The 124796-nt window shown below is 56.5% G+C and overlaps 2 protein-coding genes across 3 annotated transcripts; one reads left to right on the forward strand and one right to left on the reverse strand.

Annotated features, from left to right (window-relative positions):
- Nucleotides 1–59165: 59165 nt before the first annotated feature.
- Nucleotides 59166–94687, reverse strand: RAP1GAP2 (RAP1 GTPase activating protein 2). Of its 2 annotated transcripts, XM_080357274.1 has the most exons (24): nt 94611–94656; nt 78597–78681; nt 75811–75846; nt 75195–75239; nt 74598–74630; nt 74129–74338; nt 73533–73636; nt 72935–73013; nt 72439–72492; nt 72258–72341; nt 71316–71416; nt 70557–70686; nt 70188–70343; nt 69466–69537; nt 68990–69076; nt 68644–68778; nt 66637–66774; nt 66138–66256; nt 65710–65823; nt 65096–65213; nt 64656–64782; nt 63476–63555; nt 63234–63272; nt 59166–62582 (listed from the first exon to the last, which is right to left on the reverse strand). In XM_080357274.1, the coding sequence occupies exons 2-23, from the start codon at nt 78600–78602 to the stop codon at nt 63264–63266; spliced, it is 2037 nt and encodes a 678-aa protein (XP_080213400.1). In that variant the 5' UTR covers nt 78603–78681; nt 94611–94656; the 3' UTR covers nt 59166–62582; nt 63234–63263. The 2 variants fall into 2 exon arrangements, with proteins under 2 accessions (XP_080213400.1, XP_080213401.1); XM_080357275.1 differs by lacking the exon at nt 78597–78681 and having other exon boundaries at nt 94611–94687.
- A 21757-nt stretch (nt 94688–116444) lies between these two features.
- Nucleotides 116445–123447, forward strand: CCDC92B (coiled-coil domain containing 92B; the record flags this gene model as incomplete). Its single annotated transcript, XM_080357349.1, has 4 exons — nt 116445–116489; nt 119677–119830; nt 122075–122122; nt 122798–123447. 4 exons carry the CDS (start codon nt 116445–116447, stop codon nt 123445–123447), a joined length of 897 nt encoding a protein of 298 aa, XP_080213475.1.
- Nucleotides 123448–124796: the final 1349 nt, after the last annotated feature.

Below are 124796 nucleotides of genomic sequence, written 5' to 3' on the forward strand. Positions count from 1 at the left end.
TTTTCTCACGTCAGGGTGATGGTGATTGATTTTTCGTCTGTTTTTAGATCTGCAGAGAGGAGTTTCTCGATGCCGATGGCAGCCGGCAGGGAACGGGCAGCTGGGTCGTTGGGGTGTGACGGGGCTCCCTGCCTGAAGCTCAGGCTGTGCTGGCTTGCTGAAGACGCGCTGTCAGGGCGGTGGAGACGGTGACATTGTTAAAGGAGGACACTTGTGAGGTTGCTTTGGTCTCTGTATGAGCTCACGCTGGCCGCCCCTTTGCAGGGATGGCGGAGGCAGCGGGTGAACCGGGGGTGGGCAGCAGAGCCCGGCGGCGCTGGTGGGGCAGGCGGGAAGCGCGGTGAGCGGTGCGGTGAGCGGGTCATTCCCAGCTCCGGGGGGCGCAGCACAGCACCTGCGGCGCCTTTCCCTCGTTGGTCATGAAGCGATGAAGTTATTGTGTGTCTGGCTGCTTCTTCCTGTGCTCTGTTACGGGGGCTTGCATCCCCTGCCCAGGGAGGAGAGACCCGCAGCGCGGGGCTGCAATGTGAACGCTGAACTCGAGTATCTGTTCCTCGTGAAAGCAGATTGCAGTTGCAGTTCATATAGCATCACTCTTTTCAAAAAGCACTGGAGGGGTCGCAGCCTTCCTTTCCCGTCCTCTCCACTTTAACCCTTTGGAAGCCGCGGCACTGGAGCAGGCGCGGCCGCTGCCCGCGGGCGGTTGTTCCTCCTCCCAGTGGCTCCGCAATTAACATGAATCTCTACAGCGTAACGTAACCCTCTCTAACTAGGCTAGAGTTAATCAAGCTGAATTTATTAAGAAGATCTTTGCAACCAAATGAGCTCATTACCAGAAGGAAGAAACTTAGTTTAATATCTGATTTTTAGAAGCTTGAATAATTTTAGCCATTGACTTTATTGTCAGGCCAAAGAACTATTTCAATTATTATCTCTGATAACCTTGGAGGACATCTGTAAAGTTCCTTTCCGTGGCTCCGACTTCAAATGCTGCTGCAGAGATGAAAGGAACAAGCTTAACCCAGTGAATAACTGATAACCCAGAAATATCACTGCCTTGCCGCGGAACATCAGACGAGAGCTCGTCCCTGAATATAATCACAGTGTATGCTGTCTCGGGCCTTTATTGGAGGCGAAGCTCTTTTATGATATTCTGTCATTTATGACAGTTTCTCCAGAGAGTTCATTAGGAGGAACATTAATGTGGCTGAATCGAGGAAACTGCTTTTCCTGACATAATGCCAACATACATTACGACGCGGTGCCGCTGAGGTGGGGGAGCTGTGCGGTTGTTTAATGCGTGTGTGTGTGTTGCAAATTGCATCACTTTTTAACTCTCTGTAAAGCGGTATCTTCTTTCCGAGCTGCCGCCACTATAAATATATGTAATGGGGTGCTCGAGCAGCTGTTTTGTTCAGCAGTTATCTGTGATGATTGTGTATTCATAGGTTAGAGTTTCCAGCACTGGGGAGCTGCAATTAATCTCCACTGTGCTTCAAACCATCAGAGTGAGCACTTGGGTTTTCCCCCTACTTTATTGCTCCTTCTTTGAGCTCCTTGTACATACAAATCTGTATTAGGAATTGAGGTAAAGAAGCAATGGCAGAGAAATAGCTGATGGCTTCCCCGTCGTCCATTGTTTCCGCCGCTGTGCAGCGCAGGATTAGCTCGCCAGGGTCCAGAGGCAGGACCGGCTCAGGCCCAATCCTGCTGGGTGGGAGGGTCGGTCACGACGGGCGGCGGTGGCCACGCGGCGCGGGACGCGTCTGTGTGCGCTCCAGAGGAGAGCGGCAAAGTCCCCTCCAAAATCCACAACAGCGGGAGGTGTAAGAGCCGCCCGCCCGCTGCTGGCGGAGGCTCACACCTTGCTGTGGAGTGCGTCCTGGTGGGAGGACCTCATGGCCATGGCCCGCGCGTTGCTGGGGCCGCCCCGTCGCGTGTGCTGGTGCGGGGACCAGCGCCGGCAGCTCTGGCAGCTCCGGCTCCAGCGCCCTGTGCGGCGCTCACCGGCACATCGGAGCGTTCGTTTGCCCTCGAGTGTAACGATGTCAGGAGGAGGCGGCCAGGTTGCGACTGTTCTTAGGAAGGCTGGTGTAGCTCTGTGGAGAGGTTTCCAAAGGATTTCAAACAGCTGGTTATTTCCTTGGGCAGCCTGGATCAGCATCCCGTAGGGCTGATGAATGTGCTGGAGAGAGTGGATTGACTGATGGTCATTTCAGGATGTGACTGGGAATTCACTGAACTTTTAAAGGTGTTTAAGCAAACAGCTTAAACAGAGTTGGTGGTGTGGTGTGGGGATGTGGCAGCCATGAAGTTTGGTTCCAGTTTGGAACAAAACAACAAAAAAACCCATATTTACTGGGCTCTTAATGTGTTTAAATGATTTTGCTTTGCTGCAGTAAAGTTATTCTGTTCAACTAAATCAGTGCTTCGTTCAGCTGTATTTTACATGAATATTGGTATCTGTACAGCATGTGGTACTGTTTTGTACCATCTCATGTTTTCTGGTGATTTGGATAAGGCAGGAAGGAGGGAGAAGGAGGAGAAGGAAGAGGATAAAGCAGCGTTACCAGTGACGGGGTGCGATGCGCCCTGCTCAGCCGTGCACGCTGGCAGGAGCCCCCGCGTCCCCGCAGCGCTCGGCAAGCGAAGCTCCTGCCAGTACAGCGAAGGACCCGCTGAGCGCGGCGCCGCGCGCGCTCAGTGATGCGGGAGCCCTGCGCGTCTCACCACGAACCTGCGCTCAGTGAACGCGAACACAGCTGCTGCGTGGATGGGCGTTTCTGTGCCTTTCTGGCCTTTGGTTCTGTAAGATTTGGACATCAGGCCCTACCAGGAACTAAAAACTGACCGTCAGGAAGCTTGTTAGCAAGGCTGATGCTTAACAGGCGTGTCCGTTCGTACCTACTCGCATTTAAAGTGAAGAAGTGTTTGTGAATGCTTGAGTGGCTTCGCCTTGAAGGGTGATATGAATAAGTAATGGCAAACTAGGCTTCCCTGTGACTCGCACGGCTCACCCGTGCGTCGCAGGAACCAACCTGGTGCCAGAGAAAACAGCTCCCAGGGCAGGGGGGGAGTGGACGGCGCTTGTCCCTGCTGGGGACAGGGAGAGAAACGTGTGTCTCTGGGCTCGGTGCTGGAGAGGAAGCAGACGTACCTTTCTAACCTACCTGTGCCTGTCCCATCAGGCGGATGTTTCCTGCGGGGAGGAGGACAAAAAACGATTAAAACTCTGCTAATATTTACTTGGACTAATAGAATGTTGTGCAACAGCACCCAAATTAAATCAAGATTGTAATTAGTAGGTGGTTCATTCTGTTCTAACAATGCAGAATAATTAATTCTTCTTTTTCACGCCACAAATAGTAATTAAAGAGAAATATTACATAGCTGCACCTGTTTTTCATTATGTGGTTGCCACAGTGAATAAACCAAATCTTCTATTGATGAGAACAGCCATAAGTTGGAAAACTGAGTGAAGAGCGTGAAAACCCGTCCGAGGTCCCCAGAGACACGCGGGAATCTGCAGTTACTCAAACATACGGTGGCACGTGCTGGTTTCCAGCAGCTCCGGCTGTGGCTGTGAGCCCTGATTTCCCTTTGGCGCTGAGCTTTTCTACATATCCTGGGCTTGGTCGGTTATTTCCCCCATGTAGTAAATCTCTGGTGACAGGGATCCCTGCCGCATCCGAGCAGGGGTTTAAATCCCTCTGCCTGAACACCTGGATCACTAGGCTTTATTTTACTGTGCTTTATAAACAAGTCATGGAGCTGATTTAACACCGAGCGTTTACGCTTGGTCCCATATTCAAGTCCCAGAGTGTATTTGTATGTCTGGCTGGTGCGTTGATAGTTTGCCAAGTTCCCCGCTCGCAAGGTCACACGCTGCCCCTCGTTGGCTGTTACCTGTTGCTGTTCTCCTTTTTTGCAAGTGTAAATAGATATTGATAGTGATTAATATGTATGTCCCATAAATAATACATCGCTTTGATTGCGTAGGCTCCGTTGGGACCATGCAGAACTGCACGCGAGTGTAGCAGAAGCGGCGGCAGCGCTGGCCGCTCGGCCCACGTTCCCGGTGGGGCAGGAGCAGACACCGCGGGGCGCGCGCCCCCGGGCGCTGCCGGCTGCTCCGCGGCAGCCGCCGCTGTCAACCGGGACGCAGCGGTGGGAGAGCTCTTGAGCATGGGCGGAGTTAGCGGTTATCCAGCAGGGAACACTGTGAGGAAGTTTTGTTCTTTATAGGGTCTAAGAATGGATAATTTGCAAAATGAAGATTAGAATTAGAAAATTTGTTATAGTTTGTTATAGTAGTTCTTCCTTGATTTCATGATATTGCCCTTGGCAGCCCGTCAGCCCTTGCTGAGCTCCAGCCATTCCTCCTCCCTCATGAGTTTTTAAAGCCTGGAAAGGTATAAATCCATACAAAAATCTCGTAACTAAAGGTAAAAGATGTGGAGAAAATGTGACCTGTTAATAGGGGATATAGTCGAACATTTATGTACATATTTATACTGCACTGTGCCATTAGCTTTTCCAGTTAATCTGCTTTCTCTGCTAATGGCTCTGAGCAAAATATGTTCCCAGAGTAGTTTACAATAAAAATTAGTGCTGTATCTTGACCTATAACTCTTCCTCCACACATGGCCAAGAAGGGACAGGTGCACAGATCCATTTCTGAGCTTTTTTCCCCGACCACTGATCATTTGTTCTCTGATGGAAAATAAACCCATTAAAACTCAACAGAAGTTGCGGGTTTCTGGGAAGGCTGCTTGGCTCGCCTGTCATTTCGCAAGGCAACTTTCACCTGCAAATGGAGAGATCGTGATAATCTTACAGTGTCACGCAGAGCATCTGCAGTTGCCCTCAGAGCGGTTTGTTCACCTGTCAGCCTTTATAAGCATGTGAACATGCATTTCTTTAACTGCGGGGAAATTGGTCTAATTCTAACCTGTTTTGGTGGGCTGGCGAAGGGCAGCCCGCAGTTAAACACAAGAGCGCGTTCTCGCGTTGACGCCTCTCGCAGATGTTGCGCTTGGTGTATTTTGAGTATTGAACACCAAAGATCCCGCCCGCCGTGTGGGGCCGGTTCGTGCCCGCCCAGCGCGGCCGGAGCGGGCTCTGCCGGACCAGCTCCAGGCTCCTGCGCTTGGGCAGGCGGTGCTGCCTCACTCGGCGTGTGAAGAAGAGCTGCAGTGCGGGACGCTTGGCTCCTGTGCTGTGCTCAGATCCCTTATGAAGCAAATGTAGCAGCCCTTGTGCTTTGCGAGCAGCTGCCTCCTGCAGCAGCGGAGGATTAAACCCGCCGCGGGCCCGTAAAACCCTTTCGTTTTCAGATTCTACGCAGTCAGCTGCAATCACTGCTTGAGTGGGGGTGAATATTTTTAGAAATGCGTGCATCACAAAGCAGCCGCGGGTGCCGCGTGGTGGGTGCCCGGCGGGGGGGACACGGCTGGGGGTGCCGCGTGGTGGGTGCCCGGCGGGGGGGACACGGCTGGGGGTGCCACGTGGTGGGTGCCCGGCGGGGGGGACACGGCTGGGGGTGCCGCGTGGTGGGTGCCTGGCTGGGGTTTGCCGGGCAGGGGCGTTTGTGGCCGGGGGACGTGGCCACTCCAGAGGAGAACCAGGGACCCAGAACAGGAACTGAGGACGTTTCGTCCCCTCCCTGTCAGCTGAAGGGACCGGGGTGGAAGTGCCACAGCGCAGCGGGGTCGGTGCTGGGTCTGCCTGGAGCTGGAGCGTCTTGGGGGGGACAAGCGGAGAAGGATAAAGACAGGCGGTGTGTGGACCCTCAGGTTGTGTTCTGATTTGGAACGCCCGATTTTGAAATCTCAAAATACTCTCAGAAATATTGCCCTTCCCTCAGCTGTATCTGTGTCCCCTGCGTACCGCAGACTCAGCACCAGTCGTGCCATTGCGACCGAGCCTGGATTTTCCCTACAGACCCCCAGTGCAGACGAAGGGGCTTCTGGTTAGTCATGTCTGTCCTGCCAGGTCAGCCCACGGGTGTTCACGGCAAGAACACAATCTAACAACAAATGCTCAGCTGGAGAAGTGGCCAAAAGTGCATGCCAGAGTCTATCGAGCTGCAAAAGATGCCCGTCCATGCGGTGCTGGAGGCATCGGCTCGGGAGCCAGCGGAACACGTAACTTAGCAACACAGAGCAGACGGGAGGGTTTGCAGTGGAACGGCAGAGCGCGGGCCCCGGGTCAGCGGGGCTGTGCGGGCAAACGCCGGTCGTGCCGCGCGCCGGGTCCTGCGCCGGGTCCTGCGCTCGCCGCTGCTGTCCGGGGCTCCTGCGATCCATCCGCTTTTCCGTGGGCCTGCTAAAACGCGATCGTGTCCATCTCCTGCCAGAGGGACCCTGTCGGGAGCAAAGCCCTCCATGTTGTGCCTGCCTTTCTCAAAGTGATAGCAGCATGGGGAGCCTGCAGCATTGTGCCACGTGTCTGCATGGATTTTTGTAACAGATGTGCTGAGGCTTGGAAAAACTTATTTTAGATAAGCCAAATAATCTTTTCAATTATCTTTTGCTGAAAATATTGTATTTTTGTGGGAATTCAAGAGTGTTATGGCATAAAATACTATCCTAATTATCATTATCTTCTCTATTATGTTTGCTGAAATATTTTTCGGAGTTGTCAAATATGTGTCTATTTTGTTATTGGGAAGGAGTCTTTGGACAGCTGTGTATTTTGTTTCTGGATCGTGTAATTTGATCTGCACATTTGATCGCAAGATGCTGGATCCGAACGGGCCGCAGAGCAGCCTGTGCTGGTCTGTGACGGTCGGTGTGTTACGCGGGAGCAGCTTCCTCGGGCCGCTCCTGCTCCTGCCCGCCCGCGCTTCCCGGGGGCTGCGGGGCCGGGTGCGTGTCCCTGCTCTGCGGGGCCGGGCGGGTGCGTGTCTCCCGCTCTGCGGGGCCGTGTCGTCGCCCTGCGCTCGAGCCGCTGCTCGGCTCCTGGCAGCACCCACTCAATGTGCTGAAATGCAACGTTTGGCCACAAGATCGGTGATGAGGTGGGAGGCTGATGGAAAATCTCTGCAGCTGCTCATGTTGCAGAACACTGTTTGAAATGAAGAGCAGTGTTACTGCAACAGGGAGCCAGCAGAGGGGACGCTTTACAATTCATCCCAGTTCCATATAGAAAACATGGTTTGGATCTGGCTGCTGAGTTATCACGAGCGGTGCCGCGAGTGCCGGTGTTCGTCGTCGGGTGGGGTGAAGCGCTGTGCTTCCAGCATCCGTACCTCTATTTACTTAAATTATCGCTGAGCCTAATGTCACCCGTCTGCTCCATCGCGTGTTACTGAGTGCCCCAGCTCAGTAATCTCATTAGGATTTGTCTCGTTTCCACCGCCGGCAGCAGCCATGTACACAGCTTCTGGAGAGGTTGTTCGCGCAATATTGCGTGACCTTGATGAAAGGCTAATTTGATAAGAATTCAATTTAAAATTCCATTTGTACTGACAAACCAGGATTTTATTGATGTCACAAATTTTCAGCAGTGGAAGTGACACCAGGAGCGAGACTACATTGTTCGTAGGCCTGAAGGTGAGGAAGGCAGAGGATTTATAGGAGCTGCTTTAGCAAAGGGTCAACATACCTTGCAGCAGTTTAGTCTAAATGCTTCTGTAAACGGCTCTTAAGCCTTCTTCCCTTTATTATATTATTTTTCTTCCTAGTTTACTTAAAGAGCTCTTTGCATGGCAAGGACAAAACAGCAGCTGATAAGTAAGCTGGTTTCCCAGCACATTTCCAAGTGCATTTCCTACTTGGCCTTTCCCCCTTTGGTCTCCAGGAGGCTGAGATGGGCAATTGGACAAACCCCATCAGGACGTGCCCTGAGTGCCCGGCAGGGGCCGCGAGCGCGGGGCGGGGCCGGCGGGGCGGGGCCGGCGGGGCGGGGCCGGCGGGGTGGGGCCGGCAGGGTGGGGCCAGCGGGGCGGGGCCGGCAGGGCGAGGCCGGCGAGGTGGGGCCAGTGGGGCGGGGTCGGCAGGGCGGGGCCGGCGGGGCGGGGCCAGTGGGGCCTGCGGGGCTGGGGCTGCGCCCGCAGCGTCGTCCCTGCACGGGCACCGGGCACCGGGCACCAGGCAGGTCTCCATGCACACTCACAGCTTTGGTTTAACTCAGATCCCGCTCCCGGCCCCTGAGCTGCTCACAGCGCCCGTCCCGCACCGCGGGAGTCGCGGCTCTGAACCACGCCTGGTATTGCAGTTACTTCGAGTTGGTACCTTGGGAAAATCTGACGTGCTCCGAAAGTAATGATATCCTCTGCAAAAAACCTGCAAAATAAAAAGCCAGCCTTATCTGCCTTAATTTCCTTTTGCTTTGATAGGTCTTGCAATAAATTACTTATTTAATGGATAGCATGAAACATCACACAGTGATATTTCAAACATTCAAAAGCCTTGATCATTTAATACTATTTCCCCTTTTTTATTATGCCATAGGCAGAATTTTAATTATAATATTTATGCAAATTATGTTTGTATAATCATATTTGAAAGACTGTGTGGATCAAATTTTCCAGCCAATTTATCTAAATACAAGCCTTAAACTTTCCCTTTATCACTGTCACAAACACTCCTCCTCTTCATTTGTCATTTCAGGCACTTCCTACTACAGCATCTTAGGAGGCTCAGTATCATTTGTGGCCTCCAACAAAAATAAGGCCTCTGGAGCCGTGGTAGGAAAACCCAGGCCCATGGTTGTGTATGGGATGCTGAAAACCCGAGCACTGTATTTAAGATGATTTATTTTTGAACTGCTGCTTCTCTGTTTCCCCCGACGTGCAGATCTGGGCTCTGCCTGCCATGTTCGCCCAGAGGGCACGATCCTGCTCTCCGGGGGCGCGATCCTGCTCTCCAGGGGCGCGATCCTGCTCTCCGGGGGCGCGATCCTGCTCTCCGGGGGCGCGATCCTGCTCTCCGGGGGCGCGGGGCCATCCTGGCGGCGCTCGGGCGGCTCCTCCCTCGGTCGCCTCCGTGGGGCGGTGCGGAAGTCGGAGCAGTTTGTTAGAGTCTCAGTTATTCGGTGCATCTCCCCAGTTCCTCGTGTCCCCTCTTGGGGTGGGTCTGAGTGCCCCCGGCTTGGAGCCCGCGGGGTTTCTCTCGAGTTCGGCTCAAGGTGAGCAGGGCAGAGCGAGTGCCCCACTCAGAGCCCGAGCGTTTCGGTGTCCAACAGAAGTGCTGGCTTTGGTCTGAAATCCTTTATGCTGCATATTTCGTACCAAACATTAGCAGAAGTTGACGTGTGTTGCAGCGATCTCAGAGGGACCTGCTGGTGTGAAGGGAAGATGTGGAATATTTGCAGCTTCTTGAGGACTGGCAGAGTTCTAAATGTGCTGTGACAATATGAGAGCAAAAGCCCAGAGTGGAGAGAGATGGATTATTCTCAGCTTTCATCTTCTCTGAGAAGCGGCTGGTGCGGGAGCAGAGCTCTGTGCCGCCGGCCCGCCCGTGCGGGTGGAGGATGGACAGGAGGGACAGGATGGACAGGAGGGACAGGATGGACAGGAGGGACAGGATGGCGAACTCGGAGAACTCGCGACGTGATGGGCAGAGCTCGGCCCCGGGGGCTCCTGCACCCGCAGTGACGAGCTTGGTGCTTTCTCCTTCTAAATCTGCTTACAGTGCCACACGTAAATCCTCCATGCCATATTAGTGTGTGACGATGTTCATTAGCAAATGACTTCAGGGTTGTCTGAACGAGAAAAGCAATTAGGCAGATTTGTGGAAGACAAAACGTATTGATTAATGTAACGATGACACATGCAGAATCATTTCGGACTCAGAAAGTAAAAATCAAAAGGGAAAAAGAAAAAGCAGGTGGCTTCCAATTAAGGTGTAAATCAACAATTAGGACCTTTCTCTGACTACCTTCTGAAGCTCTCGGCGTTAATCATTGCTGCTCTGTACATAATGCTCTAAAGAAAGGAAGCAACCAGTATTTTCACATAATTAAAGGAAATTATATATCCAGTACCTTTTAATGTGATTAACAACTATAGCAGCAAACTGTTGAAGAGCAGCAGTTAAGAGCAATACTGCAGTGCCATTTAGACTGAGTGAAGTAACCAAAGTTATACCTGCCCAGCCGAATTTGAACGGTCTGCCTGGTGGGTGGGATAAAACTGTTCACTCAGGTAGTGAAGCAAGAAGTACCTGGAAAAGATCACAGTTGTGCCTGCGAAACAAGGCCGTGTTGGTATTTATTTGGCTTTCTCGGTGATGAATAGCGAGTTTGCACTGATTCTCAGGACATCAAAAAGATGCCAGTATATAAACCAGGCATATTATTCTGCAATAAAAAATAGATACACTCCTAAATGCATTATGCAGAAGAGTAAAATTAACTAGGACTGAGCTTTTCACTTGTCACAGCTCAGCAGTCTGCACGGGCTTTTGAAAGGGGGTGGGATGGAGAAGATTCAAACCGGCGTGGGAGCGGTGCAGCACGGGGCTGCTTTGCGCAGGGGCCGCTGCCCGGGGTCCCTGCGGACACGGCCGGGCCGTGGGGACAGAGGGCTGGCGGGTGGATGGACGGACGGACGGACGGATGGACGTCTCAGTGACCAGGAGCAGGGACCCACCAGCAGAACCCGGGCGCTGCAGCGTGAGCAGTGGCGTGCCGGCCGGCAGAGCCCTGTGCTGCGGGCAGCAGGACAGCCTAATGGGCTCATCCTGTGCCCGGAGCATCGTGTCCGCGTCCTGCTCAGTCACCCACCAGCGATGTGACACATGGGCTGGCTGGGACCTGCCACAGGGGCTCCCGGGGCCGCAGACGCCGGCGCTGCCGCGGCTGGGCGGTGTGCTGTGTGCTGGGCGCCAGCGCCGCACGGCTGCTCTCTCCCCTGACCCCGTGCTAAATCTGATCACTCCTGTTACTCTTGGCAGACAGGGAAGAAAGCGTCTCACCAGCTGAAAGTGCACTTCTTGAGGCTACATTTGTATTTTCTTCTCAACTGTCTGCCTGAAATGACACATTACTTAGAGGAAACAGAGCACTAATATGCATAAGAATTTCTGTTAATGTAAGGTACAAGACAGCACATGTAAAGAGATATGCTTTCATTACACAGCGGGTATATTAAATGAAACAGTTATGTCCTGGCACTGGCTCAGTTTTCTGGAGGGATAATTTGTTGTATGAATGTAGGGACCTGTTAAATTAACTGAGACCCAGTAGATGAAGTATAAATTAAGAACTCTTCTCTGCCCTCCTGGTCTTTGTCTGCAGAAGATACCAACGGTCTGGAAGAGGAGGGTGCTCCTTCAGAACTCGTTGTGCTTCAAAGTGAGGCGAGAGAACAAAGGTGCTGGGTGAGTACCTGAGTCCCTTCGGATGACTGTGTGGTTCGTGCTGGGGTGGGGCCGCGGACCCGGCTCGGGAAGGCGAGAGCACCGGGGCAGGTGTCGAAACACGGGCTGTGCTGGACGAGCGGGCCAGGGGCTCCGGTTCCTCCTGCCCCACAGCCTCGAACCCGGAGACTTCTGACACCCCGAGTTTTTCTAATGGGTTTTAAAGCACCGTCTCAGCTTAACGGATGTTTTGATATGTCCCACTTAATTACCTGAGCAAACCCTCCGCTAAAACATGGCCTAAAAACATGGAAGTCAGTCCCTGGATGGCCATCCACCTGGATAGTGGAATTTTCCCGGTCCTCTTATTTCAAGCAGATAAACGACTGAGTAATAGATCAATAATGAACATCTTATTAGCCTAATCCTGAATGGAAGAATACACAAATCAGCCATTTGTTCAGTGGGTATCATTTAGGCTTGCCATCCATCTTAGTCAAGGGACGTGCCTGCTTCAATTTGTCAACGCCCAGACGAGAACTCCCGGAGAGGGAAGAGGGGGAACAGTCTGTAACTGGCGCTTTCCTGCTTTTGATTAGTGATGCTGTTATCTAATTGCAAACACAGCTAAATGAAGCGGTTTGTGCAGCTGTGGGCTGTCCTGCTTGAACGGGGAGAAGTGGTGTGGTGAGCAGGACACCCCATTGGAAAGGGATCGGGCACAAACGTGAGCTGCAGGAGGGCGCCCGGGGGGGGCGGCACGGGGCCCTGCCGCGCGGGGCGGGGGCGGCGCGGGGAGGCGAGCGGGGCCCTGGGACCCGGCGCCGTCCTCGTCCTCCCCGTGGCTGAGGCTCTGGAGGAGCCGCACAGGGACCGGCATCGCCTGGCTTTGCGGTGTCCTTGAAGGTGCCTGAAGCTGGACGGGAGGCTCGTGCTCTCTTTAAAATTGACTGATTGAGACATAATCTGGATGCAAAACTTGTCATCAGTATTCATATCCTTTGTCTCAGATGGCTTTTATTGAGCCAGATTCGAAATGATCGGAAGTGGTAGTGGCAGATTTCTAGCAAAGGCTGAGCAGGTTGGGCTGCGGTTTGCAGAGATCTCTGAAGACGAGGAGTCTCTACGTACAGGTCTTTTGGATTTCTTATTGCTGGGCCTTTATTGAGCTGCACACTGTAAAGAAACTGTCGTACAGGAGAGACGGGAAAATCACTTTCAGTCACTGTTAGTGGCTCAGAGTAAATCAGCATGCCGTTGTGCTCCAGAATTAATATTTCATCAGACATGATTTAAATACTGCTGATTGAATTAACCCCAGAACTATTGCACTTACAGACCGCGCTGCCCGTGAATACGAGAGGCATCACTTACCGCAGTAAATGTGACTGCTGCTCTCAATGGCAAGAGCCGGTAATCAGTGGTTCCGTAAAATACAATACTTATGATAAATTATTGATTGAAAATACAGCCGTGAGCACCAGCGCCGGCCCGCAGAGCCCCGGGCAGAGCTGTGTCGGGCTGGTTTGTACCGCTAGGGGGGATTTTCCTACCTGAAACAGCAGCAAACCCAAACTGAACAGTTGTGTGGGGACAGCCCGAGGGGACGGGAGAGGGAAGGAGAGCTGGTGGGGAAGGGGGTGCTGGGTGCTGGGAAGGGGAGGTGCTGGGTGCTGGGAAGGGGAGGTGCTGGGTGCTGTGTGTTGGGAAGGAAGGGTGCTGGGGCTCCCAGCCCCGCGCAGCCCGGCAGCAGCACCGGCGCTTCCCTTGATTCTCGTGTGGGGTTTTATCCAGATATAACTCAAATCATAATATAGCTCCTTAATGTCACTAACTCTGTGATTTAGGCTTTTGATCAGTAGAATATAGTGATCCAGAACACTTTTAATGAACTATATATTTATCTAGGGAGTCATACCGCTTTCATCCTCAACACAGCTAATAACCATAGCTCAAAAGAGGCCACTGGCTCTGCATCTCATTTTCAATTTGTGCCTTTTCAAAGGAGATAATAATGAGAAGAAAAGCGCAGTGGTTGGGGGAGCGGGTTTGCTCTGTGTCACGGTTTGTACAAGAGGCAGCAGGAGCCGGCCGGCCCGAGGGAAACCCCTGCACACCCACGCGCGTCCGTGCGGCCAAACGTGGAGCCTGCAGGCGATGCTGTTTGATACCCAAGTTCTTCATCTGCAATAGCTGTCAGTGCAAAAAGTAACAGGGAACCAAGAACAATTGATTTCCAAGAACAAATACTGCACAGAAGCTGCTCAAGCAGGAGATTCATCCTTCCCCCTCCTTTCAGGACCACAGCCTTGCTCAGCTTTCCAGTTTCTTTTTGTTTTCTCCTTCCTCTCTGGAAGATTCTGTCAGTGCAAGTCAGAATTTGTACCGGGCCAGACAGATCCATTTTAACTGCGGTATCAGAGCTACAAAGAGGAATGGAATTGCACAGGGACATTAATGGTGCAGATGGACCGATGCAAGTGACAGTGGCACAGATGTGCAGGTGACAGTGGCGCAGATGTGCAGGTGCCAGTGGCGCAGATGATGGCGCAGATGTGCAGGTGACAGTGGCGCAGATGTGCAGGTGCCGGCGGTGCAGGTGACAGTGGTGCAGATGTGCAGGTGCCGGCGGCGCAGAGCAGATGCACCGTGACCTCCTGCGGCAATTCCTGCCTCTCAGCACGTAGCTGGGGCTCAGACGGTGCTGGGGGAGGCAGCTGCTGTGCCTTCTCTCAAGTTCAGGTCACAGGAGGTTTCAGTTCTCTATATATGAAGCTCATGTGAACAATTCACTCGATTCATAAATCGCTTGTGGCAGGGAGTTTCCAACAGCGTGTCACATCCCGCGCAGGGTGGTGGGCACGAGGTCTGAAGCGTCTGAGCAGATGCGTTTCCTCTAGCCGGCCGGTCGGTATTCGGGCCATTTTAAAAGTTGTTCTTTGCCAGTAAGAGCTGCAAAGAAACGATCATCAATCTGAAGTGTTCAGGGCCCGGGATCAGGCCGGTTTAGTGGCTCTTTTGCATTATATTGATATGGTAAAATGCCAGTTGGTTTTTCTGAAATAAAAACCGCAACAGCCAATAATTTATGTCCCCACGGTTAATTAAATTGGTCTGGCTGGATATGTGAAGCCACACACTCTGCCCTCAGAGGTCCCTGTGCTGGGTTCACATCCACCTGGGCGCTTTTCGGGCCGTGGGGCTCGGAGCTGTGGGCGCCGTGCCCGGCTCAGCCCTGGTGAAGCAGCTCCGGTGACACCAGTGACACCCCTCAGATCCATTCTGGAGCAAACTGAGAGGGCGAGTGCTGCCCAGCCTCTCTTGGGCAAAGTCGGTATTCGTTTGAGGTTTTATTAGCGGTGCGTGAACAAGCTCTGGTGTGCCGGGGCCGGGGTGGCCGCGGCTGTGCCGCGCGGGCTGTGCGCCCTGGGTCGCGCTGCCGCTGCAGCTGCGGCTGCGGGAGCGCGAACGCAAAGCCGGCGACGGGTCTCGTCGAACGCTGAAACAGCACCGCGCGACTCGTTAGCCTTTGCCAGCGAGGTAATTGAGGTGAGCGGGTTAGAGCAGAGGAGAGGTCTCTGAAAACAGGGTGGAGCAGGAGGATGAAGCTGGAGTTGGGAGTTTCATCCCGTTACTTCTGCCTCAGCCAAAGGAATTTGCGCCTGAACGAATTGCACCTTCCTGGAGGTTGTGCTGGCTTGGCCTCGGGATGTTAGGAGATGGTTAAATAGTGGTAAGTTTAATGGGCTGTTGTCAGTTGTACGCAGGCAGCTAAGGAGCCTCCTCCGTGTCTCTTCACGAACCGCTGTCCGAGCGCAGCGGGGCGGTTTCTGCCCGGTGATGGTCTGGTGCCACTGGGTTACAGCTTGGCCCATTTTTCTGTGAGTTTTGGTTTTAAATCTCTTGTGTTTCTTTTATCCTTCCTGCTTATCAGCGCTGTAAGAGTAGGACTTCACAGAGCCACAGGCTTTCGGTTCATCAGTTTTTAATTAAATTTGAATTGAAGATTCTCTTTCCTCTGGGCTAATTTTCGAGTGACAAACAAAATCTCCTTAAGTGCCTTTTCTGCCATAAACTAGTAAAGCTGCTGTCAAATTCCCTCGGAAATCCAACTTCTCCAACCCCGTAAGAGTGCGGATTATTGTTCCATCAGAAGTAAAGCAGAGCGGTTCTTAGGAGAGCAGCTGCGGTGAGAGCACCGTTTCCCTTTGCAGAGCCTGGTGCTGGTGTGCCGTGCGGGGCCGTCCCCTGCGCGGCTCCTGCAGCCCTCGTCCTGTCGTCCCTTCTGCCCTACGTGTCCCTCAGTCCCCAGCGCCTGCCGGCGGGTGTCACGGTTCAGCCTGCGCCTCCTTCCCCTCGGAGAGCTGCGCCGGGGACCCGTACCCCGCCGGCTTGCAGCAGCAGGTTGGTTATTTAGGTGGCAGAACTCGTCCAGTGCGCTGGGCTCGCTGTGCCCCGGTTTGCTCCCCAGGCTTCGGGGCCGCGGGGGCTGCAGCTGCACCTGCGGTTGCAGTTGCATTCAGAGCCCTTCACGTGCTGAGCAGTAATCGCAGGACCAACCCTGTATTAATTGACCACTCCGGCACAGCATCAGTCACTGAGACCATCTTTCTCTGACCGGTTTCCTGTGATTAACTTCAATTAGGGAGAACAGGTTTGATTAGACTGTGAGATCGACTTCTGGGCAAAGCTGCTCGCTATTCTTAATGGGGCAAGGGAAGAATACAGGGATTATTGAAGAAATTAGCTGTGCAAAATGAACTTACTGTTCTGTTCAAATGAATTTTGAGGCCTTTTAAACCCCGGCTACAAGTGTTCATCTGCACCACGTAACCTCTCTGAACGGGTTCTGGAGCCCAGCTCTCCGTTCGGGGGAAGCACAAACCAACCAAAAAAGCCCTTTCACAGACTTGCCTTGAACGGCGCGTGCTTAGGGCAGCCAGAGCCAATGACCAGAGCCAGGTTTCAGCCTTAAAGTAACTTATTTCTAAGCTATACCCGCGGTTGTTATGAAAATCGCAGTCAGCCGGGAGGCACTCGCGTGTCCCGCACTGCTCCCGTTGGGCCCCGTTCGTGCGCCAGAGCCCGGTGCAGCCCTGGCCTGGGTGGGTCCCTGTGCGCCCCGCACCGCGCAGACGCGTCCGCCCTGGCGCCGGCTGCAGCAGCGTGGCAGCGGCTGCTCGTAGCGTCGCTGTCCCCCCTGGGCTGTCCCCCCAGCCTGTCCCCCTGGGCTGTCCCCCCGGGCTGTCCCCACCAGCCTGTCCCCCCTGGGCTGTCCCCCCGGGCTGTCCCCCCGGCCTGTCCCCCCTGGGCTGTCCCCCCGGGCTGTCCCCCCGGCCTGTCCCCCCGGGCTGTCCCCCGGTGTCACGGTCTCTGCTGGCGGGGGCGTCAGGTGCTCCCAGTCCCTACAGAAGCGCCCCGGAGAAGGCTCAGAGCGCCCGGAGCGCTCAGGTGCTGTTTGGCTCAGCTCTTACAGCAAACCGTGACGCGCCGAATTGTTTCCTGATTAATGTTGTGAATTAATCTGGGATACTGAATGCAAAAGGAGAGGAGAGAGCGGGAAGGTATTACTTGCTTTTCAGAGGGATTTGATAATAATAATGCTTCTGTAGACAGTCTATGACAAGCAAGAAAATGAATTTTAGCTTATTTGTGCCAGTTGCTTTTATTAATATGCCACTCTTGTAGGCTTAGAGTTAATTTTTCAAAGTCTCTTTTCCCTTCCCTGTGGTAGCTGCATGGGAGCCGCTGTCATCCCGCTCAAAAGCAGAGGTAGTTTTTGCTTTTTTCCCTGAAAGGCTTCATTTTTTTGTTCTTAACTTCTGTTGTTCTATGAATAACCAGCAGCTGTGGCGCGGGCGGCGGGAGCGGCGGGAACGGGCGGCGGGAGCGCAGAGGTGCGGCGGGTCAGGCCCCGCGGACACGTCCATCCGCGGTTTGTAGGTTTGCGCAGCCCGCGCGGTTCGCTGGCCCCGCGGAGCCCGCTGATGAGTCTATTCGATGTGCGCCGGTGCTGCCGTCCCCGCTCGCTGCCGGGGGCGCTGAGCCTGGGAATGCAGTTACTGGGTCAGGGCGACTTCTCCAGTAACACCAAGTAGGTTCTGCCTTTCCCTTAAGGTTGTTGGAGAGGTGCAAGTCCCTTACCCAAACATCTCTAGTCCTGCTCAGACACCTTCCAGGCGGCTCTGGGGGACCCTGCGGGCGCGAGGGGCTCGCTCGGCGCTGTGGCCGCTGTCTGCGCCCCATAAACTGGAAACCTGCATCTGCCAGAGCTGCCGAGTCCAACCGCTAACCTGGGGCTCGGGTCTAAAGGTGGTGCTGGTAGGAGGATGTATTTATAGGATCATTCTGGTGGGAATTAATCAGTGTTCTGTGTCCTTAAAGAGAAGTTCGTGCCGTGGTCACATCCTTCCTCGGGAGGTTTGATTTTTCCGCATCAAACTCAATTTCCCTGCACAAAACAAGACAGAATGTAAGTGCCATCTTCATGGAATTACAGTCACCTTGCAAAAAGAGGTAGAGAAGGAGCCATCTACTCTCATTAATCCCACAAAAAATGTGTCAGGGAGAGGTATCGTGTCACTGGAACTCCATTCCACCGCCTGCCCCGCAAATAACTTCTTTTCCTATAATTTATTAAATGACCTAGAAAATGAATCTGCAGCCAGAAGATGGAGATCGTTTGTCACAGGCTGTCACACAGCTCCGATCTGTCAGGCAGACAGTGTAGCTGTACATCACGTTCTGGTGCCGTTCTGTCTTACAGTCCATCTCAATGTCAAAAAAAGGATTTACAAAATATTTTGGGATGCATGTGCAGACTCGGACCCGATGTCCCCTGTCACATTGATCCACGAAAGCAGGGAGTTTCAGCCAAGGAAACTTAGATTTTTGTGCTGCATGAGTCCACTCTGTGCTTTCTAAAATTCCCTCGGTCCAGTTCTCATCCTTTGGGGTCCTTTTGTTTTCTCACCGACCCTTGTTCTGTGCCCAGCTCCCCGGGCAGGAGCGTCACCCCGTCCCCCTCCCCGTTCCCGTTCCCGTCGCTGCCCGTACCTGATGTCCCGGCCGCTTTGCCGCTGTCCCCGTCCGATCGTCACGTGTGTGTGCTGCGGAGCTGCCAGCACACCCGTTCTCCAGATCGTTGGCCTCTGAGCGCCTGTGTCTGGATCCTAATGAAAGAAAAGGCGTTTACTTTGGGCTGATAAACATTTGGTACCGCGTGTATCTCCTACCTGCTGGTATGGGATAGTACAGCACTGATGCATCTGGTACAGCAATGTTCAAATTGCTCATAATTAAGTTAATTTAATTGTGTTTCAGTTCTCGGTAATAATGAGCAACTGTTTTGTGTCATTTCCTTTCTTCTCTATGCACGACAATCTGCTAGATTCATCTTTCCAGGAATACAAGTTAAAGCTGATAAGTATAATTTATGATTCCCTTCTGGACTGGGGTTTGTTATTAATAGCCGTGTTCACTTAGTCTGTCATCTGATCGTTCCTGTAAGGGGCTTCTCCTTCTGCTCGCGCGCGGAGCACTGGCTGCTGTGCTCCTCGCTGATCATCGGACGTCAGCGGCTGAGACGGATGCTGACACGGCGCTGACACGGGCACTGCCGGTGCTGCCGCGGGCACTGCCAGCGCTGCCGGTGCTGCCGTGGGCACTGCCAGTGCTGCCGTGGGCACTGCCAGTGCTGCTGCGGGCACTGCCGGATGCAGGGTGCATTCACCGCGGTGCTGCACGGGTGCAGCTGTCACCACGCAGCAGTGCAGGTCTGCAGTGCAGGTCTGCAGCGTGAGGATTGCGCTGCCAGTGCTGGTTACGATCTGTGCGTTGGGTTCTGGGAGGCGCCGGGTCTGGGGCTGCGGGGCGGCGCCGGCACCCCGGCCGGGGGCTCTGGGCGGGAGGCAGCGCTTTGCGGTGGGAGAACTGGGGATGGGAATGGGAAGGGCAGTTGCCCTTGGAGCACCAGCTGGTCGGTACTTGGGAAGGGCCCTCTTTCCCCACAACGTCCGTTCTTGGGCTTCTGTTCAAATTGAACTGGTTAAGATTTTATTGGATTTTAATCTGAGCCGTCAAAGGAAGATTCTGCTGATGGGGGAGGCGATAAAACGAGAAGCGTTTTCCGTGGAGAATATTGATATTGTTGTCACAGCTCTTCAGCGTCTGTCAGAAAAGCGGATTCCCGAGCCCCGCGCGGCGCCGAGTCGAACCCAGCGCGGCTTTGGCGTGTGGGACCCGCACCGGGCCGGGCAGAACCGGGGCCCTGGGGGCTCCCCAACCCGCCCAGGGCCCCGGGGACGTTCCTCTGTGTTTGCAGCCGAGGGGCAGCCGTTCGCTGGCCTTTCCCACCGCCCGCCATAGTAAATCTCCTCCTCTCCCTCCCCTTGCACCTGCAGGAGCTTGTTCTTTTTATTTGCAAAGTGCAAAAGTGATTTTTAAAAGGTGAAGCAATATTTCGGACTGTGATAGCGTGATTAGCTTGGCTCAGAGTATCGTCACAGCTTATCTCGCTCCTCTGTGATAACTCAGAAAAACAATAAATGTCTTCTTACAGCAGACTGACATTCAGTATTGAAATTGGTCTCCTAATCTTTATGTGATTGCTTTCTCTGTGATAGAAATATTGCCTCTTGTAGAGTATTTATTGTCTGGTTCTTTCCAAAGTATTGACTTTATGTAACAGTTTGATATACATCAAATCCTATAAAGATTTAATAAACTCTTCTGGTCAGTCTGCTGTTGTAAACACATTGAGATTTATGGTCATCATAGTGTAAAGCCCTTTTCCGCTGAAATTCTCTGCTTCCAGATGTCAGAAGGTAAGAGTGGGAGCACCGATCACCGTGGAAACCACCCGGCTGGTGGGCGCTGGCAGCAGTTGGTGGTCGGATGTGGGGGTGGCACCGGGACCCCGGGTCCTCAGCCGCGCAGGGTCCGTCCCAGCAGAACAAGGTGCCACGCGGCAGCCTTCAGAAATCCCAGCAGAGCTCTGAGAGTACGCTCATCAAATGCAGCACACTCTTCTTCATAACACATTAACCTTCCTTTAATAGCAGGAAAGCATCTTTTCATTTTACAGCTGAGGTATTAAAAAACTGTACGGTGAGAGATTTTTGGAGTGGCATAAATCAATAGCAGCCATGGAACAGGGCAGATTCTTGCGTTGTTTGTATTGGGGCAGGATTGCCGTTTCTCACATGTTCTCTGCACTTTGTGAAGCACGAGCAGTCTCAGGCTGTGGGTGCAGACCCTGCTCCCCGTGGCTCCAGGAAGCTGTACCGAGGCTTTGCTCTGGTTCGGGTGCGTGCCTGTGACTGTTCTCCAGCGCCCGCGTCGCTCGGGTGGTGATCAGAAAGCATCTCGGGGTGGTGGTGAAACGACAGTAAACTGGTGTGCGTCCATCACTTGGGACGGGAACACTGAGCGGGAAACTTACTGGGAGTGATAAAGCGACGTATTTAGGGAAGATGGAAGGAAAGCGTGGGCCGCGTTTTGGGGCAGCACTCGGCATCTGGCTGCGTCCCCTCCGCGCAGACCCGATCCCTGGATAACGGCCGGTGTGAGCGGATGAACGGGCTCACGGCTCGTTAACGGAGAGAAGATCTTCCCACGTGCATTATTTATTACGGCCTACGTTGTATTTAAGATTCCGTTTAAGAGCTGTGGTTTCTGTGCTGGGCTCCAGGGTCCTCGGGCGGGGGTCTCGGTGGCTGTTTGCAGGTGGTGACGTGGTGGCACTGATGTGACGCGGCTGGGCCGCGGTGTCACCGCGAGGGACCGTCCTGTCCCGCCGTGCGCGGGGTCGCTCCAGACAGCCCCCAGTAAGCGCTGGTTCCGCGTGTCCCCTCATCCCGCAGGGCATTCTGCCCCAACACAGACGTCAGGGCTCGGGTGCTGCCCAGCGCAATACGTGCAAAGTAATGGCTTGCGAGTTGCCCTGTTCTTGTAGGCGATACTGCACCAGGCCAGAACCTCCCTCAAAACACATTCAGGAACAGCTTCCAGGCTAATTAGTGCTGTCAGCCACCAAGTTCGCTCCTTTTGCAGCACCAGCGTCAGCTCTGTTATTTTTCCCTCCTGATCTATCAAGAAATAACCGCTTTCAAAGGCAGGGACATATTATGGTCGTGGAGATGGCTTAGCTGGGATGCAGCTAGTCATTTTTCCCTGCTGATATTTTATTAATATATGTTATTAACCTTGATTCTCCTTCCCTGCGGTGCTTTATTATCTGAGCTAATTAATTCTTCTTGCCAGGTTCACAGGGAAGGGACGGGCGCGTCTGCGTTGGTACAGCAGACCTGTCTCCGGGCGGCATTCCCTGCACCAGCACGTCTGGGGGTGCCAGCGCAGAGCAGCCCGGGCACGGTCTGGGGGTTCCGGGTACGGTGTGGGGGTTCCAGGCACGGTGTGGGGGTCTCGGGCACGCTGTGGGGGTTCCGGGCACGGTCTGGGGGTTCCGGGCACGGTCTGGGGGTTCCAGGCCCAGCATGGGTGTCCAAGCACAGCACGCAGGATCCGTTCTGTCCCTGTCCCTGTCACTAAGAGCGCTGAGGGTGACACCGCTGGATTTGTACCCCAGCCCAGGGATTCACTGACTGCTCTGCGCCTTCCAACAGCTGCTGTTAACACTCTTCTTCTCCCGCCCCCCCGCCCCCCTCCCTTCTTTTTGCCCCTCTCTTGTTTTATTTTGTCCTTTCCGCACTTTCCTCTGCGGTGCTGACATTTGCTAATAGCAGCGGGTCTGTGATAGAAGCAGTGGAAATCTGGAATGAAATTCTGTGACTGGTAGAGCCTGGCAGGGTAAAATGTAATCCTGTTAGCAAGATGAAAATACCATATGCCAGGGAGAGATGGAATGAGATAAGAAAGGATGATGGTGCTTGCAGAGGACAAAAAAATATGTACACAAGTTCATTCAAAACTAAATGAAAATTGCCTGGATTTGTAAACAATCTTAATGTCCAGAAAATTGCTTATCTAACTGATCTCACCAGATACCTCATTACACGTGGTGGCCTCTGCTTTCGCAGCGGGGTTCTGCTGCTGTTTATCTGCATGGACCGCTGGAGCTGGTTGGAAATGGCATTCCAAGGAAAGATGCGTTTAGGTCTCAGCCAGAGCTGGGCTGTGGAGCGGGCAGCTGTGTGAACCGCTGTCCGAGCACCGTCTGTCTGTCCCGCCGTGCCCCGCTCTGCGGCCGTGCCCTGCTCTGCGGCCATGCCCTGCTCTGCGGCCGTGCCCTGCTCTGCGGCCGTGCCCCGCTCTGCGGCCGTGCCCCATTCTGCGGCCGTGCCCCGCTCTGCGGCCGTGCCCCGCTCTGCGGCCATGCCCTGCTCTGCGGCCGTGCCCCGCTCTGCGGCCGTGCCCCATTCTGCGGCCGTGCCCCGCTCTGCGGCCGTGCCCCGCTCTGCGGCCGTGCCCCGCTCTGCAGCCGTGCCCCGCTCTGTGGCCATGCCCTGCTCTGCGGCCGTGCCCCGCTCTGCGGCCGTGCCCCGCTCTGCGGCCGTGCCCCGCTCTGCGGCCGTGCCCCATTCTGCGGCCGTGCCCCGCTCTGCGGCCGTGCCCTGCTCTGCGGCCGTGCCCCGCTCTGTGGCCATGCCCTGCTCTGCGGCCGTGCCCCGCTCTGCGGCCGTGCCCTGCTCTGCGGCCGTGCCCTGCTCTGCGGCCGTGCCCCGCTCTGCGGCCGTGCCCCGCTCTGCGGCCGTGCCCCGCTCTGTGGCCATGCCCTGCTCTGCGGCCGTGCCCTGCTCTGCGGCCGTGCCAGCGCGGCCGTGCCCTGCTCTGCGGCCGTGCCCCGCTCTGTGGCCGTGCCCCCGCGCGGCAGGGCAGGACGTCCGAGAGACCCGGAACGCGCGCGGTGCTCCGGGAGGCTGTCTGACAGCGCCTGCAGCCGCGGCTGGCGTGCGAGCGCTCCTCCTTTGAACCGGGCTGCAATTTGTCTTTGTAGATGTCTCTAATACATTAATACAAATGGTGTAGTAGTAGAAATGCATTATAATACTGCGCGGTGTTGCTCTTAGTAATTCTCCTCTTTCAGCGGGCGAACACTTCCTTGCTCATTTGTATTCATTGTTTTGATGTTTAACTTGAAAAATGTGTATTATACAACAGGCTGAAATCCATGAGGAATAAAAGAAAAGAACCCAAGGGGATAATAAGCATCTCGGCGCTGCTGTAATGTCTGGTGCTGCTCACAGCAAAGCAGCCGGAGGCAGCACCGCTGCGCCGGGAGGGACGGGCTGCACCGGAGCGTCCCTGGGGATGGGGGACAGGAGGATGGGGGTCGGGAGGTCAGGGGGACGGGGGGACAGGGGGCAGGGGGGCGGGAGGACGGGGGGCGCTGCAGGGCTGGTCCTTCCTCCCGCCGTCCCCGTGACCCTCTCGGCGCTGAGCCCGCGCACAGTCCTGGGGCAGCACTGGCTGCCGAGACACGGAGATGCGGGTTGTGGGTATATATCTGTGTATCTGTGTGTGGCACCCGCCGTGCGGCTTCGTGCGGCACACGTGCTCTGTACCAGAGCTCAGGTCGTGAACTGCTGCTGGGAACAACCAGACCTGTCAGGCGGTGGTGAAGTTCTCCAGTTTGTTTACAAAAGGCGAGGTTTTGTGCGAAGCAGCCAACGTTCTCCACCCTCGAGCGGTGAGAGCGGAGGACACGTAATCCGTCGTCTACTTGGAAGCAGAAATCAAGGTGGTTTTGAGTAGCAAATGCAAGTTTTGCCCTTTTGTGTTTCCAGACTATTGTGTCTTGTTACGGCAGTTTGACAAGTCATTTCATAAGCTGTAGCACCGGTGAAACCCGGTTTCCTACAGAATTGTCTCCAGGCTGAGCTGACACATCTTCAGTGTTTAAAAAGAGTTGAGCCTGTTCCTGGGGATATTAATAAAGGATTTCTGAGCTATCCAGCCACTCACTGTCATGAAACTCGCAAGAACGTCACATCTTTGCCGCCCCAGCCCCTTGGCTGAAATGGGCCTGGGAGCCGTGATGCGGATACGAGCAGGAGGAGCACGTGTGCGCAGAGACAGAGCGCTGGTTCTGTGCCAGACTGCACTGAAAACAAACCCGAAGCGGGTCGGGCTGCAGCGGAACAGCCTTGGGCAGGTTCTCTGCCTAATCCAGCTGGTCCGGGTGTTTGTGGTGGCGCCCGTCACCTCTGCTCTGAGCACCGCCCGGCGGCTCCGGGCACTCGAGTGTCCCGCGACGGGCGCTCGGTGCCCCCGGCGAGCAGCTCGCGTTGAAGTCTCTGGTGTTCAAGGGAAGGTTTTGGTTATTTCAGATACAGTTGTCTTTAGTAACCTCATCCACATTCCGCCTCGTCATCCATACTGTGCAATCCTGTATTTCATTTTGAGATATTACCACCGTGAGTTTTTACCGTGAGGGCGTATCTGTAAAAACCATTAATATTCAAATAACTTTTCTAAATAAGCAACTATGCCAGAGTAGTTATTTGTTACTCTTTATGATGACAGATGACTTATCTTAGTGATTTCTCCAACACATTTCTCCAGAGGAAATTAGATACAGTACTCAGTTTAAGCTGTGCCAGGGAGAAAACGTTTCTATAAATACTTAATAACTCATCTGGAGAGATGACAAATATTGGTGTGTCCTCCACAATGTCATGTTGGTCACTGAGTCTGGTTAAAATTCCGTGGTTTATCGTATCCAGAAGGGTGTCCCGGTGGTTTGGAAGTGGGAACGAGAACAGACGGAGCAGCCTGGGGCTCTGGACCCGGGACCCCAGGGCTCCTGCGTCCCAGCGGGACGCGGCCGCGAGCCCGAGCGACCCGCGGACGGTGCGTTCCACTTACTGATTGATTCATAAAGGCTCAAACGTGACCGTTGTTTTGCTGCTGACTCTGAGGTAATGGGTTTTTTTGGCAGTTAACTTGTTATAGAACCTCAGGCGTCAAGAAATACGGTACCAGCCTGTCTGTGTGAACAACGGCATTACCAGCTCCAGCCGCTTTCAGAATAAGCTCTAAAATTGTGGCTAAACCAGTAAATAGTGTCCAGGTGCAGAAGCCAATGAGCCAGTCCCTCCCTGTGCTCGGGAAAGTGTGCTTTCTGTACCTCTTCTGACATGTCAGGTTATTTTTAGCCATAATTAAAATCCTAACATACAATGTCATAAAATCCATTCTGTTAACTGATGTGCCAGCACTTTTTTTATTAAATAGACTATAAAAAGTTTTTAATTTTGGTATTTGGAGGCTTGAAGGAGAAAGCCCCGTGGTTGCTGCTCGGTGACAGCGAGTCAATGAATGCAGAAAGCCCGGTGGTGCCTCTGCCTGTCTCCCAGCACTAAATTACAGAATTAATGGGCTTTTAGAAGAGACTGACACAGAGTTACTGTGGAAAAGACAATTAAATGTGGAAAGCCACTTTTCTCACCGCATTTAATTTTAACTGGAGGCTTTGAGACTCAATAAATCTTTTCTTGTTTCATTCTCACATTTTCCGCAGGTATTCAAGTCTTTAAGGAAAGTACCTGCTATAAGTGACTTAATTTTTCCTTCCCTTGTATCCTTTGCTTTTCTCAAGTCTTTTCTTTTTCCTCTCCTCCTCCTCAATACAGACGAGATGCTTTCTGATCACCGACGTTCCGTTTTCCTTGGCACTGCTGGCACTGAAGTAGCTCAGGTGTTGTGAAGATCCAGTGGGACGGAGTCCCGGTCCCTTTGGGTGTTTCTGGCAAATCCAGCCCGGGAAGAGCACGCGGGGCCGTTTGCCGGGGAACGTGTGGGCAGGGGGCCGGGCGAGGGGCCGTGCTGCGCAGCCCTCGTGGCTCTGCCCGGCTCTGCCCGGCTCTGCCCAGGGCCTTCGGCTCCGCGTGCTGCGGCGACGGGGAGCGGAGGGTGCTCAGAACACGCGGATCTCTGTGTCCTTTCCCTGCAGCTCCCGTGTCTGCTCAGAACACGCGGATCTCTGTGCCCTTTCCCGGCAGTTCCCGTGTCTGCTCAGAACATGCGGATCTCTGTGTCCTTTCCCTGCAGCTCCCGTGTCTGCTCAGAACACGCGGATCTCTGTGTCCTTTCCCTGCAGCTCCCGTGTCTGCTCAGAACACGCGGATCTCTGTGTCCTTTCCCTGCAGCTCCCGTGTCTGCTCAGAACACGCGGATCTCTGTGTCCTTTCCCTGCAGCTCCCGTGTCTGCCTCGCCGGGCAACGGTTGGGGATCTGTCCCGGCTGATGGAGCAGTTTGCCCTTTAGAAGGACCCACGTCTCTGTGGGCACAGGGTTGGCCGATGGCAGCTGACACTCGCGATGGCAGCGGGACGAGCCCTGGCCACGCACCGTCCTGTTCCCCGGCCCCGAGCAGCGCCGGGCTGGGCTGCCGGAGCGGCCACGGACACGGTGTCTGTTCAGGTGACGGGGTGGTGATGGGCACGGTGTCTGTTCGGGTGACAGACACGGTGTCTGTTCGGGTGACAGGGTGGTGATGGGCACGGTGTCTGTTCGGGTGACAGACACGGTGTCTGTTCGGGTGACGGGGTGGTGATGGGCACGGTGTCTGTTCGGGTGACAGACACGGTGTCTGTTCGGGTGACAGGGTGGTGATGGGCACGGTGTCTGTTCGGGTGACAGACACGGTGTCTGTTCGGGTGATGGGGTGGTGATGGGCACGGTGTCTGTTTGGGTGACAGACACGGTGTCTGTTCGGGTGACGGGGTGGTGATGGGCACGGTGTCTGTTCCTCCAGCTCTGGCGCAGCCGGGGCCAGGGCAGCGAGTCCTGCCTGGCGCTGCGGCCTGTCCGCGGCTGGCTGTGTGGGGCCACCCAGTGTCCCCGAACCTTGTCACAAGGCGCCGAGGGCTCGAGGAGGCTGCGCAGCCACGGCCCGCGGCAGCATTACTCATGCTTGCTGCTGTATTGTAATAAATTCCGTTGTGATATTGTCGACGAGGGTGAAATGAACTCGCAATAGCTTAAAGCAAGATAGGTTAATTAAAAAACCTTGATCAAAGCATCATAAACCACATAAAAGGTTCCATCTTTTAATTATTTTCAAATGGTCTCTCAGGCAGTAAGGCCAAAAAAAGTCCCTGTTCCCAAGGCCCATGAGCTGTGAAAATTATTGTGTCGTCACATCAGATCCAGTTATCGCTTGCTATGCAAATGAGAGAGGAGCCAAGTTCGGGATGGACGCCCTCGTTAAGGGTGAGGAGGAGGAGCTGCTGACGGCTGTTGGGCACGTGTGAGCAGATGTGGGTCCTGCCCGCAGGGCTCGGCACAGCCGGGCCCCGGTGCTGCCCGCCCCGGCGCGGGCACTGGCTGACGCCAGGAGGGCTCTGGAGAGCGCGTGGCTTGCTCGGTCCCCAGGGCGGCCCCTTGCAGTGACACTGGTGAGCGATCGGGGCACGAGCTCCTGTCGCGGGCGGGCGCTGCGCGGAGTTCGTCGCGGGAGGGACGGGGATGCGCAGGGCAGAGTGCAGCGCGCTCCCGCGCGGCGCGGAGAGCTGGCCGTGAGCTGCCCCGTCCTGTGTTCTGCGTGGGAGGACCGAGGCTGTTCATTGCACCCCGCCATGTGCTGGCTTCAAGTGGACCTTTGGGCTCGCTCTGTTAATTAATTGGCTTGATGAAGTCAGATTAGGCACAGGCATGCGTGCCTCCACAGCCCAATGGCAGAGGAGGCTGCGAGTGTGTCTGCGGCGCGGGGCCAGCGCTGAGCCTCATCTCCCGCATCCTCCAGCACCTGCTCCTGCCCTTTCCCTTGTTCTTCTTTCCTGTCAAACCTGGTTTCACGGGCCGCGCTCTCCCCGCTCCAGCGCTGGAGAGGACAGCTCTTTGCTCTCAAATACCGGTCTGCAGCCCACTCACCCATCGCTTTCAGTGCGTCTTTGTTACAGAGACACCAAAACGCAGCATCCCCTGGGAAAAGGAGGAGAAAATGAAGCAGAAGCGGTGGCAAGCAGAAGCGGCGGTCAGCCCCTTCCTGGAAAAACCATCTGCCCAAATGTGTGCTCAGCACTTAAATACAGCACCGCACAGCAGCAGCAGCTCGGGCTCTGTGCACAACACAATGTTATCGTGCACTGCCTGAATAAGAAGCGCAGCTTCACGCTTTCCCCTTCTATAGAAGAGATTTATTATGAAAATCAGGTCACAGCTTCAGAGCACATATGAAAACAGTTGGCTTCATAACCTTGGGAAAAAAGATAAATAAAGAAATCTCATGAGACACATGTGAGAACCTAGGAAGTACTAAAACATATGTTGGAACATATTGATCCCTGAAAGCCTCCTGCAGCAGATATGAATCTCTTTCATTTCCAGCCGCCCTGATGCTTTAATGAGGACAGCGTGTGCCTCTCACCTGTGTAAATCACTGATGCAGATTTTTGGAGCTGTGTCTGGGCCCCTCAGAGAAGCGGGTGCCAAAGGTCTCAGCTTCGTGGGTCATGGGGAGGCCGGCGGCTCTGCGCCGAGGGGCTGGCGGCTCCCGGCTCTGCACCGAGGGGCTGGCGGCTCTGCGCCGAGGGGCTGGCGGCTCCCGGCTCTGCGCCGAGGGGCTAGCGGCTCCGCGGGTGCGTCGGCGCCGCCGTCGGTCGTGTTGGGGCCAGCGGGGCCCGCGGTGTTTGTGCGTCCGCGCCCTCGCTCTGGCCCGTCTGCCGCAGTGCCGCGCGCGTTGTGACGGAGCGGTGGAGCGCCCGCGCGGGGTCCCACGCACCGTGCCCGCGCTGCTGCGCTCTGCGCAGCATCTCCCATGGGGCAGCCGTAACCTGGCTGAGAAAATGCTGGCGTGAAAAAACAGAGCAACCGCCGTTAACTGCGTTTGTGTCATTGTTATTTCCAGTGCAGCAGCCATCTAGCTACGTGTCCTCCTGTGTGAATCACTGAAGAGATGATGAAGTTTTAAGTGGTATCAGAAGAACTATATTTAGAACCAGTAGCACCAGCCCCTCTAGTGAAAAGGACGCCTTGGAGACATCTCCGGCATGCGAGGAGGGTCCCTGGTGTCGGAGCGGGGCTGGAGCGGGGCTGGCTGTGCGTTCGGCTCCGTGTGGGTGAAGCCGTGAACCCGTCCAGCGCGGTGCCGGGGCCACCACGGCACCAGCGCCTGCAGCACCGTTGGCCGCTGCCCCGTGTCCCTGCGCCCGCTGGTGTCCCCGCGCCGCTGGTGTCCCTGCCCAGCCGCCCCCCTTCCCGCTCCCCTCACAGCACTGCGCTGCTCAGCGGGAGCACGGTGTGTTTCAAATACACCAGACTTTTCCTTTCTCTCCCCAAAAGTGTATTTGCAGTAAACACAGCACAGACCTAGGAGGATGAAAAGATGAATCACAGCCATGAAAACATTTGGCTGTATTTTAAATAGGAACCGCAGCAGGTACAACAGCAGCCGTCTGCCTTTGACGCAGTTCAGGTGTATCAAAAGACATTGTTTGTTGCTCTTATCATTAATTTTTCTTAAAATAAAGTGCTACCACACAGCATGAATTCAGGAGACAAACTCTGAGCTCCTCGCTGCTCTCTAAGGCTTGTTTTCACAAGGAATTATTTGCATCACGAGCAAAGCAAATCAGTCCTGAAGATGACACCTGGATGGTTTTACAGCTCTGTACCGGCATTTAGTGCAGACCGGAGGCGGGGAGAACAGGAGGGAGAGATGACGCTCAGAGAATTTCATTCCAGCAATTAAAGAATCGCTCCACTTCTATGATTAACTTCACGCTCACGGGCTGAATGCGAAAGCTGTTGGTAGGGGCATTGCTATTCCATACCTGCCATGAACAATGGGAATATTTGTTCTGCCCGGGAGGATTACACCTTCCATTAATCTGAGTTTTATTGAAAGTTTAAATAACAGACAGACAAAATTTGATCAATTAGCAGGGTAATTCCAAGGAGATGTCACCGCGAAATTAAATCTCAGGCATTTCTAATGCAGAGAAGCTTGGGAGCTCCCTCCAGTTTTCTTTCGAAGTAACAGTGTTTATATTTTAATTGAAAGTTTATTCTGCTTTGTGCATCTTCTACTAATTTTAATTTAACACTGTAATGAGAACGGTTTTCTATTACAGTGTTCACAGCGCTTTGCAGGAAAGCCAAAGACTGTCTCACAAATGAAGGAAACACTCAGGTTTTGGTAGGATTCGGTAGCCGTGGAAATCTCCCGAAGCAGAGATGGTGCTCAGGCTCGGGACGGGTGGGTCGGGGCTGGTGCTGTGGTGGAGCGGGGCGTCCCCGCCCGGACGCACCGTTTCCTTCGTGGCACAATCCTGCCCGTGGAGCGAGGGCGCTGGGGCTTAGCGAGGCTGTTTCAACAAGTTCTTTTCCTCAGTAAAGCGGCAATATGACTAACCCGAATTAAAAAAAGGCAGCCGAAAGCTGCTGGTGGCTTGGCTGCAGCAGCCTCTGCTCCATATGGTGTGTTAAATGCCAGCACAAGAAATTAACTCTCATAAATAAGTAATAAGGGATGACTTGCCCTGATCTGGCCGGGCTGGCTTCCCACATAACACAGCGATTAACCCCGGCTGTGCCGCAGCCGCCACACGGGCGGCGCTGGGGCTGCGGGACCCCGCGGGGCTGCCCCGCGCCCCCGGCTCCCCGCGGGCGGGTTTGTCACCGTGCCGGGGACGGCAGAGCCGGGGATCGGGCACCGCGCTCGGTGCCTGTTCCTGGCAGCTCCGCCGTGCCCAGCCGGGCAGGGGCAGCGCGGGCTGCAGCGCGGGCTGTGGTTTGGGAACTGGTTCGGGAACTGCTGGGAGGCACCGGCCTCGGACGGCACATCTGTAGGAAAATGTGCTGTCCCTTGTCCCTTCCACCCACTGCGCTGTCCCTTGTCCCTTCCACCCGCAGCCCCGCGCTGCCGGCCGCCGCCCATGGTGACTTGGCTCGTGCCTGCCTGAATACTTACAGCCAACAAATTTTCCACCGGAAAATGACTTTGTCGTAACTCCAGGTGTTTGAGGCAACATATTTCCAACAAAATGTGTATTCTAGGGGGAACCTGGAAGAAAGAAGAACCCCTCTGGGGAGGCGGCGGCGTTCAGACCCGCTCCCAGCAGAAACAATTGAAGTTAAGTGGCGTCGCTGTGAGCCGGGCGGATCGGCGGGTGGTGTCTGCAGTGCAGCGGTACCGCTCCTCATAGCCAGGGTAATGACGGATAATGTTAAATAGCCTGTGACTATATATCTGACATAATCTGCTAAATTAACTGAAGATCTGCTAGCATTGTGTTCCTCACCTCAGTGTCACCATCACCAGGAGGCTCCAGCTCTTCCCACTGCCCTGTAAGGTAATTTCTAAAAACTTTTTGTTCTTGTCCTGGAGGTAAAATACAACACGGAAGTGGCCAGGGGCAGTTTTCTCGGTCTGAGGTTCCAGCGTGGCCTTTCCTGACCGTTGGACATTTGCCGCAAACACTATAATCCCAGCAAGGCTTTTCTCTTAAGCAGATGTGCTCGAGGAGCTGCGAAGTAGGTCAGGAAACATTAAAGAGTGTATTTGATTCATTGTGAACTGTGGGTGCAGCGCTGGGTTTAAGCCTGAGATGTCATTACTCAGATGCAATGGGAGCTGCTGCTTTCAGCTTTGCTTTAGAAAATAGCCAAGGTAAGGAAGGGAGAGAGGAGGGACCCACGGTCCCCCCACACCGGCCCCGCACGGCACCGTCCGCTCACCGGGATCCACGCCGGCCCCACGGGGGCTGTGTGTGTGCGGCAGAGGGTGTTGGGAACGTGGGGGCCGCAGCTGCCCCCCTGAGCGAGCCGCCTCTTGGGGGACGCTCCTCATGTGCTTTCTGAAGTATTGACAGCTTTTCCTCCTCACGGTGCTTTCCGAAGTATTGACAGCTTTTCCTCCTCACGGTGCTTTCCCAGCCTGTGTGTCCAGGGTGCAAAGTTTTCATTTCCTTTAATGATTCTCAAGAAATTATTGAGAAATCAAAATATGTCTCAGAGTTATCTTCAAGGCTTACTGTAGTTCAAGTGGTCTCTATAAATCCACAGTGCAAATGCTATTTTTTAAAGCTTTACTGTTCCCCAAACGACTGTAATGGCGCATTGACTGACTCTACTAGGGTCCTGGGAGTTTGGAAAAGAAAAAATAGCTTAGCAAGCAAGAACTCTTGAAATATATATGTGAAAGTTCTCAGAGCTCGTCTGATCTCTGTGCTTTGGGTGTCTAAGCCAGGCGCTGTCGCTGCGGTTAACGGCGCTCCCCGTTCCCGGGCGCTCGGCCGCGGTGCCGCGGGGCTGCTGGGCTCCACGGGATCTTCACATAGCAAACCCTCTTCAGCCCGGGGTCCCCGCTGTGACCCCCCTGCGCCCCTGCGGTCACTCTGCATCGTTTGCATGGGGTTTTGCCTTTTGCGCCTGTGCCCGCTCGTTGGGGGATGAAGCTCCAGAATTCCTTCCGGAATTTAGCAAGGACACATGAGCCTCATGTAAGCGATTGCCTCAGTTTGCCAGACTTGGAGAGAAGAAGTGCTGCCAACCCACCTTCTGTTACAACTGTTCTTCTCGTTGATAATCCAGTAAAACTGTTCTTTGTGAAGACAGGGAAGGCTGCAGGCAGCGCAGTGGCGGAGGACGTCACCCGCTGGGGCAGCACATCGCTCTGCTGTTCAGAAAGCTGGGTAAATTGAAATGCTCTTTATATTTCTACAAAGAACTGAATAACAGAATATAAACTGAACTTCTGTCTCTGGACAGAAAACAGAAGGCTTCGGTGGTGCTGGTCTCCTTTGGCACATTTTCGTCCTACATTATAGCAGACCCTGCCATAGACAGATCAACAGATTTGCAGATATACATACACAGGTACCTCTCCAGCTCTGCACGTGCAAGTCTGAATGCTCCTGGTACGTTACTCTGGTAAATGCATTGCTTTGATTTGCAATGTTTTCAGCATCAGACCCCGCGGTGGGTGGGGAATGAGCCCTGGCACTGGCTGGGGGGAGGAGGAGGAGGAGGAGGAGGAAGGCAGCAGAGTGGATGTCACTGGGCAGAGAGCCCCAGCCTGGTGCCCATGGGGAGCAGGAGGGTGGCATGGGCTGCGGGGAGGTTATTCGCTGGAGAAGTGCTGGAGGAGAAGGGAAGGCAGGGAGGCCGGAGTGGAGGCCGAGGTTCTGTTCATCGCGCACCCTGGGTCCCGCAGGCGCTGGGGGCGACGAGGCGGCTGTGCCAGGGGGACGAGGCAGCTGTGCTGGGGGGACGAGGCGGCTGTGCTGGGGGGACGAGGCGGCTGTGCCAGGGGGACGAGGCTGCTGTGCTGGGGGGACGAGGCGGCTGTGCCGGGGGGACGAGGCGGCTGTGCCAGGGGGACGAGGCTGCTGTGCTGGGGGGACGAGGCGGCTGTGCCGGGGTGACAAGGCTGCTGTGCTGGGGGGACGAGGCGGCTGTGCCGGGGTGACAAGGCTGCTGTGCTGGGGGGACGAGGCGGCTGTGCCGGGGTGACAAGGCGGCTGTGCCGGGGCTACAAGGCGGCTGTGCCGGGGGGACGAGGCAGCTGTGCCGGGGCGACAAGGCGGCTGTGCCGGGGGGACGAGGCGGCTGTGCCGGGGGGATCAAGGCGGCTGTGCCGGGGGGACGAGGCGGCTGTGCCGGGGGGACGAGGCGGCTGTGCCGGGGGGATCAAGGCGGCTGTGCCGGGGGGACAAGGCAGCTGTGCCGGGGGGATCAAGGCGGCTGTGCTGGGCAGGACGGCTGCTCCCCGGGTGATGCCGACGATGCCACGTCCCGTGTCCCTCAGCCCGCGCGCTGGTTGCTGCCGAGCGACCCTCCCTCCTGCCCTGCGATCCTCACGTGTCCGTGCACAGCATCAGCACGCGGTGGATAGAACTCCATAGCCTGGATCTGTTTAACCTAATAAATAGTTTCAGTTAATGGACAGCAGAAGGAATGATGCTCAGTAAATTTGATTTTATGAGCCTTTCACTTATTTGCTGTGCCCATTAGGTCGGAAGTTAGGTAATGGTAAGTGTCCATTAGTGCATTAGCTCAGCGATGAGGGAGCTGAATTAAAAAAGAAAAAGAAATGTGGAAGAGGCCCCGAAGCCATGTGCATTTATTAAGCCCTCAGCTCATTAGCGATGACTCTAATGGTCCCCAAGCTGGAGGGACAGGGCAGTTTGGTCTCCGGGGGGAGGCGCAGGGACCCAGAGCAGCCTGGCAGGAGGGTCCCCGTGCAGGGTCCGTCCCGGCTCGTCCGCGAGGAGCGGGGCTGTGGCTTCTAATTACAAACACAGGACCGCTCATAACAATCAGAACAACCATGTCATTGGTCATCCCTTCTTTTACTCATTTCCCTTAAAATTTTTACTCTGCCCAGGCAAATTAGTTTTCAAAATCTCTTCTTCCAATTTCCTAGGTACCCTGGGATTATTTACACACCCCACAAAGAGCTATTTACTATTCCGGGTAATTCAATGAACAATTACTTGCTCTGAATTAATACGCAACGCTATTCTAAGTGCTAGCAATTTAGTGGTAATTGGAACATTGGCTTACCCTGGAAAAACATGCAGCTTTACAAGTTAGTTTTCACAAGCCGCGTTAGTGCAGCAGGAGAGCCGGCTTCCCGTGTTCACACGCCAGGAAGGAGCGCCGTGGTTCGTTCGCCATCAGGAGGTGCGTTCTCATCCCCGCGGCGCTGCCCGTCCCCCCCGCAGCGCCAGGGCGTGCGGAGCAGCGGCCGCGGGGCCGTCCCGGACGGCACAGGGAGCGGGCTCCGCGGCCTCCGCGCGGCACTGGAGCACAGGCGCACCATCGGGGACGCAGAGGGAGGCCCGGGCGCCCCGTCCGGCTCCCCGAGCCGGGAGCCGAGCTGGGGGAGCTGCTGCCAGCGCTCTTACGACTTCCGAGCCGTTTACCCAGAGATGCGCTGCAGATGCTGAGGAGAGTCGGGTGGGTGCAGGTGTGTGGAGTTCTGAAAAATGGAATATGACCTGCATGCACACTGGAGCTACCGCCCGTAAGCTGTTGGTGAACCGCGTTACCATGGCAGGGAGCTTTGCTTCTGGTTCGCTCACAGCACTCGGTTGCGCTGGCTATAGGGCTGGTACCTAATGAATTGCATTGTGCGTCGCTCAGCCGGTGAGTGATAGTTAAATCCAATAACAGCGTCAGTCCCATCAGCAGACACATTTCAGTTTCAATTTGTTGGATGCACTCTGACCGAGGACAAACAGTGGGTGGAACAGAGACCTATCTTTGAAACTAATGGAAACTGATATACAGAAAATGAGATCTGTTTCCTCTGCCTGTGTTGTCTGCTCGCTTTCCTGATTTGGTTCCACTTACAAGGGTTACTTAAGATGCTAACGCTTCACCAGGGCTTCCCAGATAATGAAAACAACTTTGTTAGGACTGCAAGACAGGGAAAGAGACAATAAGTTGCATTTGTTCGACACAATTTTGAGTCCCCAGTGGGAGCACTTGAAAGCTGTGCAATCCACTGTGCCTTTCGGGAGCTTCTCCTGCGTCCTCCCGTCCCGTGTACAACCTCCCGTCCCATGTACAACCTCCCGTCCCATGTACAACCTCCCGCCCCATGTACAACCTCCGCCCAACCCGACACAGCGCCCGGCTCAGGGCTCCAAACTGCTCATGGTAAATAGTGGCTGGTGTTGGGTGCTGAGTTCCTGCGACACGGTGGCTGTGCCCATGGTCACTGCCCCCCTGTTCTCTTGGCGGGGGTGGCTGCACATGGCTGTGGGCTGCCCAAGGTCAGATTTTAGGCTGTTGAACAACCAGGACAGGGCTTAGCTGCCCCTTACTGCAGCTGCTGCTTTTCTCTAATAATGTTTTCCCTTATTGGAATTACTGTAGAACTGAAAATCTTCACGGTACCAATATTGTTGGTGATTTTCATGCTTTCCTTTGGCCTGTGAAAATGCGTTTACAGCAAACATTGGGTAAACACCCTGAAAATAAACAACTGCGAATATGAGACTGACAGTGCTAGGACAAAAATTAACATATGCAAAATTAAATGCTTCTAAAGAATTTGCTTTCATTAGGGACTTTGGTGCTTCTGAAAGCTGGTGAGCTGACAGCCCGATGGGTCATTGTCACACACCTGACCCGTGCCCGATGGGTCATTGTCACACACCTGACCCTGTGTGCCCAGGGGCTCCATGGAAGGTCCCATCTGTCCCCTCTGTCCCCTCCTGCTCTTTACAGTGGCTCATGGTCCTTGTCTGCAGCTCCGCGGTGCCACTGCAGAGCTGGACCCCGGGGCCCTGCGGTGCTGGTGGCACCAGCGCTCCTGCACGCCTGGTGACGGCCCTCCCGGGCGGCATCTCCAGGGACATCCGTGGGGTGCACGGCCTGAGCTTCAGCCCTGGGCACACGGGCTTGTGGAACGTCACTGCAGAGCTGAAACTGGGAGCGATGTCTTCCTCGCACTCGGTGCAGTCCCTATTCCCCAAGACCATGCATTCTTAAAGGGTGATTAATATGATGTTTGGGAGAGGGCATTACGCGAGACATCCTATTTACAAAACGCTTCCTAGTGGAGTATTTGAGAGAACAGGGATCCGGAGAGAGCGTAGTGTGTGTTGTTGGTAATGTAAAGGGACACCGTTATTTGTATTGCATCGCTGAACTCCATTAAGTCTTTTATTCACCTTGTTCTCCGGACAAGCGCTGTTTCATGTGAAGCCATCTACCGATCGGAACCCATCAGCAAAGCGCTATGTCATTTTTTATGCCTGAAAGGAAGCAGACTGCGCTGAATCCTGACGGTACGGGCTCGCGGTGCTGCTGGCTCGGTGCGGAGTGGCCAGCGGCACCCAGCAGCAACCCGGTTTGCCCGGCAGCACCCCGGTTTGCCCGGCAGAATGCCGGTTTGCCGGGCAGCAGGGCTGTCCCTCGCCAGTGACCCGGCGCTGCCACTGGAGCCCGAGTTGGCTGTGACGGGAACAGCCGGAGACGGGTCCGTTTGCAGGAGCTGCTCCTCGTGCCGAGGCCTCTCCGGGGCCGGTTCTGGCCAGCGCTCGCCCAGCACGTCCCTCAGTGTCCCGCCGGTGTCCCTGCGGGCACTGCCCCCGCCGCCCCGCTCTGTCCCGCCAGGTCTGGCCATGGAGCCGTCGCGTCCCCGCTTGGGTCTCGGGTCCCTCGGCTCCACGGGCTGCCCGCTTCCCTCTTCTCTGCATTGAGATGAATGTTTAAACAGCACTTGTCCTATAAATCTCCCTGGGAGGCTTTCCTCAGAACAAACAGTTAGCGGGAGAACAAGGCATCTATTTGAGAATGACAGGGTTTCCAATCCATCTATTAGGCAGGTAACGGCTCTCTCCCGAAATGTCAGATCGACTCTTCATCTTCCGCCGGTGCCGTTAGTGCGTTATGGCAGAATACGGTGCTGCCTGTATTTATTTACAAGGAGAAAGAGTCATTGAGATTAATTGCATGGTTGAATATGCAATATGGTAAACAGTTATTTGGAAATGATTGTTTGTGTTTAATTATGACGTACAGGATAAGTTTAACAGTCATAAATTTTTCATTGGATTGTAAATGCAAATACAAGCATTGCAATATATCAGGGAAACACATAAATCAGAGCCTCCCTTTGCAGCAGCCCCTACAGCATAACACTCCTATAGCATAACACTCCCATAGCGTAACACTCCCATAGCGTAACACTCCCATAGCATAACACTGCCATAGCATAATACTGCCATAGCGTAACACTGCCATAGCGTAACACTCCCATAGCATAACACTGCCATAGCGTGACGCTCCCATATTCAGTTCTGGGGAAAGCTAATCCACTAAAGAAGAAATCACGGGTGGGCAGAGGCGATGTGGGGCTGGGAGCGCTGATTTGGGGGAGCCCAGCAGCACCCCGATGTGGGGCTGGGTGCTGCCGTCTGAACCTCTCCCAGTGTCCTGTTGAAGGACACCTTTGAAATGAGGGATGAGCTGTAATGAGAAGAGAGATGCAAATTAATCAAAGGTGACACTAGAAATGATGTGAAACATAATTTCTTTGGCATAGTGTTCAGCTGTAAGGGGGTGTAATATATATATGTGTGTGTGTGTGTATACACGAGCTGTCATTGCTCATCACTTGCAGCTCTCCTGAAGGACGATACAAATACAAGGATGAGTAACTCGTGAATGGAGGTGCGGGGCGACCTTTGGTGAGGGCTCTGGAGTCACTTCAGAAGTTGTGGGTCCCCTTGTCTCTCTTGGTTTCCTCTGTGATTCCAGGGAGAACCTCGGCCATCGCGGGTGGAGCAGCAGGGCCCACCAGCACCTTGTCCCCGAGGAGCAGCTGAGTGACAGTGACACGCAGAGACGGGCTGGGGAGGCGGGGGGAAGTTGGATGGAACGTGGGTGGTCAGAGACAGACGGACAGTGTGTGTGTGTGTGTGTGTGTGTGTGTGTGTGTGTGTGTCCACAGGGGCCGCTCCTGTATGTGCACGTGTAGGGACAGTGTTTGTGCTCTGGAGACGGAGCCTGAGTGTGCACGTGTGTGTGAAATACAGAGCAGGGAGCATATGGAATATGTGCAGCAGACAGTGCAGCTCATGATGTGACGAGGGGAAGGAAACAGGGAGTGTAAATCTAGTGATGGGTTGGGTTTATGTATTTATAGTGTGTGCACTCTAATGTGTGTTTAGGTATAGTGTGTCTGTTTATATCTTATCCGTGGATACTATGTGTGTATATGTATAATCTATATCTGTAAATCATATATGTTATATATGCTGTTTATTGTATATTTATAGTGTATATATACATGGGTGTATGTATATATAAATATATAGGTAGAAAAAGACCATGAGAATATGCAACTGTATATATATATATATAGTAGTATATATACATATATATATGTATTGTGTGTACTTATGTATTTATACTGTATACATAGTATGTGTTTTTATCTACATACATACTGCGTGAAAGCCAGCCAGAGTACATGCACATGTATATACACACATACAGATACATAGTGTGTGTGTACAGAGTGTATAGTGTGCACATATCACCACCCTCTGCATGTGATTGCATGCATTTGTCTCTCTCTGTGCATCCCCTCTATATAATACATATTATATAACACATATTATATAACATATAATACGTAATTAGATATTGTATCTCACTATATCCATAGAAACGTACCCACAACTATACGAAATGTGTTATGTTCCTAGAACGTGTCTGCACATGTACACATGTATGTTTCCATACAGACACATCCGTGTTCCACACATCGGGGTCAGTGAGGTCCCCCGCACGCGGCGTCACACCCCGCTCGCTGGCACCCGCGGCCGCGCCGCTGGCCCCGTGTCCCCACAGCCCTCCCCGTGTCCCCACGGCCGTCCTCGTGTCCCCACGGCCGCCCCGTGTCCCGCGGTGACAGCGCCGGGCCCGTCTCGGCGGCTCTGGGACGCCGCGGCTGCCGGAACCCGTGTCGCCTGTGCGGCGTCGGGCTCGTTAGCGCGGGATGGTTCGTGTGGGATCGTTAGCACTTCCTGTGTGCTGAGTCGCCCCTTTCTGTGCAAATACCACGGTAAAGAGACGTGACATTTTCTGGGCCGTTCTGCTGTATTAATAAGATCCCAAGTACAGGGCGACCTTTTCACAAAGGATTTGTAAATGCCAGAAACTGCATAAAAATCTCTTTCTCCAGCAGACAGAGGCGTCATAACTTTGCACTTCTTTCTTAAATGGTGTTTTCCTGCCTTTCCCCTTTGGTTTTTATCATCTCTTTCCCCTAAATGAAAGTAATGAAATCTGTACCGACAAGAGCAGCCACAAGAGAGAGTGAGAAGAGTCTGGCGCTGGAGCCCCTGGTTTGGGGTTCAGCGCGGCCCCGGGCGCTGCGTTACCACCCGCGTTTCCACAGCAGAGCTGCACCGGCCTGCTTTAAAAATTATTTAAAAACAGAACAGAACAAAAAGGCAAAATGTTTTTCATAAGCTACAGTTCAGAAAGGAAAAATGGAGGCTGACCGACCCCTTCCCGGCAGCGCTGTTACCGTTCCGACGTTTCCGTCAGCATCTACGTTTCACTTGTGCATGGGAGGCACTACCTCTTGTTCAGTTCACGCTGACTAAAGAGAGTAATTGGTCCCTGTCCTCTTTATTATGTCCCTCTAAGTATTTGCAAAGAGTTATCATGGCTCCCTCCAGTCCTCTTTTCTCATCGCTTAAAGATTCCCAATTCATTTTACTCTGTCCTCCCTGACCCTCCCTCCCACTCCTGCTTTATACATCAAATAACTAAGCCTAATTACTTTGCAGACGTATCATATTAGGATGAGAATATTAAGGGGGGAGGTGACAAAGTGCGCTGAAAAAGCAATCGCTCAAATTCCCGACTGACCACAGGCTCTCCCTGTGGGCCTGGGCGGCTCAGACCTGGGTGTGGGAGCTCTGCAGACCCCGCGTCTCCATCAGATGCCACCACGCCAGCAGCTGAAGGCACGCGAGGCATCACCGGGCATCACTGACCACCACTGGGTATCACCAGGCATTGCTGGGTATCACTGACCACCACTGGGTATCACCGGGCATTGCTGGGTATCACTGACCATTGCCGGGTATCACTGACCATCGCCGGGTGCCACTGGGCATCGCCGCGCTGCACCGGGACACGCAGCACCACGGAGACGTGGGCAGAGGCGCAGCATCCCCTCCTGCACCCTGTAACTTTAAGACGGGTTAATTTGGCTTTACAAAGTGAAAATGTCAAGCTTCATTTCTATGCTGGCACCCAGCGTTAATTACCTTTCCCTTTTTTAGCAGCCATTCTTGTGTTCTGTTTCTTCACTTAAGGCTGATAATAAGCTGTCCGTCTATATAACCATTCTGCCAACACAAATCATGATGAATACGAAAAGCAATAAAAAGCAAATCTAATGAGACATTGCTCAGAATGAGACAAAAAAATTGCACCACGTTCTTTAATCATCAATGTGCAAAGCCAACCGGAATAAATTTGTTTCAAGGAGACCTCATTTCTATTTAAATGTAAAGTACACTGTGATGTTTTAAGAACCACAGAAAACTATGGAGTTCTGATAAAGTATTAGCTTTGTAATCCCAGCCAAACGAATAAACCATGAGCAAAGAGCTCCCCCGACACTGCGCAGAGGCCGACGGCTTGTTTAGATCTTCCAGAGTGAAATGCAGAGAGTGGTAGATGCAACACGGTCTCTGGAAACTTCAGTCACTGCTCCGGAACACAAGGACTCTCAAAACTGCAGCAGCACCACCAGCTCTGCTAGAAAAGCCTCATTCTGACCTGGTGCTGTTGCAAATAAGAACATCGTTCCATAAAATCAGTGAGCGGTCGTGAGCAGCGTGAGCTGCAGCTCCAGCACCTCCCGGAGCCACCGCAGCAAACGGGCGCGGGAATCGTCGCCTGCTACGTTCTTCCTTCCCCCTCCCCGCAGCCGTTCTCCCACGCTGCGCCGGGGAGCTGTGTCTGTTTGCACCCGTTGCAGAGTGAAACGCAAGACCCAGCTCCACTGAGATGACCCAGGTGGTTCAGAGCAATTCACCAAACGCTGTGATTCTGAAGTGAGCTTTATACTGGAAAAATTATGAAATTTAGAGCAACAATGCCGTTCTTTGGGAACGAGAGTCAATTACAGAGCTTGAGGGTACCTGGAAATAAACGAAGGTGCCAAACTGTGTGCTGGTTGCTCTCCCCCTTCCTCCTCGCAGCCACTTCTGCTTCTCATGTGCTCCTCGTGCACCGTTCACACCCAAATGCAGACAAACGGGGCGCGTTGGGAACAGCCCTTTGCCCGCGGAGCCGCGCCCGGGCTGGGGCACCGGGCACCAGAACGGCCCCGGCTGCGGCGCCGGGAGCTGCGGAGCCCACCCATCGCCTGCCCCGCTCCACAGCAGCTTCACTGAACACCACGTCCCGTGAACCGGCTCCTCCCCTGCTAGAAATCAGCTTACAAATCCTGGGAGTTCACAGGAGAAATCGCCTGGGGCTCCGGTTCCCCTTCTGGTAGAGACTGCAGGACTCAGTCCTTCCTCCGTTATGCACCGATAACATCATTAAGAAAACGAACTCCCAGCCCAGTGTCCTCAGAAAGTGGGGCATTAATAGGCATTTTGGAAAAGCGGTGTGAAGAAGGCGAGACTATGAATGTCTGCCTTGTGTTCAGGACAACGGGGAAGGGGCACCAGATAAATCACCAGCTGAGTAATTAAACAGTGAGACGTGTGACGGCCAGGGGGATAAACAGGTTCAAAGGGGATTCAGTTAATTCAAAGGAGAAACCTATCTGTGGCTATTAAGCTCCTTGGTCCCAAAGCAAATTCGGGCTCAGGAAGTCTCTAATCTGCTAATTACTATAAACTGGAGGTTTATTTGTAGGCACAGATCACTTGGTACTTGCCCAGTTCCTGCTGCAGACAGAGGCCTGGGAACGGGTCTGGACGCTCTGATGTGGCCGCCCTTTAGGCTGGTGAGGGCTCGTCTTCCTTGTCTATTTCTTAAATTATTTAGATGATATTTTATTATTGTAATAAAGTAATTGCACTGGCACAAGCTGAACATTAACATTCGCGGTGTGGGTTGAGAAAAAACATTATCATTAAGCCTCCACACTGAAAATGATCCTCAGCAACAACTCACGGTGTCCCCGCAGAAGTTCCCTCTGCTCCTCCTCCGGCTCTTTTGAACCCGCGTGTCCCCACTGCAAACACCGACAGAACAAATCCGCGTTCCCTCCCCAGCAGACACCCGGTCCTTGCAATTTCAGATGTGGTTTTGTTCCCTTGTTTTATCTGCATGAACAGTTTGAATGGTTTTATAATTTGCCTGTGCTTCCATTTTATTACGTCTGCCTTCCATCTGTTATGTTTATGGTTTATGTTCCCGTTCTCCTCTCACTAACGCCAGCGGCTCTACTGCAAAACCAATATTGCATCCTAGGAACTTATCACCCCACTCGAAAAATATATCTTGTGCATGATGGCATAAGAACCGCCCGGGGAAGAGCAAATGGACCTTTTGTTAATGCTGTTCCTGTAGAAGGGCCCTCGCAATAGTTGTACCTGCTGCAAATACGGTCTCGCTGCACTTTGCCCAAGTCCCACTGAACGGCACAGAGCCCATTCAGCAAATGTAAAGAACCTGGTTACCCGTGAGTGTTCATCCTTAGAGGAGGGACGACACCACCTCCTGTGGTTGTGGAGGGTGAAGGGCTCAGGTGCAGGGAAACCCTCCCCGTGTTCCAGCTCCGGGGCCTCGGCGGCAGCTGCCGCGGCTCACGGGCACCGGAGCGCAGCGCCTGCTGCAGGAATCCATGCAGCTGAAGATACGGATTCCCTTAGCATCGTCTGCAGTGCTAAAGCAGCACCCCAGACGGACGGCAGCTGAGCCCCGCGCCTGGCGCAGTCCTAGGCCAGTTAAAATTTTCACTGATTTGTGGTAACACACAGTTTTTCTCCTGGTTTTGTAATTTTCCAAGCACAAGTATAATTGGCCCTGGCCTGCTACCAAGAGGTGTATTAAAACGGTGAGGAATGAAACTAATGATTGTTAAGAAGATCTAATTGCAAGGATCCCGAGTTGTTCGTTACACATCTATGGCTGCCAACCAGCAGCGCTCAGGTAAGGGCTGTGGGTTTGTTGAGCTCGCCAGGGCACTCAGATGTGTCTGGGCACAAGAATGGGAAGACTGAGGCAGAAATCAATACGGGGCTGCTGAACGCCCCACTGCGCAGCGGGAAGAGACGAATTTGATGATGAACCTGTGAGTCCAATAAAAATGGGCATAATTTAAAATGTATTAAAAATATAAGCTGTCAAAGCATCAATATTTAAACACCATCCCCTACAGTGTCACCACAGATTTTGCAGAGGAGCAGATATTGTTGAACATGAAGGTGACGAAAGATGCAAGAATAGCCTGAAATGCTGCTTTGGGAAAGTTGAATAAAACTGTCTTGGGGCTAAATTTGCACTTGCATGTTCTCCCTCTCCCTGTTAAGACTGTTGTGAAACGGGCCTCCGGTCTCCATGCAGGTCAAGTGACAACAGAGGAACACGGAGCTCATTTGCAGCCGCTGTGTGCGCTGGGACGACCGCCCCGGGCAGGTCCCCAGAGCCCGGGCTGCGTGCTGTGTCAGTGCGGTCAGCGCTGGAACAACCCTTCTCCAGGGACACCTGCTGGAGCCTGAAGCGGAGGCTGCTCCGACCACCGCGAGCAACAACCACCGTGAACGTGATCAGGACTGAGCCACAAGTGACCGGACGGCTCCCGAGCGCCCAGCGCGTGCACCGGGTCAGATGCTGCCCCGGCGCCGCTGGAGGGCACTTTCTGCTGCCGATCCTACATCACTCGCCACTCACTTCCCAGCATTGCTCCATGCCAGGTACTTCAAAGCACCAAGATCACTGGACGATGCAAAAGAAAATCTTCTGCATGGTCACACCAGGAGACAGACGTTATCACTGAGGAGTGTCTGGGGACACGCGAGCTCGAGCGCACGCAGAGCCCGGCAGCGCTCGGCGAGGAGGCGGGTCTGCGGGGACCGGGGCACAGCTGGAAACCGACGGCTCCAGAGAACCGGCGTGGAGGGCACAGAGCAGCAGCTCCCACTGCCCAGCCCGACAAAGCCCCTGCCCCGTCCTCCCTGGGACAAACCGAGCGCCCCAGCTCCCGCTGCCACGTCCCTCTGCTCCCAGTGATCCTGGGCCAGGGCGCCGCACACCAAACGGCGCTGCACGGGCTAATTAGCACTTTAACTGGCTTCCTGCTACAGACATCCTTGCAGTAGTTAATCCAGAGGCCATCTGCTGAGGATAGTGCATTTATCACTAAGAATCTACCTATCTGCATCGTACTAGGTGTGCACATGCTGAATCTCAATCATCTTCACTTAGACACTCTATTATGTATACCATGAAATTTAACAAGGTATGTCCTATATGGGACTGTAACATTGCAGCTGTGTGGACTAATTAGATAAGACTCATTATTGTTCATTCAATTTGCATTTGCAGATGCAGGGAGCTGAGTGCTGCCTGCTCTCAGGCTGATTGATTGCTCCCACTTTGCATTCATTAGGAAGGTGGCCTCAGCACAGTAGTTTTACAACGTGTTTGCTACCACTTAACTGGATGTGCCAGTCAAACGCCTTGAACTGTGTCTCTTGATTAACAATATTTTGCAAATACGGCGCGGTCTGTTTGAGCGGCACGGCGGGCGGATGGCGGAGCCGGCGTGCCGGGCGAGCGCCGCCTCTGCCAAACCGTCCCCGTCCTGCACGTCGAGGGTCAGAAACCCAGCTGTGGCAGCGCTGGTGGGGTCCAGATCAGCCTCCAGACCTGCTCTGAGCAAACACTCTCATCTTGCTTCGCTTTCCCCTGTGTTTTAGTTTCTCAGATGGTGACACTTTGAGGGGGGAATTTTCTGAGCCTTCCGAGTGGCGGTTGTGCTTCCGGGCTGGAGGAGCGTCAGAGGACACTCGCCCCGCCGACCCGCTGCACCGCCGGCTCCAGCATTTAATCCAGATGTAATCCTTCCTCCAGCCCAAGCACTGACGGGCTGCTCAGTCCGTCAGGCCTCCCAGCCCCCAGGCCTCGTGTTTTATTTTTCACAACACTGTAAAACAAAACCTGGGAAATAGCTTTTCCTCGCAATAACCAGGTCTCCATGGTCACCGGGTGTCTGCCGTCCCCATGCCACCTCACCAAGGGTGCCACCTCACCAAGGGTGCCACCTCACCAAGGGTGTTGGTCTGGCTGATTCCAGACCGAGCTGACAAAGCAGCTGCGAGCTGGAGCCTGATGGACACCAAGCTTGGCCAAAGCAGAGGGAGCACCTTTGCTGGTGGCCCGATGGGGCGGTCAAGAAGCTTCAGCCCTCTGAAGGGAATTGGGAGGTCACCAACAGAGGTGATGGACCAGGCTTGCGTTTTGGGGCCATTTCTGGGAGAAAGGCACATTAACAATAAATCAGCCTGCGCGGGTGTGTCCTGTGCCGGAGCTGCGGCTCTGCAGGGCAGCGGGGGCGCCCCCAAAGCGGCGCGCGGCGGGTGACGACGCTGCGAGGAGCAGGGGACACGGGCTCCCGGGGAACGCCCCGGCACGGGGTCTGACAGCGCGCCAGCCCGGCGCTGCCGGCCGCAGCACAGCCCGTTCCAGGGCCCTTCTCATCCCACGCAGCGTGGCCCGGCTGCTCACGCAGGGCGGCTCTGCTGCCATCGCGCTGGCAGGTGAACTGTCGCTTCAGCTCATTCCAGCGTGAAACACTGACACTTTCTTCCTTTTTGCATATGCAATACTCACTGGGTAGTTCAGGTCTATGCATAACATATTTATTCAACAGTAATCATTTCATTTCTGCAAAGAAAATATGCTCCACTACTCCTGCGGCTGACAGGCTCTGCCAAAAGCTGAAGCTCCAAAAGGAGGGAGAATATGTTTACGGCTGAGCCCCAGCTGTTTGCAGCATTCCTCTGCCCTGGCAATTATTCTGATAGGAAGAACCCCTGGAGGGTTATTTGGCTTGTGCATCCGTGCGCTGTGTTCACAGCCACCAGTCAGGGAGCAGACAAGTGAACCTCCTAAGACATTTCTGCTTTTGTAAAGCGTTTTTTAAAAGGAAGAGGGTTCAGTTCTGCTCACACACCAGAGAGTGCTTGCTCCCATGGTAGCGTGGAAATAGGATAATGCAACAGTTCTTCTTCTGACATGGGTTGTTAGCATTGAACTGCCCCAAACCTCCCCCCACGGTACAAGAGGAGATCGCTACCCAACTTGAAGATGCAGAGCAAGGTAAGACACATTCCTGCGGGAAAGGTGAATTATCTGGCTCCATACGTTTTTACCTAAGGAAAAAAAGGTCAGACCTCTTGAACCTGTTCACAGGGCTCTGTGGTTTCTGCCCGTGTCTGTTGTGCATCGAGTGGTCCAACAGTCTCCGGAGGCTGAGTCTGGGGTCAGGTTTGCTGCGGTGGCACAACAGGAGCGTTTGCTCCACTGCTGCTTTCAACAGTAAACGAGAATCCACTTAAAATTCAGCAGCACCTTGTGTCCTGCTGCTTTGCCTCAGCAATAATCACCGTCAGGACCATCCTCAGACAGCACTGCTTGCTAAATACACACAAACCCCTCACTGAAGGGGAAAGCTCCCCGGGGACCAGCAATAATTTAGCCTGCTTGTCATCCAAGGGCTTCAAAGTACTTTAGAAGCATTAATTAAGCCTCGCGGCGTGTCCGTACGATGGAGGTTTATCGTTTGCTTGGTGGTGGGCAGCAGCAGGTCCGGGGCTCGGGAGGCGAGGACGGCGACGCTTCGGCTCGGGCGCCGTGGACCCGAGCGCCCGCTGCGCCAGCGCCGGAGGGAGGAACGTCCCCAGCGCCCGCGAACGCCCCAGCAGGAGGAAGAGGCGGGTGGTGGCGGTGCGGAGGAAGGCGCCGGGCCCCAGCGCTGCTCCGTGTCCCCAGCGCTGCTCCGTGTCCCCAGCCCGTGCCGCTCGTAGCAGCGCTGGCATCCAGCCCCGTCCTTCACCGAAACGTCCTGCGCAGCCAGCGGGATTTGTTTCAGGTGGATTCATGAGAAAATGAGTAAATCCCTGCCTGGGTTTTCACTTTCGAATCAGCTGTCCAAAACGTTAAATATTTCAATTCCTTATTGCTTTAAAATGTTATACTCATTTTTATATCTAGAAATGCACATGCTTTTTGTGCACAGGAAAGCTGCCAGCAGTTCATCCCACCAATGGGGCTTTATTCACAAACTTATGAGTATGTAAGGCTGAATATTCATTTGGAGGGATTAATTTAACAGAGCTGATTAGAGATGAAATCAGAGAGCAGCTGAATGCCATTTGCACAATGCGGCGTTTGGCACGACTCGGGGCACTGCAGAAACAAACACCTGGACAACACCCGGCGGAACAGCCCGACCAGCAGCTGTGCTGGGGATGGACGGACAGACTGACGGGTGGAAATGTCTTTGGGGTGGAATCGGTGGCCTAAATGACAGTTAAATGCTTTAATGCTTCTGTGGAAAAAATGCAAGAGAGCAAAGCACACGTAAACAGCATCTGCCAAATCACGATTCAGAAAGAAAAACCTAACAAATACCCTGTAGCTCACAAAGGGGAACACAGATAACAGTTTGCTGTCTCTAAATAATGCTTCTCACATGCAGAATGTTGTCTTTTATCTAGATGTTTAGATTAGAACAGAAGTCCAGTGATTTTTGTCAGTGCCATTTGTTTCTCTGGAGAGAATATTAGAGCGCTGCTATGACAGAACATCAATAACGGGGGAGATAAATCCTCCCGAAGCGTTAATTTCCTAAGCATTGTGAGATCTAACATGCATCATCACTATACACCAGTGAGGGATAATGTGAGCAGGCACTGTAAACATCATGCTACGAATGAAACAACAGAATTCAAGTGGAATCTGTTTCTGAAAGAGATTTACATTTGGTAACAGGGACGTGGTTTCCGCTGTTTCCAATAACAACGCGCAGCCGACGCGGCTCCCTGCAGCGGCCTCTCAGCCAGCCTGCAACAACCACCGCTGCAAACGCGGCCAGGGCTTCTCGGTGTGAACCAGCCCGGCCCGTGCATGCAGCGGTCACGGGAAAGGACAGGCAGGAGCACATGGGGAAAGCAAGGGCAATTGAGTTATTGGGGGTGGTTACACACAAACTCCCCTTAGCGTGTTGAACGCAGTTCCTGGTGAACGGGTAACTTGCTCTGCCGGCTCGACTCTGACCTGCAGCCTGGATGCCCCAGTCATTCGGAGCTTGTGACTATTTCATTCCCGCCTGATGCAGGGCGAGCAGTTCTCCGGCTGCACTTTCCTCACGCTGTGCTGAGGTTAAGGACGGAAAAGGGCTCAGCCCGTGGAGCGGTGACCTGGGTACGGGCTCCCCGGCCAGAGCAGCGCGGGACACGAGCAGCGCTCCTCTGGCTGTGTTCCGTGAGCACCATCCCCCGTTGCCGGAGCGGGGCGAACGCTGCAGGCAGCCGTGCACTAACGTTTCTTAAATTAGTCTTGACCATTTTCTCACTCCTCCTACATGGGGTTTTCACTCCTGTGACTTTATCCTAGCAGCCCTGTTTACTATCAGTGTATTCACTGAAGCAGCAAATTGTACATGATTATTGGCTATTATTCACTGAGAGTGAAGTGATAAATGAATTATTAATTCTCATTATTAGCAATGTTGTCCTGTTGCCTGGAGGCCTCATTGAAATCAGGACCCTGTTGCTTTAGGTGCTGCAGGATCAGACAGGGAGAGACAGTTCTTGCTCCCCAAGGGCTCCCAGCCTGCGGAGAAGCCACCGCCGCCCTCCCACAGCCCCCAACGCCATCGCCCTCCTGCGGCCCCCAACGCCGCCACCGCCCTCCCGCAGCCCCCAACGCCATCACCACCCTCCTGCGGCCCCCAGCGCCACCGCCCTCCTGCGGCCCCCAACGCCACCGCCCTCCTGCGGCCCCCAACGCCGCCACCACCCTCCCGCAGCCCCCAACACCTTCCCATCTCTTCCAGAGACAGTTCCCTCAAACGCACCACCTCATGACCAACACAGCTGAAGTTCTAGAGCCAGAGCTCTGCACCCGCGCTAAGGACATTCAGAGGTTTCTCCCCGCTCGGTGAGCGGCTCCAGCGCAGCACGGTTTCTGCTGTCCTGTCGTTAACCAGCGTGTTTCAGGAGCAGTCGGGCTCAAAGAAATTCAAGGGCTCAGTGCAGGTGACATTAAAGAGGGTCCCTCTGGATGCCAGCGGTACCGGGGGGAGCAGCATTGCCATGCAGTCCCCGTCCCCAGACAAGGCACAGGCAAGTGCTGACAGGATGAAACACCCTCAGTCACACCCTCTTCCTTCCTGGGGAGCGCTGCACTAGCCATTAATTTTATTTAAGTTCTTTCTTGTATGGTGTTGTTGAACTAAATTGAATTTGTCCACTGGCAAATTCCCTAGAAACACAGCTACAAGCACACGGAGCCTGTGGGATCATCATCAATTCAATCCATACTCCTCTATTGAAGTTGTGTTGTGAGACAGGGCTAGATACATCACTCAGACTGACAGGAGGAGACCTGATAAAGGCAGAGTGGAGGAGCACAGTCCCCAAACAACTGTCTGTTTCTCCGGGGAGGGATGTTACTAGCCCCCAGAAAACTACTGTAACTCACAGATGTCCACAAATGCCCAGCAGCCCCTTCTGCCGCGGGGGCGCGAGCCTCGTCAGCACGCTCCTGCTTCCAGACCCACACCCAGCTCCCTGGTCAGTTTTGTTCTGCCTTTCACGCCCATTGGAAATGCCCTGGAAGCCCAGCAACTCACATACAAATCCCATTTAAAAATGTCTTTTAGCCTAGAGCCACGCCTGGGGCACAGATCAGGCAGAGGGAACGCTGCTGGCGACGTCCCGGTCACCTGTGCCGCAGATCCGCAGGTACGGAGCGGTACACGGCGAGCACGGCCGAGCGGCGACGGAGCCGACGATGCGGACGGGCCCGCGCACCCGCCGCACGCTCTCATCATCGCATACACTGCTGATTGATAGTGGCAATGATACTTTAATCAATATTAATAACACTTAATATGAGCACTAAAAGGCCCCATTATTTTTGCAGTGTAAAGAGCTATGAGAAATAAATACCCCATTCCACATAGTTTGCTGTTCTACACTCAAAGCAAAAGGTAGATAAAATAAGTGGCCAGAAAAACCCAATCAAAGAATAAGGCAATATAATAAAAGGAGTTTTAGTTCAAACCAGCATCCATTGGGTGTTTAGCTGTTCCCCTGCCTCCCCCTGCCCCAGGCACCTATTGCCAGCTCAGCCGTGATCTTGCTGAACAGACGAGATGTTTTTAACCTTTCTAGGCAAAAGCTTTGTGCAATCTGTGCAGTTCCTGCTGAGACACACATAAATTCCACACAGGACAAGTTTGCATATGCTAGGAGGCCTGGGTTTTAATAGCACTATCTGCAACCATAAACAAACTACACTTCTCCACTCCCCAGGGGTAAACTGTAGAAATCAAGATATCTGTGCAATGTGCAAGCACACTGCAGCCAGCACTGCCGCTCCGGCCGCACGCCCTTGGCTGAGGGTCCGCTGGGGTTTTTCTAACGCCAGTCTTCAAACAAAGACAAGACTAAGTGTCTTCTGCACTGCAACCCTTGGCTGCCTCGCTTCTGTGCCACAGCAGCTCTGGTTTGCAGCACGATGCAGCGTCTCGAGGCACGTACCGCAGTGATGTTGATGTTCAGCTAGGACAGCATTTCAGAGCCTGCTGGACTCTGCACCGAAAAGATGCCCCAAGGTTCCTCACCTATCGAGTCTGTTGGGTCACAAGAACACTTCACAGCCCCCTGAGAGCACATCAGTCCTTACCTGACACCCCCGCAGTGACCCAACACCAACCACCACTCCGTGTTTCTGTCACCAACAACCACCTCTTGCAGCTGAATAGATTTATCCACGGTCATTTAATTTCTTCGGCATTTGCTGGTCTGTGGCTCAGAGGTTTGTTTGAACCTCACATCCAGTACCCGAGCCAGGAACCTGAAACGCTGCAGCTGCGGGGAGAGGGGAGGAATCCCCGGCAGAACCGCTCCGGCGGAACCGGCCCTGCAGAACCGGCGGAACCGCCCCAGTGCCAACCGCGGTTCACGAGCTGAGCAGCGTGATGGATAACTCTGGAAACCCACACACACAAATAAAATGAGAAAGGCGCCTTGAAATACGTTGAGGCAGGAAAATAAATGATCTCTCTGTCAACCATTTCAAAGCAATCCAGTAATGTGAACAATCAGAAGTGAAGAAAAATCAATACACTTCTCATGGTGCAGAAATGGAAAACAAGCCGGATTTTACTCCTGCAAAATCCACGCAAACAAACCCCAACAGATTAATCTGCGCTCCACGCGTGCACAGAAACACAGATCTATGAGTTTTCCTTTCCAAACTTTCCTCTCCTATTGGGCATGTGAAACACAGCCAGGAACGCCATGGAAAGTAAAGACCATGGCCGTGATACGATGGGAACTGCCAGACATTTAGTCAGCTCTTGACACTCAGCCAGACCTTTGTTTGTCATTTTCGGAAGTACACAATTGTTCTGTGATGCCCTCCCTGCATCTTTCAGCAGCAAACACGACAGGCAGCTCCGCCGGGCACGGGGCAGAGGGGACGGTGACCACAGGGACACTCAGGGCAGCCTCCACCGGCAGAGGGGACGGTGACCACAGGGACACTCAGGGCAGCCTCCACCGGCAGAGGGGACGGTGACCACAGGGACACTCAGGGCAGCCTCCACCGGCAGAGGGGACGGTGACCACAGGGACACTCGTCGCCCGGCAGCTCTGGGCAGGGCAGTGGTCCTGAGTGCAATGTGGAAAGCCAGGGAACGCTGGAAGAATTGCAAACAAGCCTCATTTGTTCCTTTGAGTTGGGGAAAAAAAAAAACTTTGAAATTGTAGCATTTGGTAAAGATGTAAAGGAAACTGCATTAACACTGTGAAAACAAACCTGCCTTTTTCAGCTCACCGCACGCTGTTGGTGCTGAACTTTGCCTGAGAGCAGCTGTTCTGTTTCGGAGAAGCAGTTTTTGAGGTCTCTTGCAGCACCTCTGACATTGCAAAAAAAAGGAAGATCTTCCCATTTTAGTCAAGCACATGAGTTCCAAGCTCCTGCAACTACAGGGATTTATATTTGTTTTACCTCCACAATCTACGTTCCGTGGTGTGCTGGGGTTTCATTTTCCGAGGCAGAGCGATGGCAGGCGGCCAGCAGAGCCCGTCTCTGCCGAGGCGATGCTGCCGCTCCGTGGCCCCTGCGCCAGCGTCCTGAGCCGGCCCCAGCACCACCAAGCCCCCAGGGTCTGTGTCCGCTCGCTGGTCCTGAGCCGGCCCCAGCACCACCGAGCCCCGGGGCCTGTGTCTGCTCGCTTGTCCTGAGCCGGCCCCAGCACCACCGAGCCCCGGGGCCCGTGTCCGCTCGCTTGTCCTGAGCTGGCCCCAGCACCACCGAGCCCCGGGGCCCGTGTCCGCTCGCTGGAGCGGAACGCTGCGCACCCACGGGCTGTAGATCAGCCAGGCAGCCCCCAGCCCCCGGAGCGACAGCGGCCGCCCCAGCGCAGACGGCAACAACCAGGCAAAGCACTGCCGAGCACCAGAAAATCTGAGATGATGGATACAAGTTTCAGAGCCTTTTCCAAGTGTTTTTTATTTCCTTTACTCAGTCCTCCCCTTTTCTTTTTACAGCTCCTCCTCTTCACTGTCTCCTATCCTCAAGCAGCAAACTGAGATTACAGAGAAGACATCTGAACAAACAGCTTCTCCTGCCTTCCAAAATAAACTCTAAAGCTCGTCAAAGTAGCTGTAAACATATCGTTTTCATATAGTGCATACTAAGGGATGAAATACAGCAGGGCCACCACATAAGGCATTTCTGGTAACACAGGTGGAGCCATGGAAGCGCTTCTGCAAACCCCGCGGGGCGCGTCCCGCCGCGGGCAGGACGGCTCCACCGCTCCGCCGCGAACAGAGGAGCCCGCTCCAGAGCATCATCTCCATGGCGACCGCGGGAGCTTTCCCGGAAAACGCGGGGTTTGGGCACAAGTGATGCAGGAAATGAAGCAGCTGCAGAAAAACCTTTTCAATTATTCAGCTGGAACAAGCAGCCAAAAGCGATGTTTCTAAACCAATGGGCAGCAATAGGATCCTCCCCGGAAACCTGGATAAGACACTACATGCTGAGAGCCGGCTGTGCCACCCGCAGCCAAGACCTGATCCTGTTTTAAGGCAAAGGGCGTTTGTCCTCAGGCTGACACCACCAGTAGAAAGTACCCTGACGTCCCCAAGTGCGTGATTTCCAAAGCCCCTTGCTGACCAACGTCACACCTCAATCCTAACAGCATTCTGAGGCAGATAAAATGGCAACACCATTTCCAGGAATATAGCCAAACTCAAACTAATAAAGTAATGTAAATAGCACAATGACTGCTTTTGCTGTATACAGCACCAAAGTCCATAAAGCTCATCTGAAAACTGTCTGGTTGCTACCTGTAAGGATGCCGTGTTACAGCGGTAGAAACCTCACTGCAGTTATTAAAGGTGAAAAATTCTACAGCTTAAGTATAGTCGCCATTGTACTCATTGTCCAGCAATATCACAACAAGAAAGCCATTCTTTCTGTCCCCTGCATTGCTTACACTACTCATTGCTTTGTCATTCCTGATTTTGCAGGAGCTTTCTGCAGAAGGAGCCCTGGCTCATACCTGGAAAGCATAATGCATATGAAAAGCACTGCTTAAATAAGACAACTGATGCATGGCAAGAAAAACATCAAATTACCACTGAAATGCTGACAGTGCAAGCAGGTTGGCAGGCACCGGTGAACTGCACCCCTGCGCGTGTCAGCCGTCCCCACCTCTGGGGGCTCTGACAGCTTCCCTGAGCTGATAACTCAGCTGCGCAGCCTGGACACACTTAACCGTGTTTCTGTGATAACTTCCATCAGCCGCTGTGGTTTGTGCGAGAGCTCCGTGGGCAACGGGCTGGAAACCCTCAGCTCGCAGAGCCAGCCGCGGTGCCGGGACGGCCCGGAGCGCCCGCCGGGCACCCCCCGGCAGCACAGACACCCGGGGAGTCCGTCCTGAGAGCAGCTCAGCGGAGCCTCAGTAACCGGGAAAGAGGAGCCATCGCTTTGTGAAGGTGGAACGGCCGCGAGCGGTACCCGGTGCCCGCCTGCTCTGCGGAAGCAAGCGGAGCATTTGCTTTCATTCCTGTATTTCCAGTGCCACCTTCTGTTCAGAAGAGGAAACCTCCGTTTCGGGAGCTGCAAGGAATGAGACTGGAAAGTTCTTGCCCACCCCCGCGGGAACGCGGTACCTACCGAAATTAAATACTGGAAGATTTACATTTGCAGTAGCTCAACAGCATACTGAGCTGTGCGCTTCAGACACCCACATGTGCCAAAAACTTCTAATTTTATAAAGAAAGTACATCAGCTTCATGTTTTCCATAAATCCATATGGCTTCTGGGAGGACATGCAATGGATCAGAGAAATAAACCCCAATTATTATTAAAAAACCCTCGAGACCTTTTCAGCAGGACGATGCAGATTAAACCTGCCTTTTCCTCCGCACCTGCACTGGGGCATTACAAACTCATATCCTGGTTTTATGCATTGAAACAGTTGTCACCTCCACATCATGTCCCAACACTTGGCTTCTGGACTTCGTGACTACGCACCTCAGTCTGCTTGTAAAGGCCTCCCGAGCTTGCAAATAGTTTAAGCCAGCCTTTTAACATACTGCAAGACAAACGCGTTTATTACAAAGCACGTGTTCTCCCTCCCGTTGAGGATTACGCATATGTTGCAGGAGCTAACGACTTCAAAACAGCTTCTCAAAAACATGGGGTTTTTATATGTACCTCCATACCATCATTGCTAAACGCCCTCACAGCAAACCGTTGTCAGCGAAGCTCTAGCGCGGCCATGCCCGTGGAGCCTTACCGCAGCTTTGGGCAGACACGGCCCCCCGGCGTCCGCACGGAGCGCGAGCGCCGCACCTCGAGCTGCCCTCCCGCCGCTTGGAAGCTTCGGGTTAAGAAAACAAGAGGCTGGTTCATGTGCGAAAGGGCTACAAGTCAGGGTGAGAACACGAGAGCGGGGCTCTAGGTCCGTCTCCAGACCACAAACCCGCATGGCTTAACCCGCCGCCCGCACGGCCTGGTGTTACCTGATCGCGACGCAGCCGCAGCGCTCCGAACCCGCGGGACAGGGACGGCGGCCAGGCAGCCCCGCCGAGCGGCCGCAGCGGGGGCTCCGGGCCCGCGCCCCGCGCAGCGTCCCCCGCTGGGTGACACGGGACGCAGCCAGCAGCGCCAAACCCGCACACGGCCGCCGGGAGCCGCACAGCCCAGCGCCGCTGCCCACGACCCCCCTGCCCCGACCCCCCGACCCTCGGCCCACAGCAGCCTCTCCACATCCCTTCGTAAAGAAAACGGATTTAAAGGGGTTACTTACTGCTTCAGGTGCACTTTACTGAGACCGTAGAGCCAGACTACATCCAAGCAGATAAAATACGGCAAAAACTCAGCCTAGAAACCAGGAAAGGCTTTTTTAAAGTTAAATGCCTTCCCTGAGCCCCAGCGCACCCAGGCTGCCTGACCTCGCTGCTGCCCTCCAGCTGCCCTTTATCACCTCGTTAGCGGGTTAATTGGGCCACTCAGCTGAGTGCAATTTGCCACCCGAGGCTTTTGGCCTGTGCACGTTCCCCCGCAGCTTTCCGGTTTGCAGTGACTTCCAAAGCAACGCTCGGTGTGCTGGGAAGGAAAAGCTGTTTCATTAAACCTTCTATTGCAATAAGAGTTATTAAGAAGTTATTATATCTGTTACAGATTCCCAGGCTGGTTTGGGTTAGAAGCACCTTCAAGATCATTCCGTTTCCCCCACCACGGGCAGGGACACCTCCCAGCAGCCCAGGCTGCTCCGAGCCCCGCCCATCCCCAGCTGCTCCAGGCACCTGTGCCAGGCCCTCCCCCTCCTGGGGAACAATCCCTTACATCTCACCTAAATCTCCCCTCTTTCAGTTTAATGACCCTTTTTCCTGTCACTTCAGGCCCTGGTAACAAGTCTCTCTCCAGCTTTCTCATAAGCTCCCTTTATATATTGAAAGGCCACGATAAGGTGTCCCGGAGCGTCCTCTTGTCCGGCCGAACACCAGCTGCTCCGCCTGTGCCGGGAGGGCGGGGAGCGGGTGTCGCGGGCGGCTGCGGGGGCCCGGGCGGGCGGTGGGAGCGGGGGCGCTCGGGCCTGCAGTTCAGCCTGGGGCCACTAGAGGGCAGCTGGTCCCCGGTGTCCCCGCTGGACCCCGGTGTCCCCCCGTCCCCGGTGTCCCCCCTCACCACTGCTGTCCCCGCTGGTCCCCGGTGTCCCCCCTCACCGCTGGTGTCCCCGCTGTCCCCCCTCAGCGCTGGTGTCGCCGCTGTCCCCGCTGTCCCCCCTCAGCGCTGCCCCCAGCGCGGCTGCCGCTCCGCTCCGAGCGCCCGTGCGGTGTCACAGAGACCCCCCTCGAAAACAGCTTTGAAATGTGAGAGGGTTTTTGTCTTGGGCAGCATAGGAGATAATCTTTGCAGAGAGGATTGGATGAGGACATCATTTCCGACCGAGTGTAGCGGAAACCTCATGCCAGGGCGCTTGAGGCAAAGCTAAATTTGCCCCTTAGCTCAGTGGACTCCAGCGAAACGTCCCGCAGCCTCACGGCGTTTGCGGGGTCGCTCCCGCCAGCCGGGCCTGGTCTCACCCGTCCCTTCAGCGGCCGGGCCAGCGGCGGCTCCGGCTCCGTGCCCGTCCCTGTGCGGTGGCAGCAGCGCTGAGTCCCGTGTCTCTGCTGCTGGTCTTCTGTTCACGGGCAGAAGCTCCTCCAGCCCCTGGCTGCTGCTGCTCCTCATTCTCGCCAGCGCCCTGTGGTACCATCACCAGGTAAAACAACGGCGGGTGCCGACCCCAGCTGTGGGGACGGAAGGTCTGGGCTGGGGCGGCTCTGCTGTGCCAGCCGTCCCCATGGCGGTGGCCTCTCCCCAGGACCGTGTCACCACGGTGGGTAACGGGAGGTGGCAGTTGTGCTTTGCTTTCGTTTAGCCACGGGCTCTTTTTGTTCCCTTTTCCCCACCCTGGTGAGGAGCACCGCAAGTTAGGTGTGGGCTTTATCTTCCATTACCTGAAGCACATTTGGTGCTTTCCACTCTACTCTTTACTAATTCTTTGGTGCTTTACCCTCCAGCCCAAACCTCACTAAGGCGGGACGGCCGGTGCCAGCCAGGCAGGGAGCAGAGCTCCGCCAGAGAGTACGCAAAAAACGTTGGGTGCCAAGTCTGGGAAGGAGACTTTCCGGAGGCTGTTTGTTCATTTTAGTGTTTTGTTCCATTCTACCCTCCTTTGGGTATAAAAGGGGTGACAGATGGTTTTTCTAACCAACAAAGAAGAAACAAAGCCACACAAAGACAAATGTATTTATTCTGCTTCGTTGTGACAACAACGACGGCAAAGTATGAATGACCGGGCTGTGACCGGTCCTGCCAGAGCTTCCCCGCGGTGCCGATCCGGAGTCACGCCGGGACTGCCGGAACCAGGCACCTGAGCCGGGCTGCTGTGTTACAGACGGCGAAAATGTTCCTCGTGGTGGAATATTTTTGCTGGCAAAGGCACGTATTTTATTCTCACAGGTATAAATTAATGGGTTCATTCTCCTTGTCACAAAGTGTTAAAAAAATAACACTAATAGCTTTGTGCTTCATTCAGCCTGAGCTGTGGGGAAAATGTACCAGACATGCTGCCTCCAAACAATAACAGCTTTTTCCTTAGTGTCCTGGGAGGAAGAGATCTGGGAAATTAGGGGGATTTGAAAGGAGCCTGAGGAGCTGGAGGGAGAAAATCCAATTTCATAGTCAGCGCACGGAGGACGCCCGAAGGCAGCCGAGGTGCCAGAGGCTGCCGACCCAAGGTAGGCTGAGCTGGTTTAGACAAATTGACTTGCTGCCTGTTTACTTGCCGCATATGGGCTGGCTGCTCACAGGGACCGGTTTACATTGAGCTTTGTGTGATGCCAATTCTAGTTCAAACCGAGCAGTTTGCTTGATTAAACTCGCTGTGCTGTGTAACAGAGAGGCCGGTCCCCCCGCTGCCCCGTCCCCGCGCTGGGAACAGCAGCAGAGGTGTCCCCACCTGCACCTCCTCGTGCTCGAGTCCCTGCGACTCGGCTCTGTGACTCAGGGGACATTGCCCAGAGTGACACGGGGACAGCTCGGCCCCGGCTGTGCCGCTGCGCAGCTTCCACAGGGATGCCGGAGCCTTCACCGCCTGCTCCCGAGAGCTCAGCCACATCACCAACATACACGGCGTAGTACACATATGGACACAAAATATGTTATTTATTGTGAATTTTGCAAAGACACATTTAAGCAACAAAATATACATTTGTGAACCTTTAGTTTTATACATAACAAATACAATCTGCTACCATAGCAATAAATTAAATGTACATTATTTACAACAGACATAGGCCACCAGGAACTACAAAGCACCACTTCTCTACATAAAAAATAAACTTTGTCAGATACATTTCTTCAATATTTATTTTCACTCTATAAACTCTCTTCACATTCTAATGATATAAATTCAGCGTTTCCCTTTGGAGGATATATGCAGTGCTACATTCATTAAAACATAACGAAAGCATGCTCTAGGACTGGGGAACGACGGACTCTGCCAGCTCTAGCGAGCAGGAGTTGGGACACCAGCGAAGCCACAGGAGCGCGAGGCGGGACGAGCAGGGGCCTCGGCCCGGCCCGGCAGCCGGGTCCAGATGCAGCTGTCAGCGCTGAGCACCGCTCGCTGCGGGCCAAGAGCAGCCCAGGAATCTCCGCCCCGGTTAGTGAGCCCATCGTGCCTGCCACACGTCCTGGCCCCTTGCCCTGCCCTTCCTAAGGCCCTCAAAACTTGGGAAAGAAACGGAGTTTGTGCTTGGGACTCCCCCTTTCACTCAGAAATAAAAGCACTTTCGCGTTGTGCTTCAGTGTAACCCTGTGCTTGACTCTGTGGGATTTCAAGAGGGTGCAAGTACGTGCCAAGTAAGATGCCCAGCAATTTTAGTGTCAGTTAAGGAGCTTCTCTTTTCTACCTATAAAAATCCCTTGTATATATGTATATGTGTGTGTGTTGCTTACAAGCATGAAACGTTTTGCGGTATATATACAGGAACACCTTCGGCCACTGCTGGAAGTGCAAATGCCTCTGAGGTTTAACAACCGCGGGCAAGTTCTCAGCACCGCTGGGGGACAGCTGGGGCAATCCCGGGGCGCGCAGAGGGACCCCAGCGCAGGCGGCTGCTGCGCGGCGGGCACAGCCCACGCTGAGCCCGGTTTGGAGGCCAGGGGCGTCGGAAGCCCCGTTGCTATTAGGGATGCTGCAGCAGGTTTTACAGCCCAGCTGCTGGAAACGTCCCCGAACACGCGGGAGCCCCCGCACACCTCGCGCTGGAGCCTGGCTCCGGCCCCGCCGCCGCGCCAGGGGAACGAGCCCAGCACACGCAGCTCTCCCCGTGAACCTTCGCACTGTCCTGCCTCTAGTCCCACTCAAATAATTACACAAATCAATCTAGGTCAAAAAGGAAAGTCACACATTCAAATTAAAAAAGAAACAAAATGATCAACCCAGCTGACAGTAGCCACTGCATCTTCTGCTGCAAGATCTCATGGAGATCAACACCCGTGCGATTGACGACCTCTATAGAATCAAGCGATTTCTCGGGGGAAAGAAGCAAAACCAAGACCAGACCCTCCAAGCACGTCGTTGCACCAGTCGGTGTTTCACCGTGCGGCATGAAAAATAGACCAAAAGCTTCTACAAAGAACTGGGGGGGTTGAAAGTGCTACCAAAGCATCGTCAGACAGAAGAGATGAACAGTGAAGTACGTGGTACCTGAGACATCTAGAGCCAGCTAAGGAGCAGGATGAGCACACTGTGCTTCTCCTCTCTCAAATAAAACCTGCAGATTCAAACTATTTAAATGCAACTCACTGCAAGCAGCAGGAAGTGTCCCCGCTGGTGGTTACTGGGTTTACTGGTCCTACAGGGTGCTCAGCGCCTGCAAAACTGCTCTCTGCCTTTTCCACGACGTTTCCCTCCTTCAGTCGGGTTCCCCTCCCGTCAGGGCCGCAGCCTTTCCCACTCAAGTGGGTGAATCGCACGCAGAAGGCGGCAGCACCGGCGTGAGCCGAGCAGCGCGGGCACCACACGGCGCCGGTGGGTTTGGCGGTGGGTCTGGGTGCTCTGCGCCGGGGAGGGACGGGGCGCCGGTCCCCAGAGCTGCGTCCCCGGGAGTTCCCGCGGCCGCTGGGTGGGCGGTTCTGCACGGGGCTCCCCAAACCGCCCCCAGGTACTGGTACTTCCGTGCCCCTCGCAGCTCCAGCTGCGGAAAGTTAACTTTGGCACTCAAAGTTCTGTTTTCATAGGAATCATGAACTCAAGGAATTGCTTTCACGTGAGAGCGAGAACCTCATTTCAGGGGGTTTGCAAAGGTCACAGCGTGTGGCGAGGGGGAGGGAGCGCTCTGCAGCATCGCAGCCTATCTTGCAAAAAACTCGTAAGGGAAATCTGTGAGCAGTGCGAATCCATGGACAGACTGGAGTAAACTGCAGACAAAGTTCCAGAAAAGAGCAAAAGGATTTCTTGGCATTGTGAGAGAGGTATTTTTTGGAAAAGGGCGCTACAGGGAAGTCACCTTGCAGAATTCATAGTCCTCATCCATCAAAACAACCAAGAGCACATTCCAAAGCAGAGGGACAGATTCTGCAAGGGTGGAGCAGCCTCATGCCAACCACATCACTGAGGTTTGATGCATTTGCTTGCCTGGCAATCCAACCCATCGGGTAAAGCTGAGCCTACAGGAGAAACAGTCCAAGCACGAGCTCTGGTAGGTAGGTAGACTACAGCTTCAGCTTTGGTTAATCTTTGCCAGGCCTGCGCTCGGAGTTTCAGGCAGGGAACCAGCAGGGAGGCTCTAGAAATCATTTCTGACGCAGCTGACAAGGATGGGTCGGCCCCAGTCGCTGCTTCTGCTCCCCCGGGACCTGTTCGCACACCCTCCTCTGGTGCCAGAACTCGAATACGGAGCACGAGGCTGCACCTGTCCTACGAATTTGGTGATGTGGTGGCGGGTGGGGGAGGCGCAGGGGCGGCTGCTGAGCTGTGCACCCCCCGCGGGGTACGTTTTGCCCCATTGTCTCCAAACAGAGCAGAGCGACGGCAAACGAGGGGCAGGGGAGCCGCCCTGGGCCAGGCAAACGCCTCGTTTTGCACCGACCACCTGCTCTACCAAAAATCAAACACAAAAACCCTGTTTTCCCAAATAAAGCACGGAGGCACCCAAACTGCACAAGGGTCCTGTCCTGCTGTCCCTCTGTCCCCCCCCCGGCACTCACAGCCCATGGGTGACACAGCACTGCAGAGGGGACGTGGCACCATGGAGGGGACGTGGCACCACGGAGGGGACGTGGCACCATGGAGGGGATGTGGCCATGGCCACACGCGTGCCTGGGGACATTCTGCCCCCGCGGTGCAGAGGGAGGGGCGCGGGGTGCGAGCTGGCGAGGAGTCACCGGGGGAAGTCAGCTGGGTCCCTGCCAGGCCAGCGACGGTGACAAGGTGACAGCTGTTCTGGCGCAGCGGTGCTGCCAGGAGGGGAGGGTGCCCTGCTGCCCGCGGCCGGGACCTGCGTTTTCCCACAGGGTGTTGAAGAGTTTTCCCTTTGCTGAAATAAAAATTCTCTGCAACAAAAGAAAAGGACAGAAGTGTCAGGGAGCGGAAGGAGAACGGCACCGCTGCTGCAGCGCTGGCTGGGCAGGCCGGTCCCAGGGAGGAGCAGAAGGAGAACGGCACCGCTGCTGCAGCGCTGGCTGGGCAGGCCGGTCTCAGGGAGGAGCAGAAGGAGAACGGCACCGCTGCTGCAGCGCTGGCTGGGCAGGCCGGTCCCAGGGAGGAGCAGAAGGAGAATGGCACCGCTGCTGCAGCGCTGGCTGGGCAGGCTGGTCCCAGGGAGGCAGCCGCAGCGGCGCCCGCACTCCGGACACAAACCACCCGCCCTCCCTGTGCCCAGCGAGGGGGAAACTCAGTGAGGGGCTGCAAATCACAGCTTTTTGAGATCTAGCTTTCGAAAATGGCAATTCCTCTCATTTCACGTTCTCCAGAACAGAACACGTGAAGCTACAGAGGCACCGATGGGCACAGACCCGACACTGACCTCTGCAGCTGTTCTCATTCAGTGCTGCTTCATCTTACAAAAGCATTTGAGATGCTTTAAGATACATTATTGAGCACATATTTAATAATAAACAGCACAATTAGCCAATGTTAGCTACACACACTCACCCACAGATGAGACACGTCATTTTGCACACCGCCGCATTACCAACACTCACCGTGGGCAAGTTCATGTCCCCTGCTCCCCGCTAGTGGCTCTAAAGGAAAAACAGAACATCGGTTGGGTTGCAAATAAAGGGCAAGAAGTCGTGAAATCCTGTCCCCTCCCTCAGTGCTGCCCCCGGCTCTGCCCCCACACAGCATCTCTGCTGGCAGAGCCGCCGGCACTCACCGGCACCCCTTGGCACCCACCGGCAACCCCTGGCACCCCTTGGCACCCCCCGGCACCCCCAGCACCCACCGTGCTGCAGCTGCCGTGGCTGAGCTTGTCGAAGCGAAACTTCAGGTTTGACCTTGGAGAGTTTCTGTTCTTTACATCTGCTGGAGGGAGGGGAAAGGAACAGAGAGAACAATCGTCTGTGAGCAACAATATCTGCTGACGCTGCAGGCTGAGTGCTGCCCGACCAGCCTGACGGGCACCGCTTCAACAGGCTGCCACAAGTGCTACCAATATTTAGTCTATCTTGGCTAAATGTTTGGCAAAATCTGTACATTAAATGTTTTTGATGGAACAAATTGAGGCTTAATTACATTTCACAGTCTTTCTACTGGAAATGCCACTGAAAAGGCTACAAGGAATGACTGATCCGTATAATGTACGGGTGGATTTCCATGTTCTTGGCAGGAAAAATACAAAATAAACACTTTAAACGTTAAAAGGGGCTGGTTTAATAGTTCATAAAATCACTAATGAAATAAGGAGGGCCTGCGCGGTGCTGAGGCGCAGCATGCTGGCCAGCCGCACCCCGCAGCCCGGCCTCCCGCCCCCCCGCCCCCCCACCCCGGAGCCGTCCTGGCGATGTGGCTGTTTTGCCAAGAGCTCCCCAGGTTGTAATGTGCATCTGCATCGGGACGCAGCTGCTGCATGAGGGGTCACGGCTGCGGGGTCTGCGGGCGAGACACCCCGGCCCAGCACCCCAGCGCCCTCACTGGTGCCGTCACCTTGGATGGACCACAGAGCAATTTCTGCCCATTTTCCCCTGTTCAATTGCATCTCACTTTGCAGATTGTCTGACTGCAATGGACGGGGTCGGGGGCAGAGTGAGTTAGCAGCCGGGTAATGGAGCCAAGGCCAAGGGACACTGCTGGTTTATTAAATGATTTGTGAGTCACGGCTGGTCCGTGGAGACAGCGAGATTCCCCGGCTGCTGCCCGTGTCTGCCAGGCCCGCGTGCAGGGACAAGCCACAGCAAAAGGGAAATAAACTCCCATGGAAATACAGAAATAAAACAAACGAGGCCACCTCTCCAGAGCAGCCCCGTCGGGACGGGGGTTTCGGGAGCGCGGGAGCTCGTCCTGCACCCCACGGGCACTTCTCCATCCCAAAGCCACAGACCCCATCCCGACCCACCGCTGAGGGACCCTGGGGGCTTCCAGGGGCGAAGGCAGAGCTGGTGCCCCCCCAGCCCCCCTGCTCCCACCTGTGGGGCTTCTGCTCATGATGACGGGGGTGGCCGCGGCTGCCACACTTGGGCTCTCACTGCCGGGCGAGGCTCCGTAGACAAACACGTCCTGCTTGAACGGCGAGGCCGTGGACGGCTGGCTGCCCTGCGGGGACACATGGGACACGGCTGTCTCTGGTGCCACCAGCTCCCCTCCCCGCCCCCGCCGACGTCCTGCTCGTCACAGCCCATGGTGCACCTGCTGCCCGAGAGCGCGTCCCCACAGAGCCGCCTCCCGCCCGAGCGCCCCGCGCTGTCCCCACACACGCCACGGCTCACGGGGTCCCACCGGGCACCCCCTCCCTCCTCACACCTGGGGACTGCAGGACATGTCCCCCCTGTGTAGAGACCACCCCGGGGCTGGGAGAGCAGGACACTGCTGCCCCGCGGAGCCAGGGGTCCCAGCCCAAGGGACCCACCACACTGTCATATTCCTCCAGCGTCTCGCTCTCCCCCGCCGTGCTGCTGAAGCTGCTGGTGCTGGAGGAGGAGCGGGAGATGTTCGACCTCCCGTTTTCTTTCAGCTTAATGAACGGCCTGGGAAGGAGACAGAACAGAGCAGGCGGTGTCACTCGGAAAGCCGTGTTCTTGGGGCTGTGACAGTGGGGACAGACCCTCCCGCAGCTGCCGCAAGAACAGACCCAGCAGGGTGTTTCTCTGAATAAGTGACCAATGCAAGAACAGGGGACAAAGCAGCTGGCGGGGCCACCAGCAGAAACCCCCAGGTCAGGCTGAGCGCCCAGTGGCGGAGGGAAGACGGACACCATGGGCCTCCCAGCTCCCGCCATGGGGGTTTGGGCAACTTCTGCCGAGTACTGCTCTTTGCTCTTCTTTTTCAAGACAGCTATTTGCAGACCACAGAGGAGCTGTGCTCATGAATCACCAAAATCTTTTTTTTCCTCCCTTAATACCAAACTTATTTATAGTAAAACCTGGAGACGGTTTTGTTTGGCGAAGTCCCTGATGGTCTGTCAGCTACAGGGCGGCTTGAGCTCTGGCCGGGGGCGGGTGGACAGAGCTCGTCCCGGCTCACCTGTCTTTGTTGGGGCATATTTCAGGGGAGCTGGGGTTGGACGAGGTTTCAGATTTCATCTCCTGAGACGAATGTCCCAAATCTGGTGTCTTCTGGGCCCCAGAAACACTGTCACTGAGGGCACAAAGAGACAGGTTGCATGAATTACACAAGAGCCTTAAAAAGGATGGTCAAATTATACTCCCTAACAGCAAATGCTAAACTAAGAGTAGCAGATGCTCTCTGCATACTACCACTTCGATTTAAATCAGGGGGAAGGCATCCAAGGCACCGTTCCCTCGAACGCGGCAAAGCAGCTCGTTGCTGGCTTGTGTAGAAAGGGGGGCTGCTCCCCGGGCAGGGTCTCCAGCATCCAGCGACAGCTTCTCTAACATGTAATGCACAATAGGGGCTTTTAACCACAGTGACCAGAGCCATGTCCAACTCACCACCTCGCCCTGCTGTCCGCCTGGCTCTCCGAGCCCGTGTGCAGGCGGGGGAACAGCCCCGAGCGGCGCTTGATGGGGCTCCGGGACTGGTTCTTGGCGGCAGCTGCTGGCACCGGGGGCTGAGGGCACACAACAGCCCAGGTTGGAGAACAAAGCTCCTTCCTAGAGGCTCAAAACACTAAACATCCTACAAGGAATTATGCAGCCTGCAATTCTCAGCCTGCGCATCTAGAAAATACATAATGCCAGAATTTCTTTTATAACTCCTTTGTTCTTTGGGGCTGAAAGTCCCCAGGAAGGTAATCTTTGGTTCCTCCACAAAACACCCAACTTGAACACAATAGCACTCATAAAGTCACATTCTCCCCAAACCTCCTCCTCACGCTGCCAGTCCCTGCCTGCGCAGAACAGCCAGACCGTGCCAGTGCAGTGCCTGCCAGGCTGGGGAGAGGGACGGACAGAGGGACAGCCGGACAGAGGCACATGCGGCCATGCTCACCGAGAAGGTGGTCTTGGTCACCTCGCCGCTGTTGTGTGCGATGCCCCCGCTGAGGCTGCCGGGGATGCCACCGCCGTGGTGCTTCTTCTGGCTGCCCACCATCGTCTCCATGGAGTGGCTGCGCACCCGGATGGCTCTCTGCGGCCAGAGGGGACAGGGACAGCAGGTCATCACCGCCCCGCGGGGCACTGACCCCAAACCCCCTCCAGCTCCAGGCACACCAAAGCGTGACCGGTCTGGCTACCTCGCCACCTTTGAATCCCAGCTGGAGATAAAGAGATTTTGGAGGCAACAAGCCCGGAGATGTCCAGCACCGTACCGATGGTGCACGGGCACTACTTTGCCGCTGGCTCCAGGGCTCACAGAGCTGCAGGCAGAGTTGCACTGGGGTGCACGGGAGCCACAGCCCGTACGGAGCCCCAGCCCATGCTGGGACCATGGCTGCCCCAACAGCCCCGCACTGCCCATCCAGTAAAAAACACCAAGCAAGAGTCCATCAGACCTGATTTATTTGGGTCAGTAATATATACAAAATGTGACAGTGTTTGCAAACAAAAGTAACCGCCTGCTTGCTTCGCTGCCCGCAGCGCCGGCGGGCGCCGGTGCGGTGCAGGCAGGAGGGCTCCTGCCCGGGGGGCTCTGCAGGGCCCCCAGCAGCCCTGCCGGGGCTGGCCAGCAGCTCCTCTCCCCGCGGGGGGAGGCACGGCCGGCTTGCGCAGAGCCCAGCAGAGCCAAGCTCCGCTTCCCTGCGAGCAGCCGGGCCCCATCACACGGCCAGGGAGGAGGGGGCTGCGGGCTGGTGCTGGGAGAGGGGTACTGAGCAAAGAGAAACCGTGGGGACCAGGTCTCATGCCCCCAGCCCTCGTTCATCGTCTCTCCTGTCCCCGCTCACTGTGACAGCGCGTGGTGCAGGATGTACGCCAGGACGCAGCCCAGCAGCGCGGTCGCCAGCCGGCCGGGCACACGGAGCGCAGAGCTCCCCGCCTGCCCCGGCCCCCCCTGCAACGCCAGACAGCACAGTCCGCTCCCTCGTGCACAGAACACACGCAGACATTGATCATTCAATATCAGCGTCTCACACCCTGAATTGAACACTGTGATATGACTGCCCAGCATCTCCATTTCTACAACGTATCTTGTACCCAACCAGGGCACACCTGAGCCTGCAGCCCCCACCGTGGGGCCAGGGAGCTGCTCCCCCCACCACTGCCAGGTGCAGGACGAGGTGACTCGCCCCCCAGCGCCTGTTTCTCTGCCCCACAGAGGAAACTCTGCCCACAGGGTCACTGCAGCAGTTTTCTCCCCACAGCCACCCCCGCCTGCTCAGCTGCAGCTGCACCAGCCTTTGCCAGGCAGAGCTGATGCGCCGGAGCAGGACGGGACGCGGGGGGAGCTGCACGGGCCAAGGCACGGCCACGGTGTCACCCACAGCAGGGACACGGTGCCCTGGCTCGGGGGTCCATCGAACACCCACTCGCGGGTGCAGCCCGGATTCACACGTGCCAGCCCTTCCAGCCGCCCCCGCTGCTGTCACAGAGGAGACACCGACTGTGCACCGCTCATCCCCCGAGACGCAAGGGCTGCCTCTCCATTTTGAGGGACGTCCCCCACTGCACAGCTGGTCATTGTCCCTACCCCACTGGCCGCTCAGTTTCATCCACATCATTTTATTTCATTTCTTTCCTGCCAACCCACTCTCCCTTCTCTCTCCCATGCCCCAGCACCATCTCCCTTCTCCACAGCCAGCAGCTCTTGTTGTGTCTCCCATTTAACACAACCCTCTGGGGACACGGTGGATGCCAGAGCAGGCAGGAGGGACAGGAGGTGCCCAGGGGCTCTGGAGAAGTCACCCTCACAGTGGCACTTGCCAACACCACAACCACATCAGGCTGCTCCTGCTGGGACCAGCTCAGGTGTCCACCAGCTGAGTGGATGCTGGTTCTGGGGAGCCCCCACTTGCTCCCACCACCCTGCTCTCGGGGGACACCTCTCAGGAATGGGGTTTACCTTGAAGGACTCCAGAAAGCCTCCATGACCCCCGTTTTCCAGCTTGTCCTCCTCAGGCCCCAGCCCCAGCATGGTTTGCGTGTGCCCGTGGAGCTCGTCGTGGAGGTTGTCCAACAAGGCTGCCCGTGTCCGGTCCTGTGGGAGTGAGGAGCTCAGCCGGGGCCCTCAAGAGAGGGGACAGCAGTGCTGACCCAGGGGACCACTGGCTCATCCCCCTGCTGAGGGCACCAGTGGCTCCAGGGGACCCCATGGCCACCAAGCTGGGCTGGGGACACGCAGCTCTGAGCAGGAACCCGAGCTCCCCGCGCCCGCTGCGGTGCCGGGCAGGGCTGGCGGGCCGCGTTACCTCCAGCTTCGCAAACTTGTCCGACTTGCAGCAGGCGTTCTCGGCGTTGATGAGTTTGGTGAGCAGGAACTCCCGGAACTCGGGGCTCTGCGGGGAGAGGCCAGGTGGCAAACGCCGGCCAAAGACTCTGCCTGTCTCTGGCACCGGGGCTGCACCCACTCAACCCAAGCTCCTGGCAACCTGCAGCCCCTCCAGAGCTGGGAGCGCTGGTGGAAAACCCCAGCGGGGCTCAGGGTCCCTCCAGCACCAGCCGCCACCCCCGCAGTGACACGGGCGCGCAGCAGCAGGGCCGCAGCGGCTGCCTTGCAGAGTGACACTGTGCAATGCTGCACACCTCCTGCTCCCCAGGGCGGCACCACAAATCAAATTAAGTGCACAGAAATTCCAGAAGTCAGGTGTGCTTAGAAACATCTCAGACGTACACATAGATATATGGTTTTTATGGCTGGGAAGGTGGTTCCCATCTCAGCCCCTACCTTCTGGAACACGGGCGGGCTGGGCAGGGGGGGGCCGAAGGAGGGAACATCTTCTCGGGCTGTGACCGACACCTGTGGAGCCAAGAGAACGTCACTGCTGCAGGTGCCGCGGGGCAGCCCCGGCACAGCCATCCCTCTCCTGCAGGGCAGCGGCGCGGAGCAGGCGAGGCTCTCCCCAGCCCGGCCCAGCAGAGCCCAGCCCAGCAAAGCCCAGTCCAGTGCCTGGGCCCAAGTGCATCGCCCCAAGCCCCGTCCTGCCGCACAGCCCCCTCCTCCCCAGCCCTCATCGGTCCACTCTCCTGCTCTCGGGAGAGGGTTAACCACACGCAGCTTTGTACGTTGTTTCCTATGAATTCTGTGTTCCTCTGTGGCTCTAAGCAGCTTTTCGTTTGAAAATTATGTCTTACTGGATCTCTTCATAGAAAACAGACAGATAAGATGCTTTATGCCACCTGCACTTGAGCGATGTGTTAGACGGGTATGAGCTGTTCTGAGGTTTATGCAAATACCGAGTAGCATAAAAAATCGTTAGCAAATGAGCATGCTATTACATATGCACATATTTTATACACATATGTATGTATATACACACGCTATGTAATAGCGCATACATAAATATACATGTGCGTATATCCATATGTATGTTTAGCATACACACACACATTCCAGTGAGCTGTAGCACTGGCTGTACCACGGGCGGACGGGCAGCGTCCGTCCCTCACCTTGTACGTGGTGTTCTCTGCCCCGGGGTTCTCCACCTGCACCACGATGTAGGCGTGCAAGAAGTTGGAGGCGATCATGTCCGGGACAAACGGCGTGTTCTCTTCTTGGAAGATAATCGCCACGATGTCGTTGCCAATGTGCCGCTTCCTCTGGAGCTGAGCGGGAAGGGAAACGTTTGGTCGGTAAAGCCGGGTGGCTCTGCTCCCAGGGAGCAAACCCAGCTCTGGGCACCGAGCCTGCGTGTGCCGGGGAGCCCGGGGAGCCACCACCCGTGTCACCGCCCGTGTCACTGCTGGCTGGGCCGGCGGCGCTGGGAGGGCAGCGCATCCCGCCTCGGACACGTCTGCGCAAGGGAGCTCGTCTCTTACTTGCTGCGTGTCTCCTTCAGTAAACGGCAGCTTTGTAGAGACGTGAAACATTATCTCCCTGTCCCTGAACACCGTGTACACAGACTCCGTCCCCGTCTGCCCGTGGCTGACATCCAGACCTCCTCGAAAACTGGAGAAGAAGGGAAAGGCAGGCAGAAACGAAGAAATATTAATTGAAAGCTTAGCAGAGACTGCCGGCGGCTGTCAGGGGATGGTGACAGAGCAAACCGGCTCATTTATCTTTATCTAGCGGCAAGCAAATTGGAAAGAACAAACTGTGCGTCATGTATGGTAACCAAGCATCACCGTCACTGCTCCGAAACCCCACGCGTGTGGCGGAACGGTGCCGGACGCTGGGGCTGATGGCAGCTGTGGCACGAGCCATGGCACCACCATGGCACCAGCAGCACTGCTGCCCGCGCCTGCCAGCCCCTGCAGCCAGGTCCCGGCTTGTGCCATGGCTGAGCCAGCAACAGCGGGCAGGGCACGTTTCCCTATGAAATTCTTCGTCTGTGGTTGAATATAACCGGATCTTCTCACAGCCTCCCAACTCCAGGAAAGGAACCTTTTCTCTCTTGGCAGCTCCATTTTTTTTAACTCCCCCAGCTTTGAGAAACAAGCCAAAGCTATATTTGCTTCTGGTCTGTACATCCCGCTCATGAGCGAGATGACTTCTGTTCTCACACGGGAGATATTTTCACATATGACACAGTCTCTTGTTAAATGTATTTGTAAAAACATTCTATTTATTTAGCTTACCCTTTGAAGTCCTGGAGTGTTATGGTGTCTCCCAGAAAACTTAAGAAGTTCTTGAAGGCAGCGCTCTCTTCATTATTGCCGAACAACTCCTCCTCTTGGGTCTACAAAACACGGGGCGCGTCTTTGGAGAGCCCAGCCCTGCCTGTCCCCAGAGCCAGCCCAGCGCCTGGGACACCAGCCCTGGGGACGGCCACGGCCCTGCCACCACAGCACCGGGCTGACGGAGCCACAGAGACCCCGCGCTGCCTGAGCCAAGCGTCACCAAAGCCACCGTCCCCAGCGGCCACCATGCACCGGGACAGCCCCGCACAGGCGGCTCCCAGCGCGGGCCAGTCGCGGCCACTCGGCCACCAAGGCACCCAAAGGTGACGGTGCTGAGACCAACCTCTGACTGACAGCAAGGGACCTTCGGATAGCGTATGGGAAATACCCAAACACAAACGAATCCTCCTTGGAAAATCCAACTCTTAATCATCCCATTTCAAAACAACGAGACCTTAATTATGGTCTTGCATGAGTTACTCAATCCAAAATAAAATGCAATATGTAAAGATAATTAGAGCGCCTGTCAGAATAATCTTTGGTGAGTTATGGACTCGGCTGCCTCCGCGCTCCCCATCCGGAGTCCCTTGGCTGATGATGGCATCTGCAGCACACGTGTCTCCATAGCCCGCAGTCCTACCAGACAAATCTAACTGCTTCCCTGTCTAAACATATATCTGATTAAAATACCATGCCTGCTAAAATCTATTTTCACATCCGCTTTTCCCCACAGCGGCTTGTGGGCTGATTTCCATACTGAATTTTTTCAGTCACATCATTTTTTAATGAGTCGGGGAAACATTCGAGCAATAAGAAATGCATTATTAGTGAGGACACCCATTAACACGGCGTCTTGTACGTGACAGCACGAACTGCAGGGCTGAATTTGTGATCACTCACCTGCCTGAACTTCTGGTAGATCACACCAAACTTGAACGTGTTGTTGACCTCATGTTCATCATAAGACACTATCATCTGGGATGCCTGCAGTAAAAAAACACAGGAATTATTTCATTTGGTAGTTCAAAACACAATGAACTCTCTGCTGAATATGCAACCGACTTGGGGTAAGTCACCTCACCTTGGGGTACAGAACGGGGTTGAACTTCAGGCCGGAGGCGTCATCGCAGAAGGCCTGTGGGCAAGGGCAAAGAGCCGTCAGTGCCAGGTCCCTGGGCACGCGGACAGACACCCTGTCCTGCCGAAACCCCACAGTGAGGCCGTGATGTCCCTTAAAGGAGCCGACTCCAGCCTCTGACTGCAGGAGCTCCCCTCTTTGCATCCTCTTGCTGGGACGCCCCATGGCCTGGCAGGTACCCAGCAAGACAAGTCCCAGGTCCCTCTCTGGGCCAAAGGTTTTGCCACGTCCCCACCTGTCGCCCAGCACCAACCAGTGACCTGCCCAGGATCAGCAGGAAACCTACAGCAGGGCCAACACGTGTCTCTGCCACCCAACGCCGCCCAACAGCACCCAACGCCGCCCAACAGCACCCAATGCTGCCCAACAGCACCCAACGCCGCCCGAGACCAGCAGCACGGGCTTTGCTGCCACTGTCACAGCCCAGCCGGCATTTTACCTTTGCGATCTGGGGGATGCTGGGGAGCTTGCTGAGCCCTGCCAGGGGGATCCTTTCATGCAGCGTCTTCACTTTGGACCTGCCAGAGGAGCAGAAAGGAGCAGACGCTGGGGAGCGTCGGGGCAGAGCCGCCGCTGCAGCCGCGCTCGCAGCCACCGCTCCGCCGGCTGCGGGGAAACCGCGCTCTGCGGAGCTTGTTGGGCCTGCCGAGTAACCACAGGCTCTGTTTGCCGTCTCATCTCTGCAGCTCTTAAAATATTCATAGTTTGGATGGAAATGACACAAGGGTTCAGATGCGCTGGGCTTGTCAGCTCACAGAGGGAAGGTGACAGGTGCGCCTGGTGTCATCCCGCCGCACGGAGAGGCTTACGCTCCTCTCAGCAGGTTTAGCGGTAGAACAGTCTCGTGTTCATCGGGGAGGTCAGGCAGTCCCCGTACACAGCCCGTGAGAGGCCGATGCTGCTGGTTCCCACCGCCCCCCGAGCCCCCGTTACGCCAACCCGTGCTGCGTGCCTTGCGCCCGCATCCACAGCAGGAGCGAGAGAAGGGACTCCCAAAGAGAAAACACTTTGTTAAACAAAGCTTTTTCTTTCCATACCTGAGTATAATCCTCAAATATTCAGTGCCATCTGTCTCCTCACACTTAATAGAAAGGATCAGATTTCCAAGGCTACTGGCTGTACAATAAAAATTTAAATGATCCTAAAAATAGAAAACAGTGTGTCAGCGGTGGGGGATGCAGCTTGCCGATGGCAAGGACGATGGCAGGAGTGACCTGCCACCCGGGCACCCCCGCCCCTCGGGGACACACACCCGCGCCCCCCCTCGCAGGGACCAGGCTTTAATCCCTCTGCCCGTGGGCTTTACCACCCTGCTCCCGGCTCTGGCAGAGGGAGAAGAGGATTACGGGCTGTGAGCGACGGGGCGGGCGGGCGGCTGCCACAGCTGGTGCCCAGACAGGGCCGGCTCAGCACCCCTGTGCCCACCGGGCCCGGGGGGCCCTGCGGCTGTGGGGGCGCAGCTCGTGTGCGTGGCCATTGCTGCCACGGCTGGTCACCCGCCGGTCCCCTCCCCACCCTGCAAAGAGAGGAGCTGTAAAATTTGCCCATCTTGCCCACAATTTTAGAACTTCTCTCTTTCTTGAGGGGGTGTGCAATTCACAACTGACCAGCTACACGCACAGGGGGCACCCACCTTCCCCAGAAAATGCTTCCTGTAGGCCCGCGCCTCCCCCTTGCACTCCAGCCGGTAGCCGTAGGCGCTGGGGCTGAGGTTCTCCTCCTCCTCCTCGCAGATGCTGCTGTCGGAGGAGGTGGGTGTGCCGAGGTTCTCGGGGTCCTCAATCCAGTACCCGCCGAACTGGGGCAGGATGATCAGCGGGTACGGGCTGCCCTTCTCCAGGATCTGCAGGGACACGAGAGGGCTCGGGCAGGGCTGGGGGCAGGTGTGGGGGCAGGGGCTCACCACCCCACGTGCTGCCCCACACCATGGAGGCAAATCCAGCCCCGCTCCGAAACCTCCCCTGGAAGGACACGTCCTGCGAGCAGCACGGCCGCGGGGGTGGGAGGGGAAGGTGTCTGAGCTGCTCCTCTGGGAACAGGGTCCCCACCAGCTGCCCTTTATCAGCACTTCTGGAAAGGCACTTTCGGCTCAGGGCACCCACCTCATCGATGCTGGGGTACGGGATGTAGTCTTCCTGGAAAAAGGAACCAAAACACCATGCGTGACCGTGTGTTCCCCGCCAGCCACCCCTTACGACTGCAGCCACGCACACCCAGCCCGGGCACCGTCCTGCCCATCCCCACGCCCTGCATGAGCGCCAGGCGGTGACGGGGACCGATGCTCCTGTTGGATGAGGCCACTGTGTGCGGAGACGGGCACAATGCCCAGGAGCGGTGCCACCACACTGCCCGGGGACACGGCGCACGGACCGTCCCGCTGGCGCTGCAGGGAAGCACGGCAGCACAGCACCACGGGTCCTGTCCCAACGGGGCCCGCCGGCAGCACGGGCTCAGCTCCGCGCAGCACCCGCTCCTCCACACGGCTCCGGTGACACACACGGGCTTGGACATAAAGCTGGATTAGGGATTTACAGGCACCACTCTCTCCATCTTTGCAATTCAATCAGTGCCTTGTTTTTAGATAACATTTAAATCCTTTGCAGTCCTTTGAGTGACTGCCTTTGACAAGACACATTAAAGCCCTGAGGTAAGGGGGGGACACTTGAAGAGATCCACGCAAGAAACAAAATTCAACCAACCTTATGTTTTTGGCTTCCAGTCCTCTGTTCTTCAAGCTTTGGTGCCTGTTTAGAAAAAATAAATAGACTGAAAAATTAAGATGTTTTCAACAACAGAGATGAAACCACAAGGGTGTTTTGCTACATGGAAATCACTCCGACACGAGTGGCGTGAGCGGAGGGGGTTTGTGCCCAGGACGAGCCAGGCAGAGCTGCTGGCTCCACCGTAACAGCAAAAATGGGTGATGGGGATTGGTGGGACAAGGCCTGGGACACAGCGTCACCGCACTGCAGAGGTCTAAATGAGAGGCAGGGACTGTCACTTCCCAGGTGCCGGCACAGCACCAAACAAAGCATCCCATATCCCCATCCAGCTTCATCTCAGTTTCCCCAGGATGGGCTCCCAAAGGAAACCCCCGTGCTGCCTTCCTGTGGAGCGGGGACAGCCCTGCGGGTGGCCGCGTGACACCGGCTGTCTGACAGCATCTGGCCCAGCGGAGTTCGGAGGTGGCAAACCCTGCTGGCCCCGGGCGCGGGAGCACCCAGCACGGCAAACACAGGCGGTGCTGCGGGATCTCGCAGCCGCTGCTGGGCAGGAACATCTGGCGCTACCGGCACATGCTCTGCTGCTGCTCACCTGCATTTTCTCCAGCATTTCGAAGAATTCTGCAGACTGGAACAGAAAAGAAGGAAATCTGTTCAGTTCGAGCAGGGATGAGGTGAGCCAGCCCAAGCCACACGCAGGCAGGGCACAGGACCCCAGCCTGCCCTGGGCACGCTGCTCGGCCCGCAGCAGGAGCGGGAAGCACGGACCCTCTCTCCGTGCAAATTAATACTGTGGCAAACGAGACACCCGCAGCAGCCTCCCCATGTCCCTTACCTTGCCAGGTGCGAGCCCTGGGCTCTGCGTGTCACCTGCTGTGGGGACAGCGGCAATGTCGCTGCTGGCAGCACTGGGCTGCCCGTGCAGGGTTAACAGCCGACTTGCCAAATGAACTAAAGAGATTAGTGAAGCCTAGGCGCTGATTAAACCCCGTGCGGCTCCTCTGGAGAGCAGCCCAGCCCTGCAGCCAGGGACCGCGTCCGCTCCCCCGCGTGCTGCCCGCTCGGAACCTGCCCTGGCCACGTTTCCAGCTTTAGACTATGCCCCATTTTTATCTGCTGCATGTACGGAAGGAAAAATGAACCCCAGGCTCAGAAGAGCTCTGTGCCCTAAGCTGGGAGCACTTTCAGAAAACTTCTTTAATTTGAGCTTGGCTTGGATTCCAGTTTATCTTCAGGTGTCTGAGAAAGACAAATGCTCCTTGAGTCAACTAAAACGATTTCCAGGTCCCACTCCAGCTGCCGCCAGAAGCAGAGAAGCAAACAGCACAGCAGCACCGGCTCCACCTGTTACAGCGCGTGTGCACGCTGAATCCAGCCGACCGCCCGCGCCCTTCGGGGCCGGTGCGCACGGCAAGCCGAGCTTTACTGGGCCACAGATATTTTGGTTATTATAAAGGAGACAATGACAGCGTTGTGCTGCCCGGCAGGAAGCGATGTCACCTGCCCGACGGGTGACACTCACACACCTGGGTCACCAAGACTGTCTGCTCCAAACTAAACCTGCATCTGCTTCTCAAATGCAACACCAAAGCGGGCAGCTGCTTCCCAGCCACCTTTGGCAGGACAAACTGCCCCCAGCCACCTCTGTGAGGACAAACTGCCCCCAGCCCGGCCTGAAGACCTCTGAAATGCAAAATATCCTGAAATGGCGCAGTTGCTGCTCCTTTCCTGCTCAGCCATCCCAGCACCCTGGGTGAGTTTAGCGAGGAGGTGCTGCAGATGAGGAGTGCCCAGAGCATGGGCTGCGGCACAGCCGGTAAGTGCCGGCTTTGGAACTTTCCAAAGAAAATGAAACCCAGAGAGAACACCCTGCAGCGGGCGGGAGCCGCCTCGGGCAGCACAGGGGGGCAGAGGTCTGCCCAGCACCCCTCCCCAGCACCCCGCGGGTCACCGAGCACTCACCAGGCCCCGGAAGAAATCCACCATCTTCCTGGCGTCACCCCAGTGTCGCCCCCACATCAGCCACCACCACCAGACTGTCCCACGGGCGCCAGCCCCGCCGGCCCTCCCAGCCCCACACCCCGGCGTTAATGTTTCTCCAGGCAGGGGCACGGCAGGGCTGCTGCTTTGTTAGTGCACAGGGTGGCTCCCGGGAGGCAAAGTGCCTGAAACAGGTTGGGCAGGAACCAGTGACAGTGTGCAGGGCATGGGCAGGCTCCTGCCGGGATGCACAGCCCCAAGGCGGGATGCACAGTGTCCTGGTGGGATGCACAGTGCCTCGGTGGGATGCACAGCCCCAAGGCGGGATGCACAAACGCCCCAGGACCTGCTCCTCTGCAGCCTGACGAGGTGCTACAGCTCGTGTCACCAGTGAAGTGTGTCAGCTCCTTCCCGTGCCCAGGTCATACACAAAACGCATCAGAAGCTCCACTAATAAACTCTTCTGACTTAATACTCTATCTCCAAGCCACCTTGCTCTTAACAACCATTTAACCAGGTTCTTGGCCATCTCATAATCCTCACATCCATCTCATCTCCAGCTGAATGAGTCATTTCCCAGGTGGCAGCATATTGAGCGCTCTGCAGCAGCCTGGGCAGAAGAGCCACAACTGCCTCTGCCTGGGAGCTGGTAGTGCAGAAATTTCTCAGGTTACTCTGACGGAAGTTACTTTTTGCGAACCTGAGTTGCAATTTGTCCTGTTTAGTTGAACTTGCTCTGAAGCTTTGCCGCGGTCACCACCTCGGCTCTCTGCACCGCGCTGCGTGGCACAGGGCTGCACGCTCCCCACTTGCTGGAGGCTGAGGGAGATAAAAATGACCTGGCAGCTGCAGAGGGGCCAGTCGGCCCTGGCTCAGGCAGGACCAGCTTCCAGGTCTCACCAGGTTACTCGTCACCCTCTCGCGCTGGGTTTGGGAAAACCCCGAGAGGGGCAGAGCCCTGCAGAGGCGGCTGGCGCGGGCAGAGCGGGGCAGAAGTCGTGTCCTGCGACCCACTGGCTCCTGCGCAGCCAAAGGCAGCAAAGAGTGGTCCTGGGGTATGAGCGGTGAGTCAGACCCCTCCAGCAGCGCCAGGCCGTGGGGACACGCTGTCTGCCCCGTGCTGGCCAGCAGCCGCCCGCCGCGGTGCCCGGGGGTTCATTAGCGGGAGAGCAGCGCTGGGACTCTGCACCCTGACGGCGTCGCACGGCAGGAGCGGCGGCACAGGACGGCCTCTGAGCGCACCGCGGGCTGAGCTCCAGAAACCACCCACGGCTGCTGCCGGGAACAGCCCGCAGCCACTGCGTTGGCAGCACCGCTCCTCGCCAGCTTCGGCTCCCAAAACCGGCCCCTGGGCCGGAGCGCGCGCCCACGGCTGGCGCAGCGTCCCCGCGCACTCACCTTCATGGTCGGCGGGGCGGTGAGCGGGGGGGACAGCGGCCGCTCCGCGACGGGCACATCTGCGCTGCTCAGCAGCTCCTGCTTCCTGAAAAACCAAAGGCGGGCACGTCAGCTTCCCGCGCCCCGAGCGGAGCGCCGGGCACAGATAAGGGCTTATCTCCTTTCGCAAAGCCGCGGGTGTGTGGGGCTGCCTGTAAAATAATGTCCCTTGAATCTGAGAATAAAACAGACAGCAGCACGAAAAGATGGTACAAGTCACCTGAGCAGCTCCGTGCGCCGGGCAGGCTGGGACCCCGCGGAGCGCCCGGGCTCCCGGCTGCGGGGCCGGGCAGCAGTGGTGCTGGCGGTGCCGGGCAGCGGAGCGGGGCAGCAGGGCTCATTTCCATGACAACCCGTCCCCACGCTTTCCCTCCATCTGGCACAGTCCCTGTCTGGGCAGAATTTGTGGCCAATCGCCCTCCCGGCAGCCATGGATGGTGAAGGAGGCTTCTGGCTTGGTGACACCACTGTAGGACACACAGACACCTCTGCAGTTTGGCTGGGTGCAGCCAAGGCCCCTCCACCACAGGGTGCTGGGCACGGGAGCTGAATTTGAAGGCAGCAAAAGGCGTCGTGACAACATGAGACCCCGAGGAGTCAGGAGTGGCCCCCACGCCACGGCCCAGCCACGAAAGCATCACACGAGCCCCACAGGCTCGAAAAGGTGCAACCTCAGCCCCCGCGACCACCCGATAAAAATACCCCGTCCCTGCTGCACCAAGGGCTCCCCGGGCAGACGACCAAGCCGCCACTCGCAGCTGCGCTGCCAGATGCTACTCTGGGAATCAGAAAATCTGAGATTTAATTTCGTTTCCTCCCATCCCTGCCAGGTTAGTCCTGCAGAAACCGGGCCAAAACGCCCAACTGTTTATCTGGCAGTAACGAGGTTTGGTTCCCATGGCAGCCGCCCTGGGACGGCACGGCACGGCGCAACCGCGGCCGCGCTCACCGGAGGAAACACCCAGCGGTTTGTGTCCAAACGTGAATCTGGACCAAGGACTGACATCCTACATGATTTTAAACCAATATACATCTTTGTTTTCTTTCTGTTTTTTAAATCAGAGCACATCAAATTTGCCTTTCGTTATTACGGCTCATTTAAGCTCTTAGTATCTTCCAGTTTCCTACTGAAAGAAATGAATTAAAATTATGTGGGGCTGTGTATGGGCGATAGCAGAACTCACGTCCTGCCCACCCGTTCCGTGTGCCCGGCTCTTTCCCTTTCTGCTCTCCACAAACTCACCCCGACTCCCCTGATGAAAAAATGCCGGGGATGACAGATTTCCACGGTTTGCTCTTTGACGTTCCAGGATCCTGCAGCACAGCCTGATGTGCAGCAAACCACTTACCCTTTGCTCTGCCCGCTCCGAACCTGAGCGCTGCCTGATTGCACCGATCTGCACAGGGGCCTCAAAGGCACTAAATGTATCAGACTGAAGTTACAGGGATGCGCACAAATAATCTGATTTGATCTGGGATTTGTAACAGGTTGCCATAGCATCATATTCTAAGTATTATAAAATCACTCACACAACTTAACAACGTGTTCCTCTGTCACATGCTGATTGCTTCTTCGGGGCCAAACTGATGGAACTGCTCCTGCAATTCCGGGAGAGCAAAACAAACCCATTCACCAGCCGCCGCTTGAAATCAGCCTCCGTGCACTGGAAATCTGTTATGTTGAACTGCAACAACCGACTGGGATGATTCAGTCTGCCGTCAGCTACGGGGTCAAGGGCCATCAGCCTAATTTCCAAACAGATTACCCTCATGGGATGCTAAATGAATCATGAGGAAGATTGGCACGTTGTTATCTGTGCACCGCGTGCTCGCACGGAGAGGCAGCCCCGGGGATCTCCCTGGGGATGACACCGGAGCAGCAGATGCTCTCAGCGGCCCCACGCCGAGACCCCGTCCCTGGCCGGCACTGGTGGCACAAGCGTCTGCAGAGCCTGAACCACAGCAAAGGTCCCAGGTGGTCACGCCAGCAAGGACCAGGGGCGGGGGATGCACCCTGAGGTGCCGGGACCCAGCACCCACCCATAGTAGAGACCCCAAGAAGCAGCCCCGGGACATTCAGCCCCCCGAGGGTTTCCTGGTTATGCTGGTGCCCGCAGGGTGCGAGTGTCACCGCTCAGCTGCAGGACGGCCTCCCGTGGCACGGCCCCGCTGCTCCACAGCCGCTTCCACAAAGGCTCTTCCACCCCGTCCTGCACCGGGACGGTGCGAGAGAACACACGGCTCCTGCCCAAGGAGCCTGACCGCAGCCGCGGTACAGGACGGCAATCAGAAGTGCAGGAGGGCAGTTGGGAAGCAGGGGAGAGAACGGGGTGGGGAGGGACAGCAGGAAGAGGGTGATGAGCTTCAGCCTGGCCTTGGCATGGCACAGCTCCAATTAACGGCCTCCGCGGTCCCTCCCCACTCGCCTCCCTGGCACTGCAGGACACACAGGAGCGGGAGCACCCTGGGCGGCGCGGCTGGACACCAGCCATCCCGGGAGGCAACGCGGGCATCGCTTTCGGAATTCTATTGCTTTGTTTTTCTCATTAGGCAAATTGAGAGAGAAGGAAAAGAAAGAATTAGAATCCTACACACTTAGCAAATCTAATTAAGGAAATACCTTAATGCAGCTATGCAGCCCAACTGCAGGGTTTCCTAACAAAGACAGTGAGATCAGCCCTCGGGACCCTGTTCCGCACTGGGAAGGCTCAGCCCGTGCGGCCGCTCCCCTGCGTCTCCCAAAGCAGGAGCACATGGGGACTTCATCCTATTTGGGTGTGTGTGCACCAGGTTTGTAATGCTGGCAAGTTCCCAACACAACCAGGGCAGGTGGAGTCATTCTGTTGCCTTTAGAGCATCCCTGATTGCATCCCCAAAGCGCCTACAAATTCATATCCTGAATTTGGCAAACCCCACGGTCACACTGTGCTGTGATTCAGCACAGAGCCAGGGCTACCGAGACCCCTGCAGCCCCGAGCTTTCCAGCCAAACCTCTGGGCACACACCCCCCTCCCGCTTCCTCAGTCGAAAGCCTAATGAAAAACTTGTAATGCATCCCACCTTCTTGTTTTATTCGTCTGATTTACCAGACAGACTCTAAATTGACACGGTACATTCATATAAATTACGCGTGGGAAGGGGAGATGTCAACATATTATCTGACACGGCAAAGTGTTTCGCAGCAAGCGGTGAGCTCTACCTTTTGTTCCACTGTGTAAATTAAACACAGAGCATCGCAGGTTACCTTTATGCCTACACCTAATTCTGCAGATGCAACCTGGCCTGAGGAGGTGCAAAACTCCTGCAGCAACAAGTTCAGCCTGTCTAGATGCAGTAACCTTGAGAAGGACAGCAAAGACTATCCTGTAAATTAACAGCCTCTATTTTTGGAACCATCATTTTTTTTGTCCTTGATGGGCATCACCTTGCCAGCTGCTCTCTTTTTAGTTTATTTAATATTAAGTGGCCAGCGTCTGAAGTTCTCACGGGGGGCTGTGTGTTGCTGCTCCTCCCCGCAGCGCCCGGGTGAAGCCCCAGTCCTGGGGCAGAGGGAGCGGATCCTGGGCGCGCGCCTGCCCCTGGGGTCCCTCCTCCCTGCTCCCCACAGGCAGGTCCCGCATCACGGCTGCAGCTCAGGGCTGGGACCGAGCCCCTGGACACCAGACCTGCTGACACCCCGCACCGAGGCCACCGGGAGCCCTGCTGAGACCCCACACTGAGGACACCGGGAGCCCTGCTGACACCCTGCACTGAGGACACCGGGAGCGCTGCTGACACCGCGCACTGAGGCCACCGGGAGCCCTGCTGACACCCCGCACTGAGGCCACCGGGAGCCCTGCTGACACCCCGCACTGAGGCCACCGGGAGCCCTGCTGACACCCCGCACCAAGGGCACCGGGAGCCCCCAGCCGGCTGCTCTTAAGTTGCAAAAAAAAAAAAACAACTCGAAAATGTTTTGGTTGTTTTTTTTTTTTTTCCAACAGAGACAAGGGCGCCGCGCTGAGAATTTACACCTGGAAATCTGCAGCGAGCGCCTGAACGAGGCACCTTACCCTGACTTTGCACAGCTCCGCATCCAATCCGGGGCCTCAGGCAGGCGAGATCTCGCTGCATCATCGCCCGTCCCGGAGGAGGCTGCAGAGGACACGCTGCCGCAGGGCTCCGCTGCCTCCGCACAGCCCTGCGCCCCGCAGACCCCACACCGACCGGCGTCACCCTCCTGGCCACGCACAGCCAGCGCTGCCGCTGCTCCAGCTTAACCAGGCGCAGGGCAGAGCTGCCGAGCAGCAGCTTCCCTGACAAACTGACTGACCGGCAGGTCCCGGGCTCAGGCCGGCCCGGCCCAAAGTGCCACTTTCCTGCACTGAACCCCGAGAGTCAGTGAAGAACAAGCGCAGCATTTTCTGGTCTAGGTTCCTTGCAATAACTTGTGTGCTTGCAAACTGCCAGCCTGCATCTGTGCGCACGCAGCCTCCCCGGCCGCGCAGCTCCCCAAGCGGGAACCAGACCCTGCGCAGAGCAAGGTGACATTTAACTGCCAAGGAGTTTGGCTTTAATTACTCCTCTGCACCGAGAGTACCGCTGAGAACGGTTTGAAGCGCCCTGCGCCCGTGCGGGCAGCGGTGCCTGTGCTGGCTGGGGGATCGTTGCCCATCCTCCTCCAGGATGGCAAGGAGCAGCTCCCGCTTTGCCTGCACCTCCACAGACACTGGGCTCTTTCCCACTGGCCAAGGACCTCCCGCTTGCTCTGCTGGGAAAGTGAGGCTCAATATGAAAATAGTGGCGTAAAGAAATTTTTGTCATTTACAAATTTTGTTGTCTTATGTCCCTTGCAGGAGCAGAGAGGACACACTGATTTCCCGCAGCATTTGGGTAACACAGCCAGGGCACTCACGAACCTTTTAAAACCAAAAGCTTGTCTGATCCGAGTCCTGACGCCCACGAGCCCGCAAGCCTTGGGCAGCCCCTCCTGAGCTCATTCAGTAACGTGTGGATTGCAGAGAACCAGAAACCAGCAGCACCAGCCACAGGCAGAACTGACGCCGAACGACCAGGGGCCACTGTCCCCGCCTGAGCATCCGCGCGGGGGCAGGTGGGGACAGGGGAGAGGCCCAAAACGCACAGGATGCTGCTCTGGTGAACTGGAACCAATGGAGGTTAAAACTTGAACAGCACAAAGATTTCACTGGTGGCTCAGGGAGACGTCCGTGGGAACCCCCCACTGAACCCAGCAGCGAACGAACCGCGGTGACAACAGACATTGGCCGTATTCCCGACTGCCCAGAGCACAGCTGGGACCAACAAGCGAAGGGAGGGGTGTACATACATCACAGCACCCACCGGATTGACCCCCAAGACAACAGCCACCGTCACATCACTTGGCTTGTGTGCAGGACATTCAGGAAAATGGATTTAGGTGAAAACACCCAGTTCCAAATCTGAGGTTTCTGGAGCAGGACCAGAGGCAGGAAGAGCCTCAGCCCCCCCAGGCCCCAGCTGCTGCCCCTCTAGCCCCAGCGCACAGCATCGGCACGGACAGACCGGCACGGACAGACCGGCACGGACAGACCGGCTGCGCGCAGGGGAGCGCGTGGCGCCCGGCTCTGCGAGGGGAGCGCAGGGAGGTCGGTTTGTTGTGCTGCACTTTGCTGGGTTGCTAACAAGGAAGGGACATGGGCCACCAGGGACTCCGCAGCTGCCACCAATCCTGCCAGGCTTGCATATGGCTCATGTAAAGCAAAATTCAACTGCAAACGCAGAACAAAGACTGAATGTAGGAGGAAAAAAAGAAAATAGGAGCAGGTGGAAGAACAGAGTCCCTTTTGACGCCGCCGCTAGCAGTCCCTTCCTTTTCCTGCAGATTATGTCACTTTGATGGCCCTGGCAGCTTGCGTAAGGAGAAGCAGCCATCGTAAAGCACTGCTTGAATTCTTGCAATCACTCCCATGAAGGCTTCTCAGTCCAGAACAGATAGGAAAAACCCTCCTCAGGGCCTTGTTCTCCCTTTGAGATGGCTGTGTGGGTCTCGTTGTCCTCAGCAAACCCTGCAGCAAGAGCCACACTGAGCGGTTTGTGCTCAGCACATGACGGTGGGGAAAAAATAAACCCACCCAGACTCACACATCACCGGGCAGACTCGACTTCTGCGAGAGTTCAAAGCCAGACGTTCTTCTCAGCCCTTAAGTGTCACGCAGAGCTCATTCATAGAAATGTGGCACCCAGGGGCAAGACAACTCTTTGGGAAACATCCTGCTCAGTGTGCTGTGAAGCACTTCTCTCCCTGGTAGGCGGACACGGGATGGCCAAGGAGTTTCCGCAGGGATGATGTTCGGAGGGGCGCTTGCGCCCCTGCCCATGGCGCAGACCCCCAGCACTCGGATGCTCCATACACGCAGCACACGAGAGCTGGAGAAGAGGCTCCGGACCACAGAGCGCTGGGGCAACATGGGGGACCCAGCCACCCCCAAAACAGCCAGCCCCTCCAAAACCTGCTGGAGCCCGGGCCCACGGGCAGAGCCACAGCAGGGATGGGCCTGGGCTCAGCAAGGCAAAAGCCAGAGGGGTAGCAGCAGGGATGGGAATGGCAGAGCCTGCTGGGGTACCCCAGCACAGCCCCTGCACCCCACAGCCCAGCCAGCGCGAACACCCGTCTCTGCCATCAATTCGTGACCATCAGGACCTGAGGGCTGATTTTACCAGCTGTCTGGCTTTGATGATCTACCTAAAACCCCACACAGGGGAAGAAAATGTCACAAAACAACACCAGCAACACACGAACTGTACAGGAAGGCCACCACTAAGTCACAAAAGCATCACTAAATCCTGCTCTCAAGGCAAAGCACGTAAGGCGGCAGCACCAAAAGAGAGGATATGGACCTCTGATCTTACTCTGATTTTTCAGGCTCACAGACTGGGGGATACTTTACAATAAAGATTGAAACCAATCAGTTCTTCATTCATATGGTTTTGGTACAAATCCACAAATTAAACAAACAAACAAAAAACCCCAAACCCTCAATCCACAGCAGTGCTCATGTCGCTTTCACCTCGAACCAGAAGTGTGCACACCACTGAGGTTTGGATGCATATTTCTTACTATTTTTAACAGCAAAGTTGCCGGAGCAGCACAGTTCTGGAGAGAGAACTCCCTGACCGAGGACACGCAGCATAAATCAGAGCAGGGTAAATCTTTGAAGCCAACAGCAACTCCTGTTAATGATGGGGGGAAGCGGAGCCGAGCAGATGCCAGCTAACACAATATTGCAAACACACTATTTCCTCAAAACACAAAGTTGAACATAAAGTACAATCCGTGGCTTAGTCAATGAAAGATGAAACCATTTGTCAGCTGTTCCCGAGCGAAGAGACAAAGCTGTTGAGCTGAGTTAAAGCAGTCCTGTGAGCGAGGCGATCCCTGACACAGAACGGTCCTTCTCGCTCCCCTGCAGCAGCAGGAACGGGGGTCGGGGCTGACCGGCCCGGGGAGCGGAGGAGCAGCCCCTGCCCGCACCCCGCACCCCGCGCGGGTCGCGGTGACCCCGCGCTCCGGCCCCGGGGCAGCTGCCGCCTCGGACCATCCCGGGTCCGCCCCGGTAAGAGCCGCCGCGAACCCGCTCCCGCCGCCCGCCGCGAGCCCCCAGCCCCGCTCCCGCCGCCCCCCGCTCCCCAGCCCCGTTCCCGCCGGCTCTCCCCAGCCCCGGCCCCGCGGCTGAGGGCTCTGCCCGCCCGTCCGGCGGAGGGACCGGCGCCGCCTCACCTCTGCTCCCGGCTCTGCCGGCGGGAGCGGTGCAGCAGCCCGATGAGCACCACGGCCGCGCGGATCCCCGCCCGCCGGGACCGCATCCTGCCGCCCGCCCGGGACATCGCCGCCGCCGCTCCGGCCCGAGCCGCGCACCTGCGGCCGCGCCGCGCCCGCCCCCGCGCCCCCTGCGCGCTCCCGCCGCCGCGCGGGGATGCGCGGGGATGCGCGAGGCGGGGAGCAGCGCGTGGCCGCCAGCCCCCAGAAGTGGCCGCGGGAACGGGGACGCCCCCCTGGCCCCTTGTGCCCCGCAGCCCGTCACCCAGGGAGCTGCGGCGTGGGCACGGTGAGTGACCGGGGACCCATGCGCTGTGCCGGAGCTCTGGTGTCCCCACTGATGCTGCGTTACCCCGGTCACAGAATCAGTTAGGTTGGAAAAGAGCCCAACCACTGACCCAGCACAGCCAAGTGCCACTAAACCATGTCCCCAAGTGCCGTATCTACACGTCTTTTTAATACCTGCAGGGATGGTGACTATGCCGACCTCTTAATGAAAACAGCCTGTGCCCTCACCCATACACCAGCTCTTTAAATGGGGGAAGTTACATTACAGCCCCTTTAAAATCTGCACAGAGGGAAGGGTTTCCTTCCTGCCCTGCAAATGTTTTCTTCTGTCTTTTCCAAGACACCCGCAAATCTTCCCTGTACAGGTCAGCTCTGAGCTGGGCCGAGCGCGGCGCCCGCTGTGCCGGTGCCAGAGATGAGCTCTCTCCCTGCTCTCCCTTCCTCCCGCTGCAGAGCTGCAGGAGCCAGGACTGGGAGCAGCGCGACAGCACCAGCCCTGCAGCTTGCTCTTCCACAGGGGAGCTGGCACACAGCTTGTTCCAGGAAATATATACATATAAAATTAAGTAAACTGTAAATGATCTACTTCACAACCTCAGCACCTTTCCCTGGAAGTCTTTGTTGCCATGGTGATAAAACACCCGGGTGTCTCTGCCCCCCCACCCCTCCCATCTCACCTTCCTCCTCTGCGAGTTTAATTTTCAGGGGAATTAGACACAGGACTAGCTACAGCATTCTGAGCATGTTCTTGGTTAGAGGGATGCAAGCAGTCCGTGCTTTAGGCACGAATGAGAACACGCAGGCGAAACTCCAGCATGCACAGGGCTGAAACGTCAGCATCTGCCCAGACCCCACTGGTGCTCTGCATCTTCACAGCCAGCCCCAGAGAAATCAAAATCTACTGCATCGCCTGGCCGAGCCCACGGAACCGTTCCCCCGGTGTGCTCCAGCCAGCCTGGCCTCGCAGCAGGGAGCGTCGCCTCCCGGCGCGCAGCACCGCACAGCGGCCCTGCGGCGATTGTCACTGCAAGGGGCAGGGTTCTGCGGGGACCCTGCTGCAAACAGGCGGCTGGCTGGGGGGCACGCATGGGCTGCGGGGCCGACCACGGCCTCCCCACCACGAGCATCCCACCCAAGTGGGACACGGGGCAGCAGCAACGCCCATGGGCTTGCATGCAGCAGGGCGCGAGCGGCCTGGAAACCCCGGGCCAGGGCGGTCAATCATTAACCGTGCGCGGGGCTCTCCCGGCACAGTCCGTAATAAATGTGTTTGCTCGGGAGCGAACAGCTCGCGCGGCCCGCGGATCACATCTGGCGCGGAGCAGCTGCTCTCGCCGCCTCCGTGCCATGCTTACAGTGATCGACACGACCTTAGCTCTGCCGTTTCTATCAAAATGTTTCAGCACAATCTCTAATCAGATCTATTCTTGAAATCCAACCAAAAAACCCATCATCACTGTAATCTCTTTATGCATCCTACTGTAAGTCAGGTGAAAATATGTGCAATGTTATTTTTGTGAACATGCCACATTATTCACCCCAGAAGAACCCGATGGCAGTTCAGCCATCATCGCACCATCCGTATTGACCTGCACAGCATGTGTGGCTCTTCAGAGTCAAGACCTGAACTTACACCCAAGATTAGTATTGTTGTATTTCAGCAGATCCCGGCAGGTCCCTGGGAAGGCTGCAGCAGCAGCAGGTCTTTCCAGCACAGTAATTCCAGCAGACGAGGGTTGAGGGCCCCGCTTCCCCACACCAAAAATCCCAACCCATCCTCAAAACACCCCAAAATGCATTTCTGCCTCTTCAGGACGATGTCGGACAATTGCAAACCGCACGTGGTGGTGAGAGAACGCGGGCGGGTAAGAGGCAAGAGTTATGTTAAACTGGGTGCTGCCTTCATCGCGGGCACTCAGCTCGCACTGCGGAGCCTTTTCCCTAAGCTTTGCTGGACCAACAAACCTCTCTGTTCTTGCAGAAAACACCTGGCTGCTTCCTTTCAAATAGAAATCGTCAGCCTGACAAACTTCTCAGGCACAGGAAAAAGAGAAAAAAGAAAGAAATTCGAGCCTATTTCCATGCCAAGTGATACCAATTCTCCAGCACCTCATTAGCTTCCAGCTAACGGAGGGGGAGGGGTTTTTAATTTTAAACCTTTTACCTCTCACATTAAACAGGCAGCTTCAAATTTCATTGAGTCTCTCTCTGGAGACGTTTTCCACTGTCTCTCTTCCTCTTTTCCAGACAAGTTAAGTATTAATCTCCTCTTGTTTTATGCTGAAGTGGCTTTGTATTGATCTTTAAAGATGTTCAATTCTCTCATATTTGGAAATAGAGAATCACTTTAAGCAGACACACTCAGCCATATTTGCTTCTCCACCCAAATACGGCAAATGAGGCTGCGCTGTAATCAATTGCTTCTGGACTCTGTAGCAGCTGATGTGTAATTTATAGGACAAGGGCAAGACAATAAATGGTGAGCGGCTGCAGGAGGCCGGTGCTGGAAAGGGCAGGATTGGGAGCTGGGCTCGCGGGCTGCAGCCGTGCCAGGACCCGCGTCCCTCCTGCGCAGAGCACGGGCCATGGGGACACACCGGAGCCCCCTGTCCCCAGCACACGGCAGCTCCCTCGGGCGGCGGGGACACCTTCCCGGGGCTCTCCTGGGGGTCTGGGTGCTCGGGTGCTGGCCACAGGGACTCTGCTCCCCAGGACATCGCTGACGGCTGCCACGGGACCCTGGAAAAGCTGCTCTGCGTTTCTGCGCTCTGCCGTCTCAGGAAGGCTCCATGGCGGGCTGGGCCGGGATGCCGGGGATGCCAAGGGGAGCAGAGGAGTGAGGCAGCTGCCCCTGTTTTATGAAGAAATAAATGTCTCTTTAAAAATGCCCCGATGCTTTTGCTTCAGAGAGAAGAGTTTTGCAGCTAATGAGGAAGCTGGGTCATGAGGGGCTGGGCAGAGCTCACGGCAGGGTAGGACAATTACACGCCGTGATTAATAAATCACTTGGGTGGCTGGCTCATTTGTGCCAAACTTGGCATTTTCTTCTGGACACTCTGCTAAGGAAGAAGGATCTGAAAATACCAGATTGTGACAAGATCAAGCCTTCATCTCTGATATTACTGAATCTCCTGTGAGTGAATGACACTTAATATTATTAAGAAGCCATATATTTATGGAATAACTTTGGCTTTTATGCTAATGCTGCAGTGACATCAAATGACCCCTGGGCTCGGAGCAGCCCACCACCCTTCCCGAGCCGCTCGGGGGCACGTTCCTACCGCGAAGGTCCCACGGCTCACACCGGAGCACAGGGTGCGGCCGAGCCCGGCTCCGGTGACTCAGGGATTCTCGAGCCACAGCCTCGTCAGATGGCGCAGGATAAATCCCCGACACCCCCCGCGCCTCCCGTTCCAGGAGATATTTCTGGTTCCCCGGCTCACGAGGGACAGAGCCAGAAATACACCAGCTATGCCGGGCACCTGCCGCGGCCGGGCTGGGCACGGGCAGCGCGTCCCCGCCACGGCCGGTGCGGAGCCAAGAGCTCTGCCCGGGACCCCTCCCCACCAACCCAGGTCCCTTCCCCACGTCCCAGCGCTTGCCCAGAGACCCCTGGGCATTTCCCCGCCCGCACTGCCCAGCACGAGCGCTGGGACGGGGGAGCTGCACCAGCACCAGGGACCAGGAGCCAGAGGGGAACAAAAGGAGCCGAAGCAGCACGACCGAAAGACAAAAATAGTAACGAGTTCTCTGCAAAGGAGCAGTCACATTCCGATTTTCCTGGCATACAAAGAAAAGGATTTAGGAGCTGGGAAACCAGGGAGAAAGCGATTACAGCATTTCAAATGGTGCTGCAGGAAGAGGATAAGAGTGCATACAGTTTTAAGTGAAGCATCATGAGAAATAGAGTTTTAGATTGTTACATCCAGCTCTAAGTAGTCTGATTAGAGATTTATTTGATGACTTCAGTTAGAAAGACATAGACGAAACACCAAGAAAGCACAAAGCCGGCTCCTCCACCCCGGCGCTTCAAGTTTTGTCTCTTGAAACAGTGCGAGACAAGTGCAATATGGCACCAGCAGCCCCAGCACCCGTGAATTTGGGCTGATGGGAAGGGGGCTGGTGCGTGCGAGGCACAGGCACACCCAGCGCCCCGGCACAGCTTCCCCACCGCGCAGCGGTGCCAAACCCGGCAGCTGCCCATGCCCGCTGCTGGGGCTCCTCCGCAGGGCTCCCGGAGTGATGTGCACAAAGGAGCCCATCCATCTGCACGGCTCGACAGGGAGCCCGTGTTCCCGTCCAGAGCCCGTCACAAGAGCACACAAGTATCGACCTTTCCCCTGACTGGGGCCGAGCACAGCGTCATCTCCCCAGCACAATTATCAGCCTTCCCAGGAAATGAGCGGGGAAAACAATCAAAGCTGCACTGAAAGAACAAAACCTCATTAGGAGCGAACGACCTCTGGCTGCAGAAGGCAGCCCAGGCTCGGCCGCACCAGAGCAGCCTCAGCTCCGGCGCCGGGGATTCGGCACCCGCAAGGCTGGGAGGTGGTGGGTGAGCACGTGGGCACCCCGTCTGTGGTCAAAAGCTTTGAGAGAAGAGACTTCAGTAGGTCAAGTGATCAGAAAAGACAACCTAAAAATAACTGGGGGCCAAAGCTGCTCATCCAGGGCTGCTGCTGCAACCCTTTCCCCATCAAACACGCTGGGCCAGACAAGAACACCCAGTTCCCTGCTCTGTGTTTGTGTAAAGCCATAGCCCAGGGGGCTCAGAGAGCTGGATCTGCTTCATGTGAGAAGATACACAGTTACCTATCTACATTCATCTATACATCTATCTATAGGTTCTCCTGATTTTATTTTTGGAACCGTTCCTCCTTCAGCAGCCTCTAGAGAGACACGGCTTTGCCAAGCAGCTCTCAGCGAGTACCTTCCCACCACACACGTCCCAGGACTGCACAGAGGGCGGCGTTTTGGTGCCCAGCGCTCAGCCCCGCCAGCAGAGCGGCTCCGGCTCCCCGGCGCGCGGCGGCGCCCCGGCAGCGGATGAGCCGAACGGGGCTGGGGGCGCGAGCGGGGCAGGACCCGGCTGCAGCATCAGCCCCTGCTCCGCTCGCCCCCCCGGGGAACTGTGTCACTTCTGATGGTTAAACACAGTGCAAGGGAGTCGAGCCTGTGACAGCAGCACAATTATATGGAAATTGTATTCTTGATAATTTGGGGCATTTTTCCCTGTGAACACAGGCTTTCTGAAGAGATGAGCTCCAAAATTTCAGTATTCAATTAAATTAGATCAAATCAGCAGAGGAAATAAGTCTTCACAGCATGAGCAGATCCTTTGAATTTTACTAGCAAATCAGTGAACTGAATGCCATCATTTATCATTAACATCACTAATAAAGTCAGATTCAGGATGCAGAGCAAACTAACATCAGCCACGCTCCTGACGCTCCAGCGCCACCCTCCTTAGTCCTCGGCCCTTCCCCAGCTCCTCGTGCAGAACAAACACCATCCCTGGACCCGTCATTCTAATCAAACGCCCCCAGTATCCAGCTGGGTGGCTCAGGAATTGGCCAAACCTCAACCTCAGCCAAGTGCTGCCCCTGCCCGAGGACGCTGCGGAGGACGCAGGAGCACGCGGGTCAGGCAGGAGGATCGGGCTGCTGGGGACAGCTCAGGAGCCCTTAGAGAGAGCCACTCGTCACAGGCTTCATGAGGGCAGGGGACACCGGAGGGACACGGGGCCAGTGCTGCTCCTGCAGCAGCAGGCGATGCTGGCGTGTCCCAAAGGCAGTGGCTGCGGGAAGCCAGCGCTCCAGCGCCGTCCCTGCGAGCGCCAGCCCTGCCCGGCTGTCCCAGCGCACCCAGTGACATCCTGCGCGGACGGCGGGGACCCGGGGGGCAGCTCACGCAGGAACCGTCCGGTGCGAGGGGCACAGCCCGACCCAGCAGCGCCCCAGGACCTGCCGCCATCTCCATCACCCGTCTCCCTCAGACACCATGTTTGATGTGAGAGGGGTAAAGACATATAATTTGTGGAGCTAAAACACAGGTATTATCTCAGTGACACATCCCTACAACAGGGAATGTGCCGAAGTCAATCACATGCAGAAATGGGTTTCTATTGCTCTACAGCTTTTTCCTTGCCTCTTCCAGATCAAAAAGATGGAAAATGATGCAGTCGTTAGCTTGAAAGCTGCCATCTTCCTCATTAAATCACCTCACACTGTGCACCCTCATCAACAGCGGGGAACAAGAGATGAAAGGACACGACTCACAGCCTGTTTCTCAGTCTTTCCCTGAGCGCTGGTGCTCGGGGAGCAGACACGGATCCCTGCTCTGATCCTGTCCTCCTGCCACCCCCTTCTCACCCTCCTGCCTGGCACCAAACCTGCCCTGGAGCTCCATGTGCCAGTGTGGGCGAACCGCTGGGCTGACACAGCTGCATGGGGTGAACCGCTGGGCTGACACAGCTGTGCAGGATGAACCGCTGGGCTGACACAGCTGTGCGGACCAAACCGCTGGGCCGACACAGCTGTGCAGGATGAACCCCTGGGCTGACACAGCTGCGCGGGGCGAACCGCTGGGCTGACACAGCTGCGTGGGGCGAACCGCTGGGCTGACACAGCTGCGCAGGATGAACCCCTGGGCTGACACAGCTGCGCGGGGCGAACCGCTGGGCTGACACAGCTGCGCAGGATGAACCCCTGGGCTGACACAGCTGCGTGGGGCGAACCGCTGGGCTGACACAGCTGCGCAGGATGAACCCCTGGGCTGACACAGCTGCGCGGGGTTTGGCAGCTCTGTTGCAGACCTGGTTGGAGCCCTGTCCGCCCTCCGGCCCCCGATGCAGCAGGACGGGCAGTTATCGGCCCCTCGTCACTGAGCAACATAACCCGCGTCACCTCAGGGAAGAGAACATCAAGCTCTGCCCTCCAAATTGAAGAGGATTAGCACCAAACTGCTTGCTGGAGGAAGGAGCTGTCCTTGGCGTGACGTTGGAGAGGAAGGAGACAGGCCAGTGTCTGCATGGAGTGACCTTTGGGTCTTCTCACAGACCCCCCGACACAGCTCTGCCCTGTTCACGGACCGTCACGGCCCCACACGCTCTGCTGGGCGGGAGCCTGGGACGAGCCGGGGGCTCACGCCGGCCCTGGGAGACGTGGGGCTCTCGGGTACCCTTTGGGTTCAGCACTGATGCCGTTTGCGAACCAAGCACAAAACCAGCCCCTCCGAACCCCCAGCACAGCCCCAGCTCCAGCTCACAACCCATCCTCCCGCGCACCCCGATATTCGGGAGCAGGCACCCGCTGGCAGGTGGTGCCTCCACCACATCAGGCATTAGGGCTCCCTCCCCCTGTCACGACAATATTTGCTTTTAGAAGGCTGTTATTCTTCCGAGCAGCTGCCTTCTGATTGTCTGCAAACAGCTCCTATTTCGACAAGCTATAAATATGGGAGGAGAAAAGAGATATATAAACCAGCCCAGTTTGTTAGTTCTGAAACAGAGCTAAAAATAGACCCACGTGGGGTTGCAAAGTCCTCTGGGCAGATGTAATTGTGGATAATCTAGCTTTAAATATGTGAAGGCTGTTCTGACAGCAACAACAACGTTTTAACATATGGGACCGGGCAGCACGGGAGCAGAATGCGCTGCTGCAGCTCCTCCAGTGTCAGTGGGAAGCATCATTTGCACTGCCGGATCCCAGCCCACTGCCTCGCTCTGTAGCTGGGGCTTCTGCCATAATAAACCCCCAAACAACCCCAAATATCCACAGCAAGCCGTGGAGAGGAAAGCGCCCAGGCAAATAGTGCGGGAAGCCTCCCAGGGCAGGAGCATCGGCGGAGCTGTGCGTGTTCCCACCCCAAAACGTGGTGCAGAGAAGGCTCACCGGGTGGAATGGCTGGAACACCCCGTCCTCACCACACAGCACCTTGTCCTCCCGGGAGCTCCGTCCCGGCGGGCTGCGCAACGTGCCGCAGGGCACCGCGCGGGGCTGGGCGTCTGCGGGGCGGTAACCGCCCTTCCACGAAGAGGGACGCACTCCCGCCTGCGCGCCCGAGATACGGGGCAGCCGTTGGGACCGGCTGGATTGGGTGAATCCCCCGGCAGCCCCAGGGCCAGCCGAGGCAGGGCTGGCTGTGCCCCCTGCCGGGTGAGCACCCTGGCTGGGCTGCACCCCCACCCCTGCCACCACCCTCTGCTCACGGCGTGTCCCCGTTTGTCACCTCCCGGCCGCAGCAGTGCCGCCTGCAGCAGGGTGTTCTGTCACACAACCCACAGCGAGCAGCCGCGCGATGCTGCTCACGGGGACCCTCGGTCCAGTACCCGCCCTGGCACCATGGGAGCCGGGGAGCAGAGACCGACCCCCGGCCCGTCCCTCTCCCCCGCTGACCGTGTGCCGGCAGCTGCCGGGGCCGGTGCTGCCCGTCCCAGCTGGCACAGCGGGTACCAAGTAGCAGCAACAGCCCCGGGGCTTTGCCTTCCTCCCCGTCAGTGTCCTGCCAGGCCGAGCTGTCACCTCAGCTCTGCGTTAAGCCGGCACTGATATCCATCTGTGCAGCCACGGTTCCCCGGTGCTGGCATCAGCCGCAGGAGGCGGCGCTCGGGCAGCAGATGGCGAGCGCGGACGGCGGCAGCCAGTGCCCGCGGCAGCAACAGGGACTGTCACCGTCCCTGGCCACTCGCCTGCAGCCTCCCCGGCACCTGAGGGGTTTGTCACTCCAGCCAGTGGCCAAGCCACCGCAGGGACACGGGCACAAGAGCTGCCGCTGTCACAGGACTGGTTCTGCCTGGGATGCCACATCAAGCCACGTGCTGTCACCTCCCCACACGGTGTGACGTGGATCTCCAGGAGAGGGAGCAGAGCAGCGGCTTCACAGGGGAGATGTTAAACGAGCTGAATTGTGGTTTTACAGGGATGGTAACACTCCAAGGTTCCCTTTGCTCCCCACTGCCACGGGGACACGGGAAACCCTGCGGGAACCCGCCGACACCTGCGGGGGGACAGCTGGTTCATGGCCCGTCGTGGACAGGCTAAATTCCCATTGGAACTTTACAAAAAAATAAGGGTGATATTAGAGCCAGGAGACAGAAGGACGGCACAGGAAAAGGTCAGAAGAATTTGCTGTGCTTAGGTGAACCACACGGTCACCAATAAAACCCCAGTGGGACGGTGACCCCGGCCCGGGGCAGGTAGGTGCTGGCACCAGGCGGGGGACGGCGGCAGCACCAGGAGCAGCGAGCGCTGGCACCTTTGGGCTTTGCTCCAAGTCCCAGGGGTCCCTTGCAGCCCGGCCCCATGCTCGGTTCTTCTCTTCCATCACGACACCGGCGCCGGGATAAGGGCACGGGCTGGGGCGCTGCGGGGCACCGGCGGCCCCGAGACAAGCGGTTCCGAATCAAACCCCGTGGGAAGCCTGCCCGGCTGCCCCACACGCTGCCGGCGGCTGCTCTGCCACGCTTGTGACAGCGTTTTCTTTGTAGTGCAACGCATGTGCTACTACAGCTGAAGTATAGCTGCAAAATACGCATTTGCATGTAATTACCCATTTTAAAAGGTGGTAATAAAGTCAAAGGAATTTACTTAGACACAATCTGCTCTCCAGACCTTGTCTTCACGGGACCTCGGCACAAACCTCCGAGATTACTGCAACAGTCCCTGCAGCTGCCGCCAAGAAGCTCAATCATTCCCACGTCTTCCCATTAACTGAGCTCTGGCCCATCAAATATTAAAGAGTCTCAAACTGGATGCAGCTCATTTTATGAAGGTCAAGTAAATCTTTCCTCTCTTCTCTCCCACCTTTATCTTCCACCACCGTTCCCACCATCAGATGAGCACCACGTGTTCTTTCATGCGAGTTTTAGCTGTACACACGCTGACTCGCAGTGTACAAGGCTCCTCTGTTTCACAGAGACGTGACCATTCCGTCGCTGGTTTTGCTTTATAAGGCTAAAGCGAGAGGTGACTCTGCCTGTCACAGCCCCAGCCCCTCTCCCTGCACCTGAGCCCCCAGCACCAGCTCCTGCCACTCCCCTGGGGACATGCACCCCCAAAAAACAGCCAGCAGAGTATTCCCAAGCCCTCTCGCAAACTTCCCATCCCTATGCGCTGCCTCTGGGCACTTTGCGAGGCCCCAGGCGCAGCCCCGGCACCCCAAGCAGCCCACGGCCACCCACACGGCCCCAGCATCGGCCTCCCCGGCCAGGCAGGGCACAGGCAGAGCCCGACCCAAACTCACCGCAGCTTCCTGGGCACGTTGGGGCTGAGCAGAGAACGCGGCCGTGCAGCAGCAGCCGCCCAGGGATGCTCAGTCCTCTGCAGCGTTCCCGGTACCTGCTGGGCACCTCTCACTAACGGGGCGCGCTGACCCCGGCCGCGATGCCGGGGCTCCCCGTCCATCGCCTCCCCGCCACTCTCCCACTCTGCAACATCTACTCAATCTCCCTGGTTCCCAGTCCCTCAGACACACTCATGGTTACCATAGGAACTAATGAAACCCAAACTAAAAAAGAAAAGGGAAAAGTGCTTTGATCCTCTGGTGCCACCTGGGTGTGTGAGTTTATCACAAAGGCTGACAAGAGCAGCAGCCGCAGGGGAGCATCCCGCAGCCTTGGGGCTGCCACGCTCGGTCACACCAAACACCGGCTTGTGCAAGATCCCAGCATTTGCTCTCACCCCCCCAGAGCCCACCGGGACACACAGCCGCCGGGACACACAGCCGCCGGGACACACAGCCGCCGGGACACACAGCCGCCAGGACACACAGCCGCCGGGACACACAGCCGCCAGGACACATAGCCCGCCGGGACACACAGCCGCCAGGACACACAGCCGCCGGGACACACAGCCTGCCGGGACACACAGCCGCCAGGACACACAGCCTGCCGGGACACACAGCCCGCCACTCCCGCCTCCCCGGGACAGGGCACTTGCTGCCACCGCAGCAAACAGCCCTTGCCCCGGGCGCGAAGGGTCACCCCAGTGGGGGCTATTGCAGCCTCCCCGTGCCTGGGACTCCCTGTGCAGCCAAAAGCTCGGGACCACATCCACCACCACGCACTGTTCCTCCCCTGCCATGTTTCTGCAAGTCAATATTGATGTTTGCAGCGTGCACAAGGCTCATGAAGGGCTCTTTGGCTTGAGGAAAGCAGCTTGTCTTTTTGTTAACAAGTTATACAGGCAAAGAAAATTGCCTACGCCTGATGTCTTAGCCAGAAGGCTAAAAATAAGCAATAATAAGAGGGTGTTAGAAAACCAAAACTTTTTTTTTTTTTTAAAGCTTTTACAAATATCTAATGTGGCTCTGGCTGGGCCCCAATTACAGAACCATTTAACGAAGCAATCTGTCTACAAAGCAGAAGCGTTACGAGGCTGCAGAAAGCATCAGCTGCTAATAGTGGGGATGGAGATGCTCCAGTGGATGTTCATCGACCTCCCCGAGCAAAACCCTCCTCTGCCCAGGCAGGAGGAGAGCGAGGAACGCGGCCCCAGACCCTCAGCCTGGCCCCAGCGCACCCACAGCAGTGGGTCCCATGGCAGCGGGTCCCATGGCAGCGGGTCCCGTGGCAGCAGGTCCCGTGGCAGCGGCACTAACTGCCCCGTACAGCGGAGAAAGGAGGTTAGGATGGTGTTTCTGCCACAGAATTGCTGCGTAGGACCTGAGACAAAATCAGGGCACAGCGTACGGCAGTGTACAAGGAGCAGTTAAATCCTTCTCGGCTCCACAGGAAAAGGAAAGTCTATGGAGATTTCCCTCCCCTCCCAAAAGTGGTAAATGTTGATTTAAACTTCTCATTAGTTCAGCAAAACCCTGAGCAAGGAGCTCAGCAGCAGCGTCTCTGTTGTGCTGTTTCCAGCAGGCACTTGCAGGCTCATTCAGGTGCCCCTGAGGCTCTCTATATACTTTTCCATTAATGAATAATTTGCACAAGTGATGATTATAGAGGGAGAGCGCATGAGCTGTTATCCACGCACATTACCTGAGCGCATGGGCGGCTTGGCCAGAATATTTCTATACTAGCTCACGGTTACACTGGTAGTGCCGGAGCCACACATGTGCTTGCAGTGGAAAAGCTCTGACCTGGGGAGCTGATCTGGACGCGGGAGGATCCACCAGTGCGGGAGGGAAGGGATCAGTTCCCTGGTTGTGCAGCATGGGAGCGGGAGCTCAGTAACAGCACAGGCACCCTTATCCCACCGACACCACCCCCTTTCCAGACTGCAAGATTCAAAACCAAAACGAAAATCCCCAGGCTCCACAGAATTTACAGGCAGCAGCCCAGGGCAGCCCAGCACCGCTGCCGGAGCCGGGACCGGGACAGCCCAGCTAACTCCAACACACACAGAGCCATCGCTCACACTCGCGTCTCACGGGGAAACCGCTCGGAACGAGAGAAGAGTGCGGGTACTCACTTGATCTTCAGGCTGGCGAGCATCGTCTTGTCGATCCTGGGGAGGAAGCAGAGGAGCGAGTTACTCGGGCGCAGACGGGAGGGCTGGCTGCCCAACACGGGTACCGGGGCTGCTGGCACTGCCCCCAGCATCTCCTTCCGAGGTGCCATCGCTCTGGCTGACACAGTGATCGCTACAGAAAGGCTCGACCAGAAAACAAAACCACCAAAATCTAACTCAAACTTAAGCCTGGAAGCAAGTAAAACTGTCCCCACGCAGCAGCAGCCAGGGATTTACCCCGTTACGTACCCCGCACCCACCGCGCGCAGCCACACGTGTGCCGAGAGCCCTGGACAGGGAGCACAGAGCTGCCCATCGCTCCCAGCCGCCAGCTGCCACGGGGCCAGGAGCCCCAGTCGCTTCACTTGTTTATTTGGCACCATTAATAAGTGCCAACCTCCACAGAATCACTATGGTTAGAGTCATATCAATGTAATTAATGCAAATCATAGCAATGTCTCAAAATACAAAATTATGTCTTTTGGCAGTCATTGCAAATGCTCTGTTATCTGCCACATAGAATAAATGCTACATCTCTCAAAAAATAAACCAAATACCAAAAACACCCCAAACCACACACAGAGTTGTTTCTCACTGTGATCACACAGGCCACGGCGAGGCTGCAGAAATGCGGTTTCCCTTCTACTCGCAGCTTTACGCTGCCAGGCTGAACTTCTCCATCGGGAGCAGGCTGTACCCACGGTGACACAGCGGTGACACGCCGTGCCACCAGCAGAGCCAGCACCGGGCAGACACGGCAGGAACCCCCATGGGGTGTCCCTGCTCCCCATGGCTGGGGTGTCCCCAGCTCGACCTTCTGCCCTCGCCATCACCTGCCCCTGGTCCCTCAGACCGACACGGGCTCACAAAGCCCGGCAGCCCCGTCCCAGGCATTGCCCCAAACACCAGCTACGTGCTGCGCCCCTGGAGCGTCCGCTCGCTGCTGCTCCTAAAATAGACCCTGGGCACCTGCTATTGTCACTTAATGCTTAACAAGCCTGTCCACAGGCCCTGTTGATCATTAAATCAAGCTGAACATTAAAGCGTGCTGGTGTAAATAGCTGTTGCCAGGCTTGGTAGCAAATGCCAGTGAGCCAAAGGGACAGCGGGTGGTGTGGCAACTCCTGCCCGTGTGGAGTGGCACCGAAGTGGCTTCATCTGGAACCACAGGGAATAAAAATCCGTTGATGTTATTTGGCCTCTTGGAGGGAAAATTAAAAAAAGAGGCAATTGAATAAAAAAACAAAAACAAAACGAAAAAAAAACAAAAACAAAACCAAAAAACCAAACAAACGAAACACAAGAAAGAAAACCCTGTGCAAGGGAAACCGCAGCTGCGATATGACTAAGTTTAGAGCCGCTTCGTCAGGCCCTCCCTGCAGCCGCTGCCGAGGTGGGGTGAAGTGAAACACCCCACGCCCATCGGCCTCTCCCTGTGCAGCCCTGGGGCTCCCGAGCCCTGTCCCACAGCGCTGGGTGCTGTCCCACAGCACCCGGTCCCGCCGCCAGCTCCCGGGTGCCCATGGCCCGGCAGGGGGCAGCTGGCCCACACGTCGGTCACCGGGGCCGTGGGGCAGGCAGAGGGGCGGCTCCCGGGCGCACACCCCACACCTCCACATCACCCCCACGTGTGTCCCTGCGTCCAAGAGCAGCAGCACCACAGCTGGCGCCCGGGACAAGCGGGCGCTGCCGGGACCGCGCTGGCAGCAGGTGCAGAGGGCAGACAGAACAAAACCCGATGTCCACCCCAGCACGGGGCTGGGAACGGCGGCTGCAGGCGCGGGGCGGTGCTGGGGTGTGCCTGGCACCCCATGCGCGGTCCCCACAGGAAGGGTGTGTGTCACCGCGGCCGGGTGGCTGTGACAAGATGCAGATGCAGGTACGGGGCTGCAGCAGGTCCCTCCCTTTCCCGTAAACACCCAGGGAAGCGTTTCCCAGCTGTGTGCGCTGCTCCCTGGGTGACACACGACTGCGAGGGGTGCCTTGCCCAGCCAGCAGCAGCCCCGCTGGGGAGCTCCCCCCACAGAATGCAGAACAGGGCTCCCCACACCCCGGTCTCTCTCCCTGTGCAGCCCCCCGTGTTGACAGATTCACAGGGAAGCCCGCAGCCCGCATCCCCCGCCCGGACCGCGATGGCGACGCAGCCTCCCAACAGCCAGCAGACCACACTTTTCCTGCGCAACGCTCTGGCTCGTGGTTATCTTTACCCTGCAACCGCCGAAGTGCAGAAGGAAAACAACTGAGCAAAGCCCAGGTGTCCCCGAATGCCCCTGGCAGGCGGCTGACAGCCCTGCCCCACGCTCCCGGCCCCACCGCAGCTCCCGGGATGTGCCCAGCGCGGTTTGGACCCGGAGCCACCGCTCCCGACAGCAGCTGCCCCAGAGCTGCCATCTCTCTCTGCCACAAAACAAGCCCATATTTCACAAAGCTTATTTGCACAGAAGTTTATCAGACTGCTTCCTTCCCATTTTCACAAAAGGAAAGAAGATCCAGCTCAGACAAAACGTGGCATCAGTGAGGCGTTTCTGTTCCCAGGAGACTTCGCTGAAGCTCTCGATGAGTTCGCTGCCCTCCCACACCTGTCCCGGTTACTCAGCACTTCCCCAGCGGGTTTCAAGCAGCTCCAGCCCACGGGCACAAGCCCTTCCCAAAGCCCAGCGCTCCTGGCTGCCCAGCCGCTGCCACACAGCGAGGGGACAGCACAGGGACCCTCTGCCCCCGTGCCAAACAGCCAAAATCAGTACAGAATTGCCGATTTGGCAATCAGTTCCCACGGGCTGATCACAATCACACAGCACAGACTCAGAATGGGCATAAAATACCTTAGAGTGAGGGAAAGCGGAGGAAGGGCAGAGGGAGAACAGTGCCACTTGCTTAAACCATTTCCCTACAGACAGACACGTCTGGGAGGGCAGGGACAGCAGCAGCAAACAGTCCCACAGAGCCCAGGGTGCCGGCGGCACCGCGGCGCTTTGCCGAGGACAGACGGGGCAGGGCTGACTCAGGGAGGCACCGATGGGCATGGGAACCTGCCACGAACCAGGTGGGACCTCACCACACATGCCACAAGGTGCCGAAGGCGGCCGTGAGCATCACTGCCTGGGCAGAGGGAGAGCGAGTGGCAGGTCCACAGAACGAGAGGAGCTGGGGCAGAGCTACAAGATGCTCTCACAGGGGACGTGCCCATGGGAGCCCACCACGAGCCCCGGGAGGTGCCTCAGAACTCAGCACCCACGGGGCTCACGAGGGGTCACCAGGGCTCAGCATTGCCCTGGTTCTCCTTTGAGCCATGGAGGGCAGAAAAGCTCCTGGCACAGCACCGCGCTGCCGCAGGGAGGGGGACAGGGAGGAGAGGAAGGGCACCCACCAGCCATAGCCGCCGAAGGAGACGCTGCGCTTCCTCTGGAACATGGCGGTGGCTCGGTGCTGCCGGGGCGCTCCGGCCATGGGGGCTGCGGTGACGGAGCCGGCAACACCGCGTGCCAGCCGTGCCGAGGACAGCCCGGCGGGTGCTTCCTGCCCGCGCTGTGCTGGGGGACCCGGCCCCTCCTGCTCGGCGCCCGGCGCATGCACGCGCACACAGAACACCAGAAAAGTCATTTCCTTTTTTTGTGGCCTGAGGCTTTTCACAACCTCGTGCTGCAGATGTCGTATTTCTGCGAGTGGCAGGAGCCACCGGCCGGGCTGCGCGGGCAGCGTGCTGAGCCATGGGCACAGCGCCGCCCACTAGCACCATGCCATGGGGCTGCGTCCACCCCATCTGCCCAGCCACCGCGACCGGTGCAGATGTCACCGGTGGCGATGCTGAGGTGTCCCTCCTGGGGTGGCTCTGCCCCGGGCTGCCCCAAGTGACCAGGCTGGTTCTGTGGCAGGGGATCCTCCGACTGACCTGCCAATGTGTTTCATAGGACATCTCACTAAAAGCATTAAAACTCAATTAGCAAACAGCCCATCATGACAAACAGATCCCCCGCGAGGCACCTCATCCCAGACCGAGCAGCTGCCACACACAGGTTTTCTCTCCTCCAGTCCCCCAGCAGCTCTGTAACACCAAACCTTTCATCCTCAGCCTGACTACAGCAAAAACCCCACGGTCCTTTAACAGCCAGGCTGCAGCAATCCCATCTAAATGGAAATGCTGACCTCTAGCTGGGTATGAGCTCACACCAGTGACCGAGTCCCATGGCAGCCGTTCCCACATCAGCTGGAAGCCTCCTGCTGCCACCACCCTACTGGTTTGGCTACTCCAACACTCACCTCCTGCTCTGGTGACTTGAAGTATCACCCGGCGCACACAGCAAACATCCCCTGCTGTAGGACGGAAAATATCAGCCGGTGCATGCAGCAAACATCCCCTGCTGTGGGACGTAAAATGTCACCCGGCGCACACAGCAAACACCCCCTGCTGCGGCCCCGCCGACCCGGCGGCGCTCGGTCCCGCGCGCGGCACTCGCCGGGGTCACGCTCCCATCCTAGCACCCAGCAGCTTCAAACAGAGAGACATTTGGATTCTGTCTGATGTGTGAAAGAAGGAGGGGGGGCGGGGGGCTGGAGAGAGAAATCGCTCAATTCCAGGGAAAAAGCTTGGATTGAAATCCAGCTATTTCTACTCCTACTTTTCGGCCCACAGCCATCTCTCTCCTGAAAGGCATGAAATGATGGAAATGCTTTGCAGTTAGAGCTCCTAAGGACATTATTTAAAAAAAAAACCAACAAAATCCCCCAAATGCTGCAGGCTTCAAAGCCATAATTTAGGTACCATGAAATATTTGGAGCAGACATCTGCTTTGAGAACACTTGCTTCTGGCCTGCGCGCTCCGTGTCAAAGCTCTGCACCAGCAGCAGGGTGACGTTATCCTCTCACTTCATCTGCCCCCAGGTCACGTCTTTCTAACACTCTACCAGTTGATTTCTGCCCAGCTACACTGCGCAGATTCACACACCCCCGGGATTTCGGAGCCCAGCAGGGCAGGACCTTGCTCAGCCATAGGGACATCGTCCCCATGTCCCACCGCCCGGGAGGGGCGCAGGGCAGACCCAGCACAAATCCCACCTCACCGCCCCGTGGGACCAGCGCCGGGGGCATCCGTGGCTGGGGGGGCTGAAGGGAGCTCTCCCTCTCCCCACCAGATACAGGTGACAAACAGCATGTGAGCAGGCTAAACACACACCAAGGGCTCAACTGCAACTCCCAGAGGCCACCAGCGTCCCTCCGCTCAGCACCACCTCACCCGCATGGGAGCACATCCAGAAATAGTTTGTCTGCAATGACATTTCTCGCTTTCTCTCTTCCCCTCAAGGTATTTTGCACAGTTGGGCTCAGAAACAAAAGGAAAAATAAACCCTCCTCCCTTCAGAGCGGGCGCAGCCAAATCACAGCTGACCAGTCAAAGTGAAGAAACAAGGGCCCGGGGGAGGACGTCTCCTTGGCACCATCTGCACCAGACAAAATTAACAGTTCTCAGGGCACCCACCGGAGCCGGGAGCTCCCACCACGCTGCCCCACCGGGACGGGAGCAGCAGCCACGCTGTTAACGAGCCCATTAACAAACCTGAACTCTCCTGGAGCATCTGCAGCTCCCGGGGCGCAGCGCACAGGAGAGGCGCCCGAGCCTCGGCCGCTCCATCGCACCCCAGCAGCCGACACGGGCACAGGAGGGTCTGGCCGGGCGCCGGGCCGCCTCCCGGCAGCCAGAGCCCACGCCACGGAGCAGAGCTGTGCCCAGGAAGGACAGCGTAATTCTTTCCTTTGTTACTGAGGCTAAGAGAGACTGATTGCATCATTAGTGCTTTAATATTGCATGCGGCACACTGACGGTATTCATCTTGCTATTATGATTCTGAGGAAGGTTGTGGGCACCCAGAAATATTAGATTTTGTCCTGGCAGGAAGAACATGCTGTGCATATTATCAGCCTCAATGTACAAAGCAAAGGAAAGCAGGGTCCGAATTAGCTCTGACTCAGTGTATGGAATATTTTTAACAGTATTTTCTCCCCTTCATGGTGCTGCTGAAGTAAAAAGAAGTGTGTAACTCAATGCCTTAAAGAGCAGCTTCCCACAAAACACAGCTTGCTCTCTAAGGCCAGACCCATCCATAAGCCAGGCAGCAGCTCAAGGACCTGCAGAAGCAGGCGAACTAACCCAGTCGGGTTTGGGACCACAGCGAGGCCCGTTCCGGAGCCGCTGTCTGGGAACGCTGGCGCGGGCGGGAACGGAGCTGTGCGCAGCCCGGCACAGGTGGGAGCGGAGCTGTGCCCAGCCCGGTGCGGGTGGGAGCGGAGCTGTGCCCAGTGCGGGTGGGAGCGGAGCTGTGCGCAGCCCGGCACAGGTGGGAGCGGAGCTGTGCCCAGCCCGGTGCGGGTGGGAGCGGAGCTGTGCCCAGTGCGGGTGGGAGCGGAGCTGTGCCCAGCCCGGCGCAGGTGGGAGCGGAGCTGTGCCCAGGCCGGCATGGGGTACAGCGCTCGCAGGACCGCTGTGCGGGAAGGTGAGGCCAAACTGCAAAGCCTGGGCTGCTTCAGGATGGTAACACCAGCAGAAATCAATGTGTTGAAGTATTTCTAGGTCTGAGGTCCGTCGATGCTAATTTGTCTTTTCTTTGCAGCATTGATTGTGTTGTTTCCAGGCAGTGCAGAGGGAGGGTGAGGAAGGCCCATCCAGGCTGTATGTTCAGAAGCAAATCCCTCACTCCTGCCACACGTAGCAAGCGACTCCCCATCCCTCCCACACTCATTGCACGGAGCATTGGGGAGCTCAACACAACCCGTCAGGGCCCCGGCTGCTGCCTTCAGGTCTCCTGGAGTAACCGGCTTTCCTGAGCACCCTGCGGCACCGAAAACATCACCAGCATTTGTGTTTTGGACACCCACGTGCTCTCTGGACACCCAGCCTGACACACATGAGCAACTGGTTTCCCCAGCATGACACGACCCAGCTCGGTACCGCAGAGGGACACGGAGCTGGTCTGATCGCGGTGATTTCATCACGCGGGCTCCCAGGCTCATTAATTCTTCTCAGCCCAGTAGGAATTTAACGTACAGAGCCGCCTGTTTTCTCAGGTCCGCCCATTCTGGAGCTCTGTCTTGCTGGCGAGGGGAGGCTGTGTCCTGTGGAAGAGCCTGTTCAAGCGGACGTTTGTGTGCCTGTTTGCCCAGCTCTCCCAGGCACAGCCCTGCCCACGCAGGGCAGCACAGGCGAGGGCGCTCCGGCGGGCGGGCTGGCACGGAGCCGGGCCAGAGGAACCCGAGATGGCCCAGATCACACAGCACACACGGGCGGGATGCAGCTGCAGCCCATGAAGAAATTGTGGTGAGACAGAAAAAGATCTGCTCAAACTAAAAAACAGGGCTGGCAAGACGTGGAGAAGGAAGGAAAGCATGGGTGAACCTGAACATGCTTTGGCTGGGAATTAGGAAGTTTCTCATCTTTAATACAAACAGTCTCTGAAACAGTTTCCTAATAACAGAAGGAAAAATAGAAACCTAACTGACACTCAGCATGTTTAGGGAGACACCACAGGAGACGGTGCCTGCAGAAGCAGGAGCTGGACCAGCATCTGCCCTCGCCCCTTGCAGCCCCAGCAGCAGATGGGAACCAGTCGCTGCCCAGCGCCAACACGTGCTGGCGCAGGATTAGATTTAGGCAGCAGTCAGGGCTCAGATTCAAGGCCAACCTTGTACATGGCCCCATCTAAACACTGCGAACAAGACATGCAGGATTTGGGCTCAAGCTTTTCAAAACCCTGCTACATCTTGCCAGTGTCACCTGTATTTTTCCACCATTTTAAGAGGTTTTTGAAAGAGCTGGGCTAGATTCAAATCAGAACTGAGAAATAGCTCTTTCTGGTTTGGCATCCAACTTGGAGGCAGATGTTAACTCTAAGCAGGGATTCATCTACCCCCACGAAATTGGAAAGAGGTCTGGGGAGAAGGAGCTGTTTTTAGCTCCTGGAAAAAATGTCTCTTCCTACTGTTGCTACTGAAGTCCTGTTCCTGTTTCCACAGCAGCCACTAATGACAATCGAGCATCTGACTTCAGGTACACGACAGGCAGCAGAGGGACTCTCCCAGCAGCCCCCAGAACCCGCTGCCATACAAATACGCTCAGAGATGAAGAGGAAGGAAGGATGCTAAAACAAATATCAGCAAATTAAAAAGACAGGTTTGCTGCTGCGGTTATTGTGAGCTGCCCTTTGGGAGGAATCAGCAGCAGAGGGAGCATGAAATATCTCTTAAACCTGGTGTGTGCAGAAAGGGAGCCTGCTGCCTGGAGTCACGCTTCTTGTTACATCTGAATTTAGACTCCTTGGCGTGTTTCCAACCTTCAATAAATCGCGCCATGTGGACAGACATTATGTCCCTTGTGCTACTAAAACAACAAGCAGTCTTAAATAAAACAGTGAAGCCTGGAGTATGCAGAAGATGAGGAAATACAGCAGGACTCGGCAGGATCCGTCTTGCGTCCCGCATGCACCAGGGATGCGGGTGACGTGCTCGCACGGCGGGTTCACCGGCGCTCACCAGTGGGGATGAGTGGGATACAGAGAAGCGCTCTGCTCCACTCTCCTCGGGCAGACATGACGCTGCTTCTGTGGCAGAGATAAGCTGTGGTCTTGCTCAAAGAGACAGGGGAGCAGGGCCACCCAGCAAACAGGGCGCCGGGTGCATCGCGAAGCTCAAAACCATCTCTTTCTGTGCCCTATTTCTGTCAAATGCAAGAAATCTGGGGCTCCTCAGCAACGAGGCGCCTGGGGCGGCAGGACCGTGACCTGCAGCCACCCGAGGGGGCTCCGACGCCAGAACCCCCCAAGGCGGGGGAGCAGATCGCTGAAATGCCCTTTTGAAGTTGCCTCCTTTGAATTGTCATTATTTCAGTTAAGTGCTGGCAATCACCGCAGTCACATCGGGGCACAGATCCCCGCTCCCCGTCCCCCAGCCCCCACACAAAGCCCCCGTGCCTGAAGTATTTAGCGCAGATTTAAATGCAAACCGAGAAGCTGAGAATGGCAAAGCATTTCAACAATAGATCTCTCGGCTCTGCCTTACATTTGCATTCAGACAAGCCCATACAGGGTAAATACAAGGACAAATACGTCCTTAAATCTCTTCTGTTGAAGGATTACCCTGGATATTTATATTCTGGTCCCCACACGCGCTGTAAATACCGCTAGATACGTGTGTTTAGATTTAGCAAGACTCAAAAGCACCTTACCTGTGCCTGCGCTGCTCCCGGTGCAGCAGCCGCGGCCGCGGGGGTGCGGAGCAGCGCGCTCCCCGCCCCGCAGCGAGCGCATCCCCGCGCAGGCTCCGAGCCGGGCGGCGGTCGCGGGGCTGCGGGGGGGCTGCCGGGGCAGGGCCGCCCCCGCTGCGCCCCGCGCGGGGACAGGAGCGAGCGCTGCGCCCGCGGCGTGTCGGCCAGAAATCGGGACCGGCTCCCTTGGGGCTGGGGATGTGCCGGGGTCCTGGGCAAGGGCCGGTCACTGCGGGGGCACTGCTGGAGCAGGAGCCACCAGCGAGAGCTGAGGGTCTCGCCTGTTAAACCTGACGGCGGCTTTTAGAGTGGAAGGGCTGTTTTGTGAAAAAAAATCACTAGAAATGGAGCTACCCCCTCCGCATTCAGCTCTGAAAGCTGACTTTAGTCTGGCATGTGAGCCCCTTCGTGTGTTACAGCCAAACTAGAGACAGACACAGACTGGACCAGGCAAAACAAGAGCTTCCAGGGACAAAATCTGGACCCACTGAGAGCAAAGGCGGAATTTCCATTCCTGCTGACAGGCCCCATCCTTTCTAGCTCAGCAGTCACCCCCCAGCCCCACGCTGCTGCCACCCGGCAGAGCCCCAAGGATCAGCCTCCGCCACAGAGCTCAGCGCGCTCCTCACAAGCCACATCGCTTGCGTCTCACTGCTTCCTAAAGAGACCCAGTGAAAGCAATGCAATTCCCTTTTTTAGTAGCCCCAAAACCTGTTTAACTGCTCCCAAACACAGCACCGCGGGGAGGTCCAGGGCTAAAGCCACTCAGTCGGGCAAAGAGCCATAGGAAACAGGACCTGTGCTCTCATCGCTCTGTAAGTGCTGCTCAAGTGGGACCGATGAGTACATTAATGTGCGCAAATAATAAAATACACCTGTTACATTAACCTACCCGGCAGATCAGCCCTCCTCTTGCTCAGCTGTCACCACCCTTATGCACAGAAAAAGCAGTGAGTGCTCAGCCCCCCATGCTCACTGATGTCCCACACGCTCTATCGGACTTGTCCAGGTAACTCCCCAGCCCACCGGGAAATCAAATGAATCCAGTGGAATTAACCCAATGGTATTTAACATTAATTATAAATGGCGTTACACACATTAAAGTTCCACATACACCCCCTCCCTCCCACTGTTATTCTGGCACAGGCGATTCCAGAGAAATAAATACTTCAGGGCTTTAAGGGCTCTCAGAGCAAAACTGCTGCTGAAATAAAGAGGGAAAAGCTTTTAGCAGTGCAGCCACCCAGGGACTCGGGGTGTTCCAGTGCTCTTAACAGGCAGGAGAACAGACACGGCGCTATATGTGTCTTGAGGCCCGCAAGGCTTTTATGTTAACGGCGTTTTGCCATCAGACACTGGGATCCAAACTGACAGCGATGCATATGCATCAGCAGCGAGGATGCGCTCCCAGACTGTTCTCAACGAGCTGTGAAGGGGGGAGTTTAAGCACCAAGTGAAATCGGGAGACCAGAACAAATACTTTCCAGAGATCGCTTGTGATTGGGAGATAATGCAGCCCGAGGCTCCTGATTTATTTTCTAAGTAAACCTCAAGTGTGCTACATGCTTAAAGCAGGTCCCCAAAAGATTGCGTGCTCGACAAAAAGCATGAGGCTTTTAAAACAGAAGTTTGGGGTGGCAGTCAGTGATTTGTCCTTCCCACTGCTGTAAACCCCAGGGTACTTGTGTGACGTTGCAGCTCCCGGCTGCAGCCCCTGCATCTGGAACCTTACTTGGAAGTGAAACCCAAGATGCTGAGGTATTCACAGGGCTCCAGAGACAGGCTGAGGCTCAGGACACCCACCTCAAAGCCACGAGGGCTCATGGCACAGCGGGCTGTCAGCAGCACGGCAGGGACACAGCAGCGCTCCCCATGGACCCCAGTCCTGCACCCACCAGCCCCCCCGTACCTGCTGGGCGAGCCCAGGTCTGCCCGGCTGACGATGCGGTGCTGCTGGGGCGAGTACAGCCACTGGAAAGCCGTCAGCGTCCTCTCCTCGATCCGAAAGCGGCCCTCTCGCACGTACCTAAAAATAACAGCAAGAAAGACTGAAATATTTATTAGCGCAGGATTGCGGTGAGGGAGCGGCAGGACACTGCGAGCAGAGCAGCTGGCTCAGCACCACCGGCTGCTCTTCGGCGGTAGGACCAAAACATCACAGCCCCAACTGTCCCCATCAGCAGACACTCCCATGGACACAAAGCCACAGCTGGGACAGGGCATCCCTTCCACGTGTGCCCAGGGGAGGGGACGGTGTCCCCACCACCACTGCCACCAGAGCAGAGGTCCCCGTCACCCAGCACAGGCAGCTGCAGTGCAAAGCCTTGCAGAGGACATGGGACGCCCCAGGCCAGGCCATGAGCACCTGTGACCCCCAGGCACAGAGAAGAGCAAACACCTCCAAACGGGATGTTTCACCGTAAAAACCAGGGAGGCAGAAGCACAGCACCCCCAGCTCAGCACCACCACCCTGGGGTGTCATCTGCTCCCACAGCTCCCGACCAGCCCTGGTGTCAGGCATTAGTCTGGTCTAGGAGCCAGTGCTTTCTAATATTGTTTTGAATGTCAGGCCAGATGTTGAGGCTTATTAAATAATATTCAAGTGATGAATTGGTGTTTATTATTTTAATTAGAGAAGTACAGGTTCTCTTTTACATGAGCAAAATGTCAGTAACCGCAGTTGTTACCATATTTTAGAACCCAACTCTGCTGCCTGTTTTCATCCCAACAACCAGCTGCACTTCACACACCCTCCTCTGAACATGAAATTTCATCAACAAGCAATTAATTATTTAAAGCCCCTGTAGTACTGGTTGGAGACACACGCACACGCAGCTGCGGCAGCCATGAAGGCCCAGCCGGGCTGGGTGGGCTCGCAGCTCCTCTCCGTGTGCGGATGCTGCTGCCCCAACTCACCCAGCGCAGGGCTGGCGGTCCTGCCGGGGCCAGGGGGAGCGCGGGGGTCGGGACCGGCTGCTCCCAGCCAAGGGGAAGCCAGGAGGTTCTTTGAGTGTCACCGGTACGGACTGACACGCTGATTTTCTTCGTACGATCAACCAAGCACATTACAGTCCCAGTGTTCCCCTGCGGCTCCTGCATGCGGTAACATTGCACAGAGTAGTGGCAGGCAAGGCAGGACGCCTTTTGGGAAGGAAGGGGGCGGGGAGTGAGACAGAGGGGATGGCAGAACAGACAAGTAGCCATTGTAACAGTTCGGGTCTAAGTGTGCAAGAGAAATAGTGTCCTAGGACAAAGAAAGGAAAAGCTCAACAAGCGTAGAGTAACCCGACAATTTCCACTCTGTTCCCCCAGGTTTGCTGGGATCCCCCCACAGCCGGGAGCCCCAGCCCGGCGCTGGGATGCAGGATGAGCCCTGGGCTCGCTCCAGCTCTTACATCAGCAGCACCACGCTGTAACCGAAGTCACCCCAGTCGCAGCCTGGCATCGCTGCAGCGTCCTGCTCAACAGTCACGAGCTTTGGACGTCACAAACCGCACAATTAAAAATCAAAAAATACAGAGGAAGCTTGTTTCCAATGTCAGCCCAGCTGCTCCGGTCACTGCGATCACCCGGTCCCAGCAGGAAGAAGCAGGTCCCCATGCACCCAGCCCAGAGCAGCCTCAGCACCCCTTCACTCCCACCACAACAGCCAAGATATCCCCCAAGCATCCCGTGCATGCCCCAGAGACTTCCCGCTGCACGTACAGGACCCAGGCGTGCCCGGGACCAGGACGCTGCTGCTCCCCACGCTTATCCCGTGCAGGGCAGGGCCATTTCCCAAAACTGGATTCTTGCTTTGGGATCCAGCTCTTCTACTGGACCCCGAACACCAGAGATCCCCCTGCAGCAGCTGCAGCCCCGCACTGCCCTCTCCCTGTCCGGGGACCTGTCCCGTCCCCCCGGCTGGAGCGACCGCCCCTCTGGGACCCACCACAGCCCCGTACCCAGGACTACACTGCGACCCTTGGGGTGTCCCGGGGGACCCGGGCTACGTCCTGTCACCCCCAACCCCACCGGAGCCCTCCCCGGCCGGGATTCCCCCGTTCACCTGGCTTAGCAGCCGGGACTCTCCCGGGCTAGGAACACCCCCCACACTAAAGCCGGGACCCCCTTGCAAATTGAGCCCCTCCCGTCGCCCGCCGGGTCCCCCCAGCCCGGAGCTGCCCCGGCCCCTGCGTTGTCCCCCCGCACTCACCAGCGCACCAGCTCCCAGCGCCGCTCCCCCGCCGCCTTGCCCGAGGCCATTCCGGCCCGGAGCGCTGCCGTAGGGCGGGCGGGGCGCCGGGAAGGGGGAGCCCCGCCGGGGACGTGGGGGGACGCCGCCGGGGAAGCACCGGTCCTGCAGCGCCGGAGCGCGGTCACCGTCCCCGCGGGGGCTGGGGCGGCTGCGCGGGCTCCTGCGCGCTCCCGCCTCCTCCGGCACCGGGGGACCGGGCCGGGCAGGTGCGGGGGGGTCACATTGCCCAGCTCGGTTATGTAAAGCCCCGTGCAGCGCCCGCTGCCCCCAGGACAACGGGAGCGCGCCCGGGGGGGCTGCGCGGGTGAGAGGCTCCCGCCCACCCGAGCCTCCAAGGACACAAGAAGCTTCAAATCACACTAAAAGCTGCTCCTCAAAAGTGATGTTCTGGCCCTAAACCCTTGCTTTTTTAATCTTTAAGAACATAATTTCCCAACTCAGCACCCCCAGCTGCTGCACCCATAATTCAACAGCTTCATTTAAATCAAATAACATTGATTACTGAAGTAAGTACCTGTTATTTGCAACTCTAGAGTCCCAGTCTTGTTGGGCCCCAACACATCTGAAAGGCATTAGTGGCTCTGTCCCAGCTGCCCACTGGTCAGGAGCAGAGCAGTGCTTTGCCGGTTCAGATGGAGAGGCAATGCCTCCTCAGGGTCACGTCAACAGAATTCGTGTGCCCCTCTGCACCCCCAGTGCTGTGCTGACCTCAGCGGGACGTCCCTCTGGGCCAGGGCGCCAGAGCCAGCCCGGCAGATTTGGCCTCCTCTCCCCAAGCTGTGCCCCGTTCAGCCGGGTGTCGCACGGCTGCGCTGCCCCAGCACCACCGCAGCCCTCCCCGCAGTCAGCTGGGCAGAGCAACAGCGCTTTGAAGAAGGACAAATTGCATTACTTAGCTCAAGCAAATATCCTTACAAGTCTGATATTTTCAAATCCCAGTGGAAATGTTAAGCTAATGTTAAATTTATCAAAACCCTCTAGCTTTTAGTCCTCCATCATTTTAAGGAGCTTCTTATTAGGTTCCTCAAAGTAATTAGAAGACATACACACATTACTTTTCAATTAGGTTGCAAAATAATATTTGAGGCAAAGTTAAACTCATTTTTAAAATAATGCAAAAAATCCCCTAATAAATAACTTGGGGTGTGGAGGGGAAAGCAGTGCTCTAAAGCACTCCATGCAGCTGGCCACGCCGGGTGCAGGACTCGGGTTTAACTTTGGTGCATGCTGAGACAGGCGCTGCTCTTGGGAAGTGGTTGGATTACCCCCTTGTCACCTCTGATGGGAACTGGTGTCACCCATCACAAGGTGTGTCACCACAGACAGACCTGTGGGCAGCCTGCGCCGCTGCTGCTGCTCGCACTGCTTCCCGCACCGCTGCCGCTTCCCGCACTGCTGCCACTTCCCGCACCGCTGCCGGTGCCGCTGCCGGTGCCGCTGCCGCTAGAGGCCAGTGTCGGTTCGGAGCTGCGGGCAGCGCCAGCCCCGCCCGGCGGAGCTGCCGCCTGCGACACGGCGCTGCAGCACCGCCAGCTCTGCCACCTCCAGCGTCCTCTCTCCAGAGCGGCTGCCGGGGGACAGAGCCACGACCCTGCAGCCAAACCCGGGCTCGGGGAGTCCCTGCGCAGCTGCTTCCCCAGCCCCGCTGCCACCCACGGGCCCGGCCAGCGGTGCTGCCAGCACCTCTGCGGGCAGCGCTGCAGCTGCGTCTCCCAGCTGGTGCCCAGCAGGCCAGGAGCAGCCCGGCTCTGCCTGACAGCCTGCGGAGCTCCGTCACGCACCTGGGCTGGCAGCAGGGACCCCACAACTCCTCCTGAGGCTGAAACGGGCATTCCTGCTAATTTTGACTCATTGTGTTGATTAGAAACCACCTCAGACCCATCACAGAGGCCGTTCCTGTCTCTCAGAACAAAGTGGGAGCAGGGAGCGAGTCGCAGCATAACTGCAGCGCAGGACAGTGTGGTTGCAGGAGACATTAGCTGGGGGGCTGCTAGGCCATGTCACAGTCAGAAACCTGAGAGCAGCTCTCTCAGATCAAAAAGCTGCCACCCAAACCAGCTCACTGTGGAATGGTGAGCACAAGCAAGAGAGGTGATGGGAAATGTTGACAGTCTGTGTGCACTGTGACTGAATCCAAGCTGCCAGCAAGCCCAGAGGATGCGCCGTGCCCCGCTGGGTCAGAGGATGCGCTGTGCCTGCTGCCTCCCCAGCACGGCTGTGTCCCCGAGCCATGACCTCGTTCACAGAGGCAGCTCTCCCCGAATGCCTGACCTTGGTTGTTTGGAGGCTTGTTTTTTATTCACTGGAAAATCAATGAAAATTGTACAAACCTGGTGAAACATGATGCACTCAGAAATCACTCCTCCCTCTTTCTCCAACCCCCCATCTGTAATTCGCTGCTACTCAAGTTAGCACACAAGTTAGGGGAAGATACAGTGAGACATTAAAACAGCACACACACCCCCAAACATAGCAAACTGCAAAGAGAGGGGCAAAAGACACCTTGGCAAGAGCTGACCTGATGATTATAAGCAGCTCCTGATGAGACAACATTTATCTGAGTAAGAATGTCTGCACTGTCCTTCTTCACACAGAAATCCTTCGCCTCTTAACAACTTGTCATTGCAGGAGTATCTCTTTTTCTCAGAGAAAGCAAGTTGAGAGGAGGCCCACATAGGAGTCAGCACAGGATAGCCTCGACTGCTTTGTGTAGCACAGGCACTCGGTCAGAGGTTTGAAACACCCAAGGGGAAGAAAGGACGTGTGGGATGATGAAATGATGCCATAAACCATACCCTGTGGGCTGCCCTATAACATCTTCACATGCTGTTAGTGCACTGAAGTCTGAGTACGCAGAACAGTGGCCGTTGTAATGTGAGGATGGCAGCACAATCTGGTTGAGCATCAGACGAGGAACACTGCACTCTCTGTAGCAGATTTGGGAATAAGGGAATGGGAATCAGCAGACTGTCAGCTGACGGGGAGGACGCTACCATTTCTCTGTGCCTTCACTGCCATGCGACATGGAACAGGCCACTGCATCTCAGCTTCCCCTGCTGTAAAAGAGGCACAATGAATTTAGTCATCTTTGAAAGTGGAGCCCAGCTGGTCTGCATATCACAACAAAAGGGTATGAAGAATTAGTAACCACATAAGTAAACCACCTTTTCTCACCATCTCTCTGACCACAGCTTCTGGGAAGCTCTTTTTTGACTCGCGCTCCCCACCGATTTCCCAGCTGGAGTGGGGACCACCCCACATCTCACTTCCATACCCCCCTTCAATTGTCTTGACGCTGAAAACCCCGCAGGACACGCGAACGCTGCGGGTTTCCAGCCGCCCCGAGCCCGTGGCCGCTCCCGGTGGCGCCCGCAGCCCCGGGGCTGCGCTGGGGGCGGCTCTGGGACGCGCCAGCTTCAGCACCGCGGACAGCGGCGGGGAGCGGGACCGGCGGCGGCCGCGGGGCGTCCCGGGAGCGGAGCCCGGTCCGGTGCGGGGTCTCGCGGAGCGGAGCTCCGGCCTCAGTGCGTCCCCCCCCGGGGAGCGGAGCCCCGGCCCGGCTGCGAGGGGATGTTCCCGGCGCTGGGGTCGGCGCCCCGAGCCCCCGCCTCGGTTCCCGGCGCGGCCCCGCTCCCCGCCCTCGCCCCGGCGGAGCTCCCCAGTTCCGGTCACGTTGCCGCCTGTTTACGGCGCGGCTGGCGGCGGGGCCGGGCCGGGCGAGGCGGGGCCGCCGCAGGCAGCGCGGGCAGCGCGGGAGCCCGGCCCCGGCCCCGGCCCCGCCGCCCCATGACGCCCAGCGGGCGGCCGGCGGGGCCCCGCCGCTCCCCCCAGGTAAGGGACCGGGGCTGGGCGCGGGGAGGCGGCCCCGGGCGGGGAGAGCGGCCCCGGCGGGCGGCGGCGGCGCGGAGCCGCTGCGGGGATGCGGGCGCGGGAGCCGGGGGCCGCGGGCGGGGAGCGGCCCGGGCAGGGTCAACGCGCTGCGTGGGGACCGTCCCTCCAGAAGTTGCCTCCAGCCCCGCTTGTGCCTGTTCTAGAAGTTGCTTCGCCCCGCCGGACCCGCCGCCGCTTCCCCGCCCGCTGCGGAGGCAGCTCCGAGCACAGCGGGTTCAGCTCCGGCAGCCGCGCGGTTCAGTGTCCGTAGCCGGACTCAGCTGGGGACCAGAAAGCGTCGCTCCGAAATTCCCGAAGTGCAGGATGGCACGGGGGGGGATCACCCACCTAATGTGATGATTGATTCGAAGCGTTGACGGTTGGCCAGAGTCTGCTCCTGGCAGAGAGCTGAATCCATAGTTAATTCCCCCAGAGCCAGCAGGAGAAAACACGGCCTTGCTTTCAGCATCTGCAACTGAATCACAAGCTTCAGCTTTGGCTGTTAGTCACGCAGTGGTGTTTAGAGAATTGCGAGAAAACACAATAATTTATAACCATCGCTTGTATTGATTTTATCTTTAAATAGATACTGATAGATAGTGAATAAGAAATAGGATTCCAAGTGTAATTCTGCCTCTGCTGAGATCAAGGAAGGTTTCCCACTGACTTTCACAAGGCCAGGATTTCACCTCTAGTTTCTATTCCTGGCATTGCTGCTACCTCTGTGACCTTCTGCAAGTTTCTCAGCTTCCTGCTGCCTTGTTTTCCTGACGTTTAAAGCCATACTAGCTCTGTGGCATTGTTGCTAATTTGCGTTTGTGTTCTTTGAGATCGTAAATAATAACCAGTATAGATTTCTAATATGTATCAGTGTTTATTCCTGCATATGTTTTAATGTGATGGAGAGGGGTTTGCTGGCAACCACAACAGGATAAATTATCGACCTGTTTTGGCAAACCTGGTTTTCACCCTCTGACTCCTGGTTGATTTGCCATTTAATGGGGAAAAATGATTAAGTGATCTCGGTTTGACGGTTGTTGTGCTGAGTATGTGTATGTGCCATATCTGCCTTTCAAATGCACCATCAGAGCAGAGGTTTTTCCTTGGGTCGAAGTTTTGGGATTCTGATTGGTGTGAAACAACAGCTTTCAGTACAGTTTTGTCCTGGAAGCAAATTCTCAAACAACCTGTCTGTGCGATGGAAACCAGCTCTTAGCAGACTTGCAGTTAAATCATTGTAGCTACTGCAAGAAGTTGCTTCAGTCGTTTTGATTTGTAAACCGAGTTCTGGTAAGTTGGCATGGAACTGTGAATCTCACTGAGGTCTGCGAGCGCTCTGGACCAGCCGGCTGGGGTCAGGACCCCATGTGCCCTGTCCCAGAGGCTGCAGTCGCACGGTGAAAACAGTGACGTGTCTGCTGTTCCTGCCGGGAGCCGAGAGCTGCTTCTCAAGGGGATGGCTGAAAGTCAGGGTGGACAGACACAGCTCAGCCAAACCCGCTAAGGATTTCTCATAGCAATGCTGAAAACAGTCACGTAAATTATGCAGGCTTTTTGTCTTCCAAATCAGAGATGACAAACAGCTCTCAATTCCAGAATTGTTTTTCTTTGGCTTTCTTTACAGCTTGATATTTAATCAACAATTTCTTTTTAAAGGGAAACATTTTCATTGGTAAAAAAGGGTAATTTCCCACTTAAAGGGAGGAGGGAAAGTTCAATGGAAAATTTGCAGCCATTTCTATTAAAGACACTTCAACTAGACAGAACAAAGTGCTTGAAAATAGCACGATGTGTCCCCCGGGCTTTGTCCAACCTACTTTCCGCCGTTCCCGAATGGGGTGCCACGGCTCCCACCAGGAGGCTGCTCGGCTGGCCCGGCGCTGCAGCCGCGTGGCTGGTGGCAGGATGGCCGTGCTGGTGGCGGTTCGTGTCTCCAGCCTGCAGCAGGTGCCGGGAAACCAGCACAAGTGAACTACCCCCCTTGACAAATTCCCCTCCCTCTCATGGAACAGGAGACCCAGGTTAAGGATTTCATGAATCTGGAGAGGCTTTGGCAAGAGGAAAGCTCTGAACTCACGGCACTGCCAAGATCGCTTACAGCGGAATCGAGCTTAAATGCACTTTGATTCGATTTAGGTTGCGGGAATTGTCTTGAAATGTGCTGCGTTCCCCAGCTGTGCGTGCCATGGACGTGAGCCAGAGCGCTCGCTTCGTGTTGAAGTTTCTATGGAAAGAAAGCTGAAGTCAGCTGTGAATGAAGGGGGGAGCAGCAGCTCCCCGGGGACAGGACAGTGCACACAGTGTCCGCTGCTGGCCGGTGCGGTGTCACCCCGCTGGCACCGCGGTTTGCTGAGGCTGCGCCTCCTCCTGCGCTGCGTGCGGGGAGTCAGGATGGATTCCATGTTCGCAGGAAATGGTATTTCCCAGGATTACGGGTCCTTTCAGGGGGTTACTTTTCCCCCGTTGCACTGGCAGGGCGGGCGGCTCGCGCCGCTGCTCTCCCGGAGCCTCCCGTGGTGAGGGACCCCGACGTGCGCGGCACCGCCCGGCGCGGGACTCGCGGCAGCTCTGCTGCGCTGGCCAGATTACTGGGGAAAATGTTTCTTCTTCTGGAAGACAACACGATTCTCCTTGCCATGTAACGCTGATTGGGTTAGACGGAGCATATTGTATTTTTCATGTGTTAGATCTCTCGCTGCAGTTACTGCTTCGTAACATGCGGCTTGTCAGGAGAGAGCCAAAATCGTCTCTGGTGCAACTCCCACCTGGGGACTGCAGGAGCAATCCTGCCCCAGATGCGATCCTGCTCGGCGATAAAACATGTCCTAGGGCCAAATCCGAAATAGAAACGAGCCATCCTGATGTCAGGGTCCGTGCAGCAGCATTTTCTGCTCCTGCAGCCCATGAGCCTCCAGCCTGAGTGCAGCAGGACGAGAGCCGGTCCCAAGAGGCACCGGGGCAGTGGGGCAGCTTGGGGACCGTTCCCTGGGGACCTGCTGAGTGCAGCTGCGTCACGCGCAGCCACGGCCCCTGCAAAGGGCAGATGAGAGCAGTCCCCGCTCTGCCCCTCGCCAGGCCGCGGGGACCGGGCTCGCCCACCCGCTGAGCTGCCGCGCATCTCATCACCAGCCATCTCCGCTCCCCACAGGCCTGGACCGTGAATTTGGTTGCGATGGAGACCGTGTCCCTGGAGCACCAGATCCAGAGCGTGCAGCGGCACATCGCTTTCCTGAAGAAGGAGCAGATGGAGCTGCTCCATGACCTGCACCTGGAGATCCTGCGCCTGCAGAAGCACTGCTCAGGTGAGCGCTGGGGCGGCCACGGTGGGCGAGCCGTGAGCCCACCGAGCCCCTGCGGGCACCCGGAGCCGGGCCCGCGCGGGAGCTGGTGCTGGGGCTCGGCAGGACGCGGGGGAGGCGAGCATCGAGCCAAGGGATCCTGCTGGTGCGGGATCAGGGGATCTCCATCCCTTCCATCCCCCTGCTTGCACCCCTGGCCAGGTGCCACCAGCCCCTGCCGGGACCGTGCTGCGTGGTCCGATGTGGGTCAAAGCCTCTGGAGTCGCTCCTCTGTGGTGGGTGCCAGCAGCTTCCTCCAGCTGCAACTCCGAAGAACCAGAGTGATGTTTTTCCCGGGCATCAGCTGGCCAAGCGGGTGATAAAACAGGAGTCTGTGTTGATAATCCAGCATTAAACCCCTCCCTTTGCCGGCGTGCCGTGCTCAGGGCATGCTTCGGAAGCAGGATTAGCGCCGGTGGCTCAGCGCCCTCCCGGCTGCTTGTTCTGCCCCTTGCAGGGGTTGGGCTGCAGCGGTCGCTGCCCCGCGGGGTTCCTGGAGTAAAGCAAGGGAAGCCCGGCACTAGCCAGCAAGATGGCTCTGCCTTTTCCTCCCATATTCTGTGCCCACAAAGGTGTTTTGATCATTACGATGTGAAAGTGGTTCTTCATTTCTCTCAGGTGCCAGTGGGCCAGGGGAAAGAGGCAATGGGGGCATGTGAGACCCCTTTTAAAACACAGCCACCAGCCCCCCGCCCATGGCCCTGCTGTGCCAATGTCACCCAGTGTCACCCTCCCCTTCAGCCGGCCTCGCTCCCGGCCCCCGCCCGCCACCAACACTCCTTCCCGCTTGTGCCAGCGCTCTCATCAATAATTCAGCCAGAGCTAATTACTCCTTGTCTTCCAGCCTCTCGCCCTCCCTGATTCCTGGGAAACAAAGACGTCTGCAGTGATAGAATTGTCTGTTTCTCTCCATCCTTTCCGAGCTTTTGCTGTTCTGTTTCGTTATTTTAACGGCTTCATCCGTGGCCTCTCCAGATAGGAGACGGCAGAGTTCTCGTGTCTAAGCCAGCCCGGGGGGTTGGGAGTCCCAGGGCCACGGCTGGTGATCAGGGGTCTCCTCGTGCCAGGGCAGCCGAGTGACAGCCGTGCCTGGCGGGACAGGTGACAGCCTCGGCTGACGTGTGAGCTTCCGCAGCCCCCGCCCGTTCGGAGCGGGGGGACAGGTGACAGCCGTGTGTGCTTCCGCAGCCCCCGCCCGTTCGGAGCGGGGGGACAGGTGACAGCCTCGGCTGACGTGTGAGCTTCCGCAGCCCCTGCCCGTTCGGAGCGCTGGGGGCAGCCGGCTGGTGTGCAGGTGACTGCGGGCGGTGCGGGTGCCGCGGTGTGGAAGGTGCGTGCAGAGGGGCGCGGGCCGGTCGGCGTTCCGCGCGGTGCGGGGCCGGGTTCCGCGGCCGCAGCCCGCGGGGCAGCGGGGGCCTGGCGGCTCTGCAGAGACGGCGTCCGTGCTCGGCCACTTCTGCCTCCTCGCTGCAGGCTTGTTCTCCAAGACAGACGGGCAGAGAAGCCTGAGCCAAGCGTTTCATTTCAGAAGGGTGGCAGTGATGAGGATTAGAGTCAGCATGAAAGCAGATTAAAAGAAAAATGTAGGGCAAAGATTAACCATTTTAACTCATTTTCAGGGAAAAAAAAGTCCCAAAACAGCGGAACGCTGCTGCTGCCCTTTTCCGCCTCCCTCAGAGCTGCTGGGGGTTGGGTGGGCTGTGATCATTATCTCAGAAGAGATTGTGTGTAAAGGAGCGCAGGTTAAAGTGAACACAAAGTCCCTGTGTGGGCACATCGCCCTGGACGAGCCCGTCCACACGCGTCACGTGCAGAGATCAGCCTGGAGGCAGTGCGTTATGAAATACCTGCGGCGGCAGCTTACACTTTGGTCTACTTTCAGTCCGTTGCTCTGCTCTTTGTTCTGATTTAAAGTACTGAAAATGGTTCAGCAACTCTCTTAGAACAAGCAATGGCATTGCCAGAGAAACGGAGCGCCGTGGGGCAGGACCTGCAGGTACCGCAGGGGCAAGCGCCGTGGCAGATCTCAGACCTCAAAGCTACTTAATAACATACAAGTTGCCAGGATCATGTGTTTTTGTCTCAGCCCGTGGCTCACGCCAGGGGCAGGCAGAGGCAGCGCCACGGCGGTGCTGGGCGCCCGTGGCCCCGGCGGGAGCGTGGGACGGACAGGGATGCTCCTTCAGTCCCCTTTGGTTTCTCTTCCAGAGCTCACCCATGACCTGGAGATGAAGGAGCTGGAAGCCCGCCAGCAAGGTAAGGGCACAACCCCAGATGAGATCCGAGGAGCATGTCTGGGTGTGGGGGTGGCCCTGAGTCCACTCGTCCTGCGCGGGGTGGAGGTTCCTTCCCTGCGTGCACAGCCTGGCTCCCCCGTAATCCCGGATTAGCATCTCTGTCCTTGCTAACTGGGCTGCGGGATCTCGGGTTTGAGCTTGACAACCCCTCCTAAACTGGCCTGGCAGTTTCACTGCTGCCGTGTCCTTTCCTCTTGCAGGCGCTATTGTCCCCCCGTGTCCCCTGCGTACACTCAGGGTCACCTTTAGGGTGAAACACCAGCTACCCAGGGAAATCTTAAAATCGCAGCACGAGGCTGCAGCGAGGCAGAGGCGGCAGGTTCCATGGCAACGGCATCCTCCGCTGAAACTGCCTTTGCTCTCACCCCGCGGTTTGGGTGTCGCACACGGTGCTGTGCCCGCAGCACTGCGGTGACGGGCAGGGGGCTTGGAGCTCCAGCTCCCAACAGCACCCGAGCAGGCTCAGTGACACCGCTGGAACAAGGCAGCAGCACGGAGCGGCCAGCAGCTGCGTCCATGTGTCCTCACAGCCATGTCAGGATGGTGCAGGAACCCCCGGGAGCTGTGGGCTGAGTCTGTTGTGCCAGGCTGAGCCCCCGCTGCCTCCCCTGACCCCTGTGCCTTGTCCCTACAGACGTCCTGGACCGGGAGCTGGAGGAGAAGTGCCGGGCAATGGAGGCCCAGCTGCAGGAGAAGGAGAAGGACAACCTGGAGCTGCGCAAGGAGCTGCGGCACAAGGAGACGCTGGTGGCCGCGCTGCGCTCCAGCCTGCGCAACAAGGAGCGCCGGTTCCTGGAGGAGCTGAAGCGGCGGAGCCACCGCGTCACCATCCTGGACACGGAGCTGCAGAAGCAGACGGAGGCGGCCGCCTACCTGTCCCTGCAGCTGCACGCCACGGCACAGCGGCTGCCGGGGCCCCGGGCGGGCGGGCGGCCGCCCCCCGAGCAGCCCCCACCCGAGGGCAGGCCTCGGCGCCGCAGCCACCGGCCACATTCCCGGCGCCCACCCGGGGATGGTGCCCGCGCCAGGGACCCCGCGCCGGAGGAGCACGACGCCATGCCCGACCCGGCCCTGTTCCTCTACACGGTGCGGCCGCACGGCCCGCAGCGCCCAGAGCCACCCGCCCCGGCCCACGGCACAGCCGGTGCCACCGCGGCCACCCGGGCACAGAGGCCGCCCCGGCAGCCCCCGCAGGAGCCGGCAGCCAGGGCCAGGTCGACCAAGGGCGAGCCCAGCAAGCGGCCGGGGCCTGGCCCCCAGAGTGCCCCCCGCGCCCGGGAGTAGGCGGCGAGGGGACGGCACGGCCCGACCGGCCGGCATGGCCGGAGCCCAGCGGCACCGGGGTGGGCGCCGGCCGAGGTGGCTTTCCCCGTCCGTCCCCTCGGAGGGGAAGGGGCAGCAGAAAGTGGGTCCCCTGCTCGCACTGCTGCCCACGGGCAGCCGGGAAGGATCCCCTGGCCCACAGGGTCTGAGCCGCTGGGCAGCGCAGCGCCGGGGCTGCGGAGGGGGGCTGCCTGAGCGCCTGTGCAGAGCCTCCAAGGGAGAGAAAAGTGAACGAAAATAGCATTTCTGCGACGAGAAGATCTGCTGCTGCCGCTGCGCCCGGGGTGCAGCACCAGGGGCGTGTGCCGGGTGGGGTGTGTGCGGCACGGCTTGGCACCGCGGGCTCGGCCGAGCCCCAGCCCCGGCTGGCACCGTGCGGGGGGTTTCAGGCCGGCTGTGCCCGTGCTGGCTCTGGGCGGGCAGGGGGCTCGGGTCCCTGCTGTCACCGCTGTCACCGCTGTCACCCGCCCTGCAGCGGCAGCGGGGCGGCTCGGGCGCAGCGGGCAGGCGGTTCCCGGGTGTGGCGCAGGGGAGGCACCATTTGGCCTTTGGAAATGGCTGTTTCTCTCAGGTTCGGAGTGGTTCTGCTGGGGGTTTGTCTCTGTTCTAACACGGGAGAGGGCAGCGCACGTTCGCGCTGTGCGGCTGCTCCTTCGGCTGTGGGGTGCACAGCTGCTTTCCTCTCTCCTTCCCAGACAATCCTGATGGACAGAGGATGTTGCATTTTTATTATAAAATCCTTGATAAAATCATGGTGTTCACGACTGACCTGAGCATCGAAAAGGGGAGGGAGAGGTATGATCCTTCTTCTCTGTAAATACCTTCCTAGCAATCATCATTTTTAGTGCCTAGTATGTAAATGAAGCAACCCTGTCTGAGCTGCAGGATCTTTTCCTCTTCACCGCTAATTAGCAGCTTGCTGAAGGAGTTGATCTGATTTCCAGTGCCCCGGCTGCTTTTTCGGTGCTTGCGGGCAGCTGGGCAGGCCTGACCCACCGCCCCGGGACAGCGTCCTGAGCCAGGGGGCGCTCCCAAGGGCGGGGAGGGGACCCCCGGTCTCCCCCTTCACGCCAGCGTAACCTGCTCGGGATGAGGTGTTGGGGTGAGCCCTGGGCACCCTTGTCTCGGAGCGGGAAGGATCAGCTCCTGCGCGCTGTACCCGCTTCCGTCACTGCTGCTTTTCTTCGGCGGGAGGGAAGCTCTAGAGATACTATATATACACATATATATATATATATACACATACCTGCACTTGTTTTGAAGGGAAAACACTGTATGATTGTAATAGAATGATGTCAAGATAAATTATT

This window comes from Nesoenas mayeri, assembly GCF_963082525.1.
Source record: "Nesoenas mayeri genome assembly, chromosome: 20".
In the NCBI taxonomy this organism is placed as follows: Eukaryota; Metazoa; Chordata; class Aves; order Columbiformes; family Columbidae; genus Nesoenas; species Nesoenas mayeri.

What these genes read in the sequence shown, in the direction of transcription:
- RAP1GAP2 (XM_080357274.1), bottom strand. An exon ending in ATATGCCCCAACAAAGACAG is followed by an intron (nt 65,214 to 65,709) that starts GTGAGCCGGGAC and finishes TCTCCTTCCCAG; the next exon opens with GCCGTTCATTAAGCTGAAAG. An exon ending in CATGAGCAGAAGCCCCACAG is followed by an intron (nt 63,556 to 64,655) that starts GTGGGAGCAGGG and finishes CCCTCCCTCCAG; the next exon opens with CAGATGTAAAGAACAGAAAC.